The 144179-nt window shown below is 38.7% G+C and overlaps 1 protein-coding gene across 1 annotated transcript; it reads right to left on the reverse strand.

Annotated features, from left to right (window-relative positions):
• Positions 1–56980: 56980 nt before the first annotated feature.
• KCTD7 (potassium channel tetramerization domain containing 7) lies at positions 56981–105014 on the reverse strand. The gene is made up of 4 exons (XM_053704853.1): positions 104623–105014; positions 97028–97197; positions 93174–93352; positions 56981–58508 (listed from the first exon to the last, which is right to left on the reverse strand). Exons 1-4 carry the CDS (start codon positions 104770–104772, stop codon positions 58132–58134), a joined length of 876 nt encoding a protein of 291 aa, XP_053560828.1. The 5' UTR covers positions 104773–105014; the 3' UTR covers positions 56981–58131.
• Between the last annotated feature and the right edge of the window lie 39165 nt (positions 105015–144179).

A 144179-nucleotide genomic window follows, 5' to 3' on the forward strand; every position in this document is an offset into this window, starting at 1 on the left:
GACCGGACAGAGCTGTTACAGAAAAAACCAAGAAGAAAGATGAACAGACTAGATTAATTTTGACTTACAACCCTCAGAGTAATGCTGTAATTGAAATCTTGAACAGACATTGGCACATCCTAACCCTAGACCATGACCTCAAGCCAATTGTTGGTGAAAAAGTCCAAATAGGATAAAGGAGAACTCTAAACATTAAAAATATGATTTCACGCAGCCATTACCAGGTGGGCAAAACAAGAACGGCAGTCAACGCAGGGTCTTTCCCTTGCGGCACATGTTCATCCTGCAAGTATATCCGTAGAACAGATATCATTCAAGACCGCTTTGGCCACATGCATAAAATGAAAAACTATGCATTATATTGCAGCTGTTCTAAAATCTATGTGGGCATGACCAGTAGAAAACTCTGTGTCAGATTGCAAGAACATGTCAGGAACATCAAAAATGCCTCCAAAGATTTGGAGGATGGCAAAACTATTTCCTCAGTAGCATTTCACTTTCTTGAACATCACCATTCCAATCCCAAAGATCTCAAATGTCAGGGAATTGAAAAAATGTCCCTGGGAATTAGGGGAGGAAAACTTGAACAAACCCTCTTAAGAGCTGAATGTAGATGGATATATCTACTAGATTGTGTACAGCCAAAAGGATTAAACGAACAGAATAACTATTATTGTTTCTTATGAACTCCTGTAATGGAAATTTTAGCATTCTGCTCAATAACCATTTTATCTGGTGAATATTACTAACATTGCACCCGGTGACTGCACCTGTCACCACCTTCCCCCTTTTTCTCCCTTATGTTTCCGTATGGCATCTCCTTGGACTCCTTCCCTTCTACCCCACCTTTTTCTAAATAATTTATAATACCCTATAATATTTATTAAAGATTTGTTTTCTCATCTCCCAATAGAGGGCGTTACGACCTGTCTTATATACCTTATTCATTGATAAATTGGGGACCAATGGAGACAAGATGATGGTTATTAATGGGACCACACAGCACTATCCCCACCCTATTGATTTTCTTTTAGCACACATATTGGGAGATTGTCACCACCTCCTATTATAATGTTTTCTTTAAAATTATTGTACTAGATTATTTTGGGTTTCTTCGCCCAATAATTCACCTGTTGTTTGGGTTAACACACACAGTATCGTGGAAATATTTTTTATCACTGCCTCCCACATATATATAAAAAAAAATCTTTTGGAAGCTGAGAGAATATATATTTCTTGGTGTTATCATTACCGAGATCAGCACTATGATCCACTATTAGGGTCTCTTATCACTTTATTTCCCATTTGTCACACTACATTCACTTCACATCTAATGTGCAGGAGTCACTCATATATATTTTTTTTATTTTTCCAAGCACAATTGTACTTCACCACCACGCCTTTTTATACCTTGCATGGGTGCAGTATTCCCTTAGCATATAATAGATTAACACTCTATACCGGGGTTCAGTATTAACCACTTGTTAGATATTCTAGGGCTATCCATTCAGATTATTACCCCACACACAATCCGCTCTTACATACAGAAGATGCTGTGTGACAGGCTTTCTCACACACACACCCTCGACAACCAATCCGTGACTGGGAATGTTGGAACCAATCATCAAGTTCAAATCAGACAAGCCCAACAGTAGTCAGCCAATAAATGTCCAGTGGAATGGCGGGCGCCCCACCTTTGACAAAGCCAAAAGGCGAAACATGTCAGGGCACGCTGAGACTTTGTGTCTTGTTTTTTAAACTTTTGGCAGTTGTGTGGAATGTGGATGACTGATATTAGAAATATAGAAATTTAAATTAAGGTGTGTATGAAGTGGTCGATTGGTCTCTAGCGCTATACCTATTACATACGAGCAGTAGTTTACTCTCCTAAAGTGAACCACAAAAACCTGTGGCATTAAAACGACCAGTTATTGTCCTTATAAGCAAGTGAATACAAGTTAACAGTACATACCGAAGACCGGAGATAATACATAAAAAATAAATAAAAAATATATATATATACCGATATCAGGGTACCCGATAAGTAAGTGGCAACTTTTTTGCGGAGATAACACTGCGGTTTTGATGCATATATTCCAGTTACCTTTCAATACACGATACAAGCCCTAATCAGTGTTCCGCTAATATAATTACCTCTAGACTACTTACAGTATCTAATCCGGACCGGAACAATTATTAATGTACTCGCTGCTGTTGTGACAGCCTCATTACCATAATTGTGTTGCCCTTAAAGGGACAGGACAAGCAGTTGTAAGTCTGCTCAAACGTTTACCCTTTCACTCACTTATGAGCTTAACTAGAGACCGCTTTGGTCCCTATTAGTAATACCACATATAGCAGTAGTGCTGTTCTAGTGGATTTTCAGTTTTTTTGACTGACAGTATTTAACTTCGGTGTTAATCACATAATACAGTGTACATACTGCCAAATCGCTACCTTAGGTAATACCACATATAGCAGTAGTGCCCTTCTAGTGGATTTTCAGTTTTTTTTTTACTGACAGTATTTAACTTCGGTGTTAATCACATAATACAGTGTACGTACTGCCAACTCGCTACCTTAGGTTTATAGACCGTTCTGTTAAGTTGGTTCAATTGTTCTTACAGACACTGTGGTGTTCAATATACTAATTTGGCATTCTGAAGAGTATTGCAAATTAAAGTACTTAGTACTATAGAGCTAACTTATATAACATCCACTAACAGTTGAGCCCCACCTTGTTCCCCCAATAAAGTGGATTTCGATTTATTGAATATCACTTTAGTTGTATGCTATTGTATTACTATGATCTCTACGTTTATGTAGTGATAGCGAGGATTAATTATCCCCTCCACAGCAGTAAGACTATTACTTGATTCCACTGTGGGATATTTTTTATTTGCTCACTGATATGACCTAACTTAATAGGGGTACCAATCATAGTACACAAGACTTAACTATTCCAGGCAGCGGGAAGCGCTACTACTTATAAATATTAAGATCAGATATTTATATCACCGCTCCAATCTAACCAAAAGAACACTGTTAGTGTGTAGAGAGCTGTATTTACACTAACACACATTATTTGAACAGATACAACAGTGAATTACTTAGTAATATTCCTGGACCTATATACACATGTATAATGATATCCCAATAAGAGGCGTAACTAATAAGATTGACAGACCTGTCTGTTACATAAACAAACTTATACCTAACCCACCCTTAAAGGATATCATAGTACTCATCCACTCTTTACTGGAGGCGTTCTGAGGGAACTTGTGTTATCCATATACATATGCTAATATACCACAGCAGTATATCTGGTATTAGTTAATAATCCAGCACAAGGACAAAAGATACCTCAAACCTGGTTGAATTTCAGGGACCTGTTAGGCTAGATTAATCATTTGCATCCAATACGCCATTATCAGGTATCCTATTATTATTTTATTATTCGACTCCTCTAGAAAACACACCAGTGTGTTATTTTCCCGTTTGGGATATCTATTTCTGTCTCAGTGGATATTCATACCCTGGGAAAGCAGTCATTCATACCTTCACCACTGTGTTTTTAATTTACAACAACCTTGTTTTTAATCTGTATTAATAAAAGTTATATTTTAACTTCCATTTCTGATGGGCCTTCCTATGGCAGATGTAAGTGGCATATTCACAGAGTGATGCAGAGTGCTATTCTAGTACATTCTTTGCAATTGCTTCGGCAATTAATGTTCTCCAGCTCAAAGTATTGATCTAGGCCCATTTTGGTATATTTCATGCCACCATTTCACCACCAAATGCGATTAAAAAAAAAAATTGTTAACTTTTTCACAAACTTTAGGTTTCTCACTGAAATTATTTACAAACAGCTTGTGACCATATTGCCGCTTTAAAAAGGGACACATATGAAAAATACATATGTCAGGGTTCTTTTAAAAAAACATATGTTTAAACAGCCCTGAAAACAGCCCTGACATATGTATTTTTCATATGTGTCCCTTTTTAAAATGGCAATATGGTCACCTTAGTGTAGAGATCAGCCTCCCACCTGACACATCCCACCCCCTGATCCCTCCCGTTAAGGGGTTAAAGTATATATACATCCAGTCAAATTAAATAGGCAATATGCTGTTGACCCAATGTTTTACTAAAACTGAGATCATAGGTGTATTTGAATAAACACTACATAAAAATATTTAAAAATATAGTTATCTTTTTATAAAAATAAAACTCCTCATTCAAGTTCCTGCGACCCCCAGTGGCCGAACCTGAGTAATGCACCCAGAGGTATTTAATTCTGATTAAATTAAATCACTAAGTGGACAAAGCAAGTGACCTATGAGATCTGTCGATCACACCTTAAAGGGACAGTATACACTCATTTTCATATAACTGCATGTAATAGACACTACTATAAAGAATAAGATGCACGGATACTGATATAAAAATCCAGTATAAAACTGTTTAAAAACTTACTTAGAAGCTCTCAGTTTAGCTCTGTTGAAAAGGTAGCTGGAAAGCCCACTGCAAGTGGGAAATAAGACACTCCCCCTCCCCCTTCTTTTGCATATGAAAAGACCCTTTACACAAACAGGAGCAAGCTGGAGTAGGTATACATCAGTATTCTCATAAAACTTTGGGGCTTGGTTAGGAGTCTGAAAATCAGAGCAATATGTTTAAAAAAATAAGCAAAACTATACATTTAAAAAACCAAAACTTTATGGGCTATATGAATAGATAATCTACAAAACATTTATGCAAAGAAAAAAATGAGTGCATAATGTCCCTTTAAGTGCTTTTCATTGGGTGATTAAGAATGGAGGAAGAAGCTATGTCAGTGACAAGAGCGCTACACAGTCTTTTTGAGACAACCTTGCTGGAACACTCTTTTTGGAAAGAGAATCTTGTGGCTACTTTTATTCCATATTGTAGTATATCCTCCTAGTTGACAGTGAAAAAACTCTGGGTGTTGAAATCTCAAACCTTGCTATCTTGTTAACTGGTAATTTATAATAGGAATTAAATATTTAATAGTTACTATCGCTAAGGTTCCATTATAGCAATAGTGTAATAGCTGAAGCTGTGATTTAAAGGTGTATCTTTTAGTTATAATTTAATATTAAATAGATCAGTGTATTCTATATAATAATTATAGCATTAAGGGAATTTACTATTGAGGAAAAAGGGGTTTTGTATTTAATACTCATAAATTGATAACATTTTACTTTAATTTTTTTTTTAGAAATTGTATTTAAAATTGGCTAGATTGTACTTATTGTTGTACTGATTTATATATTGATTTGCTAATAGTGTATAAATATCTCTGGTTGATTAATTGAATTTATATAAGACTATTTTTGAGTTAGGTAGTTAGGTAGAAAATTCTATTAAGTTGTTGGATATAAGCTGACTTTAATTGTAATATCTGGCCTATATTTGCTAACCAAGCATTGTTAAGTGAGTAATCCATATTATGTATTTGGTTGATGTTGCTGGCTAGTTATACATTGTTCTATTTTATTTCAATTGTGATACTTGATTTTTAATTCATTTTAGGTTAAGGTTCATTTCTAAATAATATTGAGTCGCGGACTTCTGGTGGGCCGGACTTCTGGATGGAAGCAAGTTGCAAAATCTCCGCTACCATCGGCCAAATAAGTGTCTTTCTTTGAAAGATTTTGCAACCATCCAGACCCCCACAGTACACCTTTTACTGTTAGACCCTGCTCTGGTCATCGCCAGTTGATCTTGCAAGTGTGTTGGGCGCACCATCTTCTCTAGCCCCCGGTCATGCTAACCATAACCCCGCAACTCAGCGACCCATGTGGTTGCTACAAAAGTGCTAAGCAAAGAAAAGAGTGAAAATATAGCCCTTAACTCCTCTGCTTCTGTTAAATTGGTTCAATTGTTCTTACAGACACTGTGGTGTTCAATATACTAATTTGGCATTCTGAAGAGTATTGCAAATTAAAGTACTTAGTACTATAGAGCTAACTTATATAACATCCACTAACAGTTGAGCCCCACCTTGTTCCCCCAATAAAGTGGATTTCGATTTATTGAATATCACTTTAGTTGTATGCTGTTGTATTACTATGATCTCTACGTTTATGTAGTGATAGCGAGGATTAATTATCCCCTCCACAGCAGCAAGAATATTACTTGATTCCACTGTGGGGTATTTTGTATTTGCTCACTGATATGACCTAACTTAATAGGGGTACCAATCATAGTACACAAGACTTAACTATTCCAGGCAGCGGGAAGCGCTACTACTTATAAATATTAAGATCAGATATTTATATCACCGCTCCAATCTAACCAAAAGAACACTGTTAGTGTGTAGAGAGCTGTATTTACACTAACACACATTATTTGAACAGATACAACAGTGAATTACTTAGTAATATTCCTGGACCTATATACACATGTATAATGATATCCCAATAAGAGGCGTAACTAATAAGATTGACAGACCTGTCTGTTACATAAACAAACTTATACCTAACCAACCCTTAAAGGATATCATAGTACTCATCCACTCTTTACTGGAGGCGTTCTGAGGGAACTTGTGTTATCCATATACATATGCTAATATACCACAGCAGTATATCTGGTATTAGTTAATAATCCAGCACAAGGACAAAAGATACCTCAAACCTGGTTGAATTTCAGGATTCTGTTAGGCTAGATTAATAATTTGCATCCAATACGCCATTATCAGGTATCCTATTATTATTTTATTATTCGACTCCTCTAGTAAACACACCAGTATGTTATTTTCCCGTTTGGGATATCTATTTCTGTCTCAGTGGATATTCATACCCTGGGAAAGCAGTCATTCATACCTTCACCACTGTGTTTTTAATTTACAACAATCTTGTTTTTAATCTGTATTAATAAAAGTTATATTTTAACTTCCATTTCTGATGGGCCTTCCTATGGCAGATGTAAGTGGCATATTCACAGAGTGATGCAGAGTGCTATTCTAGTACATTCTTTGCAATTGCTTCGGCAATTAATGTTCTCCAGCTCAAAGTATTGATCTAGGCCCATTTTGGTATATTTCATGCCACCATTTCACCACCAAATGCGATTAAATAAAAAAAATTGTTAACTTTTTCACAAACTTTAGGTTTCTCACTGAAATTATTTACAAACAGCTTGTGCAATTATGGCACAAATGGTTGTAAATGCTTCTCTGGGATCCCCTTTGTTCAAAAATAGCAGACATATATGACTTTGGCATTGCTTTTTGGTAATTAGAAGGTCGCTAATTGCCACTGTGCAACACACTTGTATTATGCCCAGCAGTGAAGGGGTTAATTAGGTAGCTTGTAGGGTTAATTTTAGCTTTAGTGTAGTAAGCTGACCATATTGCCGCTTTAAAAAGGGACACATATGAAAAATACATATGTCAGGGTTCTTATAAAAAACATATGTTTAAACAGCCCTGACATATGTATTTTTCATATGTGTCCCTTTTTAAAATGGCAATATGGTCACCTTAGTGTAGAGATCAGCCTCCCACCTGACACATCCCACCCCCTGATCCCTCCCGTTAAGGGGTTAAAGTATATATACATCCAGTCAAATTAAATAGGCAATATGCTGTTGACCCAATGTTTTACTAAAACTGAGATCATAGGTGTATTTGAATAAACACTACATAAAAATATTTAAAAATATAGTTATCTTTTTATAAAAATAAAACTCCTCATTCAAGTTCCTGCGACCCCCAGTGGCCGAACCTGAGTAATGCACCCAGAGGTATTTAATTCTGATTAAATTAAATCACTAAGTGGACAAAGCAAGTGACCTATGAGATCTGTCGATCACACCTTAAAGGGACAGTATACACTCATTTTCATATAACTGCATGTAATAGACACTACTATAAAGAATAAGATGCACGGATACTGATATAAAAATCCAGTATAAAACTGTTTAAAAACTTACTTAGAAGCTCTCAGTTTAGCTCTGTTGAAAAGGTAGCTGGAAAGCCCACTGCAAGTGGGAAATAAGACACTCCCCCTCCCCCTTCTTTTGCATATGAAAAGACCCTTTACACAAACAGGAGCAAGCTGGAGTAGGTATACATCAGTATTCTCATAAAACTTTGGGGCTTGGTTAGGAGTCTGAAAATCAGAGCAATATGTTTAAAAAAATAAGCAAAACTATACATTTAAAAAACCAAAACTTTATGGGCTATATGAATAGATAATCTACAAAACATTTATGCAAAGAAAAAAATGAGTGCATAATGTCCCTTTAAGTGCTTTTCATTGGGTGATTAAGAATGGAGGAAGAAGCTATGTCAGTGACAAGAGCGCTACACAGTCTTTTTGAGACAACCTTACTGGAACACTCTTTTTGGAAAGAGAATCTTGTGGCTACTTTTATTCCATATTGTAGTATATCCTCCTAGTTGACAGTGAAAAAACTCTGGGTGTTGAAATCTCAAACCTTGCTATCTTGTTAACTGGTAATTTATAATAGGAATTAAATATTTAATAGTTACTATCGCTAAGGTTCCATTATAGCAATAGTGTAATAGCTGAAGCTGTGATTTAAAGGTGTATCTTTTAGTTATAATTTAATATTAAATAGATCAGTGTATTCTATATAATAATTATAGCATTAAGGGAATTTACTATTGAGGAAAAAGGGGTTTTGTATTTAATACTCATAAATTGATAACATTTTACTTTAATTTTTTTTTTAGAAATTGTATTTAAAATTGGCTAGATTGTACTTATTGTTGTACTGATTTATATATTGATTTGCTAATAGTGTATAAATATCTCTGGTTGATTAATTGAATTTATATAAGACTATTTTTGAGTTAGGTAGTTAGGTAGAAAATTCTATTAAGTTGTTGGATATAAGCTGACTTTAATTGTAATATCTGGCCTATATTTGCTAACCAAGCATTGTTAAGTGAGTAATCCATATTATGTATTTGGTTGATGTTGCTGGCTAGTTATACATTGTTCTATTTTATTTCAATTGTGATACTTGATTTTTAATTCATTTTAGGTTAAGGTTCATTTCTAAATAATATTGAGTCGCAGACTTCTGGTGGGCCGGACTTCTGGATGGAAGCAAGTTGCAAAATCTCCGCTACCATCGGCCAAATAAGTGGCTTTCTTTGAAAGATTTTGCAACCATCCAGACCCCCACAGTACACCTTTTACTGTTAGACCCTGCTCTGGTCATCGCCAGTTGATCTTGCAAGTGTGTTGGGCGCACCATCTTCTCTAGCCCCCGGTCATGCTAACCATAACCCCGCAACTCAGCGACCCATGTGGTTGCTACAAAAGTGCTAAGCAAAGAAAAGAGTGAAAATATAGCCCTTAACTCCTCTGCTTCTGTTAAATTGGTTCAATTGTTCTTACAGACACTGTGGTGTTCAATATACTAATTTGGCATTCTGAAGAGTATTGCAAATTAAAGTACTTAGTACTATAGAGCTAACTTATATAACATCCACTAACAGTTGAGCCCCACCTTGTTCCCCCAATAAAGTGGATTTCGATTTATTGAATATCACTTTAGTTGTATGCTGTTGTATTACTATGATCTCTACGTTTATGTAGTGATAGCGAGGATTAATTATCCCCTCCACAGCAGCAAGAATATTACTTGATTCCACTGTGGGGTATTTTGTATTTGCTCACTGATATGACCTAACTTAATAGGGGTACCAATCATAGTACACAAGACTTAACTATTCCAGGCAGCGGGAAGCGCTACTACTTATAAATATTAAGATCAGATATTTATATCACCGCTCCAATCTAACCAAAAGAACACTGTTAGTGTGTAGAGAGCTGTATTTACACTAACACACATTATTTGAACAGATACAACAGTGAATTACTTAGTAATATTCCTGGACCTATATACACATGTATAATGATATCCCAATAAGAGGCGTAACTAATAAGATTGACAGACCTGTCTGTTACATAAACAAACTTATACCTAACCCACCCTTAAAGGATATCATAGTACTCATCCACTCTTTACTGGAGGCGTTCTGAGGGAACTTGTGTTATCCATATACATATGCTAATATACCACAGCAGTATATCTGGTATTAGTTAATAATCCAGCACAAGGACAAAAGATACCTCAAACCTGGTTGAATTTCAGGATTCTGTTAGGCTAGATTAATCATTTGCATCCAATACGCCATTATCAGGTATCCTATTATTATTTTATTATTCGACTCCTCTAGTAAACACACCAGTATGTTATTTTCCCGTTTGGGATATCTATTTCTGTCTCAGTGGATATTCATACCCTGGGAAAGCAGTCATTCATACCTTCACCACTGTGTTTTTAATTTACAACAATCTTGTTTTTAATCTGTATTAATAAAAGTTATATTTTAACTTCCATTTCTGATGGGCCTTCCTATGGCAGATGTAAGTGGCATATTCACAGAGTGATGCAGAGTGCTATTCTAGTACATTCTTTGCAATTGCTTCGGCAATTAATGTTCTCCAGCTCAAAGTATTGATCTAGGCCCATTTTGGTATATTTCATGCCACCATTTCACCACCAAATGCGATTAAATAAAAAAAATTGTTAACTTTTTCACAAACTTTAGGTTTCTCACTGAAATTATTTACAAACAGCTTGTGCAATTATGGCACAAATGGTTGTAAATGCTTCTCTGGGATCCCCTTTGTTCAAAAATAGCAGACATATATGACTTTGGCATTGCTTTTTGGTAATTAGAAGGTCGCTAATTGCCACTGTGCAACACACTTGTATTATGCCCAGCAGTGAAGGGGTTAATTAGGTAGCTTGTAGGGTTAATTTTAGCTTTAGTGTAGTAGGCTGACCATATTGCCGCTTTAAAAAGGGACACATATGAAAAATACATATGTCAGGGTTCTTATAAAAAACATATGTTTAAACAGCCCTGACATATGTATTTTTCATATGTGTCCCTTTTTAAAATGGCAATATGGTCACCTTAGTGTAGAGATCAGCCTCCCACCTGACACATCCCACCCCCTGATCCCTCCCGTTAAGGGGTTAAAGTATATATACATCCAGTCAAATTAAATAGGCAATATGCTGTTGACCCAATGTTTTACTAAAACTGAGATCATAGGTGTATTTGAATAAACACTACATAAAAATATTTAAAAATATAGTTATCTTTTTATAAAAATAAAACTCCTCATTCAAGTTCCTGCGACCCCCAGTGGCCGAACCTGAGTAATGCACCCAGAGGTATTTAATTCTGATTAAATTAAATCACTAAGTGGACAAAGCAAGTGACCTATGAGATCTGTCGATCACACCTTAAAGGGACAGTATACACTCATTTTCATATAACTGCATGTAATAGACACTACTATAAAGAATAAGATGCACGGATACTGATATAAAAATCCAGTATAAAACTGTTTAAAAACTTACTTAGAAGCTCTCAGTTTAGCTCTGTTGAAAAGGTAGCTGGAAAGCCCACTGCAAGTGGGAAATAAGACACTCCCCCTCCCCCTTCTTTTGCATATGAAAAGACCCTTTACACAAACAGGAGCAAGCTGGAGTAGGTATACATCAGTATTCTCATAAAACTTTGGGGCTTGGTTAGGAGTCTGAAAATCAAAGCAATATGTTTAAAAAAATAAGCAAAACTATACATTTAAAAAACCAAAACTTTATGGGCTATATGAATAGATAATCTACAAAACATTTATGCAAAGAAAAAAATGAGTGCATAATGTCCCTTTAAGTGCTTTTCATTGGGTGATTAAGAATGGAGGAAGAAGCTATGTCAGTGACAAGAGCGCTACACAGTCTTTTTGAGACAACCTTGCTGGAACACTCTTTTTGGAAAGAGAATCTTGTGGCTACTTTTATTCCATATTGTAGTATATCCTCCTAGTTGACAGTGAAAAAACTCTGGGTGTTGAAATCTCAAACCTTGCTATCTTGTTAACTGGTAATTTATAATAGGAATTAAATATTTAATAGTTACTATCGCTAAGGTTCCATTATAGCAATAGTGTAATAGCTGAAGCTGTGATTTAAAGGTGTATCTTTTAGTTATAATTTAATATTAAATAGATCAGTGTATTCTATATAATAATTATAGCATTAAGGGAATTTACTATTGAGGAAAAAGGGGTTTTGTATTTAATACTCATAAATTGATAACATTTTACTTTAATTTTTTTTTTTAGAAATTGTATTTAAAATTGGCTAGATTGTACTTATTGTTGTACTGATTTATATATTGATTTGCTAATAGTGTATAAATATCTCTGGTTGATTAATTGAATTTATATAAGACTATTTTTGAGTTAGGTAGTTAGGTAGAAAATTCTATTAAGTTGTTGGATATAAGCTGACTTTAATTGTAATATCTGGCCTATATTTGCTAACCAAGCATTGTTAAGTGAGTAATCCATATTATGTATTTGGTTGATGTTGCTGGCTAGTTATACATTGTTCTATTTTATTTCAATTGTGATACTTGATTTTTAATTCATTTTAGGTTAAGGTTCATTTCTAAATAATATTGAGTCGCGGACTTCTGGTGGGCCGGACTTCTGGATGGAAGCAAGTTGCAAAATCTCCGCTACCATCGGCCAAATAAGTGGCTTTCTTTGAAAGATTTTGCAACCATCCAGACCCCCACAGTACACCTTTTACTGTTAGACCCTGCTCTGGTCATCGCCAGTTGATCTTGCAAGTGTGTTGGGCGCACCATCTTCTCTAGCCCCCGGTCATGCTAACCATAACCCCGCAACTCAGCGACCCATGTGGTTGCTACAAAAGTGCTAAGCAAAGAAAAGAGTGAAAATATAGCCCTTAACTCCTCTGCTTCTGTTAAATTGGTTCAATTGTTCTTACAGACACTGTGGTGTTCAATATACTAATTTGGCATTCTGAAGAGTATTGCAAATTAAAGTACTTAGTACTATAGAGCTAACTTATATAACATCCACTAACAGTTGAGCCCCACCTTGTTCCCCCAATAAAGTGGATTTCGATTTATTGAATATCACTTTAGTTGTATGCTGTTGTATTACTATGATCTCTACGTTTATGTAGTGATAGCGAGGATTAATTATCCCCTCCACAGCAGCAAGAATATTACTTGATTCCACTGTGGGGTATTTTGTATTTGCTCACTGATATGACCTAACTTAATAGGGGTACCAATCATAGTACACAAGACTTAACTATTCCAGGCAGCGGGAAGCGCTACTACTTATAAATATTAAGATCAGATATTTATATCACCGCTCCAATCTAACCAAAAGAACACTGTTAGTGTGTAGAGAGCTGTATTTACACTAACACACATTATTTGAACAGATACAACAGTGAATTACTTAGTAATATTCCTGGACCTATATACACATGTATAATGATATCCCAATAAGAGGCGTAACTAATAAGATTGACAGACCTGTCTGTTACATAAACAAACTTATACCTAACCCACCCTTAAAGGATATCATAGTACTCATCCACTCTTTACTGGAGGCGTTCTGAGGGAACTTGTGTTATCCATATACATATGCTAATATACCACAGCAGTATATCTGGTATTAGTTAATAATCCAGCACAAGGATAAAAGATACCTCAAACCTGGTTGAATTTCAGGATTCTGTTAGGCTAGATTAATCATTTGCATCCAATACGCCATTATCAGGTATCCTATTATTATTTTATTATTCGACTCCTCTAGTAAACACACCAGTATGTTATTTTCCCGTTTGGGATATCTATTTCTGTCTCAGTGGATATTCATACCCTGGGAAAGCAGTCATTCATACCTTCACCACTGTGTTTTTAATTTACAACAATCTTGTTTTTAATCTGTATTAATAAAAGTTATATTTTAACTTCCATTTCTGATGGGCCTTCCTATGGCAGATGTAAGTGGCATATTCACAGAGTGATGCAGAGTGCTATTCTAGTACATTCTTTGCAATTGCTTCGGCAATTAATGTTCTCCAGCTCAAAGTATTGATCTAGGCCCATTTTGGTATATTTCATGCCACCATTTCACCACCAAATGCGATTAAATAAAAAAAATTGTTAACTTTTTCACAAACTTTAGGTTTCTCACTGAAATTATTTACAAACAGCTTGTGCAATTATGGCACAAATGGTTGTAAATGCTTCTCTGGGATCCCCTTTGTTCAAAAATAGCAGACATATATGACTTTGGCATTGCTTTTTGGTAATTAGAAGGTCGCTAATTGCCACTGTGCAACACACTTGTATTATGCCCAGCAGTGAAGGGGTTAATTAGGTAGCTTGTAGGGTTAATTTTAGCTTTAGTGTAGTAAGCTGACCATATTGCCGCTTTAAAAAGGGACACATATGAAAAATACATATGTCAGGGTTCTTATAAAAAACATATGTTTAAACAGCCCTGACATATGTATTTTTCATATGTGTCCCTTTTTAAAATGGCAATATGGTCACCTTAGTGTAGAGATCAGCCTCCCACCTGACACATCCCACCCCCTGATCCCTCCCGTTAAGGGGTTAAAGTATATATACATCCAGTCAAATTAAATAGGCAATATGCTGTTGACCCAATGTTTTACTAAAACTGAGATCATAGGTGTATTTGAATAAACACTACATAAAAATATTTAAAAATATAGTTATCTTTTTATAAAAATAAAACTCCTCATTCAAGTTCCTGCGACCCCCAGTGGCCGAACCTGAGTAATGCACCCAGAGGTATTTAATTCTGATTAAATTAAATCACTAAGTGGACAAAGCAAGTGACCTATGAGATCTGTCGATCACACCTTAAAGGGACAGTATACACTCATTTTCATATAACTGCATGTAATAGACACTACTATAAAGAATAAGATGCACGGATACTGATATAAAAATCCAGTATAAAACTGTTTAAAAACTTACTTAGAAGCTCTCAGTTTAGCTCTGTTGAAAAGGTAGCTGGAAAGCCCACTGCAAGTGGGAAATAAGACACTCCCCCTCCCCCTTCTTTTGCATATGAAAAGACCCTTTACACAAACAGGAGCAAGCTGGAGTAGGTATACATCAGTATTCTCATAAAACTTTGGGGCTTGGTTAGGAGTCTGAAAATCAGAGCAATATGTTTAAAAAAATAAGCAAAACTATACATTTAAAAAACCAAAACTTTATGGGCTATATGAATAGATAATCTACAAAACATTTATGCAAAGAAAAAAATGAGTGCATAATGTCCCTTTAAGTGCTTTTCATTGGGTGATTAAGAATGGAGGAAGAAGCTATGTCAGTGACAAGAGCGCTACACAGTCTTTTTGAGACAACCTTACTGGAACACTCTTTTTGGAAAGAGAATCTTGTGGCTACTTTTATTCCATATTGTAGTATATCCTCCTAGTTGACAGTGAAAAAACTCTGGGTGTTGAAATCTCAAACCTTGCTATCTTGTTAACTGGTAATTTATAATAGGAATTAAATATTTAATAGTTACTATCGCTAAGGTTCCATTATAGCAATAGTGTAATAGCTGAAGCTGTGATTTAAAGGTGTATCTTTTAGTTATAATTTAATATTAAATAGATCAGTGTATTCTATATAATAATTATAGCATTAAGGGAATTTACTATTGAGGAAAAAGGGGTTTTGTATTTAATACTCATAAATTGATAACATTTTACTTTAATTTTTTTTTTAGAAATTGTATTTAAAATTGGCTAGATTGTACTTATTGTTGTACTGATTTATATATTGATTTGCTAATAGTGTATAAATATCTCTGGTTGATTAATTGAATTTATATAAGACTATTTTTGAGTTAGGTAGTTAGGTAGAAAATTCTATTAAGTTGTTGGATATAAGCTGACTTTAATTGTAATATCTGGCCTATATTTGCTAACCAAGCATTGTTAAGTGAGTAATCCATATTATGTATTTGGTTGATGTTGCTGGCTAGTTATACATTGTTCTATTTTATTTCAATTGTGATACTTGATTTTTAATTCATTTTAGGTTAAGGTTCATTTCTAAATAATATTGAGTCGCGGACTTCTGGTGGGCCGGACTTCTGGATGGAAGCAAGTTGCAAAATCTCCGCTACCATCGGCCAAATAAGTGGCTTTCTTTGAAAGATTTTGCAACCATCCAGACCCCCACAGTACACCTTTTACTGTTAGACCCTGCTCTGGTCATCGCCAGTTGATCTTGCAAGTGTGTTGGGCGCACCATCTTCTCTAGCCCCCGGTCATGCTAACCATAACCCCGCAACTCAGCGACCCATGTGGTTGCTACAAAAGTGCTAAGCAAAGAAAAGAGTGAAAATATAGCCCTTAACTCCTCTGCTTCTGTTAAATTGGTTCAATTGTTCTTACAGACACTGTGGTGTTCAATATACTAATTTGGCATTCTGAAGAGTATTGCAAATTAAAGTACTTAGTACTATAGAGCTAACTTATATAACATCCACTAACAGTTGAGCCCCACCTTGTTCCCCCAATAAAGTGGATTTCGATTTATTGAATATCACTTTAGTTGTATGCTGTTGTATTACTATGATCTCTACGTTTATGTAGTGATAGCGAGGATTAATTATCCCCTCCACAGCAGCAAGAATATTACTTGATTCCACTGTGGGGTATTTTGTATTTGCTCACTGATATGACCTAACTTAATAGGGGTACCAATCATAGTACACAAGACTTAACTATTCCAGGCAGCGGGAAGCGCTACTACTTATAAATATTAAGATCAGATATTTATATCACCGCTCCAATCTAACCAAAAGAACACTGTTAGTGTGTAGAGAGCTGTATTTACACTAACACACATTATTTGAACAGATACAACAGTGAATTACTTAGTAATATTCCTGGACCTATATACACATGTATAATGATATCCCAATAAGAGGCGTAACTAATAAGATTGACAGACCTGTCTGTTACATAAACAAACTTATACCTAACCCACCCTTAAAGGATATCATAGTACTCATCCACTCTTTACTGGAGGCGTTCTGAGGGAACTTGTGTTATCCATATACATATGCTAATATACCACAGCAGTATATCTGGTATTAGTTAATAATCCAGCACAAGGACAAAAGATACCTCAAACCTGGTTGAATTTCAGGATTCTGTTAGGCTAGATTAATCATTTGCATCCAATACGCCATTATCAGGTATCCTATTATTATTTTATTATTCGACTCCTCTAGTAAACACACCAGTATGTTATTTTCCCGTTTGGGATATCTATTTCTGTCTCAGTGGATATTCATACCCTGGGAAAGCAGTCATTCATACCTTCACCACTGTGTTTTTAATTTACAACAATCTTGTTTTTAATCTGTATTAATAAAAGTTATATTTTAACTTCCATTTCTGATGGGCCTTCCTATGGCAGATGTAAGTGGCATATTCACAGAGTGATGCAGAGTGCTATTCTAGTACATTCTTTGCAATTGCTTCGGCAATTAATGTTCTCCAGCTCAAAGTATTGATCTAGGCCCATTTTGGTATATTTCATGCCACCATTTCACCACCAAATGCGATTAAATAAAAAAAATTGTTAACTTTTTCACAAACTTTAGGTTTCTCACTGAAATTATTTACAAACAGCTTGTGCAATTATGGCACAAATGGTTGTAAATGCTTCTCTGGGATCCCCTTTGTTCAAAAATAGCAGACATATATGACTTTGGCATTGCTTTTTGGTAATTAGAAGGTCGCTAATTGCCACTGTGCAACACACTTGTATTATGCCCAGCAGTGAAGGGGTTAATTAGGTAGCTTGTAGGGTTAATTTTAGCTTTAGTGTAGTAGGCTGACCATATTGCCGCTTTAAAAAGGGACACATATGAAAAATACATATGTCAGGGTTCTTATAAAAAAACATATGTTTAAACAGCCCTGACATATGTATTTTTCATATGTGTCCCTTTTTAAAATGGCAATATGGTCACCTTAGTGTAGAGATCAGCCTCCCACCTGACACATCCCACCCCCTGATCCCTCCCGTTAAGGGGTTAAAGTATATATACATTCAGTCAAATTAAATAGGCAATATGCTGTTGACCCAATGTTTTACTAAAACTGAGATCATAGGTGTATTTGAATAAACACTACATAAAAATATTTAAAAATATAGTTATCTTTTTATAAAAATAAAACTCCCCATTCAAGTTCCTGCGACCCCCAGTGGCCGAACCTGAGTAATGCACCCAGAGGTATTTAATTCTGATTAAATTAAATCACTAAGTGGACAAAGCAAGTGACCTATGAGATCTGTCGATCACACCTTAAAGGGACAGTATACACTCATTTTCATATAACTGCATGTAATAGACACTACTATAAAGAATAAGATGCACGGATACTGATATAAAAATCCAGTATAAAACTGTTTAAAAACTTACTTAGAAGCTCTCAGTTTAGCTCTGTTGAAAAGGTAGCTGGAAAGCCCACTGCAAGTGGGAAATAAGACACTCCCCCTCCCCCTTCTTTTGCATATGAAAAGACCCTTTACACAAACAGGAGCAAGCTGGAGTAGGTATACATAAGTATTCTCATAAAACTTTGGGGCTTGGTTAGGAGTCTGAAAATCAGAGCAATATTTTTTTAAAAATAAGCAAAACTATACATTTAAAAAAACAAAACTTTATGGGCTATATGAATAGATAATCTACAAAACATTTATGCAAAGAAAAAAATGAGTGTATAATGTCCCTTTAAGTGCTTTTCATTGGGTGATTAAGAATGGAGGAAGAAGCTATGTCAGTGACAAGAGCGCTACACAGTCTTTTTGAGACAACCTTGCTGGAACACTCTTTTTGGAAAGAGAATCATGTGGCTACTTTTATTCCATATTGTAGTATATCCTCCTAGTTGACAGTGAAAAAACTCTGGGTGTTGAAATCTCAAACCTTGCTATCTTGTTAACTGGTAATTTATAATAGGAATTAAATATTTAATAGTTACTATCGCTAAGGTTTCATTATAACAATAGTGTAATAGCTGAAGCTGTGATTTAAAGGTGTATCTTTTAGTTATAATTTAATATTAAATAGATCAGTGTATTCTATATAATAATTATAGCATTAAGGGAATTTACTATTGAGGAAAAAGGGGTTTTGTATTTAATACTCACAAATTGATAACATTTTACTTTAATTTTTTTTTTAGAAATTGTATTTAAAATTGGCTAGATTGTACTTATTGTTGTACTGATTTATATATTGATTTGCTAATAGTGTATAAATATCTCTGGTTGATTAATTGAATTTATATAAGACTATTTTTGAGTTAGGTAGTTAGGTAGAAAATTCTATTAAGTTGTTGGATATAAGCTGACTTTAATTGTAATATCTGGCCTATATTTGCTAACCAAGCATTGTTAAGTGAGTAATCCATAGTGTGTATTTGGTTGATGTTACTGGCTAGTTATACATTGTTCTATTTGATTTCAATTGTGATACTTGATTTTTAATTCATTTTAGGTTAAGGTTCATTTCTAAATAATATTGAGTTGCGGACTTCTGGTGGGCCGGACTTCTGGATGGAAGCAAGTTGCAAAATCTCCGCTACCATCGGCCAAATAAGTGGCTTTCTTTGAAAGATTTTGCAACCATCCAGACCCCCACAGTACACCTTTTACTGTTAGTGTGTAGGGCGCACCATCTTCTCTAGCTACCGGTCATGCTAACCATAACCCCGCAACTCAGTGACCCATGTGGTTGCTACAAAAGTGCTAAGCAAAGAAAAGAGTGAAAATATAGCCCTTAACTCCTCTGCAAATATAAGCACCCCTGAGGCAAAGGAGGTGAAGTGGCACAGAATCTTCACATCCAGAGTTCACACAGAGGCCTATACCGGACCGGACGGCTGAAAAAACGAGTGAACTAACTCAGGCACAGAACGCAGCTTCCTAGTGCTACCGGGACCTTGTCCTTTAAGTATCCGCATCTGAGGCGTAAAGTACCGCAGTAATCTTACTTGGGCAGTTGAAAGCCATACACAGGCATATACACCCCTGAGGCCGCTACCACATTAGTTAGCACTTACATCTATTAGGTCTGAAAATTAACACACAGTTAGAGGTGGAACAACCCTCCTCATTTAATACGGCTGGGAGCTGGGACATTAAAACTACTGTGACACCCTGAGATCAAACTGCCCCCACTACTTAACTTAGTGTGCCCCGCAATTAAGGGTCGTTTGAATTAACCCATTGGGCATGGGGTATAGGGTATAGCTCCATGTCACTTGCTGCAAGCTGCTGCCTTACCCAGTTTATCTTGCCTACACCAGAAGGTCACAAATCTACCCCCTACCAATTGGTCCACCCCTTCACTGGTCCCAGGTGGTGAATCTTCTGCGTCCAATACACGGCGATGTGTGGTTGATGAGGGGTAATTCTTCACAGGTGCCCAGTCTCATGAGAGTGGATCAGTACTTTCAAAAAATCTAGTCTACACAAGCTGTCAAGATGAGCAAAACATTGAGAGCAACGATAAGATAACACACCAACTAGCTGACTCGCCTATTGATGCCTCTCAACAATCAGATCAGGCTGCAGTTTACCCTAGGGAACATTCTTCTCTTATGCAGGAGCTGAAATCTTTCTTTCTACCGAAAATTGATTCCCTCCAGGCAGGAATGGATAATTTAGCAAGCGAGGTGAGGCAATTCTCCTCCCGTCTGTTCACGACTGAGGGCCGTATCTTAGAAGTCGAAGATAGACAATCCAGCGCAGATATATCAATCATGCAAATTGTGAGGCAAAACCAGTATCTCCTAGACCGAGTCAAAGATTTAGAAAACAGGAGTCGCAGCAACAATTTGCACATAATAGGGGTACCTGAATCGGCAAAAGGAAAAGTGCTTATGGAGTTTGTTACTGTCACCTTCCCCAAGTTACTGGGTATTTCATCAGACCAACTTCCCATCAATGTGGAAAGTGCCCACAGGGTGGGCCCAGACATCTTACCAGACACCAGAACTAAACATAGACAAGTGATTTTTAAGTGCCTGAATTTTCAGGAAAGATTCTCCTTTTGCAAGCATACCGGTCACAGAAGGAGGTCAGACATGATGCTGCTCGCCTCCTGTTGTTCCAGGACTATTCAATCTAAGTTACAAAAAAAGAGAAAGGATTTTGATCCACTTTGCTTAAAGTTACATGAGTAGGGGCGACAGGTAGCTCTGCTCTGCTAAACTTCACTTAGCTACATCCTCAGGCCCTAAATTCTTTCATCCTCCACAAGCTTTGAAAGCATACTTAGCTACAGAGTCTAAAAACCGACCAATGCTGGGATCTGGGAACAGAGACCTGGGCTGATCCCTTTTATTCGAATGCTCCAGCTTTCACCTGATCTGGATATGTAATGTATTTTATGTTCACAGATACCTTTCTGATGTTTTGTTTGTTGATGAAGCTAGGGCTTATACTGTCCTTTGTTTTTGAGTCTAAGTTAACTAAATTCTATTTTTCACTACTTAATTTTACAGTCACTATTGATTTTAGTATTGCCTGTAGTTTTTTCTAAACTATCCTTAAACTACCTATATTGGTGGATGTATAGCAAATTGATTGTTATGGTTATGTTTTTTGAAGTTGTTTTTCAAACTGTTGGTTATCTGTTATTTTCAGACCAGGTCATTTTACAGTGTGAGCAATTTAGTACTCTTAAATCTACCTCTCCCACACAGGGATATGGATGGTACCCCTTTCTAGATAAGTGTCGAGACCTTGAGGTATCACACACTTGACTTGTATATATCACCCTAATTTTTCCCCCTCCAGCCCGAAGACTGACTCCTATACTTGTCAATAAGGAATACATCTACCTTATTACCTACTACTTAAGACTGATGTTGTCCCTTAGCACATGGAGAGGGTACCTTAGAATAGCTAATTATTGTGCACACATAACATTCAGGTGCAACACTTGGCTAACCCAGCCACATACACCCCCAATATACACCATTCTTATACGCCCAATATGTTTTTAGATGATACTTCAGGTATTCCCTTTCTAAGCACTGCACCTGGTTGTTGTTGGATCAAACCTGACAAATATACCAATATATCTTTCATGTACTGTGGGAAATTAATTAGAAGCAGATATACCTGGTAAGATCCTATCAAATGTTATTCTCACAATATTTTGTTATTTATACGGTTATGTATTATATTTTGTTTCTATGTACATTATCACCTGCATGTTCAAGCTGACTCTCCTTTCTGGAGAGAAGACCCCAGTATTTATTATGCTTTCCACCTGCTAACATAAAACTCCCCTCCCTTTGGTTAGTGCTCGGACCAATAACTATCCAGTATGGGCCCAATAATCTTTCTAAATTGAAAGTTTCTCTATATGTAAAAGGATCATCAACCGCCCCCCATTTTTTTTTCTCTCTCCTCCTCCCCCCCCCCCCCACTCAGTGATTTTGGATACTATCACTTACTACCCCTATGATATTTAATAATGGTACTTAAACGCCTTTCTTGGAATGTGGGAGGTATTAACTGCCCTATTAAAGGGACAGTCAACACCAGAATTTTTGTTGTTTTAAAAGATAGATAATCCCTTTATTACCCATTCCCCAGTTTTGCATAACCAATACAGTTATAATTATCCACGTTTTACCACTGTAATTACCTTGTATCTAAGCCTAAGCAGACTGCCCCCTTATTTCAGTTCTTTTGACAGACTTGCATTTTAGCCAATCAGAGCTGTCTCCATGGTAAATTCACTGAGGCCCAGACATACTCCCTAAATGCCCCAATATCTGCAGAAGAGATTTAATTTACTATTAAATCCCTATCCCTAGGGAAAACCCCTGGTCCAGATGGACTCCCCACAGAATTGTATAGGCTCCTATCCCCTCAGGTCTCCCCCATACTATCTAAAGTCTACAATGCCCTTTTACTTGGCGATGGGACCCCCTCAAACTCTTTTGTATTGACCCATATTACTTTGATTCCTAAACCAGGGAAAGATCATCTCCCCCTAGAGTCATATCGACTCATCTCCCTTTTAAACACTGATTACAAAATAATAATGAAAATTCTAGCTAATGGACTAAAAAAAAATCCTTCCATCCCTACTGCACCCTGACCAAAACTGGGTTTGTGTTCGGCAGATCATCAGTGGTCAACCTGTGCAAACTCCTCCACGCCATTGATTTCTAATGGATGAAAACTAAGGAATCGCAATATAAAAAAGATTAGGAGGCATTCTTGTTATCCCTTGAACAGAGTTCAATGGCCACATCTGTTCCATACCCTCCGGCAATTTCAATTTGTAGGCCCTTTTTTAGATTTCCTATGCAAGATTTACTCCTCCCTGACTGCAAAAATTATGGTCAATGACCTCCTCTCCCCTGCTTTCACCCTTCAAAGGGGTACCTGCCAGGGGTGTCCGTTATCTCCTCTCTTGTTCGATTTGGCCCTGGAACCCGTGGCTCTTAATTTAAGGCAGATTTACACAGGGATGCCCATAAATGATGTATTAACTATGGCCTAGATTACGAGTTGTGCGTTAGGGTTAAAAAAGCAGCGTTAAGAGGTCCTAACGCTGCTTTTTAACGCCCGCTGGTATTACAAGTCTTGAAGGTACAGGTGTACAGCTCACTTTTTTGGCCAGACTCAGAAATACCGCAAATCCACTTACGTCAATTGCGTATCCTATATTTTTAATGGCACTTGCAAAGCACCAGTATTACGAGTCTGACCAAAAGTGAGCGGTAAACCCTCTCCTGTAAAGACTGGTACCGCATTTCCCGCATCGCAAACACTATTTAAATATTATTAACCCCTAATCTGCTGTCCCTAACATCGCCGCCACCTACCTAAATTTATTAACCCCTAATCTGCCGCCCCAATGTCACCGCCACTATATTAAATGTATTAACCCCTAAACCTAAGTCTAACCCTAACACCCTATAACTTAAATATAATTACAAGAAATCTAAATAAAATTACTACAATTCACTAAATTATTCATATTTAAAACTAAATACTTACCTATAGCGGACTTCCGGTGGGCGGCTCATCAAAATGGCAGCATGACAATGAAGCTCTCTGAAAACAACCTTTTTTGCAGCCTTAATCTGATGCCATCCGCGTCTCTCTTGACAATTTTCTGTGTCCGAGAACCTTGTGGATAGAGGAACGAACACCTTTCTCTCCCCCGGAAAGCATTGAAAAAGATATACCTAAGGGACACAAACAACGGTGTCTTCCCTCCCCCCAGGATGGATTCCATTATATAAGAATTAGCGGCTGTCTTCCTACCACATTTAAATAACCTCATGAGATCCTGCTGGGCACTTCATGAGGCAGTCCGATCCCTGCAGGGACCTCAGTTACCGCTAATTACTGCCCCTGCCCATGATAAGGAAGACTCTCTGATGCCTAACTTACCTTGGCGCCATTTTCACAGGGACATAGCACGGCCGGACGGCGATGAATTGGGCCCGAGAGGTAACAGAGAGGGACCGTCTAACGCTAGTACACCTACTTTACTGGATGCCGACTCTGGCCGCAATCTGAGACAACCGCTGAAGAGAGAACTTGCAACAGCTCTTGCGGGGAGCGGTCAGACGGCTGTTCTGTGGGAAAAAAGACAGTCGGCAGAACCGAGCACGGTTTGGACCTACACCGATCTTCTGAAGATCCTGGATTGCTATCTAACTTCGCATGCCTTATATTGGCCGCAGGGCAAAGCTCCGTACAGAGATCCACAACTGGCGACCCAGTTGCAGCTTATACCTGATTTGGGTCCGTATACGGGCCTATTAACTTGCTGCACACCGACACCCATTACTCATCGAATCCTGCGGGTTCTTTGTACTCTGACACTCTCATACTGCTATGAACGCACAGGAGTCGGTTAGAACGTGGGGGGAATCCCACTTGCAGATTGCGGAGAGCGGGGTGGGGAAGCTGAGTGCAGCGAACCGCATTATGCTATTGATGCCCTTAAATATACAGCTGATTCCATACATAAGAGACTAGCACTAGACAAGCCGTATAATAACAACCAGAACAGTGGTGATGGACATTGCTAGTTGGGATGACAGGTTTGATTCCAATTGTTGCAACGGATGGATGTTTGTGTTGTAATTACCTATGTTATTTTATCTTTGTTTATGTATATTTTGCCTAGTTCACATTCAACTGTATTTCTCAGAAGGGAAAGGAAAAAGAAAAAAAAAGGAAAAAGCTTATTTAAACTGCTGTGCAATTCTAACGCTATTTAATCTTTCTCAGTTTAAAATGCTCCCTCTATGTTATGCATAGTATTGCAATGTGAGTCTACTTGCATTTAGATTTCTATTTCTGGTAATAACGCTGTTATGTTTGTTTTGTTCTCATGAACTATGTATATACCTGGCAACACAAGCAACGTGGCTAGCGACAGAGTATTACTCTAATACACAAAGACATGGGTATTTTAGATAGAGCTAGTTTGATTTATATAATCCCATATAATGGAACTTTTTGTGTCCTTGCAGGGTGTTGGGATATTGTCCTGTCTCTCTTCCCTATTTCTATTCAGAGGTGGCAAGCAACAGAATTTGTTCCTCCATCTGGGCCTTCCCAGCCTGCTCAACCCCTGCCACAATTACTTCCTGTGCAATATTGATGTTCTTATTTCTAAACCCATGACTGAGACGCTGACACAAAGCTCAGATAAACATCTATATAGTAGTCTGCCCATACTCTATGGTTCGGCACTGATCTCCTTTATTCATTTAATCTATCCTACCTTTCCCGCCTTCTGATCTAAGCCATGGGACCCGCTTTTATGAAACTCGCATTTACTGTATGTGCTGGTTTTTGACACATGATCTATTCATTCAAAATGAAACCCCTGTTTAATGTTCTATGCTCATGTACTATAGCTAGCTAGGATATTATCTGCTTATTTCATAATAACAGCTAACAAGATCATATATTGCCTGCCGTATGTTAGTCTGGTGAAAGCACACTAACCTTCGCAATTAAATCTAAATGCCACAAAATTTAATAACCAAGAATTGCAACCATAATAACTCAGCTACACAGTTAGTTGGTCTATATGCGCTTATGTCCCCCCCCCCATTCCTTGCCACTCCGCCCCGCCCTCTCCCCTGGCTTCCCCTCCCTCGCCTCCGTCTGTTTCCCCTGTTTTGTGTCTTAGGTTTGTTTGTTCCCCCCCCATCCCTTTCTATTTTACCTGCCCCCCCAGTTCCCCCCCCCCTTTGTTCTGCCTTCCCTGTCCTATGTTTGTCTGTTTGTTAGTTTGTATGTTTAGGTTAATAAAGTTTTAAAAAAGGGAGAGAGCTTGGGTAATCACTACTGGAGATACCTTTGTGCCCACGTGCACTGAATATATATGCTTATGTATTTTATACACCTTTTCTATAATTTAAATCGTTGTATACCCTGACAATGCACCTCTTCGCACACACAGGTGTATTGTGAGTCAACGGCTAATTTTTCCAGACTACATGTATTTTGTATCAAGTGTTTTTATAATAACGTCTAATGTAGACATATTGAATGTGACTTCAAACATTGTCAAAATATCTGTATGCATGTATTATATGCCTGAACTCTCTTTAATAAAAAAGAATTAAAAAAAAAAAATACTTACCTATAAAATAAACCCTAAGATAGCTACAATATAACTAATAGTTATATTGTAGCTAGCTTAGGTTTTATTTTTATTTTACAGGCAACTTTGTATTTATTTTAACTAGGTAGAATAGTTATTAAATAGTTATTAACTATTGAATAACTAGCTAGTTAAAATAAAGACAAATTTACCTGTAAAATAAAACCTAACCTAAGTTACAATTACACCTAACACTACACTACAGTTAAATTAATAACCTAAATTAAATACAATTAATTACAATTAAAAAAAATTATCTAAAGTACAAAAAAAAACACTAAATTTCAGAAAATAATAAACAAATTACAAGATTTTTAAACTAATTACACCTAATCTAATCCCCTAACAAAATAAAAAAGCCCCCTCAAAATAAAAATACACTAAATTACAAATAGCCTTTAAAAGGGCCTTTTGCGGGGCATTGCCCCAAAGTAATCAGCTCTTTTACCTGTAAAAAAATTACAATCCCCCCCAACATTAAAACCCACTACCCACACAATCAACCCTACTCTAAAACCCACCCAATCCCCCCTTAAAAAACCTAACACTAACCCCTTGAAGATCACCCTACCGGTAGACGTCTTCACCCAACCGGGCAGAAGTGGTCCTCCAGATGGGCAGAAGTCTTCATCCAGACGGCATCTTCTATCTTCATCCATCCGGTGCGGGTCCATCTTCAAGACATTCAAGAATTCTATCAGCCAATCGGAATTAAGATAGAAATATCCTATTGGATGATCCAATCAGCCAATGGGATTGAGCTGGCATTCTATTGGCTGTTCCAATCAGCCAATAGAATGCCAGTTCAAACCTATTGGCTGATTGCATCAGCCAATAGGATTTTTTCTACCTTAATTCCGATTGGCTGATAGAATTCTATCAGCCAATCGGAGTTGAAAGGACGCCATCTTGGATGATGTCATTTAAAGGAACCTTCATTCAGTCGTTGGCCGTCGGATGAAGAGGATGCTCCGCGTCGGATGTCTTGAAGATGGACCTGCTCCGCGCCGGATGGATGAAGATAGAAGATGCTGTCTGGATGAAGACTTCTGCCCATCTGGAGGACTTCTGCCCGGTTGGATGAAGATTTCTGCCCGTCTGGAGGTCCACTTCTGCCCGGTTGGGTGAAGACGTCTCCCAGTAGGGTGATCTTCAGGGGGTTAGTGTTAGGTTTTTTAAGGGGGGATTGGGTAGGTTTTAGAGTAGGGTTGGTTGTGTGGGTGGTGGCTTTTAATGTTGGGGGGAATTGGAATTTTTTTTACAGGTAAAAGAGCTGATTACTTTGGGGCAATGCCCCGCAAAAGGCCCTTTTAAGGGCTATTTGTACTTTAGTGTAGGGTAGGGCTTTTTTATTGGGGGGGGGGCTTTTTTTATTTTGTTAGGGGGATTAGGGGCGCGATCAGATATACAGCATAGTTTTCGGCGCAAGCGAGGGAACCCGCGCCACCCGTAGTTTCACCTCGCACATCGGGGTATTACATATACCCCGCCGGCAGTTGCTAAAGTGCCGTAAGTCGGACAAACTAGCGATGTCCAGAAATGAGCGTAAGTACAAATTTCTGGAGTCGCCAGTGACTTACGGCACTTTAGAAACTGCCTGCGCATAAAAAAACTAACTAAAGTATTAAATCTCTCGTAACTGTCTAACACGCCTCCCAAAAATCAGCCCGACACATATACCCCTATATCCGCAATCCTCCCTCTCACTCCTAATAATAAATGTATTAACCCCTAGACCAACAACCCCCCACAACGCAATAAGCCTAATTATTAACCCCTAAACCGCCATAGCCGACACCGCAATAAACCTATCCTAGTATTAACCCCTAAACCACCGCTCCCGGACCCCGCCGAACCTAAATAAAGTGTTTAACCCCTAAACCACCGGTCCCGGACCCCGCCGCCACCTACATTAAATGTATTAACCCCTAATCTGACCCCCCTACACCGCCGCCATATACATTAAATGTATTACCCCCTAATCTGACCCCCCTACACTGCCGCCACCTACATTAAATGTATTACCCCCTAATCTGACCCCCCTACACTGCCGCCACCTACATTAAATGTTTTACCAAAAACAAAGGTAAAAATAAAAAGTTCATATAAGGATATGCGTATTCTTGTTGAGACTTCTGTGACTCTTTGTATCCTTGGGGTTTCTCAAAGAAAAGGAAAAAGAAATAGCAACATAGTGTAATTCTGTGATTATTTCCAGAAATGTATCAAACTTGTGGCCAAATGCCTACTCACATGAACTAGAGCTTACGACCAAGCTCAGGGAAATGTGCACACCCACTTTATACTGATGGGTAAACAGTACTCTCACGGCAATGTGGTAAAAAAGGGACTGTAGGTAATCTATGCCCTCTTTCAAAATGGCAACAGAAGATTCCGGATATCCGTTCTAAACCTAAAGACCGGTACATAAGGCTACACGGACATACGCACTTTATTTCCTTGAAAAAGCTTGTTAAGCGAAACGATCATCGGAACTTTTTACTCTCTTGTGCGTCTGTACACTTGCTGATACACCGTTAGGAGGAGCCACTCCCATCTGTGGTCAGGTTAATCTGTGCAGCGGTTAAGTTTCTGCTGCCTGTATCCGCTTGCATCCTGTAGTGGAGTTGACTTTTGTGAGCTAATATCCACATTTATGGCTCTATTAACCTCTGTATAAGGTGTTCTGTATAGCATTTGTGACGCTTTTATTGTATTTTAAATAAATCCTTTTATATACCACATTGCCGTGAGAGTACTGTTTACCCATCAGTATAAAGTGGGTGTGCGCATTTCCCTGAGCTTGGTCGTAAGCTCTAGTTCATGTGAGTAGGCATTTGGCCACAAGTTTGATACATTTCTGGAAATCATCACAGAATTACACTATGTTGCTATTTCTTTTTCCTTTTCTTTGAGAAACCCCAAGGATACAGAGTCACAGAAGTCTCAACAAGAATACGCATATCCTTATATGAACTTTTTATTTTTACCTTTGTTTTTGATTCTCCTTGAATCATCACATTTATTTTCACATTGTTTTTGTTTTGTGATGTTTGGTATATTTTTTATATTATTAAATGTATTACCCCCTAAACCTAAGTCTAACCCTAACACCCCAAAACTTAATTATTATTTAAATAAATCTAAATAATATTAATATTATTAACTAAATTATTCCTATTTAAAACTAAATATTTACCTATAAAATAAACCCTAAGATAGCTACAATATAATTAATAATTACATTGTAGCTATTTTAGGATTTATATTTATTTTACAGGTAACTTTGTATTTATTTTAACTAGGTACAATAGCTATTAAATAGTTAATAGCTATTTAATAGCTACCTTGTTAAAATAATTACAAAATTACCTGTAAAATAAATCCTAACCTAAGTAACAAATACACCTATAACACTACACTATCACTAAATTAATTAAATAAATTAACTACAATTATCTAAAATAAAATACAATTAAATAAACTAAACTATATTACAAAAAAAAACAAACACTAAATTACAAAAAATAAAAAAATATTACAAGAAGTTTAATCTAATTACACCTAATCTAAGCCCCCTATTAAAATAAAAAAGCCCCCAAAATAATAAAATTCCCTATCCTAAACTAAATTACAAATAGCCCTTAAAAGGGCCTTTTGCTGGGCATTGCCCCAAAGTAACCAGCTCTTTTACCAGCCCTTAAAAGGCTTTTTGCGGGGCATTGCCCCAAAGTAATCAGCTCTTTTACCTGTAAAAAAAAGAAATACAATACCCCCCCAACATTGCAACCCACCACCCACACACCCCTACTCTAAAACCCACCCGATCCCCCCTTAAATAAACCTAACACTATCCCATTGAAGATCATACCTTGAGCCGTCTTCACCCAGCCGGGCCGAACTCTTCATCCGATCTGGGCACAAGTGGTCCTCCAGCCGGGCAGAAGTCTTCATCCGATCGGGCAGAAGAGGTCCTCCATCCGGCAGAATTCTTCATCCAAGCGGCATCTTCATCCTTCCGGCGATGAGCGGCTCCATCTTGAAGACCTCCGGCGCGGAACATCCATCTCGGCCGACGACTACCCAATGAATGGCTGGTCCTTTAAACGACGTCATCCAAGATGGCGTCCCTCGAATTCCGATTGGCTGATAGGATTCTATCAGCCAATCGGAATTAAGGTAGGAAAAATCTGATTGGTTGATTTAATCAGCCAATCGGATTGAACTTCAATCCGATTGGCTGATTGGATCAGCCAATAGAATTGACGTCGCATTACTGATTACTTTGGGGCAATGCCCCGCAAAAAGCCCTTTTAAGGGCTGGTAAAAGAGCTGGTTACTTTCGGGCAATGCCCCGCAAAAAGGAATCAGCCAATCAGAATCAAGTTCAATCCAATTGGCTGATCCAATCAGCCAATCAGATTGAGCTCGCATTCTATTGGCTGATCGGAACAGCCAATAGAATGCGAGCTCAATCTGATTGGCTGATTGGATCAGCCAATCGGATTGAACTTGATTCTGATTGGCTGATTCCATCAGCCAATCAGAATATTCCTACCTTAATTCCGATTGGCTGATAGAATCCTATCAGCCAATCGGAATTCGAGGGACACCATCTTGGATGACGTCCCTTAAAGGAACCGTCATTCTGCAGTTGGACGTCGCCGGAAGAAGATGGGTCCGAGGTGGAGGTCTTCAGGATGGAGCCGGTCGTCATCGGATGAAGATAGAAGATGCCGCTTGGATCAAGATGGTTGCCGGTCCAGATCGCCTCTTCTTCCCGGATAGGATGAAGACTTTGGAGCCTCTTCTGGACCTCTTCAGGCACCGGATGATGGATCGCCAACCCCCGCTTGGGTTGGATGAAGATTTTGGAGCCAGGATGGATCGGTGATACCTGGTGAGGTGAAGACAAGGTAGGATGATCTTCAGGGGCTTAGTGTTAGGTTTATTTAAGGGGGGTTTGGGTTAGATTAGGGGTATGTGGGTGGTGGGTTGTAATGTTGGGGGGGGGTATTGTATGTTTTTTTTTTACAGGCAAAAGAGCTGAACTTCTTGGGGCATGCCCCGCAAAGGGCCCTGTTCAGGGCTGGTAAGGTAAAAGAGCTTTTAACTTTAGTAATTTAGAATAGGGTAGGGCATTTTTTATTTTGGGGGGCTTTGTTGTTTTATTAGGGGGCTTAGAGTAGGTGTAATTAGTTTAAAATTGTTGTAATATTTTTCTTATGTTTGTAGATATTTTTTTATTTTTTGTAACTTAGTTCTTTTTTATTTTTTGTACTTTAGCAAGTTTATTTAATTGTATTTATTTGTAGGAATTGTATTTAATTAATTTATTGATAGTGTAGTGTTAGGTTAATTGTAGGTAATTGTAGGTAGTTTATTTAATTAATTTATTGATAGTATAGTGTTAGTTTTAATTGTAACTTAGGTTAGGATTTCTTTTACAGGTAAATTTGTAATTATTTTAACTATTTTAGCTATTAAATAGTTCTTAACTATTTAATAGCTATTGTACCTGGTTAAAATAAATACAAAGTTACCTGTAAAATAAATATTAATCCTAAAATAGCTATAATATAATTATAATTTATATTGTAGCTATATTAGGATTTATTTTACAGGTAAGTATTTAGCTTTAAATAGGAATAATTTATTTAATAAGAGTTAATTAATTTCGTTAGATTAAAATTATATTTAATTTAGGGGGGTGTTAGTGTTAGGGTTAGACTTAGCTTTAGGGGTTAATACATTTATTAGAATAGCGGTGAGCTCCGGCCGGCAGATTAGGGGTTAATAATTGAAGTTAGGTGTCGGCGATGTTAGGGAGGGCAGATTAGGGGTTAATACTATTTAATATAGGGTTAGTGAGGCGGATTAGGGGTTAATAACTTTATTATAGTAGCGCTCAGCTCCGCTCGGCAGATTAGGGGTTAATAAGTGTAGGCAGGTGGAGGCGACGTTGAGGGGGGCAGATTAGGGGTTAATAAATATAATATAGGGGTCGGCGATGTTAGGGAACCAGATTAGGGGTACATAGGGATAATGTAAGTAGCGGCGGTTTACGGAGCAGCAGATTAGGGGTTAATAATAATATGCAGGGGTCAGCGATAGCGGGGGCGGCAGATTAGGGGTTAATAAGTGTAAGGTTAGGGGTGTTTAGACTCTGGGTACATGTTAGAGTGTTAAGTGCAGACGTAGGAAGGGTTACCGCATAGCAAACAATGGGGCTGCGTTAGGAGCTGAACGCGGCTTTGTTGCAGGTGTTAGGTTTTTTTTCAGCTCAAACAGCCCCATTGTTTCCTATGGGGGAATCGTGCACGAGCACGTTTTTGAGGCTGGCCGCGTCCGTAAGCAACTCTGGTATCGAGAGTTGAAGCTGCGTTAAAAATGCTCTACGCTCCTTTTTTGGAGCCTAACGCAGCCTTTATGTGGACTCTCGATACCAGAGTTATTTTTATGGTGCGGCCAGAAAAAAGCCGGCGTTAGTTTTTCGGGTCGTTACCGACAAAACTCCAAATCTAGCCATTAGGGTTTATTTTATAGGTAAGTATTTAGTTTTAAATAGGAATAATTTAGTTAATAATATTAATATTATTAAGATTTATTTAAATAATAATTAAGTTAGGGGGTGTTAGGGTTAGACTTAGGTTTAGGGGGTAATATATTTAATGTAGGTGGCGGCGTTGTAGGGGGGTCAGATTAGGGGTTAATAAATTTAATGTAGGTGGCGGCGGGATCAGGGAGCGGTGGTTTAGGGGTTAAACACTTTATTTTGTGGCGGCGGGGTCGCCTCTGTTTTCCCTCCACCCCTACAGATTTGCCTCCGGTCATCAAGGAGAGAAGAGGGCACTTAAAAGAGGAAAGTGCAACATTATCGGCAGCAACTGGTTTCTGCTTCCATCATTGGGACATTTTATATATGAACATTGCACATATATTTGGGACTGAACATCATTTGTTATATCGTCTGTATGGTGAGAGCCCATGATCTATTCCCAGTTTCACATATATATTGCCTGTTTTTATAATCACTTACAATCTACCTCCCAGTGGGTATTTAGCGCCCTCTTGTGTGTTGATCACACTTTTATTATAGTTTTTATATTTCAATTTTGTTACTAAGAGGTGCAGCTTGTCTTTCATATTGGAGACACACAGTCAGCGTCTTAGGTAATTGATTCATTAGGTTCAGTAGTGCACTTGGCATTTGACTCTGCTAGTGCACATGCACATTGGGAAGCCCTCCACTCCCGTTACATTACACTGGTTGTTCTAGCGCCCTCTAGTGGCTAAGGTCACATCTGTTTAAATGTCATAAACATCCTGCTTTCTTTCCTAGTGGTCATTGGGGGCAGAGGAGAGTGCTTCCTCCTTTTTTTTCCTGTTTTGTCCCTCATCCAAAGGGAGACTAAATGAGATATCTTGTGGTCTTGTCTTTTTCAGGCTAATTATAAGGTGATATTTTGTTAAAATATTTGTAATTGTTCTAAATGTTTGTTTAACTGTTTTGTTTAAGGGGACAGAAAAAAAGGAAAATTGCAATGTGGAATTAGGTACTCACATGGACCTATCTCACGCATTAACCAAATAAGCTTCTAGTAAGGACTAGAGGTGAAAGTCCTCATGTTGATCTAACAAAAAAGAATTTAAAAATAGTAATAATAATATTGAGTCCATATCCAGGGTAACAGATTATTTAATTGAATATTAATCTGAATATTTCTATAGCTTGCTTTATATTTTAATATTGTAATAATCAGTGATATATATATATATATGGTCATAATTTATTCCCTGTTTACTGCATAAATATAGGCACTGTGTCTATAATCCTTACCAATCAGAATTTAGGAAATTATTTTAATTTGGGATTAAATATTAATATTTAACAATAATGTTATTGTCATTATCTCCTGAACATCCCTAATACTGCTATTTCGGAGTGCACTGCAGAGATTATACAACATTTTACTGATGTGCACTGCTAAGATTCTACAATATTATTTGGAGGTATTGCTGAGGTATTTTACTGTTATTAATTATTAATATTCTAATAACCCTAATATTTGTTGGAATACAACGCTGAGATATTCTAATAACTGTAATATATATATATATAGGAATATCTATTTAAAATTACATAGAAATTATTCTGCTATTTGTAGAACATCGGGATGTGAAATATTTACAGTAAATGCACAGTATTAAACTTTGTTAAACATGACTATTGTATAAATATGATTTTTACTGTTTCATCTACTTAACTGCAAAGGGCTCCAATACACTTCTATATATGACTATATACAGTATGTATTTATGTGTTTATATGTATATGTATATATATATATATATATATATATGTGTAAATACATATATACAAATGTACACATATATATATAAATACATGTACATATTTAGACAAGTGTATGTATGTATCTGTGTTAAAGCCCATTGCTTGTATTTTTTCTTTCTAACACCTGAAATCTCTTATCTTTCAGCCCTTTTAACTTTTTTGTACATTTTTTTTTCTAGATAATAGTGTTATTATGAGTGTAACTGTACTTTGTAATGTACTTTGATGTGTTATGTGACACTTTTATGTTACTTTCAACTTGTTAATACGAGCGAAAATTTTACTCGCACATAACTGTTAGCGCTCCACTTGTAATCTAAAATAAGATGGCAATGACAAAATGAAACATGAAAAAAAAGAGAAAAATAAGTATTATGGGAAGTGCCACTGCGCAGAGTGAAAGCAAATGTCTATTTTACTATTAGAGATGAACACTATATGACATTTTAGGATGTACGAATAGTATGGTTATATATTCTAAATATGCTTTATATTCCTTTTAACCTAGTAACTTAATGTGAGCTCAAAGAATTATGAGAGGTATTTAATTATCCTTTTCTACATTCACTAAGAATTCTTAGTGAGATTAATCTCTCCAATGCATGTATTACCCTATGGAGCGGTTTAACATAAATTATGAGAAAAATCTCCATCATTTTATAAGTGAACACGGGTAAAATAGGAACTGGAGACATTTGTCTAACAAGAGAACTTATTCAATTCTTATTGAATCCAAATGCCCTTTACTGAGAGGTAGAGGTTGGTGGCTTGGTGCCAGGAAGCCAGTGCCCTAGAGTGACCCAGACATGGTTTAATCAATATGGTGAGTGATGTACTTGAGATTGCCCAAGAACATTTTGCAAATTAATAATGTGCCTTACAATTAAACATAAACTGACAGTTGTTTTGTTTTTTAATAATTTTTATTGTAACAAAATCTGCCATTACAAACTGAATAGAATACAAACAAGTCATCAACATAGTTTTAGTTTCCAGAAATTCACGTATCACCAAGGATCATCAAGTCCATGTTGCAAGGATTAATCAATGTAGAGTGTCCATAATCAAAGTGCATATTGTAAATGTACAAAATTGCAACAAGCTATCAGAATGATAATAGTTATGCAAAGTTTTTCAATATAGAGATAGTATTTTTCCCAACAGTAAAGTAGTGTGCTTTGTGCTAGTTATGTGGAAGTATGTCAGCTGTTTGTTTCTCCCACTTTTCCAAAATTCCATCATCATCTCATGCAATTCTATTGTACCATCTGAAAATTGTGATATCTCTACAGTTGAAGGAGAGCAATTTGGGATGCCCATTCCTACACTATTGGAGATACTGACGTTTAACAGTGTCTAGGGATTAATATTTTGATGTCATTAAGCATGAGGATTATTAAATTGTGGTTGGTTTTATTTTTTATTTTAGTAAGTCCTGAGAAAAGCAAAATCTCGGTACTATTAGGGACAAGTACCTCTAGAACATTACTCATTAAAGAAGTTACCTTTTACCAAAATTTTCCCAGGCCTCTGCAACCCTACCAAATGTGACTATGGAACCTAGTTCATCACAACCCCTCCCACACTTACCCATAGTATTAGGGTATATTTTCTGTAATCGGGCGTTAGATACCATCTCGTCAAGAATTTATAGTTTGTTTCCTGGACTCTAGCTGAGATGGAGGAAGACTTGGTTACTTCAAATATTACATGCCATACTTTTGATGTAATGGCACAGCCTAATTCATAATTCCAAGTGTAGGTGTAGTGTGGAAGATAATGTTAGATATGTTTGGATGAAGAATATAAGTGGAGACTCCTTTTTCAAAAAAAAAAAAAAATGCTGGTAAGGGGATTGTTTTATTGTGTTATGTTGGGATGGCAGGGTTATGCTTAAAGGGTGTCAAAGGTTACGCTTGAATCAAGATGTTGGTGGATGTACCTACTATTTTATCCCAGACTGTGTAAAATTCTTTTAAAATGTGGTTAAATAATATGGATGCAGGATGCTTCATGGGCAACCAGGCTAGTAGACCTCAGTTGCCTACACAAATGATAAATCTGTCTAATCTGAATGTTTATCTTGGTCATTCGTACCCCAATCTACCAATCTGTGCAAATAAGTGGCCTGCCTATATTTAGCAATGTCAGGGACTCCCATACTCCCTTTTTCTTTTGGTAGATAGAAAATGGCTCTACTTACTCAAGGTTTGATTCCATTCCAGATGTTTTGATCTATGTGTCCCTGTAGCTTTTTAAATAAGTTATGCGGAAATGCAAATTGGTAACGTTTGTAAAATGTAAAATATTCTCAGCAGTATATTCATTATAATAACTCCTAGTCTCCCCGTCCAGGATATGGCTTTATTTTTGCAACTGGAAAGATCCCTGATAAGTGTCGTTTATTACTAGCCTTAAATAAAATTTGTGGATTTGGGTTAAAGTATATTCGCAAGTATTTCATTTTTTAGATTGTAAATTAAGGGGGCACTGTTCCATAACTTTGGCTAAAGTCTTTTGAGGTGTTGATGTATTCAAATTTTCTCAGGTTAAGTTTGAAGTTAGAAACTTTACCGTAATCTTGGAATGTCTGTAAAACTTTTGGAAGTAAGATTTCTATATTCGTCAGGGTTAGGAGCATGTCATCAGCATACATTGCCAATTTGTATTCAAAATCATCAATTTTTATCCCTGTAATTTTCGGTTCATTATGTATTCTATGGGTGAGTGTCTCTATAGATAATGTAAAAAGTATTGGAGAAAAAGGACATCCCTCTCTGGTGCCATTAGAGATTTGGAATTTATCTGCCTCAGGCTTCGCTCTGTGGTATAAATCCAACTAGATCCGGATTCACTAATTTAGGTAGGAATCAGTTTATCGTGTTGGCTAAAATTTTGACAATTGTTACATCTGTATTAAGCAAAGAAATTGGACAGATGTTTTCCAGCCTGTTAGAGGGGGTTGCTTGGTTTAGGAAGCACCGTGATGTGTGCCTCCTACATATTTGAGTTGAGTTATTAATTGGATAGCAAAGGTCTTATAATACTCAAAGGGACAGTGAACACCAGAATTTGTGGTGTTTTAAAAGATAGATAAATCCCTTAATTACTCATTCCCCAGTTTTGCATAACCAACACAGTTATAATAATACACGTTTTACCTCTGTAATTACCTTGTATCTAAGCCTCTGCAGACTGCCCCCTTATTTCCGATCTTTTGATAGACTTGACTTTTAGCCAATAAGTGCTCACTCCTCAGTAAATTCATGTGCATGAGCTCAATGTTATCTATATGAAAGACATGAACTAAAGCCCTCTAGTGGTGAAAAACTGCCAAAATGCATTTAGATTAGATGCAGACTTTAAGGTCTAAGAAATTAGCATATGAACCTCCTAGATCTAGCTTTCAACTAAGAATACTAAGAGAACAAAGCAAAATTGGTGATACATTACATACCCTATCTGAATCATGAAAGTTTTTTTTTTTTGGCTTAACTGTCCCTTTAATGCTTAGGCTGTCTGGCCCTGGGCTCTTTCCATTCGGCATATCTTTAATTGCTTCAGAAATCTCCTCATTAGATTTTAGGGAATCTAAGTAATCATCAGACAGAGTTGGCTACTTAAGGTCTGACAAATATTGTTCCAGATCCCACGCATCAGTTGTCTGGGCTAATGAACTGGGCTGTGTATTAGGGTTATTTTTAAGATTATATAATGAAGAGTTAAAAACTTCTGAAGGCTTGTGCTATGGCTGCACTATCTTTAGATGTTTTTCCCTGTTTATCTACAATCCCCTGAACAAAGGTTTTAAGTTGTTGACATTTTAAGGCTCTAGCCAAGAGTGAACCTGGCTTGTCACTATGCTCATAATATCGTTGATTAAGATGTAATGTCTTTTGTTGTATTACATCAAATGAAAGTTAAGGTGTTCCCTAGCCTGTGCTAGTTATTGTAACACTAGAGCCAATGTGAAGTCTTTTATGTTCTTTCTCCCAGTACGATATTTGGGATAATAAGGAATTTAGGAACTGTCTGTTTTCATTTTGCTGGCGTGCTTTTAGTTTAAGTAATTCTCCCTTCACTACACATTTTTGGGCTTCCCATATGGTAGAAGGTGGAAGGGGGTCAGGAGTATAAAAGCTTAAGTATTCTTAAAGTTTTCTTTATCTAGCTCTGATTTAACTAATATGTTGTCTAAGACCTGTTCATCTAATTTCCATATGAAAGGTAGAATGGGTATGTTTGGCCAGTCAAACTAACATGACACAGAAGAGTGCATTGTTTTGTAACTCAGGGACACACCCTTCATAGGCCTTTTAATTGATGTTTATCTTACTTCCTTGTAGTGGCTGGTTAACCCATATATAAGCAAGCTGTCACGCTGCTCACTTGAGCCGCCTTTGTTGTTGCCAGGGATGTGGCGGTAGCTGCTCTGGCTGTTGCCAGGTATGCGTCAGTTCTTGTAAGTGTGCATCAATGACGTCATCGCCACACGTCTCTCCTCCTCTGAAGCCGGATCCCTTGAGCTCCTTGGCATGAATCGGTGCCTATGTAAGTACCTTTACAATCTATAGTCACTGCCCAAGTATAGGTGTTACTGTGTGTGCTCCTAGGTGCTGTATTCCTTAAATTGCTGGACTGCTATAAGGTTATTGAACTCTGCCTGTCTGACTACTCTGCTTGCCTAACCCCCAAAGTACTGGATTGCTATAACGTTGCTGAACTCTGCCTGTCTGACTACTCTACTTGCTTAACCCCTAGAGCACTGGATTGTTTTAACGTTATTGAACTCTGCCTGTCTGACTACTCTGCTTGCTTATCCCCTAAAGTACTGGATTGCTATAACGTTGCTGAACTCTGCCTGTCTAACTACTCTACTTGCTTAAACCCTAAAGTACTGGATTGCTATAATGTTTCTGAACTCTGCCTGTATGACTACTCTGCTTGCTTAACACCTAAAGTACTGGATTGCTATAACATTGCTGAACTCTGCCTGTCTGACCATTCTATCGGTTTACCCCTGAACTGTTATACTGCTGGATTTCCTTTGTTGCTGACTCCTGCCTGTTCCTGGCCATTCTATTGGTTTACCCCTGAACTGCTATACTGCTGGATTGCCTTCCTGTTGCCAGACTCTGCCTGTCTTGACCATTCTCTGTCTTCATCTTATTGCCGTGAAGGACTACCCTGTCTGCCATGAGTACTGCTTACCTAATTTCATAAACTCTCTCTGCTCTGGGATATTTCCTATCATTCCACTTGACGCCGGGATAAGAAGACTACTGGCCAAGTTTGGTCTGATAGAGGAATATCCCACAAGCATTACATTATACTTGGGCCATGGACCCAAATGAGGTAGCAAGAGCAGTCAGTCTTCAGGGACAGATGCTGGGAACCCATACCATACACTTGCAGAGTGTGGATTCTAAACTAGAGGCTATAACCGCTATGCTCTCTTTACTGGTTGCTCCGTTTGTTACACAGCTGGTCCCTGCTGCTAGTGCTGCAGCTTCTTCCCCTCCTTCTGGAAGTATACCCCAGATACCATTACCTGAAAAGTATGATCGTACTACTGACTGTAATTGTTTTCTCAACCAGTGCAGATTGCACTTTCGCAATGATCCTCACACCTTCCAGTCTCATCAGTCAAAGTTCACTTTCATAATTTCTTTATTGAAAGACAAGGCCCTAAGCCTGGGTCTCTCCCCTCTTCGAACAGAGCGCTTAACTCCTGAACGATGCTGAAGCCTTCATTTATGCATTATCTTCTGTATTTGGGACCTCCGGCTGTGCTTCTGCGGCAGAGTACTCTCTCTTGGATCGCCGCAAGAGCAATAGAACTGTGGCACAATACGGCATTGAGTTTCGCACCTTGGCATTTGAGACAAGTTGGGATGGCAGTGCTCTCAAGGCGGCCTTTAGGAGAGGTTTGCATGAGTGCATCAATGACGAGCTTACTTAGTGATCTTCCTTCTTCCCTGGATGACTTCATAACGCTTTGATTCTCGCTTTTAGGAGAGACAAGCTGAGAGAGACAGAACTCGTAGAATCCTTCCCTCTCGCCGTCCTACTCATCCGGTCTCTAGACTTTCCTCTACCCCTTCAGCACCTCCAGTTACCTCTGTAGAGGAACCCATGGATCTCTCCTCCCTCAAGCTTACGGAATCTGAAAGACAAAGAAGAAGGAGATTGAGACTGTGTTTTTATTGTGGTTCCAATTCACACCAACTTAAGAATTGTGATATTCTGCCGTGAAAAGCCAATGCTTAGAGGATAAAACTGGGGTACCTCTAAGCATGGTCATGACTAAATCCTCTCACTTGCTCAGATCCTGGTACCAGTTGCACTTACCTTTCTTCAGAATTCTGTCCATGCTCAAGACTTTATTGATTCAGGGGAAGCTGGAAATTTTCTTGATCACTGTTTCATGATTCAGGCAGGCTTACCTCTTCTGCAGAAAAATGAATGTCTTAAGATAACTACTCTGGATGGCACTCCTCTTGGATCCGGTTTAATCCATTTCGAATCAGCACCCCTAATCTTGACAGTGGGAGTCCTTCATACGGAACATTTGCTGTTCAATGTTATTCATTCTCCAGCACAACCCGTTATCCTTGGTCTTACTTGGCATTGTATACACAATCCACAGTTCGACTGGACTGAGGGAAAGTTGACCTCCTGGGGTACATCCTGCTTTCACTCCTGCTTGCCTAAGGTTACTCCACTGCACCCTGTCCCCATTGCCAGCCTACAGACCCCTTCAATCCTTCCCTCAGTATATGCAGATTTTACCGATGTGTTTGAAAAGAAAGCAGCTGATGTGCTGCCACCCCACTGTCCTTACGACTGCAAAATAGATCCCTTTCCTGGATCCCCACTTCCTAAAGGGAGGACTTATCCTCTCTCCAAAGCTGAAACCAAGGCCATGGAGGAATATATCCAAGAAAACCTAGCTAAAGGTCTTATTCGTCCTTCCTCTTCTCCTGCCGGGGTTGGCTTCTTTTTTGTCAGTAAAAAGGATGGTGGGCTCAGACCCTGTATCGACTACAGAGCCCTAAACAATATCACTATCAAGAATCGCTATCCTATTCCTTTGATCACTGAACTTTATGATTCGGTCCAAAATGCTTGCTACTTAAATAAGTTTGACCTACCTGAGGTGTACAATCTTATCCGCATCTTCCCAGGACATGAATGGAAGACTTTAACACAAGATCAGGGCATTACGAATACCTCCTAATGCATTTTGGGCTGTGTAATGCCCCTGCTGTCTTCCAAGCATTTGTCAACTATGTCTTCCGTGACCTCCTCAATCGCACTGTCATCATCTATCTGGATGACATCCTTATATTATCCTCCACCCTTGAGGAACATCATGAACATGTAAGACAGGTACTTTTTCACCTCAGAAACAATTCTCTGGTAGCAAAACTGGAGAAAAGCGCGTTTGATCAAGTGCAGATCCAGTTCCTTGGCAATGTCATCTCGAAGGAAGGTTTTGCCATGGATCCTTCTAAGCTAACTGCAGTTCTGGAATGGCCTTAACCCACCTCATTAAAAGAACTACAGAGATTATTGGGGTTCTCCAACTATTACTGCAAGTTTATAACAAACTTCTCCCAAAACTAAATGGAACAGAGACTGCAAGAATTTGCCTCCTGTAGCCATGGATGCCTTCTCTCATCTGAAAAAGGTATTTTGTTCTGCTCCTGTGCTATGCCATCCTGATCCTGACCTGCAGTTTACTTTAGAGGTTGACGCCTCCGAAATAGGGGCTGGACCAGTCTTAACCCAAAGGGATCCCTTAACCTCCAAGTTGCACCCTGTAGCATTTTTCTCCAAACGCTTTACTCCTGCAGAGAGGAATTGTGATGTGGGTAATCGTGAACTCTTTGACTGAATGGCATCATTGGCTAGAGGGTACCACCAATCCCATTCAGATTCTCACTGACCACAAGAATCTGATGTACCTAGAGACTGCTCATTGACTCAATCCTCGACAGGCAAGGTGGGCCCTATTATTTTCTAGTTTTAACTTTATAGTCTCTTACCTTCCTGGGACCAAGAATATAAAGGTTGATGCCCTTTCCCGTCAGTTTCCTCAGTCTAGTGACTCCTCTGAAGCTCCTATCGAACACATCATACCCCCCTGTTGTGTGGTTGCACAGCTCAACACCTCTCTTCTTCAAAGACTGTAACGAGCACAGTCAAGAAAACCTTCAGAAGTCCCTGTGACTCCTTAAATCCAATTATGTTCCTCCAAACCTTTGCCCTGTCAGGTCATTCTGGTTTCACAAGATCCTTTAAACTCCATTCCCAACATGTGTGGTGGCCTACCATGAAATCGGACTCTCAGGATTGTGTCAAAGCTTGTCAGACTTGTGCTGTTAATAAAACTCCCCATTCCCTACCTCATGGCCTACTTTAACAGTTGTTCATACCTAAACAACCATGGACACACATGGCTATGGCTTTTGCTTTAGACCTTGATCCTTCTGACCATATATGGGTGGTGGTGGATCTCTTCTCCAAACTTGCACATTTTGTACCTCTAACGAAGTTACCTACAGCCCAAAAATGTTCCACTCTTTTTCTGTTACACATGGTACGATAACATGGTATACCCATAAATATTGTCTCTGACAAAGGACCTCAATTTATTCCTACCTTTTGGAGAAGTTTTTGCAAATTGCTTGGAACCACTGTTTCTTTGTCCTCTGGTTATCACCCCCAGATTAACGGGCAGATGGAGAGAACCAATCAGGATTTTGAGGTTACCTCAGAGCCTATGTCAATTCACAGCACATTAATTGGCCTGGATTGTTACCCCTAACTGAACTTGCATGAAACACTCATTGGCATTCTTCTTTACGATGCTCCCCTTTCCCAGACCGTAGCTGGTTAACAACCTCATGTTTTTCCTCTTTCTGCTCAATCCACAGGAGTCCCTGCTGCAGAACGTCACTTCACTGACGAATACGCTCTCAATTAAACACAGCCTCCTCAAGATATAAGAAGTTTGACGATTATCATCGAGCCAGTATTCGTGCTTTTGTTGCAGGTGATCGTGTCTGGGTCTCTACCCGACACATCCGCTTGCGCCAACTTTGTCACAAATTGGAACCTCAGTATATTGGTCCTTATATAGTTCTCAAAAGACTTTCTCCTGTTGCCTACAGAGTGGCCTTGCCTAAGACTTTGCACATTCACCCAGTCTTTCACATCTCCTTGCTCAAACCCTACGTCACAAATAGGTATACTCAACTCAGTCGTCCTCCACCTCCACTCCTGATTCATGGTGAACCAGAGTATGAGGTTGCCAAGATTTTGGATTCCAGAATCAGGCACAGGTAGCTCCAATACCTCATACACTGGAAGAGATACTCTGTGGCAGAGCGTTCCTGGGTTCCTGCCCGTAATGTGCATGCTCCATCTTTAGTCTCCAAGTTTCATGCTGCTTACCCTTCGAAGCCGACTCTGGTTCCCGGAGGGAACCCTTGAGTGGGGGGCTATGTCAGCCGCTCCCTTGCACCGTCTTGGCTGTTGCCAGGGATGCGGCCGTAGCTGCTCTGGCAGTTGCCAGGGATACGGTGGTTCTTGTGAGTGTGCGGCGATGACATAATCGCCGCAAATCTCTCTTCCTCTGAAGCTGGATCTCTTGAGATCCTTGGCACGAATCGGCGCCTATGTAAGTACCTTCACAACCTACAGTCACTGCCCAAGTATAGGTGTTACTGTGTGCTCCTGGGTGCTGTATTCCTTATATTGCTGAACTGCTATAACATTATTGAACTCTGCCTATCTGACTACTCTGCTTGCTTAACCCCTGAAGTACTGGATTGCTATAACGTTGCTGAACTCTGCCTGTCTGACTACTCTGCTTGTTTAACCCCTAAAGTACTAGATTGCTATAACATTATTAAACTCTGCCTGTCTGACTACTCTGCTTGCTTAATCCCTAAAGTACTGGATTGCTATAACGTTGCTGAACTCTGCCTGTCTGACCACTCTGCTTGCTTAACCCCTAAAGTACTGGATTGCTATAACATCGCTGAACTCTGCCTGTCTGACCATTCTATCGGGTTATCCCTGAACAGTTATACTGCTGGATTTCCTTTGTTGCTGACCCCTGCCTGTTCCTGGTCATTCTATTGGTTTATCCCTGAACTGCTATACTGCTGGATTGCCTTCCTGTTGCCGGACTCTGCCTGTCTGGACTATCCTGCCTACCGTGAGTACTGCTTTCCATAATTTCATAAACTCTCTTTTCTGGGATATTTCCTATCATTCCACTTGATGCTGGGATAAGAAGACTACTGGCCAAGTTTGGTCTGATAGAGGAATATCCCACGAGCATTACACAAGCCTCTGCACATATCAGCCAAGCAATGTACAGCATTTTGGACTGCCAGGTTTTTTGCATTTAACACAATGAATTCCAGCCTCTCTGGGGGAGTGGAAACACGAAAGAAAGAGAAAGAAAGGTAAACATTTTTTTATCTTTAATTATGCATATTTAATCATTTTGGGCTAGATTACATGTGAGGCACTATCTTAACGTTCACTGGTAAAGAGGAAAATTTGCCTATTTACCAGTGAATGTTAAATAACTAGCTATTACAAGTGACTGGTTAATGCTAGTGCTAACTCACTTAGCACTAGAAATTATAAATCAGATCTCTGGTTAATGAAAAAAGTTACCCTAATTGCACTAAAAATAAAGAAGACTGTAGAGTAACAAAAGACATAATTTATGCTTACCTGATAAATTTATTTCTCTTGTAGTGTGTTCAGTCCACGGGTCATCCATTACTTATGGGATATATTCTCCTTCCCAACAGGAAGTTGCAAGAGGATCACCCAAGCAGAGCTGCTATATAGCTCCTCCCCTCACATGTCATATCCAGTCATTCGACCGAAACAAGACGAGAAAGGAGAAACTATAGGGTGTAGTGGTGACTGGAGTTATAATTTAAAATTTAGAACCTGCCTCAAAAAGACAGGGCGGGCCGTGGACTGAACACACTACAAGAGAAATAAATTTATCAGGTAAGCATAAATTATGTTTTCTCTTGTTAAGTGTGTTCAGTCCACGGGTCATCCATTACTTATGGGATACCAATACCAAAGCTAAAGTACACGGATGAAGGGAGGGACAAGGCAGGAACATTAAACAGAAGGAACCACTGCCTGTAGAACCTTTCTCCCAAAAACAGCCTCCGAAGAAGCAAAAGTGTCAAATTTGTAAAATTTGGAAAAAGTATGAAGTGAAGACCAAGTTGCAGCCTTGCAAATCTGTTCAACAGAGGCCTCATTTTTAAAGGCCCAAGTGGAAGCCACAGCTCTAGTGGAATGAGCTGTAATTCTTTCAGGAGGCTGCTGTCCAGCAGTCTCATAGGCTAAACGTATTATGCTACGAAGCCAAAAAGAGAGAGAGGTAGCCGAAGCCTTTTGACCTCTCCTCTGTCCAGAGTAAACGACAAACAGGGAAGAAGTTTGCCGAAAATCTTTAGTTGCCTGTAAGTAGAACTTCAGGGCACGGACCACGTCTAGATTATGCAAAAGACGTTCCTTCTTTGAAGAAGGATTAGGACACAATGATGGAACAATGATGGAACAACAATCTCTTGATTGATATTCCTGTTAGAAACGACCTTAGGCAAAAACCCAGGTTTAGTACGCAGGACTACCTTGTCTGAATGAAAGATCAGATAAGGAGAATCACAATGTAAGGCAGATAACTCCGAGACTCTTCGAGCCGAGGAAATAGCCATCAAAAACAGAACTTTCCAAGATAAAAGCTTAATATCAATGGAATGAAGGGGTTCAAACGGAACACCCTGAAGAACTTTAAGAACCAAGTTTAAGCTCCACGGAGGAGCAACAGCTTTAAACACAGGCTTAATCCTAGCCAAAGCCTGACAAAAAGCCTGGACGTCTGGGTTCTCTGCCAGACGCTTGTGTAAAAGAATAGACAGAGCAGAAATCTGTCCCTTTAGTGAACTAGCGGATAAGCCCTTTTCTAAACCCTCTTGTAGAAAAGACAATATCCTAGGAATCCTAACCTTACTCCATGAGTAACTCTTGGATTCACACCAATATAAATATTTACGCCATATCTTATGGTAAATTTTTCTGGTAACAGGTTTTCGAGCCTGTATCAATGTATCAATAACCGAATCCGAAAACCCACGCTTTGATAGAATCAAGCGTTCAATTTCCAAGCAGTCAGCCTCAGAGAAATTAGGTTTGGATGGTTGAAAGGACCCTGAATTAGAAGGTCCTGCCTCAGAGGTAGAGACCATGGTGGACAGGATGACATGTCCACTAGGTCTGCATACCAGGTCCTGCGTGGCCACGCAGGCGCTATCAGAATCACCGATGCTCTCTCCTGTTTGATCCTGGCAATCAGTCGAGGTAGCAACGGAAAAGGTGGAAACACATAAGCTATGTTGAAAACCCAAGGGGCTGCTAGCGCATCTACCAGCACCGCTCCTGGGTCCCTGGACCTGGATCCGTAACGAGGAAGCTTGGCGTTCTGGCGAGATGCCATAAGATCCAGATCCGGTTTGCCCCAACGACGAATCAGTTGAGCAAATACCTCTGGGTGTAGTTCCCACTCCCCCGGATGAAAAGTCTGGCGACTTAGAAAATCCGCTTCCCAGTTCTCCACACCTGGGATGTAGATCGCTGACAGGTGGCAAGAGTGTGACTCTGCCCAGCGAATTATCTTCGAGACTTCCAACATCGCTAGGGAACTCCTGGTTCCCCCTTGATGATTGATGTAAGCCATAGTCGTGATGTTGTCCGACTGAAACCTGATGAACCTCAGTGTTGCTAACTGAGGCCAAGCTAGAAGAGCATTGAATATTGCTCTTAATTCTAGAATGTTGATTGGGAGGAGTTTCTCCTCCTGAGTCCACGATCCCTGAGCCTTCAGGGAGTTCCAGACTGCTTCCCAGCCTAGAAGGCTGGCATCTGTTGTTACAATCGTCCAATCTGGTCTGTGAAAGGTCATTCCTTCGGACAGATGAACCTGTGACAACCACCAGAGAAGAGAATCTCTGGTCTCCTGGTCCAGATGTAGCAAAGGGGACAGATCTGAGTAATCCCCGTTCCACTGACTTAGCATGCATAGTTGCAGCGGTCTGAGATGCAGGCGCGCAAATGGCACTATGTCCATTGCCGGGACCATCAAGCCGATTACTTCCATACACTGAGCTACTGATGGGCTTGGAATGGAGTGAAGGACACGGCAAGCATTGAGAATCTTTGATAACCTGGACTCCGTCAGGTAAATCTTCATCTCTACAGAATCTATAAGAGTCCCTAGAAAAGGAACCCTTGTGAGTGGTAACAGAGAACTCTTTTCCATGTTCACTTTCCACCCATGCGACCTCAGAAATGCTAGAACTATCTCTGTATGAGACTTTGCATTCTGAAAACTTGACGCTTGTATCAGAATGTCGTCTAGGTACGGAGCCACCGCTATGCCTCGTGGTCTTAGTACCGCCAGAAGTGAGCCCAGAACCTTTGTAAAAATTCTCTGGGCCGTAGCTAACCCGAAGGGAAGAGCTACAAACTGGTAATGCCTGTCTAGAAAGGCAAACCTTAGGTACCGATAATGATCTTTGTGAATCGGTATGTGAAGGTAGGCATCCTTTAAGTCCACTGTGGTCATATATTGACCCTCTTGGATCATGGGTAGGATGGTCCGAATGATTTCCATCTTGAACGATGGAACCCTTAGGAATTTGTTTAAGATTTTTAAGTCTAAGATTGGTCTGAAGGTTCCCTCTTTTTTGGGAACCACAAATAGATTTGAGTAAAACCCTTGTCCTCGTTCCGTTCGCGGAACTGGGTGGATCACTCCCATCACTAAGAGGTCTTGTACACCTTGTAGAAATGCCTCTTTCTTTACTAGGTTTGTTGATAACCTTGACAGATGAAACCTCCCTTGTGGAGGAGAAGTTTTGAAATCCAGAAGGTATCCCTGAGATATAATCTCCAACGTCCAGGGATCCTGAACATCTCTTGCCCAAGCCTGGGCGAAGAGAGAAAGTCTGCCCCCCACTAGATCCGTCTCCGGAGTGGGGGCCCTGTCTTCATGCTGTCTTAGGGGCGGAAGTAGGCTTTCTGGCCTGCTTGCCCTTGTTCCATGACTGGTTGCCTTTCCAACCCTGTCTGTAACGAGCAGTAGTTCCTTCCTGTTTTGGAGAGGAGGAAGTTGATGCTGCTCCTGCCTTGAAGTTACGAAAGGCACGAAAATTAGACTGTTTGGCCTTTGATTTGGCCCTGTCCTGAGGAAGGGTGTGGCCCTTACCTCCCGTAATGTCAGCAATAATTTCCTTCAAGCCGGGCCCGAATAAGGTCTGCCCTTTGAAGGGAATGTTAAGTAGTTTAGACTTAGAAGTTACATCTGCTGACCAGGATTTAAGCCATAGCGCCCTGCGCGCCTGTATGGCGAATCCGGAATTTTTAGCCGTAAGTTTGGTTAAATGCACTACGGCATCCGAAACAAACGCATTAGCCAGTTTAAGCGTTCTAACTTTGCTCAAAGTCTCATCCAATGGTGCTGTGCGAATCGCCTCTTCCAGAGACTCAAACCAGAATGCCGCTGCAGCCGTGACAGGCGCAATGCATGCAAGAGGCTGCAATATAAAACCTTGTTGAACAAACATTTTCTTAAGGTAACCCTCTAATTTTTTATCCATTGGATCTGAGAAAGCACAGCTATCCTCCACCGGGATAGTGGTACGCTTGGCTAAAGTAGAAACTGCTCCCTCCACCTTAGGGACCGTCTGCCATAAGTCTCGTGTGGTGGCGTCTATAGGGAACATTTTTCTAAATATCGGAGGAGGGGAAAAGGGCACACCGGGTCTATCCCACTCCTTACTAATAATTTCTGTAAGCCTTTTTGGTATAGGAAAAACGTCAGTACACACCGGTACCGCATAGTATCTATCCAACCTACATAATTTCTCTGGGATTGCCACCGTGTCGCAATCATTCAGAGCCGATAACACCTCCCCTAGTAACACGCGGAGGTTCTCAAGCTTAAATTTAAAATTTGAAATTTCTGAATCTGGTCTCCCCGAATCAGAACCGTCACCGACAGAATGAAGCTCACCGTCCTCATGTTCTGCAAATTGTGACGCAGTATCAGACATGGCTCTCGTGTCATCAGCGCGCTCTGTCCTTAACCCAGAGCTATCGCGCTTGCCTCTTATTTCGGGCATATTGTATAATACTTCTTTCATAACATTAGCCATATCATGTAAAGTGATTTGTAAGGGCCTTGATGTACTTGGCGCCTCAATCTTACGCACCTCCCGAGCGGGACACAAAGGTACTGACACGTGAGGAGAGTTAGACGGCATAACTTCCCCCTCGTTGTCTGGTGATAGTTTCTTTATCGGTACAGATTGACTTTTATTCAAAGTAATATCAATACAATTGGTACACATATTTCTATTGGGCTCCACATCGGCTTTTGAACATAATGAACAAGCAGATTCCTCTGTATCAGACATGTTTAAACAGACTAGCAATGAAGCTAGCAAGCTTGGAAATCACTTTCAATAAGTTTACAAGCAATATAAAAAACGCTGCAGCGCTTTTAAAAACACAGTTGAATAACAAAGAAAACTAATTCAGTTATAGTCAACAATTCTTAACGAGAAGTGTATTAATTAGCAGAGGATTGCACCCATTAGCAAAAGGATGATTAACCCCTCAATACCCAAAAACGGATATCAAATTAAGATTTAACGCTTTTATCACAGTCAAACACACTGTCACAGATCTGCTGTGACTGATTACCTCCCTCAAAAACAAATTTTGAAGACCCCTGAGCTCTCTAGAGACGTCCTGGATCAAGGAGGAAGAAGCAGGAAGACTGTGCTAGAATTTTAACTGCGCAACACGGCGCTAAAACAAGGTCCCTCCCACTCATATTACAACAGTGGGAGACCTGATATAACGGTTTCTATGCAGAAAAATACGTTAGCCATGTGGAAAAAAATCATGCCCAAAAAGATTTATCACCAAAGTACCTCACAAAACGAATAACATGCCAGTAAACGTTTTAAAAACAACATTTTCAATGTCATGCAAAGTTATCACTAAGCCTGCTACCAGTCGCTTCCACTGCAGATAAGGCTTAAACATTATTTCAGTATTAACAGTATTTTCTCAGTCAAATTCTAGTCCCTAGAAAATAACTCAACTGCGTATACATTTATCAGCCTGATACCAGTCGCTACTACTGCATTTAGGGCTGTACTTACATCATATGGGTAACAGCAGTATTTTCTTAGTCAATTCCATTCCCAGAAAATAATGTACTGCACATACCTCATTTGCGGAGGACCCCGCATGCTATTCCCCTCTTTCTGAAGTTACCCTACTCCTCAGAATGTCGAGAACAGCCAGCGGATCTTAGTTACGTCTGCTAAGATCATAGAAAAACGCAGGCAGATTCTTCTCCAAATACTGCCTGAGATACAAAAAACGGCTATATAGCAGCTCTGCTTGGGTGATCCTCTTGCAACTTCCTGTTGGGAAGGAGAATATATCCCATAAGTAATGGATGACCCGTGGACTGAACACACTTAACAAGAGAAAATAAAAATGTTAGCATCTTTTTATTATTTTGTTTAAAAACTGCACCAGACAGTTATTAGGGGTTAAAGTGAGGGGATGTGGGGTGAAAGTGCCTTTACATGGATTTCAATGGACGACTTTGTTTTCTATATAAATATAAATGTATATGCTTATATAAATATATATGTAAATAAGCATACACATATATATATAGGTGTTTTGCCGTGTCTGTGGAATAAAAACAAACTTCCATTGAAGCCTATGGAAGATCGCTCTCGTGAGCGTTTGGCTTCCGGGCAATACAAATGCTACCTGTGCCGCACTTGTAATACCAGCGCGCATTTTCATGTTTTGGTATTACTGAGTGGACCGCAAATATCGCCCTCACGTGAGCGCAAAATTGCGCTCCATTAGTAATCTAGCCCTTTATGGGTAACGAAATTTAATATCCATTTAAGCTTAGAAACTCAAATATGTTTGAATTGAATTATTCTATATATCTAAATATAAATACCCTTCTAAAAATGTGGGACAAGCTCCTCAATATTCGTGCTGGTTTCTAAGACTGATATACATTTATTCCAACCACTGACTATATTACATATCATGTTAGATGTGTTAATTACTTTGTATCTCATTCTGAAAAACAAAAGCTTGTTAAAAAAAATGTAGTTACTATAACTATACCATACATTTGGAAGCATGAGCTAAATGATCATATCAGAATCATTTTGTTTTCCCTAAGAAATACTTGAAATAATGTAACTGCTTACTTTGTAGCATACAGGGATTAAAGTAAATACCAGGAGAGATCTAGTAGCATTACCAATGTGTAATAAAGTAGTTAAGTAATAGTGCACAACGCTAGAGGTGGGCAGCAGGGCGTGCTTTGGCAGCAGAGGACAATTGCTCATGAGAACATCCCTGTTACAAAATGCGGGCCGAGCTACAAAGCTGCTCTTGCAGGGCCTGTCGTCGGCTTGGGAAACTCCATCATATCACACTTTTCTCCTAGGTCCGGAGTGGGTTAGCATCATAATTCTGAATTAAGACTTGGTTAGCTCATTATTTCCTGGAGAATTTATACAAAACTCCCCAAATCTTCATCTTTAATGTTTTGCCTACCAATACCTATACATAGCTATCCCTTTGGCTCCTCTACAAGGTGATTTCATGATCAGAGAACTGAGGACTTTATGTGACTTTCCTTTTCCTATCCAGAGCTCCTGAGAAATACACACTATTGTTGTTTGTATTTAGTTTCTGTGGTTCAATACAATTGTGTGTTTATCAGGATTAACTGCTCTAGATAACCCATGAGTTACTAATCTTACTGCTTATGCAGTCATATACATTACAAGAGTTTGTAACATATTTATTTCTATGTATGTGCATCAAATTGTCTTCATGTATTTGAATTCCTACTTAATGCTGCTCTAGTTTATGTTATGAAGGTTCTTGGCTAGATATTAGATTGCAGTCTGCTACTTGTCTTTTCATTCTAACGAAGATGTTTTTTTTATATTGCATACTTCAATCTAGAGCTATACTTTGTTATGTAATATATTTGTATTATACAGATGCTCCTCCGAAGGGTTAAAGAGGGAAGTTCCTATTGCTAAGAGTAAGCCCTTATGACAATCTCATACAAAGATCCACTGTACACCTTGCTGTATTATTCCTATACGCATATAGTATTTTAATTTAGACTCAGATAGGAGCACTTAATGTTAAGGAGTCTCAATTTTATTGTAACAGCTGACACAGTCGTGTTGGACTGGAGACCCCCACGATATATATCCTCATTATTTACTATAAGGGAAATTCCAAAGGCTTCCACCTAATTTACAGTATAGCGCCCGCATAAATAATATTCACTGGGCACTCTTACTTTAAATATAAATGGTTTACTCTCGGTTTAAGAGTTAAATATTGTCCACTACCCTGAGCATATCCAATATGGTACTAAATCTATTGCATCATACCTCTCCACACTTCATTCACCTTTGTGAGATGTAGCTCTGAGTAGTCCTGATATGAGACGCTAGATTATGTTCAACAATATAGACACCCAATCGTTTTCAGCTGTTGGCCGACTGAACACTTTTTCCATACCCTGAATATTAATGTGGTGTAGGGGCTTAAGTTTCCTGACTAGACTACTACCCTTATTATTGGTAGTTCAGGTTGTTTACCCTGTTCTATACCTGCATAGGTACCAATGCTTTATACTAAACATAGTTACTTAGGATATACAGGGCTCCTACTTTAGAGAATTGCTATGCAAATAGTTCCTATTTTTTTTTAAATAGCATACCTGTGCATGATAATACACATACTTGTAAGTATATTATTTTATGTTTATTGCAGAGTCATATACCCTACATACGCACATAATTACCTAGGGGACGACTGGTATATCTGACAGTACTCTAGTGAGTACAGGGTTTATTCCCTACCGCCTCACCTAACATCCTTATCGTTGATTTGCTGCTATAGTGTTTTAATGGTAGGATGTAGTATACTGTTTAGTTATTCACATATAGTTGTTAAAGGTTTTAGCATAATTTCTTTCAGTAAAGTGCTATTTGAGAGGTCATACAAAAATGTAGAGTGGTGTGAACGGAATATGTAACATTCATATTGTAACTTTGGGAGTCATATGTATATTTGTTCCTGGCCTATAGTCTTCCTATGTATAACCAATTGGTATGATGTTGTCCCCATGCTACTGTTCATTGTTCATTTACTTTTTAAAATTCTATTAGCATTATAGTTCTAAGGGCCCATGGGTGGCCCTATATGTTCCACCGTTACTACTATATTACCATCTGTTTTTACATATATGTATTCCAACAGTGTTCTGGAGGTCCAAAAGTGGCCTCATATTCCTATATTCCAAAAGTGGCCTCAACTGTTTGAAGGGAACCGGAAACTTATGAGGATTGATACATCATACCTTAGACTGTGTACAACAGGTATCTTTAGATAGTCTATTATTCCAAGCTTTATAATTATCACTGGTGTGGTTCTTGTATTTACTAACTAATGTTGTGCTTATGGGGTTTACAGTGGGTGCTGATGGGGCTTATGTAGGTTACAGAGGGGGTAACCTACATATGCCCCATCAGCACCCCCTATAACCCCCATAAGCACCCCCTGTGTAATTAACGTAAGCCCTATCAGCACCCCCTGCAAACCCCATAAGCACAACCCCCTGGGCATGGCAAGTCAGCGGCGTGCGATGGAACAATTTGGAAATTGAATGGAGGTGGGCAAATCAAACGGACTACGGACCGATCAGATACTACATTGTAAAAAAGCTTTACTGCATTATCTGATTGGTCTGTGTGTCCATTAAGTCAGTGGCTGTACAACCAATAGGGTCCAGTGTGCCGCTAGTGCCTTGTCTGATGAGTGAAGAGTAGGGCCGTGTGCGCATGCACGGCACGGCCCATATAATTCCTCGACCCGTTGCTCTCAAAGAAGTTGCCTTAAACAGCTGTTTGGAGGAGGTTGGGCCTCTTGCGCATGCGCATTGAGCACCACACACCTCCAGCAGCTGATTCACGTCACCGGAAGTGACGTAGGTCACACATTCCTATGCGGTATACAACTTCTTATAGAACACAGGTACTGGAATATAGGTATAAGTAAATGTTTAAGAAATAAATTCAAAAAGTAGAATTATAAGTCCCATATTTTGTCATATAAAATGTTTGGGCAGAACAAATATATTTTAAAGTCCTTATCTAACTTTGTTTCCCAATACACATGTTGTTATTTAAAATTATTGACATTTAGGGGCCGATTTATCAATGTCTGGTGGACATCGCTGAATGCCGACAGCATACGCTGTCGGCTTTTAACATTGCAAAAGCAGTTCTGGTGAACTGCTTGTGCAATGCCGCCCCCTACAGATTTGCCGCTAACAGGGGGTGTCAATCAACCTAATCGGGCGGATTGCAGACCGCAGCCTCAGATGAGGCATATGATTTAAGAGGCAGCAGTCTTAAGACCGCTGCTTCTTAACTCTGGTTTCCGGTGAGCCTGAAGGCCCACATGGAAACAGGGTGATTAGGGGCCATTCGGCCATTGTTAAATTGGCCTCTATGTGTATGTCTATGAGAACCAACACTTATAGTGTTTTTTTTTCAATAGAATTACACTGAATTCCCTATGGGCCAGATTACAAGTGGAGTGCTACAAATTGCTTTCAAGAAAGTCATATTTGCGCTCCACGGTGTAATACCAGCGCACACTAATGGGCACTGGTATTACAAGTTAACAGCAATGCGAACACAATTTCGCGTGCACATTGCTGGGAAGCATTGCGCTCACGAGAGCGTACTTCCATAGGCTTCAATAGGAGCCTCTTTAGGATGCCGTCAGAGACGGCATCAGAAACTTAGCGCAGCAAAGGGGTAAGTAGTGCAGCGATTGCAGCATTTGTAAATATATATGTATATGTTAATATACATATATATTTATGTGTTTATATGTGTATATACACATATTAACACAAAAATATATATGTATATAGACTTTTCAGTGACCCTACTCCCACCAACTTTAGACCCCAAAAACTGCCTGGTGCAGTTGTTTTTTATTTAAATATAACAACAATTTAAAAAAAAAACAAAAAAAACTATAAGGCATTTGGGGCATTTTTAGAAAATTAACCAGAGATCGGATCTCTGGTTAATTTTCTGAGCACTAATTGCTAACGCAAGCTTGCGGTAGCAATAACCAGCCACTTGTAATGGCTGGTTAATTATCGCGTGACGGGCCAATAATTTAGCGCTCTACTTGTAATCTATCCCTTTATTTATAAAACCAATTACATTCCAGTTAGTGAAAACGGATTCTCACTGTTTTACAATTTAAAGGGACATTATACACTAATTTTTTTCTTTGCATAAATGTTTTGTAGATGATCTATTTATATAGCCCATAAAGTTTTTTTTTTTTTTTTTTTAAATATATAGTTTTGCTTATTTTTAAATAACATTGCTCTGATTTTTAGACTCCTAACCAAGCCCCAAAGTTTTATGAGAATACTGTCAGCTACCTACTCCAGCTTGCTCCTGTTTGTGTAAAGGGTCTTTTCATATGCAACAGAAGGGGGAGGGGGGTGCCTTATGTCCCACTTGCAGTGGGCTTTCCAGCTACCTTTTCAACAGAGCTAAACTGAGAGCATCTAAGTAAGTTTTTAAACAGTTTTATACTGGATTTTTATATCAGTATCTGTGCATCTTATTCTTTATAGTAGTATCTATTACATGCAGTTATGTGAAAATTGGTGTATACTGTCCCTTTAAGTATATTTCCCCTAACAACATATTACATTCAAACATTGTTTTCAGCCTGCGTTTAATGTATGTGAGAGATAGCATTTGAAGTAATCAAAACTAACATTTGAAAAAGGTTGATTAGTCTAGTCAACATATAAAGCAAAGCAAGTTGGCTACTCCTGAATACTTGAATGTCCATTGTAATAAATGAATGAGGACAGAATATGAAGTTTTCAATAAAAGCTGCTAAACATTTGCTTATCCCTAATGAGATGAGATGCACATCACTAACATATTATACTATTGTATGCAAAGCACAAAATATATTAGCTAATTTACAAAACGTATTTTAAATCTAATATATTAAAACACAAACATGTTTACCAAGAATCCACAGCATTAGGTAGGTGTCCATTTCTGTTATCACTAGATATGTCAAACTTCCCACTAAATACATTTCAGTAATGCATCTTTACTGTGTATATATATGAATGGCAACATTAAAATAACTGGTTAGAAATGTCCCAACTAGTAGTGACCAAAATGCTTTGTTTCTGTGAAATTCAGATGTATGTCAGGCTCATCCAGTCACGGTAGCACTTGCTCCAAGAAGAGGTGACAATTTGCCCAGAGAAGCTTGTGACTAATGACACATTTTAAGAACTGTATCTTCAAAGTTACAAACCTGCAATATATATCAGTGTACCAGTTTATCAATTTTTTTAACAAAATGGAGCTCAATTAAAACAAACAAACTCATAACTACTTAATCTGGCATATTCTGTCAAGAAAATGCCACACAACATTTGAAAGTTATATAATTAAATGTCTTCATTTTCAATTTATTTAATTAAAACATGTATCTTATGTATTGCACGATTAAGTAAAATTGTGCTTTCAGCTTCTCCAAGTGTCCTGTAATTCATACTCACTTGTATGATGATATAAAAATATTTCCAGTGCAGAGGTCAACGTTTTTTTCTGACTGTAAGTGCCAGAAGCCTGCGTTTTACAAATTTACCTGTTGGCTATGACAAACCTGGATCAGAAGGCATAATCAGCACTTAAGTTTATGCTAAACTGTTTACTAATAGCTTGTGCCATAAAATGTCAAGAGAAATCTTATACGATTCACACATCTTCAGTGCTTTTCAGAAATAATTTGGTCCTTGAAATGTTTCAACCATAACATTTTGTTTTTGGGTTAAGCATCTCACCACCAGGTAATCTTGAATTCATAGATGGGTCGTTTGCAATAATAATGATTGATAAGATGCTTGTCACACACACCTATACACTGGTGCTCCACAGTGAAGCCTCTCTCAGAGAGATCTGTAACTATACAGTGCAAAAGGTCATATACATCAGCCACTGCTTCCCAAGGTCCAAAAGAAACATCCACATCACAGTGGTGCTCAAAAGTCTTTGATTCATTCTCACTCCTCTCAAAACGAAGTGTGTTGAAAAGTGGACACTCATAAGGGGTGATCGGCATCTCTTCTTTGAAAACACAGACCTTCAGCTTTGCAAAGCGAGCTTTCCTCTGAATGGCTCGGAGTCTACCTATTTCAATTATGCGTTCTAAGTGGTCTAAATACAACACACAAAAAAAGAGTTTGAATTAAACCAAGGTTAGAGAAAGGTTTGCACTCCTATTCCCTATATAATTTTACATTCATGCAATAAAACAATAATCCTATTACACTTGAAAATGCTATCACAATTCAGATCTGATAAAATGTCTTAATATCAATGCATATTTTCACAGAACAATATTACTCATACTACTACTGATAACCATAAAACATATTCGGCCAGATTACAAGTTTTTCGTTATGAGCTATGCGGTGCTAACAAGCAGTTTTTTCTCACCACTCACTTTCCTACAGCGCTGGTATTACGGGTTTTCAGAAACCCGGCGTTAAAAGACAAGAAGGGAGCGTAGAGCAAAATTTAGCTCCATATCTCACTCCAATACCAGCGCTGCTTAAGTCAGCGGTGAGCCGGTCGTACATGCACGTGCATGATTTCCCCATAGACATCAATGGGGAGAGCCGGCTGAGAAAAAGTCTAATACCTGCAAAAAAGCAGCGTAAAACTCAATAACGCAGCCCCATTGATTCCTATGGGGAAACTAAAGTTATGTTTACACCTAACACCCTAACATGAACCCCGAGTCTAAACACCCCTAATCTTAAACTTTTTAACCCCTAATCTGCCTGCCCGACATCACGACACCTACATTATACTTATTAACCCCAATCTGCCGCTCCGGACACCGCCGACACCTACATTATACTTAATAACCCCTAATCTGCTGCCCCCAACATCGCCGACACCTACATTATTTTTATTAACCCCTAATCTGCCGCCCCCAATGTCGCCGCAACCTACCTACATTTATTAACCCTAATCTGCCGCCCTCAACGTCGCCGCCACTATATTAAATTTATTAACCCCTAAACCAAAGTCTAACCCTAACACCCCCTAACTTAAATATAATTTAAATAAATCTAAATAAATATTCCTATCATTAACTACATTATTCCTATTTAAAACTAAATACTTACCTATAAAATAAACCCTAAGGTAGCTAGAATATAACTAATAGTTACATATAACATACATAACATTACATAATAGTTGTATCTAGCTTAGGGTTTATTTTTCTTTTACAGGCAAGTTAGTATTTATATTAACTAGGTAGAATAGTTATTAAATAGTTATTAACTATTTAATAACTACCTAGCTAAAATAAATACAAGTTTACCTGTAAAATAAAACCTAACCTATGTTACAATAACACCTAACACAACACTACAATTAAATAAATTCCCTAAATTAAATACAATTAAATAAATTAAATTAGCTAAATCACAAAAAAAACAAACACTAAATTACAGAAAATAAAAAACACATTACAGATCTTTAAGCTAATTACACCTAATCTAATAGCCCTATTAAAATAAAAAAAAAACTAGCCTAAACTAAACTACCAATAGCCCTTTAAAGGTCCTTTTGCGGGGCATTGCCCCAAAGAAATCTGCTCTTTTGCCTGTAAAAAAAATATAAACACCTACCTAACAGTAAAACCCACCACCCACACAACCAACCCCCCAAATAAAATACTAACTAAAACAAACCTAACCTAAGCTCCCCATTGCCCTGAAAAGGGCATTTGGATGGGCATTGCCCTTAAAAGGGCATTTAGCTCTATTGCGGCCCAAAGTCCCTACTCTAAAAAATAAAACCATGTAATACACCCTTAAAAAAATTCTAACACTAACCCCCGAAGATTCACTTACCGGGAGACGAAGATTCACTTACCGGGAGAAGTCTTCATCCAACGGCAAGATGTCCTCAACGAAGCCGGCAGAAGTGGTCCTCCAGACGGGCAGAAATGGTTCTCCAGACAGGCAGAAGTCTTCATCCAGACGGCATCTTCTATTTTCATCCTTCCGGCGCGGAGCGGCTCCATCTTCAAGACATCGGACGTGGAGCATCCTCTTCTTCCGACGGCTTCTTCGTAATGAATATCACTTTAAGTGACGTCATCCAAGATGGCGTCCCTTAGATTCCGATTGGCTGATAGAATTCTATCAGCCAATCAGAATTAGGGTAGAAAAATTCCTATTGGCTGATCCAATCAGCCAATAAGATTTAGCTTGCATTCTATTAGCTGATTGGAACAGCCAATAGAATGCCAGCTCAACCTATTGGCTGATTGCATCAGCCAATAGGATTTTTTCTACCTTAATTCTGATTGGCTGATAGAATTCTATCAGCCAATAGGAATCTAAGGGACAACATCTTGGATGACGTCACTTAAAGTGATATTCATTACGAAGAAGCCGTCGGAAGAAGAGGATGCTCCGTGTCAGATGTCTTGAAGATGGGCCCGCTCCGCGCCGGAAGGATGAAAATAGAAGATGCCGTCTGGATGAAGACGTCTGCCCGTCTGGAGGACCACTTCTGCCCGTCTGGAGGACCACTTCTGCTGGCTTCATTGAGGACATCTTGCCACTTGGATGAAGACTTCTCCTGGTAAGTGAATCTTCAGGGGTTAGTGTTAGGATTTTTTTAAGGGTGTATTGGGTGGGTTTATTTTTTAGATTAGGGACTTTGGGCCGCAATAGAGCTAAATGCCCTTTTAAGGGCAATGCCCATCCAAATGCCCTTTTTAGGGCAATGGGGAGCTTAGGTTTTTTTAGTTAGGCTTTTATTTGGGGGGGTTGGTTGTGTGGGTGGTGTGTTTTACTGTTGGGGGGGTTGTTTGTATTTTTTTTCAGGTAAAAGAGCAGATTTCTTGGGGGCAATGCCAAACAAAAGGCTCTTTTAAGGGCTATTGGTAGTTTAGTTTAGGCTAGGGGTTTTTTTTATTTTGGGAAGGCTTTTTTTTATTTTGATAGGGCTATTAGATGAGGTGTAATTAGTTTAAAGATCTGTAATTTGTTTTTTATTTTCTGTAATTTAGTGGGTTTTTTTGTGATTTAGCTAATTTAACTTAATTTATTTAATTCTATTTAATGTAGGGAATTTATTTAATTGTAGTGTAGTGTTAGGTGTTATTGTAACTTAGGTTAGGTTTTATTTTACAGGTAAATTTGTATTTATTTTAGCTAGGTAGTTATTAAATAGTTAATAACTATTTAGTAACTATTCTACCTAGTTAAAATAAATACAAACTTGCCTGTAAAATAAAAATAAACCCTAAGCTAGCTACAATATAACTATATATATTGTAGCTAGCTTAGGGTTTATTTTATAGGTAAGTATTTAGTTTTAAATAGGAATAATGTAGTTAATGATAGTAATTTTATTTAGATTTATTTAAATTATATTTAAAGGGACATTCCGGTCAAAATGTAAATGCACATAGATGAATTACATCTTTGAATAGACACATATTTGCAATATAAATGTATTGGCAAAAATGCTTCTAGTAAAAATTATCACTGGTTTAGTATTAACATTTTTCACTGCACGTGCATGTGAAGCATATCTAGATATTGTCACTGCACCCACATTTTAAATAATGTAGCTGCTCAGATCATCACTGGGGCTTGTATCATGTCAGCAATTAACAAATTGAGTCATTACCAGATGGTACAAGCACCATAGGCTCTCTGAGTAAGTGCTGTGTTTAAAATGCTGGTGCACGTTGCATACTTAAATACACTGTTGAAACAGCTATAGCTTTTATTAGAAGCATTTTTGCTAATACATGTATATTACAAAAATGCTTCTTTTCAATACCGAAATTCATCCATGTGGTTTCCAATTTTGGCTGGAATATCCCTTTAAGTTAGGGGGTGTTAGGGTTAGACTTAGGTTTAGGGGTTAATAAATTTAATATAGTGGCGGCAACGTTGGTAGCTGGCGGGGATGTTGGGGGCAGCAGATTAGGGGTTAATAAATATAATGTAGGTTGCGGCGATGTCCAGATGAGGAAGATTAGGGGTTAATAAGTATAATGTAGGTGGCGGCGATGTTAGGGACGGCAGATTAGGGGTTAATAATATTTAACTAGTGTTTGCGAGGCGGGAGTGCGGCGGTTTAGGTGTTAATATGTTTATTATAGTGGCGGCGATGTCCGGAGCAGCAGATTAGGGGTTAAAAATTTTATTATAGTGTTTGCGATGCGGGAGGGCTTCAGTTTAGGGGTTAATAGTTAGTTTATGGGTGTTAGTGTACTTTTTAGCACTTTAGTTATGAGTTTTATGCTACGGCGTTGTAGTGTAAAACTCATAACTACTGACTTTAGAATGCATTAGGGATCTTGGAGGTAGAGGGTGTACCGTTCACTTTTTGGCCTCCCAGGACAGACTCGTAATACCGGCGCTATGGAAGTCCCATAGAAAAAGACTTTACGTCGGTTTGCGGTAAGCCAAAAAAAATGTGCGGTGCCCCTAAACCTGCAAGACTCATAATACCAGCGGGCGTAAAAAAGCAGCGTTAGGACCTGTTAACGCTGCTTTTTTACCCTAACGCACAACTCGTAATCTAGCCGATTGGTATTTATACAAACTAAAATGTGATTATTGCAATTAAGCATTGACGCATATTATGTCATTAAAGGGAAATAAACGTCAAAATTAAACTTTCATATAAATTTAAGACACTTTTAAATTCACTTGTATTATCAAATTAGATTTTTCCCTTGGTACCCTTTGCTAAAAAGAATATGGACATATTCTAAGCAGCAGCAATGTGCTACTGGGAACTACCTGCTGATTGGTGGCACATACATTTGTCTCTGGTCATTGTCTCTATGGTAGATAACTGACAGCACTAAATCAGACCTTCTAATAAATAACACAAAGAGTTAAATCAGTGTATTTAACATAATTTTAATACTAGTGTATGGAACAGTAAACAAATATTTAAAACAATAAATGAAACACAATAAAAAACAGCGAAAAATTCTGGTCAGAGAAATGTCTAAAACAACGCTTGCCTGGCCAGACCATGATCAATGACACGTGCTAACACGACGAGTGCAAAAAGTTGAACTTAGAATATTGCGCGCACGTTCACGTATTCCCCTATAGAAATCAATGGAGAAACAAAAGTGGGGGAAAAAATAACACCCTACTCACGCAGAAACCCGATTGCATATTTTCATATGTGCTAACTTGACCTGAAAATATTAATATTTCATATTCCAATGTGCTTCACATACAGGATTATGTTCTATTTATTCATAAATATATATTTCTATTTATATATCTAATGGTATTTTGGTACAATATATATCTATACCTATCTACACAGAGTATATATATATATATAGGACTATCTATTTATAAATACATATAACATAGTCTGAATTTTGTTAAGAACAAGAGAGACAACATTAGATATAGCAATCTAAGAAACCAGGCCCAAGGACTCTCTCATTCTGTTTATCCATATCTTTAATTAAACTTCCCTATCAATCATAATTTTAATCTATAAAAGAACTTGTTTTTCAACCTTACTGCTTAACATTCATTTGGCTAAGAGGCAGATGCAAGGATCATTTTAAAAGTGTTCACACCTGTTAGGGAGGATAACCAGATGATTGCCAAAGAAGGCTGCAAACCATGCTAGTCGATGTGATGCAGCACCCTACTTGCAGATGCGGAATAGAAGGAAAGACATTTAGGGCTAGATTATTATTTATTTATAAAATATTTTACCAGGAAGGATACATTGAGATTTCTCTCGTTTTCAAGTATGTCCTGGGACCACAAAACATTGCATTGATACAATAGGCTACAATAAAATACAAAAACAATAATAATACACAATATATGCAAACATTTAACATAGAACAGGTAGGAAATATTTCATCAACCATGACAGGAGCATTCTGTTATGAGATATGTAGAGAGGGATCTCTTAAAGGATATTAGGCTTGGGGAAGTTTTTAAAGTGTGCAGGAGGTCGTTCCATAATTGTGGTGCTCTGTAGGAAAAGGAGGATTGAGCTGCTTTCTTTTTGTACTGAGGCACGCTAAATAATGTGCTGGTATTCGATCGGAGGTTATAGGAGGTGGGAATAACCTGGGAGAACATTCTGCTCAGGTAGAGTGGAGCTTCCCAGAAAGTCTCTTAAACACAAGGCAGGAAAGATGGAGGGTGCGTCTGGATTCCAGCGACAGCCAGTTTAGTTCTTTTAGCATGTCACAATGGTGGGTCCTGTAGTTACATTGTAGCACAAAGCGGCAAAACGAGTTATACAATGCATTAATTTTATTAAGGTGGGTTTGCGGTGCAGGTGCATATGCTACGTTCCCATAATCCATGATTGGCATCAGCATTTGCTGTACAATCTTTTCCTTTAATGTAGGGCTGAGGCAAGATTTGTTTTTGTACAGGGCACCTAGTTTTGGATAAAGTTTAGATGCAAGTTTTTCTATGTGGAGGCCAAAAGATAGATTGGAGTCTAACAACATACCCAAGTATTTGAAAGAGTGGATGAGTAGATCGCTATAGTTAGCGTGAGGAGCATAAACACGATCACGAGATTGCTGTGGTTTTTATGCTCAAATCCATATTACAAGTGGCGCTCTGTTTAAACTACCACAAATTTACGCTCCCCATATTTTCTATGGGCAGCATTGAGCAGCAATGTGTGCTTGTATTACAAGTTGAAAGTAAATGCGATCTTTCAAACGCAATCACATTTAATGCTCAAAGTTTTTACGCAACCTGAAAGTTTGCGTAAAGAGTTTGGCCGGAAGAAACAGTTGCACTAAACTACTCTATTAACTCCTAAACCACCACACCCATATATCGCGAAACTACCCCTCTACACTATTAACCTCTAAACCGCCACAACCCCCACCACAATATACCCCCTACTCTATTAACCCCTAAATCGCAAAATTATTTTTAAAAAGTTATAAGGGCTTAGAGATACATATATGTATGTATATATACAGCATATATATATATATATATATATATATATATATATATATATATATATATATGTGTGTGTGTGTGTTTATATGAGTGTACATATGTATTTAAAGTAAAAGTTAATTTTTCTGCTCTGCAACACATCAATGTATTCTAGAAAATTAACATATTGAGATCGCTATGTTTTTTTTAATATTAATAACGTTACTTTTTTTTATAAATATAATTTTCCTACCGTGATCATCCTTGCTCCGCCATCCCTCCACTTCCTATCTTTTGGTGCCTTTACGTATAGAGCGGTCCAACCCGCCCTATACGTAGCAGAAATGCGCGTTCACGAGCACAGAACGCATTGCGCATGCTCGAATCCTCGATCGTAATAATAGGCTGTGCTTGTATGTTGCGGAGAAGCAGTGTCAACAGATGACGTTCTCGGTAGGTATGCGCATGCGCGAATCGGGAACGCATTTCTGACATAATCCAGGGTACAATAGCTTTGCCGCATGCGCAATTGATTAGATAGTCCGATGACGTAGCTTCATGATCGACGATCGGCCGGAAAGTTAATTGGCAGAAAAAAAAAAAAAAAACGTGACCAGGAAGTGAAAGATCAATAGAAAAAAACGGGTTGATTTGAAAATCGGAAAAATTGTACTTTATTTGCGGCCAAAAAGGTATTTAGATCTAACTTGCAAAAAAACGATGAATTAAACTCCAATTCATTTTAACTAAACTATGTAACTGGCATAGCAGAGCACCTAACTTTACTTTCACTTTAAATGTGTATATATGTAATTACAGACATATATACACATATAAACAAATAAATACATCTGTATACATATATAGAAGTGCATTGGAGCCCTTTGCAGTTAAAGGGACACTGAACCCATTTTTTTTCTTTTGTGATTCAGATAGAGCATGCAATTTTAAGCAACTTTCTAATTTACTCCTATTATCAAATGTGCTTAATTCTCTTGGTATGTTTATTTGAAAAGCAAGAATGTAAGTTTAGATGCAGGCCCATTTTTGGTGAACATACTGGGTTGTCCTTGCTGATTGGACAGTACCAATAGACAAGTGCTGTGCATGGTTCTGAACCAAAAATTTGATGGCTCCTTAGCTTAGATGCCTTCTTTTTCAAATAAAGATTGCAAGAGAACGAAGAAAAATTGATAATAGAAGTAAATTAGAAAGTTGCTTAAAATTACATGCTCTATCTGAATCATGAAAGAAAAAAATTGGGTTCAGTGTCCCTTTAAGTAGATAAAAACACATAAAACGATATTTATGTAATGTTCATGTTTAAGTGTTATACTATGTATTTACTGTACCTACAGTATCCCACAAAAGTGAGTACACCCCTCACATTTTCGTAAATAGTTTATTATATCTTTTCATGTGACAACACTGAAGAAATGACACTTTGCTACAATGTAAAGTAGTGAGTGTACAGCCTGTATAACAGTGTAAATTTGTTGTCCCCTCAAAATAACACACAGCCATTAATGTCTAAACCGTTGGCAACAAAAGTGAGTAAACCCTTAAGTGGAAATGCCAAATTGAGCCCAATTAGCCACTTTCCCTCCCCGGTGTCATGTGACGTTAGTGTTACAAGGTCTCAGGTGTGAATGGGGAGCAGGTGTGTTAAATTTGGCGTTATCGCTCTCACACTCTCTCATACTGGTCACTGGAAGTTCAACATGGCACCTCATGCCAAAGAATTCTCTGAGGATCTGAAAAAAAGAATTGTTGCTCTACATAAAGATGGCCTAGGCTATAAGAAGATTGTTAAGACCCTGAAACTGAGCTGCAGCACTGTGGGCAAGACCATACAGCGGTTTCACAGGACATGTTCCACTCAGAACAGGCCTCGCCATGGTTGACCAAAGAAGTTGAGTGCACATGCTCAGTGTCATATCCAGAGGTTGTCTTTGGGAAATAGACGTATGAGTGCTGCCAGCATTGCTGCAGAGGTTGAAGGGGTGGGGGGTCAGCCTGTCAGTGCTCAGACCATACGCTGCACACTGCATCAAATTGGTCTGCATGGCTGTTATCCCAGAAGGAAGACTCTTCTAAAGATGATGCACAAGAAAGCCCGCAAACAGTTTGCTGAAGACAAGCAGACTAAGGACATGGATTACTGGATTCATGTCCTGTGGTCCGATAAGATTAAGGTAAACTTATTTGGTTCAGATGGTGTCAAACATGTGTGGCGGCAACCAGGTGAGGAGTACAAAGACAAGTGTGTTTTGCCTACAGTCAAGCATGGTGGTGGGAGTGTCATGGTCTCGGCCTGCATGAGTGCTGCCGGCACTGGGGAGCTACAGTTCATTTAGGGAACCATGAATGCCAACATGTACTGTGACATACTGAAGCAGAGCATGATCCCCTCCCTTCGGAGACTGGGCCGCAGGGCAGTATTCCAACATGATAAAGACCCCAAACACACCTCCAAGACGACCACTGCCTTGCTAAAGAAGCTGAAGGTAAAGATGATGGACAGGCCAAGCAAGTCTCCAGACCTAAACCCTATTGAGCATCTGTGGGGCATCCTCAAACGGAAGGTGGGGGAGCCCAAGGTCTCTAACTGTGGTATTCACAATCACTTTAAATGCTGAATAAAAATTTATGAGAAAAATAAAGGTTTTGTTGCTCTTTTCTTATAATAAGCAAGAAGAAATAACTTATTCAACTTGTTATATAAGGTGAGGCTTTAGTTTAGTAATTGAATTAATATATATGAAATTATATCTTGCAATAACACATAAGGAAATGTGGATAGTTTCTGATATAAGAATGATACAACAAGGAGAACCGCAGGAAAAAATGAGAGTGATAAATGGTTTAAATCACTCAAACGGCAGTTCAATAATATCCAGGGTAAAGTTGTTGCTTTAAGTGTAAGCAAGGTTTTCACGCACTCACACAAGCAGACAATAAAATATGTACAGTCCAAACACACTCTCATATATCCCAAATACGTATCAAAAGTACTTTTCCAGATGACAGGTTAATAAGCAAAAGAGGCAATCGAATATAGGTTTGATACAAACAACATAAGGTAAGTATTTGTGCGTGGAGAGCGCTACTTAGCTTATAACCTGGGCGGTTGAGGCAGCGTGGGTATGAGAGAGCTGAAAGGAGCTGACAGGCAGGTAGATTGAGCTCCGGTAACCGCTCAGTGTGAGCGCGACTTCGGCGTCTGTAGTATGAAGTTCCGGTAAGCGTAGTAATCTGGCAGGCTGGTTCCGGTAGGGAGTAAAGGTAGCAAACGAATATGCAGCGCATATAGTAAGGATTGAGCAAAAGACCTGAAAGACTAGTAAAGTCTAAGAGCAAAGTTATTTCACAGGAGCCAAAGTGAACTGTGAAGGAACAACTTCAATTTTCAGGCCCAGAATGAGGCTAGACTGTGTCCTTAAATAGGAAGGAAGTTCTTGAGAGGTGTAAATTTAAAGGTATATCACATGTCCCCCCCCTCAGGGAATCACCCCTGGGGATTCTAAATGTGGTTTGAGGGGGTATTTCCTGTGGAAAGTCTTGACCAACTGGGGTGAATGAACAGATGAATGAATGAGCCAGGAGTTATCTTCTGGGCCGTAACCTTTCCATTTAATGAGATATTCCAATTTATGTCTATTTATCCTAGAGTCAAGTATGGATTCTACCTCAAATTCCTCCTGGTTATCCACCATTACAGGAGGTGGGGGTGAGTCAGAAGTGTGAACTTTGACAGGATATGGTTTCAGCAAAGAGATATGAAAAGATGGATGAATTTTATAATCTGTCGGCAATTTAAGTTTTACCACATTGGAATTGATTACTTGTTCGATTGGGAAAGGACCCAAAAACTGATTAGCAAGTTTTTTGCTGGGAACATGAAGTTTGAGATTCCTAGTTGAAAGGAGTACTAAGTCCCCAATCTTGTAATCAGGGCCTTGTCTATGAGTTAGATCATAATATCTTTTTTGATAGTTTTTTGCTTCCTTCAGATGTAACTTCAGGACATTTAGTCTTTCTTGGAGATTGGATGTAAATTCTGTAGCTACTGGGGAATTTACTGTTTTACTATTTAGAGATATAGTGTTAGGGTGGAAACCATATGTCGCATAAAAAGGGGAGGTTTTGATAGAAGCGCTTAAAGAATTGTTATATGTAAATTCAGCCATGGGGAGATAATCTGACCAGTCATCTTGGAGATGTGATATATAACAACGTAAGAATTGCTCTATGGTCTGATTCAGTCTCTCTGTTAGTCCATTTGTCTGTGGATGGAAAGCAGTCGTATATCGATGGTCAATCTTTAACAGTTTACATAGAGATCTCCAGAAAGAGGATGTAAACTGGGTTCCCCTGTCTGTAATTATGTTGGTCGGTAGTCCATGTAATCTAACTACTTGGTCAAGAAAAACTCTAGCAGTTGTTATAGCTGTGGGTAATCCCTTGAGAGGGATGAAATGTGCTAGTCTGGTTAAATGATCCACTATTACCATGATAGTGTTATTATGTTGTGAAAGAGGTAATTCAACAATGAAATCCATTGCTATGGTACTCCATGGTTTATCCGGGATAGGCAGAGGTGTAAGTAAACCAATTGGTCTTTTGTGAACTAATTTGTTTCGGGCACAGTTCTCACACCCGGATACATATTCATAGATGTATTTATTCATGCCTGGCCACCAGAAATTACGTCTGGTGAGGTCAATGGTTTTTTGGATTCCCGGATGTCCAGAAATTATATCATCATGGGTATGTGAGAGGACTGATGATCTGATACTCTCGGGTACATATAGTTGATTGTTATGATAGTATAAGCCGGTTTGAGGGTCTTTGGAACAATACTGGTGAGGTATTGTATCTTCTTTTAAGGCATTATGTACTTCTTGTTCTATAGGTGTGAGGACACCAATGAACTTTTCAGGTGAGATAGTATAATTAGGTGGATCATGGGGTGAAGTTTCTGTTATTCTAGATAGAGCATCAGCTTTCGTATTTTGAGTTCCTGGTTTGTAGGTGATGATGAAGTTAAAGCGGTCTAAGAATAAAGACCATCTAGCTTGTCTGGCTGTTAAAGTTTTGTTCTTCTTCAAATATTCAAGGTTCTTATGGTCAGTAAATATTATGAAGGGGAGTTTTGATCCTTCTAAGAGGTGTCTCCATTGTTCTAGAGCACTCTTTATAGCCAGAAGTTCCTTATCACCCACACTATAGTTAACTTCAGCACTAGTTAATGTTCTGGAAAAGAAAGCGATTGGGTGAATTTCACCATCATCACCTTGCTTTTGAGAGAGTACTGCTCCTATGCCAGTGTTAGAGGCATCCACTTCGAGTTGGAATTGAGCTTCAAAATTGGGGAGAGAAAGTATTGGAGCAGTAGTGAATAGTTCTTTAAGGGTATCAAAGGTTTCTTGTGCTTTGTCAGACCACTTGAATTTTTGATTAACACTGGTTAATTGGGCTAGTGGTCTGACTATTGAAGAAAATTTTTTAATAAACTTTCGGTAAAAATTGGCAAAACCAATGAAGCGTTGTAGTGATTTTACAGTGGTGGGAATAGGCCAATCGATAATAGCAGAAATCTTTTCAGGATCCATTTGTATTTTATTAGGAGTGAGTATATAACCTAAGAACTTTATCTTAGAAACATGGAATACGCATTTTTCTAGCTTGGCGTATAATTTGTGTTCCTTAAGACGAGTAAGTACCCATCTTACGTGTTTTTCGTGTTCAGAGGGAGTTTTGGAATATATCAAGATGTCATCTAAGTATATGATAACACAAATGTCCATGAGATCATGGAATATTTCATTAATAAAATGCTGAAATGTCGCGGGAGCATTGCTCAGACCAAACGGCATCACATTATACTGGAAAAGCCCATAGCGGGTTCTAAAGGCGGTTTTCCATTCATGACCTTCTTTCATACGTATGAGGTTATAAGCCCCCTTAAGGTCAAGTTTGGAATAGATAGTTGCTTCATTCAATCGTTCTAATAATTCAGGTATAAGTGGTAGAGGGTATCTGTTTTTAATAGTTATTTCATTTAAAGCTCTATAATCAATGATAGGTCTTATAGTACCGTCTTTATTACGTACCAGAAACATTCCAGCTGATGCTGGTGATGTTGAATGTGATATAAAACCTTTTCGGAGGTTGTCGTCGAGATAAGAGCGTAAATAAGTTAACTCTTCTTGTGATAATGGGTATATTTTACCGTGAGGTATTTGAGACCCTGGTATTATATCAATGGGGCAGTCAAACTCCCTATGAGGAGGGAGATTTTCTGCTTCTTTTAAGTCAAACACCTCTGCCAGATCCTGATAAATTTCTGGTAGTTCTTTTTCTATGGTAGAGATTAGCTGAAAAGGATAACAGGTATTTAAACAGTATGGTGATTCTAAAGTTAGCTGTGTGTTTGACCAGTCAATGCTGGGATTATGTTTGTTAAGCCAAGAAAATCCTAGAATAAGAGTATGCATATGGATAGTGATTAAATCAAAGGACAGATATTCAGTATGGCCTTTATCAGTAGTCACTAAAAGTGGTATTGTTTGATGTGTAATGGGACCATTTTGTATGTGTGTGCCGTCAATGAGTTTAACAGATACTGGTTGTGCCTTGCAAACAATAGGGATTTTATTTAACAAAAGATATATCAATATAATTTCCGGCTGCCCCAGAATCGATCAACGCTTTAGATCGTATGTTTTTCTGATCCCACTGTAAAGAAAGATCAACAGTCAGTTGAGGGTTTTGAGCAAGGAGTAAAATATTATGTTTTATAATCATCTTACCCTTTTTTTGTCTTAGAAGATTTGGGCAGTTTGAAACGGAATGTTCTTTTTGCCCACAATATAAACAAAGGTTTTCAGATTTACGTCTGGCCTTTTCTTCGGGTGTAAGGGGTCCCCTTATAGCTCCAATTTCCATTGGAGTTTGATTGGATGTACCTTTTTCCTGTGTTGGAGTGTAATGATATGAACGTCGCTGTGTTACATCAAAAGAAGCCCTTTCAGCCTTCCTTTCTACGATCCAGAGTTGTGCTCAATTTTATGAGACCGTTTAAAGATTCAGGCATCTCCAAGCAGGACAACTCATCTTTTAAAGATTCAGAAAGTCCCAATCTGAATTGGTTCTTTAAACTTATTTCATTCCATTTAGAATCATCAATCCACATTTGGAACTCAGTGATGTATTCTTCTACGTTCCTTTTTCCTTGTTTCAAAGATCTTAGTTTAGTTTCTGCAGTGATCTGAGTATGAGAGTCCTCATACAAGGATGTCATTGCTAGGAAAAATTCTTCCAAAGAATCAAGTATTGGATGGTTATTCTCAAAAAATCTGTTTGCCCATGAGCGGGGCTCCCCCTGGAGGAAAGAGATAGTGGTGCATACTTTGATTCTTTCAGAATGATAAGTCTTAGGCCTAAGTGAGAAAAGTAAATTACAAGCATTTTTAAAATCTCTATATTCACTTTGTTTACCAGTGAAGGTTTGTGGGTAATTAATATGTGGTTCAGGTGTTTCTAAACTTTTCACAGGTAAACATTCTTTTATTAGTGTTTTAAGTGCCTTGTTTTCTGTTTGTAATTCAGTTAAAGCCCTTACTAAGTATTCCAATTTTTGATTGATATTAGTGATTTCATTCTTTATTTCACTGGGATCCATTTTATATTTAGTGGTATGTCCTATATTTTATAGGCCTGAAAATTCTGTGGTATTCACAATCACTTTAAATGCTGAATACAAATTTATGAGAAAAATAAAGGTTTTGTTGCTCTTTTCTTATAATAAGCAAGAAGAAATAACTTATTCAACTTGTTATATAAGGTGAGGCTTTAGTTTAGTAATTGAATTAATATATATGAAATTATATCTTGCAATAACACATAAGGAAATGTGGATAGTTTCTGATATAAGAATGATACAACAAGGAGAACCACAGGAAAAAATGAGAGTGATAAATGGTTTAAATCACTCAAACGGCAGTTCAATAATATCCAGGGTAAAGTTGTTGCTTTAAGTGTAAGCAAGGTTTTCACGCACTCACACAAGCAGACAATAAAATATGTACAGTCCAAACACACTCTCATATATCCCAAATACGTATCAAAAGTACTTTTCCAGATGACAGGTTAATAAGCAAAAGAGGCAATCGAATATAGGTTTGATACAAACAACATAAGGTAAGTATTTGTGCGTGGAGAGCGCTACTTAGCTTATAACCTGGGCGGTTGAGGCAGCGTGGGTATGAGAGAGCTGAAAGGAGCTGACAGGCAGGTAGATTGAGCTCCGGTAACCGCTCAGTGTGAGCGCGACTTCGGCGTCTGTAGTATGAAGTTCCGGTAAGCGTAGTAATCTGGCAGGCTGGTTCCGGTAGGGAGTAAAGGTAGCAAACGAATATGCAGCGCATATAGTAAGGATTGAGCAAAAGACCTGAAAGACTAGTAAAGTCTAAGAGCAAAGTTATTTCACAGGAGCCAATGTGAACTGTGAAGGAACAACTTCAATTTTCAGGCCCAGAATGAGGCTAGACTGTGTCCTTAAATAGGAAGGAAGTTCTTGAGAGGTGTAAATTTAAAGGTATATCACACTAACATCCACCAGCTCTGTGATGTCATCATGGAAGAGGACTCCAGTGGCAACCTGTGAAGCTCTGGTGAACTCCATGTCCAAGAGGGTTAAGAGAGTGCTGGAAAATAATCGTGGCCACACAAAATATTAACACTTTGGGCCCAATTTGGACATTTCCACTTAGAGGTGTAATCACTTTTGTTGCCAACGGTTCAGACATTAATGGCTGTGTGTTGATTTATTTTGAGGGGACAGCAAATTTACACTGTTATACAGGCTGTACACTCACTACTTTACATTGTAGCAAAGTGTCATTTCTTCAGTGTTGTCACATGAAAATATAGAATAATATATTTACAAAAATGTGGGGGTGTACTCACTTTTGTGGGATACTGTATGTCACATTCCAATGTTCTTCACAGAGCAGAATATGATACAAGAAATAAAAGGTGCCACATAGTGCAAATCAGAAGATCACACAAATAAAAATTGTACAGAAGGAATCAGTCCTACTCACATGGGAGAAAGCACAAATAAGTGCTAAACAGGCAGACCGGATCCAAAAAGTCGTACGGCAGACTCTCAGGCAGCTCAGCAACAGATGTTATCCTTGTCCCATAGTAGAAGGAGTCCAGGGAAAAAAATGCACACACAGCAAACCATCAACCAGCAGCAAGCAAAGGGGTGTAAAGTCCCAAAAGAATAGGTAATCCAAAAATGCAGATGGGAAAGATAACAGCAGCAAGATATGGATAAAAAGTTTTTAAAACGTAATATTAAAACAACAGCTGAATATCCTCATGGATATGGAATCTATTATAGTACCCAGGAATTCTACCCTAGTACTGGGAGTAAGAGAACTCTTTTCTAAGTTTATCTTCCATCCATGAGATGTTCCTCTGCCAGACGACAGGATGGTGCTTAAACCATAATGTCATCCAAGTATGGCGCTACTGCTATAACTCTGGTTGTAGCCACAGCCAGCAGAGCCCCCAGAACCTTCGTAAAAACTCTTGGAGCAGTAGCTAGACCAAACAGTAGTTCAGGAGCGCAAACCTTAGGAACTTGAAGTGTTCTTTGTGTATAGGAACGTGAAGTTAAGCATCCTTCAGATCTATTGTGGTCATGAACTGTCCTTCCTGAACTACGGGAAGGATGGATCTTATTGTCTCTATCTTGAACGAGGGGACAAATAGAAATTTGTTTAAACACTTTAGGTGTTCTGCACGAGGTACCGGGTACAATGCACGTCCCCAAACCAAGCGTCTGAAAAGATAGATAGTCTGCCCCCTACCACATCCATAGCCGGATCGGGGGCTGCCCCTTCATGCCGACTTTGTCTCTGCGGGCTTCTTGTCTTGCTTGGACTTATTCCAGGACTGAGCCGGCTTCCAAGTCCCCTTTGATTGCTCGGGCTTTGCGGAGGGCTGTTGACGTTGAGATTTATCGGAACGAAAATTAGGACCTTGTCCTTTAGGTTTGTTCTTCTTATCCTGCGGTAAAAAGGCACCTTTGCCTCCCGTAGCAGTGGAAATAATTGAGTCCAGGCCTGGACGAAATAGAATCTTTCCCTTAAATGGGAGGGAAAAAAGTCTTGACTTCGAAGTCATGTCCGCAGACCAGGACTTCAACCATAGTGCCCTACGGGCTTGAACAGAAAAATCTGAAGCTTTAGCATTCATGCAAATAATCTGCATAATTGCATCACAAATAAAAGAATAAGATACCCTTGAAGTCTTAATTCTTTCCTGGATCACATTGGGGGGACCCTCCACCTCGATCAACTCAGATAAGGAGTCGCACCAGTAGGTAGCCACTCCAGCAACCACAGGAACCACCACTGCCATTGAAATAAATATCCCGTATGCTGAAACATCTTTCTTAACAGAGTTTCTATCTTCTTATCCATGGGCTCTTTAAACAACAAACTATCCTCAAGCGAGATAGTAGTACGCTTAGCAAGCGTGGAGATAGCGCCATCCACCTTGGGGATGGAACCCCACAACTCCAATTGAGAGTCCGGAACCAGGAATAATTTTTAAAAGAAGAAGAAGGGGAAAAAGAAGAACGTTTTTCTCATTCATTCTTAAAAATGTTGCCATCTTTACAGGAACGGAGAAAGTCTGTGGTACAACCCTGTCCTCGTAGACCTTATCTAATTTAGGAATCAAAGGTTCCTCAGGTAATTTAGGTTCTGGGACCTCTAAAGTAGCCAAAACTTCCTTTAACAGAAAGAGTAAATGTTCAATCCTAAATCTAAAGTATGGTTCCTCCGTAGCTGGGTGCTTAGAGGCAGCAGATTTCGACCCAGAGGGAGCATTTTCTGAAGTATCAGAGGCGTCTTCATCAGCGGATAATCTTGTATCAGATAACTCCAACAAGCTAGTAGATGACCCCTGGGAAGGATAGCAATATTTGACCTTTTGCTTGCGCTTAGCAGGGTGAGGTAAAGCACTAAAGGCTGCAGACACTGCCGTTTGTAACTGCTCAGTAAAGTCTGGCAGTTAAAAGGGCCCCTCCAGATGGAGGATTAGGAGTGCTACGGGAAGCTGCATGTGTATTAGGAGATGACTGTAGGGTGCGTACCTCACGGGACGGAAGCTCCTCAGGGGTGGACGGCTTAGTGGTACTAAACATATTAACTTTGACATGATTACATTATCAAGGCATGTGAAACATAATTGAGCAGGTGGGTATACCGTGGCCTCCTCACAATATAAATACATAGTATTAGACTTAGTTAAAGAGGGAGTACCCTCTAACGCATCAGAATCCTCAATAGCTTGTGCTTATAAAGCAGACTTTGATATTAAGAAAAAAATGGCCCCTTTATACCCCCAATGGCTGGGGCACTCACCACCTCCTATGACCCAGGCCCAAAAGAGAAACTGTTTTGTCTCTGGAAAACCGCACGTCAAGAAAGAGGAAATCAGTCTGACCACACCCGGTCACGTGGTGCGCAATGCAGGACTGCCCCTGCTATAGGAAAAGTGTGCCAAGCCTCTCAGGCTGCGCAGCTTACCAAAACAAAAGTAAAAACCTGTACGTTCCAACATTTACCTGAGCCCATCTCACACATGTCGCAGCATAATCATAATAAAATAAATGATGCGATTAATCCCCCCTGTTCAATAATCTCCTTCCAGGGATATTAACCCTTGATTCCATACAGATAAAAGGAGTCACACTGTGACCTTGTCTTCTTGTGTTATCATATATGTATAAAAAAATGAAATGATCTTAGCGGACTCTATGCCGTGGAACAGAAACACAGCCTCTCAAGTTTGACAGTCTTGTAGCGTTGCTCCTGACATGGACTTGAGTAATGGAAGCAGGCAGTGAAACTTGTCAACACTGATTGCTTAGGAGCTGTTAATACGAGTCTGGATTGATTCGCAGAAAGACTCTCCCTGCATCTCCAGACTCTAACATTCATCAATGCTCTCACTGAGAGGCTCACAAGACTACTTCCAGTCCTATTTCGAAAGGGCAGATACCCTTCATAAGGAACTACTCCGTATCTTTTATCTGACACTTCTCTGCCAACCACCTGTGACGAAAGGCAAAGAATGACAGGGATATGAAGGAAGTGGGGGGAGTATGTCAGCCTTTGGCTGGGGTGTCTTTGTCTCCTCCTGGTGGCTAGGTTCAGTATTTCCCACAAGTAAGGAATGATGCCGTAGACTCTCCTCATATTAAGAAGAAAAAAGATTACTTCTAGCAGAGTTAGCGCCCGAGCGGGAGCGTTAAATACCGCTCCACTTGTAATCTGGCCCTTAATGGGGCGTTGTAGTTAATATTTTCTATGTGTCATCTAAAAGGGATGATTTAAAAATGAAAAAAAGATTTAGTTTTAAATTGTATTTTTTATTTTAACTAAATACCGCAGAATTCTAGTTTTTGTACTCAAAAATGTTCTAACTCTTAGATTTTATTATTATTATTATTATACTTTATAAAGCGACAACAATTGTGAAATGTAAAGACAGAAATAACAAGGATATAAATGTCAGACGTTTTTTTTTTCGATCTGTAATGTTATCTTCCAACAAACAAAATCCAGAGAAAAAAAATACAAGTAATTTATAATTAGGAACATTTTTAATTTAAAAAAAAATAAAAAACACTGATTGCATTATTCTGCACACTCATCTAATACTTTGTGGAAGCACCTTTTGGATTTATTACAGCAGCAAGGCTTTGTGAATAAGTCTCTATTAACTTTGGAATTTAATCCCACTTTTCCTTCAAATTGTGAGGGGATCTCCTGTTTACAGCTCCCTTTAGCTCATTCTACAGGTTTTCAATGAGCTTGAGGTCTGGATTCTGACTGGACTATTCCAAGACTTTGATTTTTCCTTTTCTGGTTTGTCAGAACATAGCACATTTTCTCAGATGTTTAGGGCTGACTAAATTAAACCATTTGCATAAATTTAGACAGGTTTGGATATTTATTTTTGAAAGAAAGGGTTTCCATCTTGCCACCCTATCCCATAGCCCTGACCTGCAGAATATAAGAGATGGTGATTACATGCAAGAAGTGACTGGTACCTGCCAGAAAGTCCTTTAGCTCCTTCAGTGTTGCTGGCAGCCTCTTGGTAGCATCCTTGATAAGTTTTCTCCTTGTCCTCTCATCAACTTTGTGAGGTTGTCCTGGTCTTTGCATCAAATTGTGCAGGGGGGGAGCGCCAAAGAGTCCTCTAAACGAAGAGTCTATAGGCTGAAGAGTGGGATCAGAAGGTTAAATAGGGAGTGTTAGGCGGGGTATTAATTAAAATAGGAGATCAGTGTGACCCTCATAAATCTCATAGAACCTTAAAAAAATCCAATAAAATGTCTAATACAAAAAAGGTCTAATACAAAAAAGGATATGTAGAATTGAAATGTTAAAATACTTATAGATGGTAGGATATCCACATGTGTGTAAAAGTACGGTATTTAGGCACTGGTAAAGTCGATAAAAATAACTAAGAACCTTAAAAGTAACTAAGAACCTTAAAAGTATACCTAATTTAATAAACACGAGTATATAAACACAAGTACATTAAAACAAATATATAAACTGATTTTACGGATGTCTAAAAAATGTCCCGGATAGAGTCTTTGAGTTATAAATTAAGTCCAGATAGTTCCCATGTAATCCAGTATATCCTAGTGTGTCCAATGGGGATAACTCCAAGGTACGGTAGGGTGAAAGAGTAGATGATGAAAAAATAATAAAAAATATATAAAAATACAAAAAAAATTACAAAAAATTAAAAATATAAATATAAAAATATAAAAAATAGTTTATAAGAGGTGAAAAAGGTGGTGTGTCTTCGTGTGAAAAATTGTGTAATAAAATTGTGTAATAAAAAAGTGTTAAAAAATGTATATGTGACAAGTGTATAAAAATAAAAATATGAAAAAAGTGTTAAAAAATATATATGTGAAAAGTGTATAAAAATGTGTAAAAATGTGAAAAAAGGTGTGTGAGCGATGTGAAAGAAAAAATAATAAAAAGGTGTGTGAGCGATGTGAAAGAAAAAATAAAAAATGGCCAAAAAACAGGTGTACACCTGGTTATAATGTGGTACGATTACTCGGTTATTCGGTAATTACACCCCTGTAGTGGAGTTATTCACTAAGAGTTGCTGAGAGTTATAGTTTATTTCCTATAAGAGTGTATATCCAGAGGTTTATATCTTTGGTAAACAGTTGAAAGGTTTTTTCCCATGCCATTTATGCAAGGCTTGCAAGCATGGCAAAAAAACTAATACATTTAAATCTATGGTCATGAAGGAAAACTTCGTTATGAAAGATACAATCAGATGTCAGGATACAGGTGTAATATACCTAATTGAGTGTGAATGTGGGCTCCAGTACATCGGCCAGACATCTAGGAAACTAAAAGATAGAATACGGGAACATCTCCTCCAGATTAAATGGAAGAAAGATGATTTCCCTATATACAAACACTTTAAGGAAACCCATAATGGTAGTAGTGCGAGTTTTAAATACATGGGTATATGTAAACCCATGAAAAATTGGAGAGGGGACTTTGAAAAACAACTTCTAAAAATGGAATCCAAATGGATTTTTAATTTAGATTGTATATTCCCCAAGGGCCTTAATAGTAGTGTGGAAATTTTTCACTTATTATGATACTTCTCGCACGAAGTGTATAGAATCCAAAGATACAGAACACTACACTACCAATGGTAGGCCCACTTTTTGATCTGGAAGTCATCTACCCACTCACTTATCCTACAGTTACAGTCAACATAGAGGTACCTGGAATACCTTGAATACTCTTTACCTGTACCACGTTTGGTTTCTTTAATTTTAGAATATCATGGGAGATCCTTAAAATGAGTCTGTATTTTATACCAAGTTGATTGTAGACTGGTTTATCTATACTTTATCATCTAAGGTGAACTTAAACGTCTAACGTTCTTATATGTATTATGCAATTTTAGATATTTTTAGATATTTTTATAGTTACCCCCTAGAATTTTAATTTTTAGACTCCAACAAGCCTCACTGAAACAAAAGTATTCTTTTATGCACAGTATTTGTAATAACGATTTGTATAATTATAATAGATGGTTGTAATTATACAATTTTTTACATCCTATTCCCTAACTGAGTTTTTATCAAGTTATAAATTTATATATATATATATATATTGATTTTATATATATTATATGTTTATTTATTAATTTTTTACATCTATTTTCGTTTCTTGGTGATATAGCCATATGTAGGCTGACATTATTTAAAGATCCGTTTTTTAAACAATTTGTTTTTTATAAAATTTCAAAATTCGATTTCTAAGATCTGAGCCTTGGTATCTACCATTTATACTTTTAACATTTAATATATTGAGATTTATTTTACACACTATCAAAACGACCGGTAAGATTATAACATTGTTTACCCGTTTTCCGGAAGTTACCATGGTAACATTATTAGGAATAAAGGTTTACCTAATTCCGGAAGCCAATACATATAGCATTGCAAGACTTCCGGCCATAAAACTGATAACCTTCCGAAGGGGCTCTGGTATGGTGGAAAACCGGAAGTGACAGTAAAGGATGTGACACGAAAACCAGGTCACTTCCGTTTACGTATTGCCAACCAGGCTAAATCTCTGAAGGCGGAAGTAAATAACGCCACTACAATATCTCCTATTACCATTTCCGGGCTACACATGATACTACACGGCTCCAAAGGTAAAATGTTTGGCGCGAAATTCCAGCAAATCACATTGGCTGGTTATTATTATAAAAGGTATGTGAATACAACAAGCCGATATCAGTCTTGAAAAAGGTCCGAGGAGAGGACCGAAACGCGTAGACAATTTCTGATATCACGGCTCAGATCATATTGGTAAGCCTATTACCTACCTATTCACTTGTTTTTAGCTTTATTGCACCATATAATTTTTATCTTATTTTAGGGCTTTGGATACATTTGCGGATTGCACTTGAGAATCTCCCTAAGAAGAGGTTTTTATCTGATTATCAAGTTGGAAATAAGATTTAGGACCTCTTTCTTTTCCAATCCTTTGGATTAAAACTAAAGGGATTATCTATAAACCTCTGGATATACACTCTTATAGGAAATAAACTATAACTCTCAGCAACTCTTAGTGAATAACTCCACTACAGGGGTGTAATTACCGAATAACCGAGTAATCGTACCACATTATAACCAGGTGTACACCTGTTTTTTTGGCCATTTTTTCATTTTTTCTTTCACATCGCTCACACACCTTTTTTTCACATTTTTACACATTTTTATACACTTTTCACATATATATTTTTTAACACTTTTTTCATATTTTTATTTTTATACACTTGTCACATATACATTTTTTACATTTTTTAACACTTTTTTATTACACAATTTTATTACACAATTTTTCACACGAAGACACACCACCTTTTTCACCTCTTATAAACTATTTTTTATATTTTTATATTTATATTTTTTTGTAATTTTTTTTGTATTTTTATATATTTTTTATTATTTTTTCATCATCTACTCTTTCACCCTACCGTACCTTGGAGTTATCCCCATTGGACACACTAGGATATACTGGATTACATGGGAACTATCTGGACTTAATTTATAACTCAAAGACTCTATCCGGGACATTTTTTAGACATCCGTAAAATCAGTTTATATATTTGTTTTAATGTACTTGTGTTTATATACTCGTGTTTATTAAATTAGGTATACTTTTAAGGTTCTTAGTTACTTTTAAGGTTCTTGGTTATTTTTATCGACTTTACCAGTGCCTATATACTGTACTTTTACACACATGTGGATATCCTACCATCTATAAGTATTTTAACATTTCAATTCTACATATCCTTTTTTGTATTAGACCTTTTTTGTATTAGACATTTTATTGGATTTTTTAAGGTTCTATGAGATTTATGAGGGTCACACTGATCTCCTATTTTAATTAATACCCCGCCTAACACTCCCTATTTAACCTTCTGATCCCACTCTTCAGCCTATAGACTCTTCGTTTAGAGGACTCTTTGGCGCTCCCCCCCTGCACAATTTGATCCAATTACACTTGAGATCCGGTTGGGAGATCTCGCTTTTTTCGGAGGGGCTTGAGTGGATGGCTCTCTTTGAAGCTTGAGATACACATTAGTTATACTGTCCTGGTCTTTGCAATGTCTCTGTGGTGCCACATATTCTTCACTTATTGATGATGTTTTTGACTGTGCTCCATGGTGCATCCAGTACCTTCAATATTATTTTATATCCCTTTCCAGATTGGTACTTTTCAACAATTAGCTCTCACAGTTTATTTGGCTACTCTTTGCGGACAATGGGGCATATGTATCAAGCTCCGTATGGAGCTTGATGCCCCGTGTTTCTGGCGAGTGATCAGACTCGCCAGAAACAGCAGTTATGAAGCAGCGGTCACAAAGACCGCTGTTCCATAACCTGTCCGCCTGCTCTGAGCGTGAGTACGATCGGGTTGATTGACACCCCCCTGCTGGCGGCCTATTGGCCGCGAGTCTGCAGGGGGCGGCGTTGCACCAGCAGCTCTTGTGAGCTGCTGGTGCAATGATGAATACGGCAAGCGTATTGCTTGCCATATTCAGTGATGTCTGGCGGACCTGATCCGCACTGGCGGATCAGGTCCGCCAGACTTTCATAACTAGAGGCCCATGGCTCTCAAAGTAGGATACAACCCCAAACATTCAGGCAAATCCTACAACAACAGCTGACTTTAACCTGGGTTTGATCAGAATCACTTTTACTGATGGCAGGTGTATGCTATTTACCTACAGGCATGATTTAAAATGTGATAGGTTAACTGTTAACACAGCTAAAGTCCCTATTATGGTGTGCAAACTTATGCAATCAGGGTGTTGATGATTTTTGTTTGTTTGTTTTTAAATATTTAAAACATTCCAAATAATTAACTATTTTTTGGAGGTTGTTTTGTTTTTTATGGACTTTGCTTGTTGGAAGATCAAATTACAGATGGAAAAAGTCTGACCATTAAATTGTTATGTCTGTCTTTAAATTACAAAAACCTGCAGTTTCATAAGGTTGTGTAGACTTTTCATATCCACTGTAGGTGTCTCAAAAACATATCTTTAGCACCAACTCTGTCACACAGACAAAGCTGAAAGATTAGTATTGCTTAGTATAAGCCTGTTAGCTCTATCTATAAAAATAAAAATTGTGACAGCAGATAACAGAATGTGTAAGACGATTTTGTCTGATCATAATCCTATCTAATTGCAGCTGATATCAGTACATCTAAGAATAAATACAGCAGTATCTGCTCAAACATATGGTAACTTAATCACTGAGGACATTACAGCCAACATGTAAGTTTTCCAGACAATTAAGCTTATGTTTAGAGCAAATAAAATCATTTCAGATTACAAAAAGTAAATATTTAATCATACTTTATATGTGATAGGGATGCCCCAATATCTGCTTTTCTCCAGTAGTAGAAGATGAGATAAAATGAAAACTGGTTATCAACAGATGCCAAAAAGACAAATCCAGCTATCTCCTAATGTGAAACAGGTAACCTCTTCTACCAGTAATGTTCCTACTTTCTTTATACCTACTCATTAAACATTAAAAGGACATCAACATTCATTTATATACATGCATTGTGTCATGGGAGGACTGGCAACTTTTATCCCAGGGCAAATACAACCCCAGTAGCCCAATTACAAACTGCTCTGTCTCTTTTTAAAATGTATATTCCTGCCACCGCACAGTGATCTGAACCTCAATAGTAGACTAGGGGCAGCATGTTCAGCCTCCTTTGTTTCCTTGCCTTAAAAATTCACATAACACCACCAAGTCCCATCTTTCCAAGGCTGCTGCCCCAGAAACACACCGGATCGGCTGAATCTTGGTGCATGGGCTAGAAACCTTAGAGGACCCTGCACTTTACAATCTGAGCACAATATTGCAAAGGGCTCAGGGCCTGTGCAGTATAAGGGGCCAGCCATGCAGAAAGACAGTTTTTATTTGTTTGCACTGGTTGTCCTTTGGTCTCCCTACATCAGATCCTAATGATTCATTCACCCTCCCCTTTAAACAGTGGTGCTATTGTCCCCCTGTTCCAATAATAAAATGTTATTAAGCATTCCAGTGCAATGCAACGTGATTGCTATTCCCGTGCAATTTAAGCACAAAACATATTGAATATGTTTACAATCTTTCCTTTGTCCTTTTCTGTGGCTAACCAGATGTAAATCAGCTCACACACTGATCAAAGTTATCTATGTGTTGCATGTCGCAGGGTCAAGAACCGCTGCATATTAAAGAAACATTTTAGTCCAACAACATCTTCTTACGTTTTATTATTTAACAAATGCTTTGCAAATATTAGCAATATTGTGCGTTAAAGGGACATGAAACCCAACATTTTTAAACAACTTTCCAATTTACTTCTATCGTCAATTTTGCTTAATTATCTTAATATCCTTTATTGAAGGAGCAGCAATGCACTACTGGGAGTTAGCTGAACACATCAGTAAGCTAATGATAAGAGTCATACATTTGTAGCCACCAATTAGCAGCTAGCTCCTAGATACTGCGCCTACCTAGGTATGCTTATCAATAAAGGATACCAAGCGAACTAAGAAAATTAGATAATAAAAATAAAAAGGAAAGTTGTTTAAAACTGTATGCTATGTCTGAATCATGAAAGAAAAAAATTGGGTTTAATATCCCTTTAAAGGGACAGTCAACCCAAAAATTATTTTAACTTATTTAAATTAAGTAATTAACAAGGTTAACAGCAAACCGTAGCCCAATTTTGATACAAATATACATTGGTAGTAAAAAGACTTACTTTTCCTCCTCTGGCCGTTTTGAAATGGCCGCCTGATCCTTCCTTGCCTGACGTCACCCAAACAATTTCCAGCTTCATCTGAGGGATTTGTCGATCCTGCGCGTCCGCTTGTATCGCGCATGCACAGTTTTTGTCAAAATGGGCATTATTTGCGCCGGACCTGTGTGCCTGATTGGTAGGAGAAGAGCTAACTCCCTATTGGGAATTTGCATGCACATCATAGAAACGCCTCCTGTATACTCCTAATTGTTTGTCCCCACTTATACACGCTCAAACCAACTAATACAACTCTGCAAGTATTTTCTTCCTAATTTATTAGTAAGCCACAGCTCTGGCGATCTCCTTCAGTTACCGTTACACTTTAGCTGTTTCCTTTGTTATCTCTCCGATACAGAAGATGCTTCCCAGCTGTTTCTTGACTTTTCAATTCTTCGTATTCCATCACATTATTAGTGATGCACCGTGCACAAAGTCTTTCAAACCTCGCTGCTGGGGGTGACAATAAGCTTTTAATAAAGGGCAAAGCAAATTGCAATTAATGCCAACATTCAGGGCAAGTCCTAATGTGATTAGAGCTGATACACTTTAATTATGCACAATGTGAGCGTGTATAAGTGGGGGCAAGCAATTAGGAGTATACAGAAGGGAGTTTCTATGATGTGCATGCAAATTCCCAATAGGGAGTTAGCTCTTCTCCTACCAATCAGGCACACAGGTCCGCCGCAAATAATGCCCCTTTGACAAAAAATGTGCATGCGCGACACAAGAGGACGCGCAGGATCGACAAATCCCTTCGATGAAGCTGGAAATTATTTGGGTGATGTCAGGGAAGGAAGGATCAGGCGGCCATTTCAAAATGGCAGGAGGAAAAGTAAGTCTTTTTACTACCTATGTATATTTAGATCAAAATTGAACTACGGTTTGCTGTAAATCTCGTTAATTACTTAATCTGAATAAGTTAAAATAATTTTTGGGTTGACTGTCCCTTTAACATCACTTTAGAGCAATCAATAGTGATTTTATTTTTGCGCTCATATTACAAGTTGAAAGTAATATTTTAGCACTTGAGTGAAAGTCTAGGGCTTGCTACTGTATATCGCATAGCGTTGGTGCGCTAAATCCCTAACTTAATATACATCTATGAGAGCACACTGAAAACTCATGTCAGCAATAGCTTGAGTGCTAAGATGATGGTGCACTAAACCTTCACTCAGGTAGTGGAGTTCATCACTTATTTTTATACTATGTCAATACATTGTATTGAAATAGAAGTTACAAACACTGCCCACATACACCACATTCATATACATAAACATACAGGTATATACAAACACTTTTCTACACACATACAAATACACAGACATATATATATATATATATATATATATATATATATATATAGATAGATAGATAGATAGATAGATAGATATACACCTCTGAGCCATTCCCAGTCTAGCATCTGATCATAAACCATATCTCTTTAAATCACTGTTAAAACATTTAAGGACATTAACCCCTGCACGCCATTAGGACGTTCCATCACGACCTAACAGAACTGGGCTTTAACACTGTTAGGACACGCATGATCCAGGACTTGAAATCACGTGATCACTTCAATGATTGTGTGATTTCATTTTTACTAATAGTGTTTACATCTGATCTTTGTTCCGATGTAAACAATACTGTACTGCCACAAGGGGTTAAGGACCAAGGGTTTTCCCAGTTTCAGTGCTTAAAGGGACACTGAACCCAAATTTTTTCTTTCATGATTCAGATAGAGCATGCAATTTTAAGCAACTTTCTAATTTACTCCTATTATCAAATTTTCTTCATTCTCTTGGTATCTTTATTTGAAAAGCAAGACTGTAAGTTTAGATGCCGGGCCATTTTTGGTGAACAACCTGGCTTGTCCTTGCTGATTGGACAGAACCAATAAAAAGTGTTGACCATGGTTTGAACCAAAAATTGGCTGGCTCCTTAGCTTAGATGCCTTCTTTTTCAAATAAAGATAGCAAGAGAATAAAGAAATATTGATAATAGAAGTAAATTAGAAAGTTGATTAAAATTTCACGCTCTATCTGAATCATGAAAGAAAAAAATTGGGTTTAGTGTCCCTTTAAAGGACAAGGACAATTTTGCCATTTTTGCTCATTATTTCTTTCACCTTAAAGGGACACTGAACACAAATGTTTTCTTTCGTTATTCAGATAGAGCATGCAATTTTAAGCAACTTTCTAATTTACTCCTATTATCAATTTTTCTTCGTTCTCTTGCTATCTTTATTTGAAAAAGAAGGCATCTAAGCTATTTTTTGTTCAAAACTCTGGACAGCACTTGTTTATTGGTGGGTGAATTTATCCACCAATCAGCAAGAACAACCCAGGTTGTTCACCAAAAATGGGCCGCCATCTAAACTTACATTCTTGCTTTTTAAATAAAGATACCAAGAGAATGAAGAAAATTTGATAAATTTGATAAATTGGGGTTCAGTGTCCCTTTAATTATCTACTCTCTTGTTAAGCACAACCATACATATTATATACTGTTTTTTAACAGACTGATAGGGATTTCTAGTGATACCCTTTATGGATACATAAAATAAAAATAAATAATAATTAAATACTGAAAAACGGGGGGGAAATAAATAAAACATTTTTTGCAGTTCTCTTTTTTTTACAAAACTAGTGTAGCTAAAGAAAAATACCTCCAAATAAATTAATTCATTGTTGTTCTGATTTTAGGAATTTGTCTATGTTTCCAAGTAATGTAAAGCAAATACAGGTAGCCCTCAGTTTACGCCGGGGTTAGGTTCCAGAAGGAATGGTTGTAAATTGAAACCGTTGTAAATTGAAACCCAGTTTATAATGTAAGTCAATGGGAAGTGAGGGAGTTCGGTTCCAGGCCCCTCTCAAAATTGTCATAAGTAACACCTAATACAGTATTTTTAAAGCTTTGAAATGAAGACTTTAAATGCTAAACAGCATTATAAACCTAATAAAATAATCACACAACACAGAATATATAATTAAACTAAGTTAAATGAACAAAAACATTTGCTAAACAGCATTATAAACCTAATAAAAAATTAAACAACACAGACTTCACTTGCATTTTTCTGCAAACAGTTCTTTCTATGCATTCCAATCTGGACTGATTTATAGACAGGAAGATCTCGTTCCTTTGAAATCTGCTCGATAGCTCAGGTCTAGTTAAACTGATTAATTTCGGCTTTGCTGCAACACAGCTCCACCTACTGGCTATTTTAATAAATACACTGCTTCTCAATGCTTTTCAATAGCAGTCACATGACTGGAAAAAAAGGTTGTTATTCTGAAACGGTGTAAATTGAACCGTTGTAAACCGAGGGCCACCTGTATAGGCTAAATACTACAAAGATGGAATTATTGTTTTAATGCTACAATTTGCTATGTTTGGACTGTAAGCTAAACAATGGCCACTAAATTCAAAACTGCTACATAAAAGTATATATTTGTAAAATTTAGACACCCCAGGTTATTTATCTAGAGGTATTTTGACACATTATGTTTAAACCATTTATCTCCCAACCACGCAGCATATAGATTCCAAGAAGCTATCCCTATGTTAGTACTGAAGCGTAGGTCTGAGGCTGCCGCAACTTACCACCCTCCCAAACTCTTGGGTTAAGATATCCTGCAATAGGATACTGGACTGCTACGCAGTAAAATAATACTGCCGCTACTATAAAAAGTTGTAGATTGCTTCTCCTGAGCCTGCCTATGTATGCTTTTGAATAAAGGATAACAAGGGAATGAAGTAAATGTGATAAAAAGATTTAAATTGAAAAGTCCACTTAAAATGATATGGTCTGTCTGAATCATGAAAGGTCCAGACTTTCTGGATAAAAATGCATTATTATGTGGCTTGAGACAAAGAAAAAGTCAGAAAATTGGGACAGACAGGAACACACCTGCAAAATGACAGAGGAAGGCAGTAACAAGAGAAGAGAGACAGAGAAAAGTTCACTACTAATAAACCGAGAACCCGATTATCAAAAGTGCACCACCAAAAATGTGTACAACCCCATTTAGCCTCACTGGGGAAGTCTTGGTGTAGTTAAAAAAAGAAAATGGACTGTCCCTGTGAGTGGCAAGCTGTATACAGATGTTATGTTCGTATTACAAGTTAAAAGTAAATGCTATCACTTGAACACAATTGAATTTAATGCACATCGGGATAGGGTGACCATAGAGCTCTGGTTAACTGTTTTGCAAAACAAAAAAGTTTCACAAAACACATCAAAATACATTGCAAAGTACAGTTACACTCATAATAACACTATCTAATAAATATTATTTAAAATATTATTGAACAAGAGCTTTAACATTGAGATATATACATGACTAAATATGTATATGTATGTGTATGTGTGTAGTACTGTGTACAAATGTATTTATGTATTTGCATGTGTATATATGCATTTACAGACATATATACACATAAATACATATGTATACATATTTAGACATACATATAAGTGCATTGAAGCCCTTAGCAGTCAAGCAGATGAAAACACGTAAAAGCATATTAATACAATATTCATACTTTATAGTGTTATACTGTGTATTTACCGTAAATATGTGACATTCCAAATGTTCTGCACAAAGCAGAATATGTTCTATGCATTTTTAAATAGATATTAATATATATCAGTATATATCTATACCTACTGTATATACTATACTATACTATATATATATATATATATATATATATATATATATATATATATATATATATACACATACATACATATATATATATATATATATAGGTACAGATATATATTGTACCTAAATACTATCAGATATATAGAAAAATGCATTTATAAAAAAATTTAAAATATTTTGCTATGTGAAGAACATTGGAATGTGAAATATTAATATAGTAGGGTGTTAAGGTTTTTTCCACTTTTTTTGCTCCATTGACTTCTATAGGGAATATGTCAACACGGTCGCGAAATTCTAACTTCTGCTTTTTGCGCTCCTTGGGTTAGAGTTTAAGCAAAAACGTTTTACATTGAACTTGTAATACGAGCACTACCCAACACACGTAAAAAGCTTATTTCTAGCAGTTAGAGCGCGAGTGATAAATACCACTCCTTGGTTGGTAACTAGCCATAGAACAAGCTATAATGCTATTGTTCATTCTCAGGTTAAGCGCTTCTCTCTTTTTGCATACATATAAAAATGTAGCCACCAATCAGCAAGCACTTACCCAGGTGAATAAAAAAAACGGCTGGCTCGTATGCTTACATTCCTGCTTTTTAAATAAAGATATCAAGAGAACGAAGAAAATGTATAATTGGAGTAAATTAGAAAGTTGCTTAAAATTGCATGATCTATCTGAATCATGAAAGAAAAAAATGGGTTTCATATCACATTAAAACATTAGTATTGTGTTATTTAAAAATTAAAGTGAATGTAAATTTTTGCTGAAATGAAAGTATCTGTCAATTGCTTATTACTATATTAATCAAGCCGCCACTTTCTTTTTAAAAAAAAAAGTACAATAAATTTTATATTTATATTACTAACTTTCGTCCGTTGTATTTACCAGCTCCTCCCACCCGCAACTTCCTGATCTTATTCAATCCTAAGTATACAAAGGTCCCACCCGCTGTTTACGTAGTGGCAATGTGCGCTCCCGGCGATGATAACCACTGCGCATGCGTTAAACGCTGATGCAGATTTCTGGCAACATAGTATTCAAGGAATGAATACATTCACTTCATTGTGTACAGTACAGCAGCATCACAACGTCCCTACCTTGTTTTGAAACAAGTAGAATTATTAAGATATTTAGAAAAGTCCAGATAACCTTTAATCTGTTATGATTAATTAAGCATTTTATTATTTTAGAATTCGGAGCCCATGTACCATAATACTTACCTAGCGCTCCAAAACTTCAAGCATCAATGACTAAGTCCGATAACTGTGCACAAGCTTCAGAGATCATTGTCAGAAGAGCTGTCTAACGCAAGCGCAATACGGACGCGTGACGTCGGCAAAAGGGGTTGGTCCCCCCGGGCGGAATACAATTATTGGTTGACATGATTGAGCCTACCATGTCAATCAATAATCCAAAATGGGGGCGGAGGATTCTAATTACGATCGCAACAATATAAACTAAAATTAATAGGTAATTAAAACTTTAATTAAAAAAATGATGAATTAAACTGCTGTTATTTTTACTTCATTTTGAATGCGAACTTTACAGAGCATACTGACTTTGCATTCACTTTAATATGAACTTGTTTTCTTTGCATTATTCGAGGTCTGAAAACACTGGTCTCTTAATTTTTTCCAGAGCTGTATATATATATATATATATATATACACACACACAAAAAGCTGCACCCAGGTGGTAAATCGCCATAGAACAGGCTAACAATGGTATTGAGCTGGTTGTTCATTCCTGTGAGTGCGCTTCTCTCTGTATGTATTTAGTCTCCCTATGGGAAAAAGGGTCAACCAGACGTGGACTCCTTGCTCAGTGTGCTTAGAGGAATATGGCTACACCTCACTGGCGAGGCCCAATGAAGGCCGAAATGATCATCTGGGGTTGCTGTGTTCCTTGTTCAGAGAGGAATTGCCTGGTATTTCGGCTTTGGACTGACCGTTAGAGGCGAGATCAGACTGATATACTACAGGAAAGTTCTACTCTGTGAAAAGCATTACTGGGCTAAAAAGCTGCACCCAGGTTGTATATCGGTATTGAGCCAGTTGTTCGTTCCTGTGAGTGCACTTCTCTCTGTATGTATATATATATATATATATGTCTAAATCTAAATATGTGTATTATGTGTGTGTATGTATATTTATATATGTGTATATATGTATGTATATACATGTGTATTTATGTAGTTAAATTTGAAAATATGTATATACATTTGTATACACATATATACACGTGTAGATACATATATACACTCATACATACACTTTTCAGCCCTTAACAGTCAAATACCTTAAACATAAAAAATATAGTGTATTCAATTTGAATGTGTTATAGTGTTTTACTGTGTTTTCAATAGAAATATTTTACATTCTATTGTTCTTCACCAAAAATAAAATGTTCTTTGTATTTTTAATAGATATTTCTATATATCTTACCTGTATATATTAACACACATATATATATATATATATATATATATATATATATATATATATATATAGAACATTTTCTTCTATGTGAAGAACATTGGAATGTAAAATATTCATAACTACCTCCGGCTTTAGAGATCTTAGTCTAACGCAGTGTCAGTTTAGCTCGAGAGAGATAAGTGGGTTTTTTTTAGAACCGCTCTTTCTATTGAAACCTACAGGGGGGAATAAGTCAACAAGGTCGCAATATCCGAAGTCCTGAAGTTAGCTCGCATCACATTTTTGCTCTCGCACTAACTTTTGACTTTCATCTTGTAATACGTGCGCTAACCCGGCAGCGTTAACATTTTACTTTGAGCGCAGTTAGCTAGAGAGAGAAAAATGTTGTTAGTGTGCTACTTGTAATCTGGCCCATATTTATTGAATAAATGGGATTTCTTCCTGAGTATAGCTGTTTCCCTTGAATAATGTAGTGACAAAAAACAGTTATTGCTGAATTAAAGAGTGTTCCTTAACTGGTAATGAGTATTTATTTGGCAGGTTGAGTGAAGCTAAAAGAATATGATAGTCAGATTTATCTTTTGCAATAAAAGAGGAGCATATAGGTTATACAAATATATTCATAAGCCTCTCAGGTGTTTACCAGTAACACAATTATGCTAAAAATAACCCTTTTCATGTTAGAAGAAAGGTGTTGTTAGCTAAAGAAAATAAGTCTTCATAATAAGAAAAATTCATTTGTGATGCTCAGAAGTAGTGTTGAGCCCCTAGGTGCTTGCTCACCTTTGTAATAAGGCATAAGGTCTAGGAATGCTTGTCTCACTTTCTCTCCAGTCATTGGCTGCATTTTATCAAGGCTGTCTACAAGAGGTCCAATAGAATAGTACTGAGCTTCTTTATACACCATTTTTACTCGCTCCTTTGGAGGCAGTTCACCACAGCGAAGGAAATTAAGGATGTCTCTAAAAGATAGACACAACAATATGTCAACATGTGTGTGATAATATGTAGACATTTATTGCAATGTTAAAGGGACAGTCTACACCAGAATTTTTATTGTTTTAAAAGATAGATAATCCCTTTATTACCCATTTCCCAGTTTTGCATAACCAACACAGTTATAATAATATACTTTTAACCTCTGTGATTATCTTGTATCTAAGCCTCTGCAAACTGCCCCTTTTTTCAGTTCTTTTGACAGACTTGCAGTCTAGCCAATCAGTGCCTGCTCCCTGATTACTTCATGTGCACGAGCACAGTGTTATCTATATGAAATATGTGAACTAACACCCTCTAGTGGTGAAAAACTGTTAAAATGCAATCTGAAAGAGGTGGGCTGCAAGGTCTAAGAAATTAGCATATAAACCTCCTAGGTTAAGCTTTCAACTAAGAATACCAAAAGAACAAAGCAAAATTGGTGATAAAAGTAAATTGGAAAATTGTTTAAAATTACATGCTCTATCTGAATCATGAAAGTTTATTTTGGCCTAGACTGTCCCTTTAATGTAAAAAAAAAACGTTCAAAAGCTGTTAAAGGAACACATATGCTTTTTAACAAAGGATACTAAGAGAAAAAAGTACATTTAAAAGTAGAAGTGAATTCTAAAGTGTTGTATAACAGCAAGAACTATCTGAATCATAAATGTTTAATTCTGAATTTCATGTCCCGTTACATACTTTTAACATCTAAGATAAACTGATCACCAAAATAGAAAAAAAAAACGTTATGACTACCTGACAAACTTCCATTTGTTTACCAATAAATACCTTTCTTCAATAAGTAGAACACTATCACATTTCTTTGTCAGTTTCTGAATTTCAGGACACCAGGATGAAACTCAAACTTTCACTAGGAAATAACAGATAGTGGAAAAAAAACTGAACTTTCAGGAGACTAGATAACCAATTTGGATAACAGCCAAAATTTGCAGTCTAGATACAGAATTACAAAGAAGCCTCCTCGCCAAATGTGGCACAACTTTCTAAAATGACTTAGCTGCAACACATTTACTGAGCTGTAGAAAAGCAGGGTGAATAAAATCTATCTGAAACATGAAAGTTTAATTTTGACTCTACTGTCCCTTTATTATTATCGGTTATTTGTAGAGCGCCAACAGATTCCACTTGTTCCCCTGTAATTATATGTACACAGGATCAGCCCCTTACTCTAAGTTTTAAGATGCTCAATGAACACAAGGACCTAATTGTTATTGAGGTAATGATTATTTTTCTTTTTTTTTTTTGTTAAATAAAACTATATAAATTGTTATTATTAATGTAATGATTATTATTCTCTGTCCAATAACGTATAGCTGTAAAGTTGATACAAAAAACTAATGATTAACCTTTTAAACTGGTGGTAGTAAACCTCCCATTTCAAAATTATCTATGTATTTCTAATGGTTCATAACTAAATCAGTAATTTTCTGATAAAACTGGAAAAATTATAAAAAAATAAAACAATGTAGATTTAAATTGAGTCTTATAGACTTGTGATTTAAATGGTGATTTATATTATGATTAAATTAATTTGATTTAAATCATATCCACTCTGTAGAAAAGTAGACGCTACTTTATCAGAAAACATTGACTCTTGAGAACCAAGGATACAGTAACCAAGTCATAAATGAAAGCATTTCAAAGGGATAGAAAGGTGAAAACTCAAATGTGTGTGAATGCATTTCAATTTTAAATGTAAGCAGTTTTACATTATACTTCCATTAGCAAAAATGCTTCTAGTAAAAGTTATTACTGATTTTCATCGGCATACGCACATGCGCTGAGAGTTTGTGCACCAGTATGCTGTTAATTGAGCTCTAAAACACTTATGAGGAAGACGGTCTCTAGAAAAATCTACCTTTTCTGAGCCTAAGGCTGATCATAAACTCAGCACCGACAAAAAAACAAACCATGCCATAAGTGAAAATGAGAGTTGAGGGTGATGCTTTCACTGAGACAGTCTCACACAAAACCATAAAATAAAACGGAAGTGACAGTCAACAAACCCAGAACTATCACTAAGGCAGAATGAATCTACATTTCCTAGAGATTCCTGGCACAGAGGTTTTTTGGCAGAAATATTCTGTCAAAATCTGTGTTTAGAATAATTCAGGAAAAAATGTGTCATCCAGGTTCTGGGCCGTAAAGTGAAGGTCTATTTTCATCAATGAGTGCCCGGTTTTTAAAAATACTTTTAAAAACAGGGGCACTTTCATTGATGAAAATTAGCATTGCACTGGATTTGAAGAAATACTTACCTTTTGCTCCTGCAAAGCCGGATCGGCAATCCCCCTCCTTCTTCTTCCTGCTTTAGACCACAGCAATGACGAAACTGGCTTCCTCCAATCACAGCCGGGCATCACGAGCTGGATGCTCTGGGGTGCAAGCCATGATTGCAGGAAGCCGGTTTTGTCATTTCTGACATCAGTACAGAGGAACTGAGGCTGAGATCGGCGATCCGGCTTTGCAGAAGTAAAAGGAAAGAATTTCTTCAAATCCAATGCAATGTAAATTTTCATCAATGAAAGTGCCCCTGTTTTTAAAAATATTTTTAAAACCGTGCACTCATTGATGAAAATTGACCTTCACTTTAACAGAGCTATACAGACTTGCTTTAAATATAACACTGGCTGGCCATATCACTTGGAGCTTAAAAAAATAATAATGTCCCTGTATGTGACTGGGGACAGCATAAAGAGCATTGTTTCTCAGCTGCATTCCTCAAATACCCCCCAACCGGCCAGGGTTTCATTATAGCTGAAAGAGTGCACAGGTAAAATAATCAGCTGATGGGTGAGAGCAAGTTAGTAACCATGGTGTTACTAATCAGCGGATTACTTCACCTGTGCACTGGTTCAGCTACAATGAAACCCTGGCCTGTTGGGTGTTTAGGGACTGTATGTTCCCAGTAAATATATATGCTTATATACATATATATTTAGGTGTTAATATGTTTATATACACATATTAAGGCACACACGCACATATATATATGTATATAATCATATATATATATTTAAATTTGCTGCCATCGCTGCACTACTTACCCCCCCTTCGCTGCGCTTAGGTTCTGATGCTGTCTCTGATGGAATCAGAACGAGGCTCCCATTGGAGCCTACAGAAACGCGCTTTCATGCGCGCAATGATTCCTAGCAATGCAAACGCAAGCTCACGATCTCATTGCGCTTAACTTGTAATACCAAGTTGTATAAAAAGAAAATTCTAAAAATCTAATATACTCCAAAGAGTATATAGACATAGACTCAAAGCCTGGATATGGATGTTAACCCATTTGTGGATGTTAAACACATACATCTGTAACATTGCAGCATTATAGTATTGCTCTTTAAGTTTACTTTAAAAGCAAACAAGGTAGTCTTGATTTAGGAACAAAACACAATAAATGTCTTCTGGGTGTATTGTCTCTTGGCCAACATCTGTAACTAATACTTCATTTTGCATTTCTAACGTAGGCTGGATTTTGTCCCATGTGTGTTTTTGTTGATTTTGATGTTAGCTTCCCAAATATATGTTTTACAGGGGGAAACAACCCAAGCACCTGGATTAGGAATACCCATTACTGAACTTTACCAAGCTTTCACTAAAGTCTACATGTTCCTACAAATAAGGAAATGTACCCAAAGTAAGTGCCATCTCTGTCAATAAAATATCTTCCTTCAGCATCGGTTGGAATATAATGACGTCCACTAAACATAGCAGCCAACATGGTATCCTCAAATCTCTGAAGAGTGGACAGTCTGGTAGTAAAGCACGTCCCTCCCACGTTTAGTGGAATAACCTCAGGAAGCTGTGGAAACATAAATAATACAGCACTTCCTCACAAAATCAAATAGCAAACAAAATGCAAAAGAAAGGAGACACGCATAGTGTAATACAAATCATGGTATCCTCATAAGTTATATACCGGTATATATATTCTCATATATATATATATATATATATATATATATATATATATATACACACACTATTCAGCATTTTTTACTGAAACCTTTATATTTGTTCAAAGTTTTGTGTCTAAATAATAATCATAACCTCTTTCATTTCACTATAGAAAGACATAATCACGTAATCACTGTATATGTTTTATAAGGTGCGCTAAACCATACCTTGTGTGTATGTATGTATATATATATATATATATAGGATGTCCAGAAAAAAGCAGTCACTCACTGGGCTTTATAAGTTAAAAGCATCCTTTAATACATATGATTAAAAAGACATAACGTTTCGGCACATATCTTGTGCCTTTGTCAAATGTCACCTTAACAAGTACAACTGAGCACCTCAACTTCCTAACAAACACGCCGACGTATCTGACGTCATGACGTGGCTACCGCCGTAACCATGGCAACAGATCGGGCATATACAGGGGGCGGCGGCGTCAACAGGATAGTATGTCATGTCCATTCACACTCGCGCGCCGCCTCCTGTATATGCCCGATCTGTCACCATGGTTACGGCGGTAGCCACGTCATGACGTCAGATACATCGGCGTGTGTCTATGACGCTCACGGAGCAGGTTTGGATTACGGTTGTTTGGCGGTGTGTATTTTGTGTATTTAAGGAATGCCGGTTTTAATGTTTGTTAGGAGGTTGAGGTGCTCAGTTGTACTTGTTAAGGTGACATTTGACAAAGGCACAAGGTATGTGCCGAAACGTTATGTCTTTTTAATCATATGTATTAAAGGATGCTTTTAACTTATAAAGCCCAGTGAGTGCCTGCTTTTTTCTGGATATCCTATCTATCTACTGCTAGCAGTGCACCTTGGCATACTATATTGATGAGGTAAGATTGTGCTGTCCTGCTTGGATTCTATAAATATATATATATATATAGTGAAGATTGGAGTGGCCTTGTGGCCTTGTTAGTGCAGTAGATAAGATGCTCAAAAAACAAAGAAAGGAGTACGCAAAATTATTAAAGAGCTACAACCACTAATTTCAGAGGACCCCACACTCAAAAAAATATTTCCTGAACCCCCTCAAACAACCGCCTAACCTGAGACAGAGATTGGTCCGCAGCAAATTAACCACAGAACAGAAGCTTACACAGAATGACACTGCACGATGCAACAAATCACTCTGCAATCTGTGTCAACATACTGCATATGTGACAACAACACAGCCAGACACAACAACGCGTCATATAATATTAAAGGATCCTATTCGTGCTCATCTGCTAATGTGGTGTACATTATACAGTGTACAGCGTGTGACAGAGGTTGCTACATTGGAGAAACTGGCCTAAAGCTGCATCTCAGAATGAATCTACACAGACACTCAATCAAAAACCACAAGGAAAATTAATATTGTACCCCTGTTGGTCATCACTTCACCCAGGCTGGTCACTCCATCCTTAACCTCAGGATTAAAATTCTTAAAGGGAATTTCAAAGACTCTCATGAACGAAAGACGTTTGAGATGAAAATGATCACACATTTCAATACCAGAAATGAAGGACTTAATGTAGACTCTGGCTTTCTCACACACTACCATAACTTTCTATAATCTCTCATCTTATTGTCCTATATTGGTTTCTTTTTCCTTTTGCTTTTCCTCTCATCTTGCCTATTTACTCTCCTCTGTTTATTTATTCTTTCTTGCTATTCTCAGCTATTTTCTCCTTCAGACACATTCTCTGCTTTTTATGACACCCCTCTCACCCCCCCTCCCTCCCTTCCATTTGTTGGATGTGATGTGATTCTATATCAGATTGATCAGTATTGCTTCCTGAGGAAGAGAGGAAAGCTCTTGAAAGCTTGTCTTTTAAATATTATGTTAGTCCAATAAAAAAGGTATCACTGCATACTGCAATACTTTGTTTTTTTGAGCATCTTGTATATATATATATATATATATATATATATACATACATATATACATGTGAAACTCGAAAAATTAGAATATCGTGCAAAAGTTCATTTATTTCACCAATGCAACTTAAAAGGTGAAACTAATATATGAGATAGACTCATTACATGCAAAGCAAGATAGTTCAAGCCGTGATTTGTCATAATTGTGATGATTATGGCTTACAGCTCATGAAATCCCCAAATCCACAATCTCAGAAAATTAAATGCAATCAATAAAACAAGGATTGTACATAGAACAATATCGGACCTCTGAAAAGTATAAGCATGCATACGGTATGTACTCAGTACTTGGTTTGGGCCCCTTTTGCAGCAATTACTGCCTCAATGCGGCGTGGCATGGAAGCTATCAGCCTGTGGCACTACTGAGGTGTTATGGAAGACCAGGATGCTTCAATAGCGGCCTTCAGCTCTTCTGCATTGTTTGGTCTTATGTCTCTCATCTTTCTCTTGGCAATGCCCCATAGATTCTCTATGGGGTTAAGGTCAGGCGAGTTTGCTGGCCAATCAAACACAGTAATCCCACGGTCATTGAACCAGGTTTTGGTGCTTTTGGCAGTGTGGGCAGGTGCCAAGTCCTGCTGGAAAATGAAGTCAGCATCCCCATAGAGCTCGTCTGTGAAAGGAAGCATGAAGTCTTCCAAAATCTCCTGGTAGACGGCTGCATTGAACCTGGACTTAATTAAGCACAGTGGACCAACACCAGCAGATGACATAGCTCCCCAAATCAACACAGACTGTGGAAACTTCACACTGGACTTCAAGCATCTTGCAGTGTGTGCCTCTCCATTCTTCCTCCATATTCTGGGTCCTTGGTGTCCAAATGAGATGCAAAATTTGCTCTCATCAAAAAAGAGGACTTTGGACCACTGAGCAACAGACCAGGTCTGTTTTTCTTTAGCCCAGGTAAGACGCTTCTGACATTGTTTGTTGTTCAGGAGTGGCTTGACAAGAGGAATACGACATTTGAAGCCCATGTCCAGGATCCGTCTGTGTGTGGTGGCTGTTGATGCACTGACTCCAGCCTCAGTCCATTCCTTGTGAAAGTCCCCAACACTGTTGAATGGCCTTTTCCTGACAATCCTCTCCAGGATGCGGTCATCCCTGCTGCTTGTGCACCTTTTTCTTCCATACTTTTCCCTTCCACATAACTTTCTATTAAGTAAATGTCAATTTTTTAAGTTCAGAAAGTATGATTATATAGCTAATAAGTATATTAATTGAACCACAACTTTCATTTTGTCATAAGATGTATAATAAAAGTTTTATATACCTTTGCAAATATCGATATTTGGGTATACCTGCTCCTCCCACTCTCAACTTCCTTATTATGTTCAATATTACGTATACAGCGGTCCCACCCGCTGTTTACGTAGTGGCAATACGCGCTACCGTCTCTGCTCAACACTGCGCATGCATCAAACCCCGATTCCGCTGTCAATCAACATAGTATTCAGTGAATGAATACATTCACTGAATACTATCGTTGGCTATAGAAGCAAAGCATCTCCTCCGAATTGCTGTAATTTTCAGAAGCTTTTTGTGTAAAAAATACGATTTTAAGTATAGTTTGAAACGTCTTTTTTGCAATCATTATGTTTATAAATCTTTCTAAATTTGGAACAATAATTCAACATGATATTTTACAATATAATCTAATAGATATACGGAGCCCATTTCAAAATATACTTACTGGGCGCTATAATATTTGTAGAATGGATGAAGTCCGTGAAGTATTCAAATGCGCATGCGCGAAATGTGAACGAGCTTCATATAAGATGATCGAAAGAGCTGTCAAACGCAAGCGCAATACAGACGCGTGACGACATATAAAGGGGGTGGTTCCCCCCGTGGTTAATAACGTTATTGGTTGTAAGGAGCGTGACTAAAAATGACAATGATTAATCGAAAATACCGGGCGGAGGATACGGATGACGGGGGAAAGGATATAAAGATTAAAAATGACGGTACATACGATGTTTAAAAAAAAAATCACGAATTAAACTAATGTTATTTAAACCTAAATGTTAGAACTATAACGAACTACCTGAGTTTACATTCACTTTAATGTGCTTTGATACAGCACTTTGGGAACATCCAACTTCTTTTGCAATTACCTTTTTGAGGCTTTCCCTCCTTATGGAGGGTGTCAATGATGGTTTTATGCACAACTGTTAGGTCAGCATTCTTTCCCATGATTGTGATTCCTACTGAACCAGACTGAGAGACCATTTAAAGGCTCAGGAACCCTTTGCAGGTGTTATGGCTTAATTATGTGATTAGAGTGGGACACTTAGAGCCTAGGATATTGCACCTTTTCACAATATTCTAATTTTCTGAGATTGTGGATTTGGGGTTTTCATGAGCTGTAAGCCATAATCATCACAATTATGACAAATCACGGCTTGAACTATCTCGCTTTGCATGTAATGAGTCTATCTCATATATTAGTTTCAGCTTTTAAGTTGCATTAGTGAAATAAATGAACTTTTGAAAGATATTCTAATTTTTCGAGTTTCACCTATATACAGTATGTATATATATATATATATATATATATATATATATACACACACACACACATACATAGACATTCATATGTATATGTATATATATTTATATATGTGTGCGTGTGTGCGCGTATGTGCGTCAAAAGGACAGTAAACTCCCTATTTTTTACTCTCACTTGTGTGTCATGCAATTTAAAGAATGCACACAGCAAACATCCAAAGTCTAGTAAACTTACATATTGTCTTATAGCACATATGGTTTTACAGTCATTAAAAGGGAATGAAACTCCAATTTTTTCTTTCATGATTCAGAAAGAGCATAACATTTTAGACAACATTCCAAAATAATTCTTTTATCTAATGTCTATTTTTCTGTTGGGATTGTTTGTTGAAGGAGCAGAAATGCACTACTGGGAACTAGCTGAACACATGAGGTGAACCAATGTCAGGAGGCATATATGTACAGCTGCCAATCAGCAGCTAGCACCCAGTAGCATATTGCTGCTCCTGATCTTAGTTTTGTGTCTGAATGAACAATAATCATAATCTCTCTCATTTTACTATAGAAAGACATAATCATGTAATCACTGTAAATATTTTGTAAGGTGTTCTAAACCATACTTTCTGTGGATAGATATACACACACACACACACACATATATATATATATATGTGTGTGTGTGTGTGTGTGTGTTATCAAATTTTGTTTCTATTACAATGCACTACTTAGAACTAGTTGAACATATCAGATGAGCCAATGACAAGAGGCATGTATGTTAACCACCAATCAGCAGCTAGCTCCCAGTAGCACATTGCTGCTTCTGATCTTACCTTTGTATACTTTTCAACAAAGAATACCAAGAGAAAGAAGAAAAGTAGATAATAGATGTAAATTGGAAAATTATTTAAAACTGCATGATCTATCTGAATCATAAAAGAAAAAGAAATTGATTTTTATGTCTCTTTAAAAGTTTGGCGGCACACTCTTTGCTCTTCTTGCCAAAGCTATCCATTTTGCTTGATGGAATGATAGTGATGCATTAACCTGGTTTCTCCACAGCCAGCCGTGGCCCAGTACTGAGCCATGACAGCCCTCCTGGTGGGCCTTGACCCAATATGCCCCACTGCGCACTCTGACTGGTCCCCCACTCCACACATAAGGAATACTGGGCAGGAATGTCAGAGTGCCATTGCACATGTGCGCTTGTAATGGCAGTTCAGTGGGAGGACATTGCAGGGCAAAGAGCAGACAAAAATGGACCTGGACAACGCAGGTAATACCAGCCCACTGGCACCAATAAACCCAATGACACCAATGAAAGTATATATTTTCTTCCCCTGACACCAATGCATTTAAATATTGACATATATATATATATATATATATATATATATATATATATATATATAAAACAATTCAGTCCTGAAGAGAGCACTCGCCGTTGTATAAAATAGTGTTTTTAATTTACCCTGAATTAAAAACACGATTTTTGTTTATATTTGGAGGGTTTAACCCCTTAAGGACCAGCGACGTACCCTGTATGTCGCTGGCCTTTTTTTGGGACTTGATTGTTTTATAGCGCGGTCTTGCCACCAGCGTTAAGACTGCTCTATTCCACAAAGCCTTCTGGAGGGAGGGCATTAATAGTGTGTTCTTGCTAGACTTGTGCTATTATGTCCTGAAAAAAAACGTTAACGACCAGTGACATACAGGGTACATTGTGGTCATTAAGGGGTTAAAGTCAATATTGTATCTCCATATCATACACTTACAAACATGCCCACACGATGCTAATAGGTATTGATGAACAAAGTAAATAAATTAGGAATTAGGAAAGTCAAGGAATACAACAATGTGTTACTTTTCAGAGCTTAAATCCTCAATAATAGCAGATATCATATTCACTGGAAACAGAAAAATAATAAATAATATGTCAGAATTAGAGGTAATAAATATCCCTGTATATAGAACAAGACAAGAACCTGGAAGCATATTCTGATGCTCACATACTAAACATGCATAAAATATACCTTTTAAAAAACTTTTCTGTGTACATTTTATGCTATCAACCAACAAAAACATCCTCCCTTCCAGATCAGAAGTACAGATGCAACCATATCTGCAAAAACCTGGGTTTCCTAGTGAAGAGGCCAAACGCTTCTCTACATTTACATGTGTCACAGTAAAGCCAGCTTATTGTTACTGGTTGTTTTGCTTGGAATATATTCTGCTGACTGCTCTTCCTGAAAATCATGACCATGTTCCTCTCACAGCACCACAGGGAAAATTGTTTTTTTTTTTTTTTTAAAGACTAACATTAATAAAGGCATAAATGTACTACTAGAAATTAGTGTTGCTATGAAAAACCCATGAAATGTTTAATAACATGCATATTACAACAACCCTAGCTGCCTCGCCTAAAAATATGTATAACTGCTAGTGCTACATAATGAAAACGCATCGCGATGTCATTTACTACATTACTTGCATGCTGAGTAGGTTATGGACAGTTCTACTGAAATTATAAGCAGTATCAGTCACTGCCTTTTAGCAACAAGTGGCATTTGACATGATGTACATACACTAATATTCAGTGGTCCAAGCCAGGCGACAACATAAAAAACAAATAGCTCTGCAAGAGCCAGAGCTCCCCTGCTAATAGGCAGATGAGCTGGCCAATGGTTACCTGCACACAGCAAGGACAGTGTGCGGACCAGCCAATGCTTGTAAGCAAGAGGAGGGATGTGCATAACCCCGCTCCCCATCCTTCTACCGCCACTGTCTGAAATAACGGGACAGTTCCCCGAGACCGTATCGCAGTCCCTTACCTGCACAGGGTGAAGCTTGCCCTGCAGTGAGAAGGCAGCGCTGCTGGGGGTGGGAGTGGCAGGTTCGATCAGCTCGTCTTCGGCATCAGAGCTCGACATGGCATCGTCTGTGGTTCCTTTGTAGTCAGACTGCCCCGAAACTACCACCATCCCTCTGAGCTTGTCTGCCAGGGACTGCTTCACTTGTGTATGCTGCTGGCGGGCGCTTGGTGACCCAGGCTAGATCACAGCTGGCACAGGCTCAGGGCCATGGCTGTGTGCAGCAGAAGGAGGGGGCTGGGTGTTTATATTGTTATATATAGAACAGAGCATATAAATTATATATGTGAGCTAAAGCTGACAGGGAAGTGACCTCTGTAAGCTGTTATTATTGTAATACACCATCCCAGAGGTGGCTCTGCACGGCTACACTCTGACATCACAGGGGTGGGACGTTTTTTCCTATATAAATCACGTGGCAGTCATGTTATTTTAAGTTAGCTTTTAATATACAGTATAGATTTGTTTTTCACGGTCTTAAAATGACTTTTTGGATATTTACCAATTTTTTCCAGAACCGGACTACACAACGGTTTTATAAAACCATTTGTCCCCAGACTTCTATATTGGGTGATTCAGTTCAGCATTTTTAATTTATCATATAAAGGAAGTTATTTAAACCTTGAACTCACGTTTAATCCTTTTATCATCAAACTACAAGGTGGTGGTTAGATGTTTAAAATATGGAGAAATATTAATAGACAGTGGGCAGAGCTAACTCATAAATTGCACTTGACATACATTCATTTCCCTCTCAAAAGTGCCTTGTCACATGACTCCACTTACCTATCCATCTTAATGTGCCACACCTCCTTTGTTTTGTTTTTTCAGTAGATATGTCAACTGACCTTTAGAGCTGATAGGATGAGGGGGGAGGGAAACAATGAAGATGTACACAGTGCACTTTGTAGACCTTATAACATTTACCAGCAAGATACTCACAATACCTCATTAATCACATCTAGTTTGACAATCAACCATTGGAACACTTAAAGTGAAAGTAAATCCTAGCGTTGTACAAATGCTAGGATTTACTATTGAAACAAATAAAGGGCTCTTTCATTCATAAAGTATAAGATACTTCATGTAGAAAGCTCTTTTATTTGATTCAATCGATCGCTGCCCTTAGCTCCTACAGCAGCCCACGGCTAAAAAAAAATTTTGGCTAAGAGGTGACGGTAAATCTGGCTTGGCGCCCATGCGAGCCGGATTTACCACACGGCTATTGGCTAAGAAGTCAAAACGTCACCTCTTAGCCAAATATTTTTTTAAACCATGCCCTGCTGTAGGAGCTAAGAGCGGCGATCGATTGAATCAAATAAAGGAGCTTTCTACATGAAGTATCTTATACTTCATAAATGAAAGTGCCCTTTATTTATTTCAATAGTAAATCCAAACGTTAGGATTTACTTTCACTTTAAAGAGATGGTAAATCTGAGCATTTAACAAATGCTAGGATTCACCATCACTAAATATAAACTTGAGTTTAAGTGATCAGTTATTTAAAAAAGTGTGCTAAACTCACCTTGACTGCAGCTCACTAAACTCAGCGGCTCCGTCTGCCCATGACACAGCGCTCTCCTTCAATGAGGTGACGTTTGATTTAGGTTTAGAGGTGTAAACGTCACTTCATTGGTAGAAGAGAGCTGTGCCATGTGCAACTGGAGCCAATGAGTTTAGCGTGGTGCAGTGGCACAGTCGGGTGAGTGTAGCACCCTTTTTTTAATGATTGATCACTTAAACTCAACTTTATTTTTAGTGATAGTAAATCCTAGCGTTTGTTATGCACAGATCGTGACCTAAAAATCCAGTATAAAACGTTTTAAAAATTTACATAGAAGCTCCAAGTTTAGCACTGTTAATGAGGTTGGCCTGGGACACCCACTGAAAAGAGCTGAGAAAGCAGGAAAAACAGTTCCCTCTCCCCCGTATAAGAAAAGATCCATTACACAAACAGAAGTCTGTAGACTTGAGTCTACATCTGATACTTTGGGGCTTGGTCAGGAATCTGAAAATCAGTACAATGTACTTAAAGTGAAAGTTAAAAAAATCAATCAAGATTGTGTCCAGATCTAAGTCTTGTTATAAATCAAACCTCTATTTTTTAAAAAAAAAAATAAATTTAATAAATTATACTTATAAATGATCTATTTGTCCTCGTCTTCCTCCACCCCTGTTGCGCTTCCTGGTTTGCATTTCTGTCGTAATCATGTTAACACCCGCTCCCTACGTCAGAATATTTGCGCGCTCCCATGAGAAAGTTTGTTACGCATGCGCAAGTTAAAAACAGCTTTTACAAATACAGACTTTTTAATCCTGTAAGAATTTGCACTTACTTTGATTTAGATATTCATATGTCTAGCTATTTATTTTGAGGGTGTAACTTCACGGATGTCACTGGATTATCGTTGCATCCAATTGTGTATTCCTTTGTCGTGAACACGCACAAAGGAATGAGTAGCTGAGATGACGTGTTGGATAACGCATGTGCATATACCAATTGTCACAAATATCTCAGGATTCAGCTGCTAAGGAGTTAACTGTGTAGCTTGCACTCAAAACAGTTATTTGTTTTCAAGAAGAATTGTGTTTGTATTTTCTTTGAAGTGCCAGAACCCTCTAACTAGCCACCAAATGTTAGTGTGTATGCATTGAGTCATAAAATCACTGAAGCTCTTAGTCACAGAGATACACAGGATAAAGTTTATGGCTTAAGCTGTCAATAGAATGCATGATGCAAAACAGGCCCTTCATTACAAAAACTGACCAGGTCACTGACAGGACATTGGTATATTATGTACATATGTGGGTTAAAAGTGTTATAACCTTAACGGCAGGTAAATATGACAACCTATGGCATATTTGATATCAAACTGGTTCTCCCAATAAAACTAAGAGGTTCTAAATATGTAAATATAGAAATTTCTTACCTAGCAGGAATGATAATGGATTGTATAAATTCAGGCAAGAAATTTAGTCTATTGAAGGTTGTAAAGACAGTGGGGTTTCTTAGCCCGCCCAGGAGGGTGTGGTTAAGCAACATGATCTCTGAGAAGTAGGTTTAAGAATCTTATTTTTTAACAATAAGATTGTCATTCTTACAAGGGGAGCTGCTGTACAGAAGTAAGGAGCCATCATTTTCTTGCCATTCCCCTGGCGCAGATCTTGAAGCTAGTAAAGTATTCAATTCTGTTTTTCTCCTTTTTATTTTAAAACACTGTTTGCGTGTGTAATTTTATTTGTAACAACTTTGTATTATTAATGCATTGTGCATAATATTTTTGGCATAATAAATAATTCCTTTATTAAGTTTGGCCTTTGTCTAATAATTGAACCACTTAACTGAAAGAGACTGGAATATTAGAACTGTATAATTTTAGGTTATTTTCTGCTAAATTGTATTTCTAGAGTTAATGTGTAAAGTCTGGGGTTTTCCTTAAGATTTTCCCTTTAATAAATTTTAAGTGGTGGCAGCATTTGAGCTATAGGTGACAGAAAAAGGGGGCTGAAAACCCTTTCTGTGCCAAATAAGTGACTGGTGCAGGGTTGGATAACCTTGGTTCGTCACAAATTGGTGGGCAGCGGTGTAGATAATTTTTTTTATTATTAGATTTTAGTGCTTGTGGATTTGCTAGTGTGGAAATCCCGGTACTAAAAGAGATTGTTTCTTACAATTTCCAAAGGCTAAAACTCAGTGCATTATATAGTGACACATTGCAAACAGTCCCCTTCCCTATTCTCTGTTGTTCTTTTCTATTTTATTTTTGCTATGGAGGCATACGAGCAGCGATCTAAAGAGGCACTTATACTCCTATGCCAGGAGCGGGATATTCCAACACGTTCAAAGAACAAAGATTTACTAATACAAGCTCTTGTTGAATATGATAACAGCCAAATCACACCAGTTGAGGTCTCAGGAGAGATGTCTGCAGCTGGGGGCAGCGATTCATCAGAATCTGGGGATCCCTTGGACTGTTATTTGCAAACTGTTCTTAAACATATGGGCTCAGTGGATGCAAGTTTGCGCATGGAGCTGATTACAAAGTTTTATGAAAGACAGGCTGCTGAACGACAAGCTGCTGTGGCTGAGAGACAGGCGTCTCTGGCAGCTGAGAGAGAGGCTCTGGCAGCTGAGAGAGAGGCTCTGGCAGCTGAAAGACAGGCTGCTGAACGACAGGCAGAGAGAGAGTATCAGCTACAGCTTGCACGGTTGGAGAGAGGGATGGTCTCACCTGTTGTTGGTGAACCTAGAGACCTACCTGCTCCCAGAGTGCGTGCAGAGAACTTTCCCACCCTGGAGAAAGATGGAGATGTGGATGTATTCCTGCGTAGCTTTGAGAAAGTTTGCAGACAGTTCCAGTTGCCAAGGGAGCAGTGGGCCAAGTACCTTACCCCTGGCCTGAAAGGTCCTGCACTGGAGGCGTTTGCTGAACTACCCCCAGAGTTTGATCAGGACTATGATTCCATTAAAGCTGCACTGCAGAGGAGATACAATCTTACTCCTGAAGTTTACCGAAAGAAATTCCGTTCCCTGCAGAAAGGTTTGTCAGAGAGCTATATTACAGCTGTTGGGAACTTGATGACTTTAAACAGTGGGTCAGAGGATTAAAAGTTGCCACAATGGAGGAGCTGGAAGATTTGATGGTGAAGGAGCAATTTATGCAGCTGTGCCCAGCCCGAGTTCAAGAATGGGTTTTAGATCGGAAGCCCATAACAGCATTGGAAGCTGGCGAGCTGGCTGATTTTTACACAGCAGGTCTCCAGAGAATGGGAGGAAATCCTTTTCTAAAGGGGGATCCACCTGTAAAGGAGCTGCTGCACGACCCCCCTTCACAAAACCTGCTGTGCCTTTATCCAGTGTGTCTGCTCCCTCTGGGAAAGGAGGGGCGGGTGCTGCATCTGGGCAGGGAGATACTCGCAAGTGTTTTGCTTGTCAAAAAATGGGTCACATCAGCACTATCTGCCCAGAGAGGAAGAAACCTTCAGCATCAGCAGGAGGAGGCCGCTCCTCAGGATTATCATCTTCTGTTTTGTTTGTAACCCGGCCAGAGGAAAGTACCAATGAGAACCTACAACCTGTGACTGTTGGAGATAAGGTAACATTAGGGCTAAGAGACACGGGTGCAGAAGTGACTATTGTACGTCCAGAGCTAGTTAGCTCGGAGGACATTATCCCTGGAAAGACTCTAGCAGTAAAAGGGATTGGGGGAGTACAACCTGCAGTGCCTATGGCACGAGTATATCTAGATTGGGGAGCAGGAAGAGGGTTAAGAGATGTGGGAGTGTCAGATAATATTCCTACAAATGTATTGCTTGGTACTGATTTGGGTAGATTATTGTCACAGTATATACCTGATCATGATACCTGTGACCTAGGTAAACAAGATAAGGGTCCTAATGTACAAGAGACCATGTGTAACTATGCTCAGATATGTGCTGAAGGGGAGGGGGGGCAGGGTGTGTGTGTGACGCAGCCTTTACCTGAACCAGACATGTCTGTAGTGCCCTGTGAAAATATGGGAGGATGCACTGACAGAGAGAGAGAGCTGAATGAGAATGACAGTCTGTTGGTGTGTGAACCAATCATCCCTAAGTACCAAAAGTGTGTAGAAGTAGTGCCAGAGGGGGAGGGCCCCTCTGTATCAGTGGTGACCCGACAGCAGTCTGCCCAGATTAGGGAGCAGGGGGTGCTTCAGCCTGAGGACCCAGGGGAGAACACTGATAAGGAAGGTGGGGGGCCTCAAACAGCACAGTCACTAATAATTGGTCAGAGTCAGGATTTTCAGCAGGCCCAGGGGACCGATCCCACACTAGAGAAGATCAGGGACCTAGCTAGGCAGCTGCTTGCTGACTCTGATAAAGAGAGAGTGTACTGGGATAAAGGGAGGTTGTACCGGGAGTCCATTCCAGTGAAGGGACAGGATCCCTGGCTAGCTGAGAGACAGTTAGTGGTACCTAAACGGTTTAGAGCGCAACTGTTGGGAGTGGCCCATGAAATTCCTATGGCAGGACATCTAGGGGTACAGAGAACCAAAGCCCGGTTGTCCCATCACTTTTATTGGCCGGGGATGGGTACTGATGTTGCTAATTATTGTCGCTCCTGTCCTGCATGTCAGAAAGTGGGGAAACCTGGAGAGGTGGGACGTGCCCCTTTAATTCCCCTCCCCATAGTGACTGAGCCCTTTGAGAGGGTGGCTGTGGATATAGTAGGGCCCCTAGCTATCCCCAGCAGTTCAGGGAAAAGATTCATTCTGACTGTAGTGGATTATGCGACCCGCTACCCAGAGGCAGATGCCCTGTCATCTATCAGAGCTGATAAAGTGGCTGATGCTTTATTGGGTATCTTTGCAAGGGTAGGTTTCCCTAAGGAAATGCTAACTGATCAGGGCACGCAATTTATGTCTGGCCTGATGCAGAGTCTATGTAAAAAGGTGCAGGTAGAACACCTAGTGACTAGCCCATACCACCCCCAGACCAATGGCTTGTGTGAAAGGTTTAATGGAACCCTGAAGCAGATGCTTAAAACCTTTGTGGAGTCACAGGGAAAGGACTGGGAGCATTACCTGCCACACCTCCTATTTGCTTATAGAGAGGTGCCCCAGGAATCCACTGGTTTCTCCCCCTTTGAACTCCTATATGGACGCAGAGTGCGTGGCCCCCTTGATCTGATCAGGGAGGGATGGGAAGGGAAATTGAGTGCTCAAGAGACCTCAGTAGTAGACTATGTGATAAGGTTCAGGGACAGAATGCATAGTCGAGTGGGGGAGGTACAGGAAAACCTAAAGGCTGCCCAGTCTAAGCAGAAGCAGTGGTATGACCGGAATGCCAGAGAGAGAGTGTATGATGTGGGACAGAAAGTGCTTGTTTTAATACCCATGAGACAGAACAAACTACAGGCTGCCTGGGAGGGTCCATTTACTATCCTAAAGAGGATGAATGATGTGAACTATGTGGTGTCTCTGGATGAGGAGGGTAAAAGGCAAAAAATCTATCATATAAATATGATAAAAGCTTATTATGACAGAGAACCCACCGTGTTAACTGTGTGTAGTTTGCCTGGGGAAGAGCATGAGACAGACCCTCTTGTTGATTTACTGGCCCCCACCAGGAAAAACAACACCCTAGAAGCTGCCCAGATTAGTGCCCACTTAACTGGGGATCAGCGGCATCAGCTGTCTGAGGTGCTTAGGCCTTACTACAGCATGTTCACAGGGAAGCCTGGCAGGACACACCTAGTCACACATCATGTAGATACTGGGAATCACCATCCCCTCAGACAAACAGCTTACAGGGTATCCTTGCAGGTCAGTGCTGACATAAAAAGGGAGATAGAGGAGATGCTAGAGCTTGGAGTGATTTGTAAGTCCCACAGCCCCTGGGCCTCCCCAGTGGTACTAGTACCCAAAAAGGACAAAACCACTAGGTTCTGTGTAGATTACAGAAAGCTAAACTTGGTGACTGAATTTGATGCTTATCCTATGCCTCGCATAGATGAGCTACTGGACAGGCTAGCAGTGGCCAAGTATCTGAGTATCATGGATCTCAGCAGGGGATACTGGCAGATCCCTATGACCCCAGAAGCACAAGATAGATCTGCCTTTATCACTCCTTTTGGGTTATATGAGTTCCAAGTGATGCCCTTTGGGATGAAAAATGCCCCTGCCACATTCCAGCGGCTAGTTAACCACTTATTGGAGGGGCTAGAGGGGCAAGCTGTTGCATACCTGGATGATATTGCAGTGTTCAGTGATACCTGGGAGGAACACCTCACACATTTAGCCAGTGTATTGGACCGAATAGCCACTGCTGGGCTAACTATAAAACCAGATAAGTGTCAGCTGGGCATGGGGGAGGTCCAGTACTTGGGTCACCTGGTGGGAGGAGGGGTACTGTGCCCCGAGCCCAGTAAAACTGAAGCCATAATGGCCTGGCCCACCCCTAAGACAAAGAAACAGGTTATGTCCTTCCTGGGTACCGCAGGGTACTATAGAAAGTTTGTGCCACACTATAGTACCATAGCCAAACCCCTAACAGACCTTACAAAGAAAAGCCTACCTCTCACAGTCAAATGGACCCCTGAGTGTGACAGGGCTTTTAATTTACTGAAAATTGCCCTTACAGCCTCCCCTGTACTACAGGCCCCTGATTTCCACAGGAGATTCATAGTGCAAACGGATGCTTCTAACTATGGGCTAGGGGCTGTGCTGAGTCAGGTGGATAAGAAAGGTGAGGAGCACCCCATTGTGTACCTCAGCAGGAAATTACTCCCGCGAGAAGTGGCATATGCCACTGTGGAAAAAGAGTGCCTTGCTATAGTTTGGGCCTTGCAAAAGCTACAGCCTTATCTGTATGGACGCCAGTTTACAGTGATAACTGACCACAATCTCTTACACTGGTTACATAGGGTAGCTGGCTCAAATGGTAAACTCCTCAGGTGGAGCCTAGCTCTACAACAAAATGAGTTTACCATACAACATAAAAAGGGCAGTACGCATGGTAATGCTGATGGTCTGTCACGCCAGGAAGAGTGTCCCCTTTGACACGCATCGGGAGTGGCTTGTAGCCACCCCCTTTTGCGTCTCTTATTGGGGGAGGTGTCACAAATATCTCAGGATTCAGCTGCTAAGGAGTTAACTTTGTGTAGCTTGCACTCAAAACAGTTATTTGTTTTCAAGAAGAATTGTGTTTGTATTTTCTTTGAAGTGCCAGAACCCTCTAACTAGCCACCAAATGTTAGTGTGTATGCATTGAGTCATAAAATCACTGAAGCTCTTAGTCACAGAGATACACAGGATAAAGTTTATGGCTTAAAGGGACATGCCACCCACATTTTTTCTTTTATGATTTAGAAAGAGAATGCAATTTTAAACATCTTTCTAATTTACTTATATTATCTAATTTGTTTTATTCTCTTGATATTCTTTGATGAAAAGCATATCTAGATATGCTCACTAGCTGCTGATTGGTTGCTGCACATAGAAGCCTCATGTGATTGGCTCACCATGTGCATTGCTTTTCCTTCAACTAAGGATATTTAAAAAATGAAGCAAAATAAATAATGGAAGTAAATTGTAATGTTGTTTAAATTTCTATTCTCTATCTGAATCATGAAAGAAAGATTTTGGGTTTAGTGGCCCTTTAAGCTGTCAATAGAATGCATGATGCAAAACAGGCCCTTCATTACAAAAACTGACCAGGTCACTGACAGGACATTGGTATATTATGTACATATGTGGGTTAAAAGTGTTATAACCTTAACGGCAGGTAAATATGACAACCTATGGCATATTTGATATCAAACTGGTTCTCCCAATAAAACTAAGAGGTTCTAAATATGTAAATATAGAAATTTCTTACCTAGCAGGAATGATAATGGATTGTATAAATTCAGGCAAGAAATTTAGTCTATTGAAGGTTGTAAAGACAGTGGGGTTTCTTAGCCCGCCCAGGAGGGTGTGGTTAAGCAACATGATCTCTGAGAAGTAGGTTTAAGAATCTTATTTTTAACAATAAGATTGTCATTCTTACAAGGGGAGCTGCTGTACAGAAGTAAGGAGCCATCATTTTCTTGCCATTCCCCTGGCACAGATCTTGAAGCTAGTAAAGTATTCAATTCTGTTTTTCTCCTTTTTTATTTTAAAACACTGTTTGCGTGTGTAATTTTATTTGTAACAACTTTGTATTATTAATGCATTGTGCATAATATTTTTGGCATAATAAATAATTCCTTTATTAAGTTTGGCCTTTGTCTAATAATTGAACCACTTTACTGAAAGAGACTGGAATATTAGAACTGTATAATTTTAGGTTATTTTCTGCTAAATTGTATTTCTAGAGTTAATGTGTAAAGTCTGGGGTTTTCCTTAAGATTTTCCCTTTAATAAATTTTAAGTGGTGGCAGCATTTGAGCTATAGGTGACAGAAAAAGGGGGCTGAAAACCCTTTCTGTGCCAAATAAGTGACTGGTGCAGGGTTGGATAACCTTGGTTCGTCACACCAATGTTTTTTGTTTTTTAAAAGACTTTGACACCTGTCTCCCGATCTGATTGGATAGCGTCACTGCTAGCTAAAAGAAAATGTTGTGTAGGCTGCCGTAGAGGCAAAACATTACACGGTACTAAAAGAACAATATCATTCTTATAAGGTAATATTTTAAGAGGTTTATGAATGAACATCTATATATTTTTAAACAAACTTTTAGATTGCGTTAATAAAGAGCGGTTACTTTACTATCACTTTAAAAATAAGCAAAACTATACATTGTTACAAAATCACTCCCAGATGGGCTAAATAAATGGATCATCTACAAAACATTAATGCAAAGGAAAACTTAGTGTACAGTGTCCCTTTAAGATTTACTAAACAGTATGAGAAAGTAATATAAAAAGTTTAATTGTGTGTAGTTAATAAAAAACATTGCAATATACTTTCATTATTTATTTTGTCCCCCTTCCCTGTACTCTGAAAATTCTTGTTTTTCTAAATTTCACTTCGTTTCTATAAAGTAACGGGCACCATCATGTTTTGGCTTGTTTCCATTTACCTGTCCTTCCTGCTGATGAAAATTAAGCAAAGATATAAAGCAGGTTATAATAAAGCATGTCCAAACAAGGTTGTGTGGAATATAGGATTATCGAAAAACATTTCCACACAAACTTGTACCACAGAGATAAAGATAAATAGAAAACTAGTTCAAACATGGCGGCACTCATTACTTTATAAAAACTAAAGTACTTTATAGAAACTAAACTTTTTCACTTATATTTTCAATATTTAAACAACCAATATAATTGTAAAAAATACATTTACATATTATTCTAAGGCTAATCTTTGCGTTGAATACATCATTATGTATTTCAGGCCATATTACAAGTGGATAGCTAAATATCACAATATTTGTGCTCCACTGTGTAATACCAGCACACACTAATGTGCTACAGCAGAAAAGATAGACAACAAGCTGAAAATCAAGGAGATGTGTATGGCAATGTTATCCTAATGAAGCCTGCCATGTGCTCTTTCAGTTTTTAAAACTGGAAAATCCACAATTTTCAAAAGTTACAGAATAGGGGGTGAAATAAATAATGAAAATATATGACAAAGTGTTTTATTACACACAATTGCACATTTTATATTATTATCTCAGAGTTTACTGTCCCTGTTGATAACTCTTGGGAAGTCCCACCATTACTGACCAGCCATTCATATAAAATATATTTAGTTTAGGTGCCCATGGCATGTAACATATAACCACCTAATACATACATGTGTGCCACTGGCTAACTACATGTTACCCAGAAGATTGAATTATATTCTTTATTATTCTTTTAAAGTTTGGATTTGACATCCAGTAGACATTGCAATTAGAGGAGCATATTATGTAGAGCTCATTAAATCCACCTTACAGACATGATAATAATAGAACATACAACTCATTGCTCAAACATATTTGATTATAGAGTAGATATTAGAGAGTAAAATGTCACTTCCTTATACATTATGCACAGGTCAGGTGACAATGGGTTGGTCATCAGCAGTTTGGAGCAGGAAATTATGTTTGTTATTAGTCTTTACTGACCATCAATTATTAATACTTACAGAATGTAACACAACACATAATTTGCTTTACAAAGACTACTACAACATTTAAAAGGATATGTATGTGATTAATAGGTTAATGTATTACTTACTACACATTCACTATAATCTATTTCTGCCACTTATCAACATTAAAATATAAATGTAAATCATTTGCTCAGCTATGCCTGCCCCTCAACTCCACTTTTTCAGGGGTTTGGAACAGTACAACTGAACAGAAGCTGTATCACCTAAATTGTTAAAGTTAATGGCAACTTAGATTGGGTAGTCTGCACTGCTCATGCATATTATTTCTGCCACAAATTACTGCCCAGCTGAAAGCGCTACTGACTTTAATGGCACCCATTATGTATCTGCTTAGTGGCTGTATGTCTGTAGCCTCCAGCTATTAAAAATGCCACAGCAGGGACCAATTTTTTTTTTTAATATTCTTTAAATTTCATAGCACATACACACATAGCTACAAGCAGGATTATTAGTGAAAATACAGAAAAATAACAATCACAATGACTTCCCTTGTATATCAAGATGCTGCCAGCCCTGGTTACTCCTCTACCGTCTGCACAGAACTGTGATTTAGATGGTGGCGCAGTCTTTCACAAGGAGCTTCCCAAACCTCTTTCTCTCACCTCAGGTCTCAGCAGAAAAACTCAGAAGAAAAGGCCAACAATACTGCAATATAGCTCATCAAACAGCCTGCACTAAAAGGAACATACAGGGTTACTTGAAGAAATTGAAGATTTTATTCAGAAAACAACGGACTCATTGATGGCTGTAATTTCCAGCTTTAATAAAAATCTATAAAAGTAATTTCACTCCTAAAATATGAGCATTTGTAAAACCGATTTTGTTTTTAATATAACACGTTCTCAACTTAATCTATGGGAACACGACTATTTCCCCATAATATTTATACACTCACCAGTCACTTTATTTGGTACACCTTGCTAGTACTGGGTTGGACCCCCTTTTGCCTTCAGAACTACCTTAATTCTTTGTGGCATAGGTTCAACAAGGTGTTGGAAACATTCCTCAGATATTTTGGTCCATATTGGCATGATAGCAGATTTATCGGCTGCACATCCATGATGTGAATCTCCCATTCCACCACATTATTATTATTTATTTATAAAGCGCCAACAAATTCTGCAGCGCTGTCCATGGGTAACAAAGATAAAATGACAGTACAATATAAGACACCAGACAAAATTTAACAAACAAATACAGGGGGAATTGGGAGCCCTGTTCCCATGGGAACTTAAAATCTAAATGGGTAGGGGGTGAGAAACAGGAGGTGCACCCAAAGGTGCTCTATTGGATTGAGATCTGGTGACTGTGGAGGCCATTGGAGTACAGTGAACTCATTGTCATGTTCAAGAAACCAGTTTAAGATGATTTGAACTTTGTGACATGGTGCATTATCCTGCTGGAAGTAGCCATCAGAAGAGGGGTACACTGTAGTCATAAAAGGATGTACCTGGTCAGCAACAATACTTAGGTAGGCCGTGGCATTTAAACGATGCTCAATTGGTACTAAGGGGCTCAAAGTGTGCCAAGAAAATATCATTACATCACCAGCCTGAAACATTAATACAATGCAGGGTGGATCCATGCTTTCATGTTGTTTACGCCAAATTCTGACCCTACCATCTGAATGTTGCAGCTGAAATCGAGACTCATCAGACCAGGCAACATTTTTCCAATCTTCTATTGACCGAGTTTGGTGAGCCTATGTGAATTATAGCCTCAGTTTCCTGTTCTTAGCTTACAGGAGTGGCACCCGGTGTGGTCTTTTGCTGCTGTAGCCCATCTGCTTCAATGTTAAGACGTGTTGTGCATTCAGAGATGGTATTCTGCATACCTTAGTTGTAACAAGTGGTTCATTGAGTTAATGTTGCATTTATATCATCTCGAACCAGCCTGCCCATTCTCCTCTGACCTCTGACATCAACAAGGCATTTTCGCCTACACAACTGCCACTCACTAGATATTTTATCTATTTCGGAAAATTCTTTGTAAACCATAGAGATGGTTGTGCGTGAAAATCCCAGTAGATCAGCAGTTTTTTAAATACTCAGACCAGCCCGTCTGGCACGAACAACCATGTCACGTTCAAAGTCACTTAAATCCTTTTCTTCTCAATTCTGATACTCGGTTTGAACTTCAGCAAGCCGTCTTCACCACGTCTAGATGCATAAATGGATTGAGTTGCTGCCATATGATTGGATGATTAGCAATTTGTGTTACCAAGCAATTGAACAGGTGTAACTAATATAGTGGCCGGTGAGTGTAGGTTGCTCTAGAGCACTGGTTTTCAAACCTGTTCTCAGGCCTCCCCAACAGGCCAGGTTTAAGGATTACTTTGTTGAGAGCAGGTAAAATAACAGTTTACTAATCAGATGATTATTTCACCTGTGCTCCAGTTCAGATATCCTCAAAATGTCGCCTGTTAGGGAGGTCTGAGGGCAGGTTTGAAAACCAGTGCTCTAGAGCCTTGTCGGTCGCACTGATCCGTCTCTGGTAAATGGTATATAAACCATAGACTTGAAATATCAAGTTGTGAGCTAATGTATGCGCAGTCCAGCGATACTGCTTATCGAAACCTGCACTATAATTAGCGCGCCACTTGTAATCTGGGCCTCTCTGTGTTATGCTTTCTCTCTCATGTTATACATGTTATTTTACAGGGACAATCTAGTCATAATTAAATTTTCATGATTTAGATAGGGCATGCAATTTTAAACAACTTTCTAATTTGCTTTGTACTCTTGGTATTCTTAGTTGAAAGTTAAACCTAGGTAGGCTCATATGCTAATTTCTAAGCGCTTGGAGGCCACCTCTTATCTGAATGCATTTGACACATTTTCTCAGCTAGCGGGCATCAGTTCATGTGTGTCATATAGATAACATTGTGCTCACGCCCGTGGATTTACTTGAGAGGGCACTGATTGGCTACAATGGAAGTCTGTCAAAAGAACTGAAATAAGGGGGCAGGCTGCAGAGGCTTAGATACAAGCTAATAACAGAGGTAAAGAGTATATTAACATAACCATTTTGGTTATGCAAAACTGGGTAATGGGTAATAAAGGGGTTATCTTTTTTTTAATTGTAATTTACTTAGCTTTCTTAGTATCCTTTGTTGAAAAGCATATATACATATATAGACACACACACACACACATAGATATTTAGGTATAGCTATATATTTAAAAAATCTTTAGATATATAAAGAAATATATATTTTAAAATGAAAAGAACATTTTCTTCTATGTGAAGAACATTGGAAGAGCACATTAGGTTTTGCTCTCGCTAACGTTTTGCTTTCATCTTGTAATACGCACGCTAACCCTTCTGTGTTTACTTCCAGGGGGGTTAGCAAGCAAGCAAAAAAAATATTTAGCACGTTACTATTAATCAGGCCCAGGGTAATATAAAAGTAATAGTGCAACAATAAAATGCTGTAACATATTACAGCATTTTATTTTCTTCTTCTTTTTTTGCACTTAAAGGGACATGAAACCCAAAACCTTTCTTTCATGACTCAGATAGAGAATACAATTTTAAACAACTTTGTAATTTACTTCTATTATTTAATTTGTTTTATTCTTTTGGTATCATTTGTTGAAGGAGCAGCAATGCACTACAGGTTTCAAAATGAACACATGAGTGAGCCAATGACAATCAGTATATATATGCAGCCACCAATCAGCAGCTAGAACCTAGATTCTCAGCTGCTCCTGAGCTTTCATAGATAACTCTTTTAGCAAAGAATAACAAGAGAATGAAGCAAATTACATAATAGAGAGGAGGCTGAGCGTGTCGGCTCAGGGTGAGCGTTTCCTAGGCCCAAGCGTGTCTGTGGCTGACGGGGTTGAGAGGAGGCTGAGCGTGTCGGCTCAGGGTGACGTCACTCCTGGCAGCGATCTCTGTTAATTACAGCGCAGCACAGCTGAGAAGGTAGATCTTGTTTAGATTTAAAGTTGTAAATTCTGTAGGCTTCGGTATGATTCCTTATAGCAGTGATGTGAAATAGAATCCTTGGTTAATGCTGAAAAGGAATAAATCCAGCTGTAGATTTTGAGAAACAAGGGCTTAGATGAAAAATAGAATGAGACACAACCTGAATTCACAGTGTTCCCTAACAAACGATAATAATCAAGCAAGGTAACAAGAAAAAGGTGTTCCATTTATTGGTGGAGATCTCAAGTTAAAGAGACAGTAGACCATGACAATAGGTATACATCCATAATGAAAAGCAATCCTCATGTGTTCCCCTATACATGGTGACAAAGGAGGGAATTCTTAGTCCTCTGTTTTAAGATGACACTTATAAACTTTAGGGGTTAATTAAAGTAATGGTCACTCTTGGAACTCTTGCTAATATGGACCTCTTGCTGATGATAATGTTAAAATGATATATAGAAGCTAAGTGTATGCTCTAATATAACATAAAATTAAAGAGGAAAAAAATGGCCACATCTGGACCATTTATTTATAAATATCAATAGTAAAGGTAGGAAAACACCTTCAATGCAATAAAGACATTTCTAAACAATCTCTCTTATTGTGAAGAGTAAGGGACCGACATTTCAAAATGAGGCACGAAAAGAAAGCAATGAAAGTTATCCAAAGTTTTTAGGGTATATATAATAAACATTAGTACTATAATTAAATATATCTCCATATTAAGGATATTGTTAGAGATATACCTATATATTGATGAAATAAACAGTTGTTACTTAAAGGGAAATGAAACCCAATTTTTTTCTTTCAGGATTTAGATAGAGAATACAATTTTAAACAACTTTCTAATTTACTTCTATTATCTAATTTGTTTCATTCTCTTGGTATCATTTGTTGAAGGAGCAGCCGTGAACTAATGGTTTCTAACTGAACACATGGGTGAGCCAATGACAATCGGTATAAATATGCATCCACCTATCTAGGTTCTCTGCTGTTCTAAGCTTGCCTAGGTAAACCTTTCAGCAAAGGATAACAAGGAAGCAAATTAAATAATATAAGTAAATTGGAAAGCTGTTAAAAATTGTATTCTCTATCAGAATCATGAAAGAAAATGTTTGGGTTTCATGTCCCTTTAAATGTAAAAACTAATATGCATGGATTAAGCAGATTTAGTGAAAAAAAAATAATAATTCTCCAATGCAGACAACTCAGCCTTGGTCTGAGGTCTCAGCTGCTGGACACCAGACCAAAGCCAAACTAAGGTAAAGCGATACAGGGCCAAAAAAACATAAATTATGCTTACCTGATAATTTAATTTCCATCTGTGGGAGGAGAGTCCACTGCTCCATTTATTACTTGTGGGAATAAGAACCTGGCCACCAGGTGGAGGCAAAGACACCCCAGCCAAAGATTTAAATACCTCCCCCACACCCCTCATCCCCCAGTCATTCTGCCAAGGGAACAAGGAACAGTAGGAGAAATATCAGGGTATAAATGGTGCCAGAAGAATAATATTAAAATTTAGGTCCGCCCACCGGAGCAAATGCTCAGGAGCAGTGGACTCTCCTCCCACAAATGGAAATTAAATGATCAGATAAGCATCATTTTTGTTTTCCATCTTAATGGGAGGAGAGTCCACTGCTTCATTCATTACTTGTGGGAACAAATACCCAAGCTCTAGAGGACACTGAATGATAAAAACAGGAGGGTAAAAGGAGGCGGACCCTATGATGAGGGCACCACAGCCTGCAGAACCTTTCTCCCAAAAACAGCTTCTGCCGAAGCAAAAACATAAAATTTGTAAAACTTTGTAAAAGTATGTAAGGAGGACCAAGTAGCTGCCTTACAAATCTGCTCCACAGAGGCCTCGGAGGCCACAGCTCTAGTTGAGTGAGCCGTAATCCTCTGAGGAGGCTTATGTCCCCCTGTCTCATAGGCCAAACGGATAATGCTCCTCAACCAAAAGGACAGAGAAGTGGAAGAGGCCCTCTGCCCCCCTACGCTTCCCTGAATACACCACAAATAAAGACGAAGTCTGTCTGAAATCTTTCGTGGCCTGAAGATAAAACGTCAAGGCTCGAACCACATCCAAATTAAGCAGTAACCTTTCCTTAGACGAAGAATGGTTAGGACACAAGGAAGGAACTACTATCTCTTGATTGATGTTACGATCTGACACCACCTTGGGAAGTAATCCCAACCCAGTGCAAAGCACAGCCTTATCAGCGTGAAAAAACAGGTAAGGGGGCTCAGATTGCAAGGCCGCTGTGACGTGAGTCACCAAGATCTGAGGGCCTGTTATGGAACATTCTTTGGGCTGGAGGTACATGGGGTTAAGGATACCCAGAGACTGCATCGAAATGTGGAATGTTATATGCTGGACACCCAATGTACTTTCATAACTCTGTCATATGTCCATGTCACCCTGTAACCATAAATACAGGATGGGTACAGGGTGTGAGTGCCCCTTGTGGGAGCAATTGTGACTCTATAAACCAAGTGGGCATTAAGGACTTAATAGTTAATAAGAGCTGTTCTTATATTCTGTAATAAGATGTATTTTATTTACGTTTCAGATCTGATTGTGTCTCAGGAGTCTGTCTGGGTAAACTGATTGTGTTCCTGTGTGATTATGTTAACTAGACTGCCCAACATCAGATTGTCTGAGTAAACTTTCTTACCCAGTTAATTAACTTGATATGTTAATCTGTTTTACCTGTGAATAGACCATTGTTAGAGGTTTGATGTATTGTTCATATGTTTGCTTTACTGTTTAACCGATTCCATATGTAACCTGAAGCTCTGTAAATCTGGAATGCCAGGGTGTATAAATCGGTGTGCTGCTTTCAAATAAAGTGTTCATTTTTGGTTGCCTCAGATCTATTTTCCTCCATAACTTTAGACTGCGGTCAAAGGGGGGTACCAGGAGCTATTGCGCTGGATAAAAGGATGTCCAGGACAAGGGAAGTGTTCTGACGGAGGTACTCATTCGGGGTACCAGGCGGTCTGTCACATCTGGTGGCAAGCGCTGGGATTGATTTCTTGTCCTGCTGACAGAGGAGGAGTGGCACTGTTACCCGCATCTATGGAAACAGAGCTCCTATGGCGAATGCAGCAAGTGCTAACCCACCTTGATGAACCTGTTTCTGCACAGGACAAGCTGAGTTGGAGGGATGTGCTGCCTAGCTATCAGTCCCTAAGCAGCACTACAAAGATGCGCCAATGGCAGCCAGTGAAGGATCGCAGCCAGATGATTATAGATGATGCAGAGGAAAAATTCCACAGCAGAGTGCGGAGAAGGTTGTCAATCTAGGGAGCCAACCCATCCAAAGCAGTAGTCCGGGTAACGAACGCCGAGGTGGTGAAGCAGATCACCAGGTATTGGAATATTTGTACAGCTGAGATGCTGGGATCAGATACCTCTAAATCGGAAGTACCGATATGGGACTTTGAGCAACAAGTCAAAGTCGCCCTTGCTGTTTTAGGAGGGCCAGTTCCAGAGGAGATGTACCTGTAATGGAGAGCCCTGATTCGGCTAGAGATGTGGGAATATGCACTGGAGGATTGGTATGGCTGCAGAGGCAAAGTCCTGCTCTCCCCAGAACAGCGCTTCGGGGACAAGGTGAACTTGCGGCTCTGCTTACTGAGAGGACAACCCACAGGTGAGGGGATAGCTGAACTGAAGTATCTGGTGCAAAGAGAGGTCGAGCTCGAGGATCAGTACAGAGCATTATATTGGTTTGCAGACAGGTGGCAGTCGAGGGCAGAAATGCACTATTCCCCGGAAGGTGATGACTTTGGTGGCCCCGGCTTATTATGGGAAGCATTTGAGGAGAAAGTTGACTTTAGTAGTCCCGAAGGATATCGATTCTGGGACATTCAAAGCAAGAGGCAGGAGCTGTTACAGCCATTGGAAGCACTTGCCTTAGAGCCTGACCTGACATGGCTTATCTATAAGGAATGGTACCTTGAGGTGGATTACCTAGAACTGCTGGAAAGTGGTCCTTTACTTCCTTCAGAGGCAGCGGATCTAGTGAACTTCATATCCATGGATGTTGGTCCGGGAGGTGTGGATGAGACGGTGGTCTCCACACGTGGAGTGCAGGGATACAGGGAAGTCGGCACAGACCCCCAACCACCTGGCATGGGGACCCTAGTCACCCTGTTATCTCCCCAGCTGGACCCAGAGATTGTGGTTCTAATTGACTTTTCCTCTGAGGTGTCAGATGCAAATTACCCAACAGAAGAGCAGGCAAAAGGGCTGTTGTTGGCCTCTGCCCACCCCTAACCGGCACCCAAGAAAACAGGAATGACAGCCTCACGCTGGCAGAGGGACCAGAGAAGCATGCAGTAATCCCAGTGGAGGAGCTGGCATTGGGACCGAGAGATGTTAGTCTCTCTCTGCAAGCAATGGCAGATTCCTATCCAGTACAAGTGGATGGGACTACAGTCTCCACCTGTATTCTCCAGGGATGCTAGGTATATGGCCCAGATCCGCAACAGCATATGTTGGAGTGAGCCAAGCCACCCTGTCTTCTCTCCAGCGACTGAAAGGACTCCAGGGAGAAGGGACAGTCGGCACTTCTCCCCAGCAGCAGGTATGTTCTATGAGAGAGGCAGAGGTCTGCCGGGTGAGTGATGCTCTGTTTGGGACAATTTGTTTGGGGTACTGTGTGGATACAGGCTTTGGGGGATTGAATCTACTGACTAACTTTGAAGTCAACTCATCTGGGGTCTCCTCCTGTGTTAGTCTCCTTCCGAAGGGGGAGATATGTGACGTGAGTCACCAAGATCCGAGGGCCTGTTATGGAACATTCTTTGGGCTGGAGGTACATGGGATTAAGGATACCCAGAGACTGCATGGAAATGTGGAATTTTATATGCTGGACACCCCATGTACTTTCATAACTCTGTCTTATGTCTATGTCACCCTGTATCCATAAATACAGGATGGGTACAGGGTGTGAGTGCCCCTTGTGGGAGCAATTGTGACTCTATAAACCAAGTGGGCTTAAAGGACTTAATAGTTAATAAGAGCTGTTCTTATATTCTGTAATAAGATGTATTTTATTTACGTTTCAGATATGATTGTGTCTCAGGAGTCTGTCTGGGTTAACTGATTGTGTTCCTGTGTGATTATGTTAACTAGACTGCCCAACATCAGATTGTCTGAGTAAACTTTCTTACCCAGTTAATTAACTTGATATGTTAATCTGTTTTACCTGTGAATAGACAATTGTTAGAGGTTTGATGTATTGTTCATATGTTTGCTTTACTGTTTAACCAATTCCCTATGTAACCTGAAGCTCTGTAAATCTGGAATGCCAGGGTGTATAAATCGGTGTGCTGCCTTCAAATAAAGTGTTCATTTTTGTGTTCAGAGAACTGAGTGTTGCCTCAGATCTGTTCTCCTCCATAACTTTAGACTGCAGTCAAAGGGGGGTACCAGGAGCTATTGCTCTGGATAAAAGGATGTCCAGGACAAGGGAAGTGTTCTGACGGAGGTACTTATTCGGGGTACCAGGCGGTCTGTCACAAAAGGATGTCCAGGACAAGGGAATTGTACTGACGGAGGTGCTCATTCGGGGTACCAGGCGGTTCCGTCACAGCCACCAACTCAGAAACTCTGTGAGACGAAGCTATAGCCAGAAGAAATAGAACCTTTCAGGAAAGAATCTTAATATCAAGCGCATGCATAGACTTAAACGGAGCCCTCTGCAACACCTTAAGAACCAAATTTAAACTCCAAGGAGGACCCAAATTTCTAAAGACAGGTCTGATCCTAGACAGAGCCTGAACAAAGGATTGAATATCAGGAAGCTCTGTTAGCTTCTTGTGTAACAGCACTGAAAAAGCCAAAATCTGTCCCCTTAAGGAACAGGTGGCAAGACCCTTATCCAGACCATCCTAGAGAAAGGCCAGAATCCTGGATACCCTAACCTTGTGCCAGGGATATCCATGTTCTTCACACCAGGATAAGTAGGTCATCCACAGCTTATGATAGATGCGACGAGTGACCGGCTTCCTGGCCTGGATAAAAGTATCAATTACTCTCTCAGAAAAACCTTGACACAGTCAGCCTCAGAGAATCAATATTTTGTTGTAGAAAGGGATCCTAAACCAGCAGATCTCTGCAACAGCGTAACCTCCATGGAGGAGACTATGACATCCCCGCCAGATCCGCAAACCACATCCTCCACGGCCACAACAGAGAAATCAGAATGGTCAAAGTTTGCTCCTGTTTGATGCGAGACACCACTCAAGGAAGAAGTGGCAATGGTGGAAAAATGTAAATTAGATTGAACTCCCAAGACACTGCTAAGGCATCTAACAGCTCTGCCTGTGGGTACCTGGACCGCGACCTGTATCTGAGTAGCCTGAAGTTGAGTCTGGACGCCATGAGATCTATCTCCGGCGTCCCCCATCTGTTGCAGATCTCCGCAAACACCTCGGGATGGAGAGACCATCCCCCCAGATGAAACGATTGTCTGCTGAGAAAGTCCGCTTTCCAGTTGTCCACACCCGGAATGTGGATCGCTGAGAGCGAACAATTGTGAGTCTCTGCCCTTTCGAGAATCCGATATACTTCCCTCATGGCTAGGGAACTTCTCATTCCCCCCTGATGGTTTATGAAGGCCACCGAGGTAATGTTGTCTGACTGGAATCTGATAAATCGGGATGACCCCAAGTGGGGACAAGCACTCAGAGCATTGAATATCGCCCAAAGTTCCAGAATATTTATGGGTAGAGTCGACTCCTCTCAAGTCCACTTGCCCTGTGCCCATCTGGAACCCAAACAGCTCCTTATCCTGACAGACTTGCGTCTGTCATCACAATCTCCCAGGATGGCCTCAAAAAGGATGTCCCCTGGGCCAGCTATCTCGGGCGGGTCCACCAAGAGAGGGATTCCCTCTTTCCTTCATTTATCTTCAATCCATGGGATCGAAGGAGAAGAAGAAGAGCCCTCAAGTGGTCCTCCGTGAGATTGCAGGACGGAGCCTGAACCAGAATATTATCCAGAAAAGGAGCCACCGCAATACCTCTGGCTCTCAATACCGCGAGCAGCGCACCCAGAACCTTCATAAAGACACTTGGTGTGGTCGCCAGACCGAATGGTAGGGTCACAAACTGGAAGTGTTGGTCAAGAAACATGAATCTTAGGAACCTGACATGGTCCTTGTGGAATGACACGTGAAGTTAGGCATCCTTCAAGTCTATTGTCATCATAAATTGCCTCTCTTAAACTAGGGGCAGGATCAATCTGGTCATCTCCATTTTGAACGATGGGACTGACAGAAACTTGTTTAGGCACTTTAGATCCAGCATTGGGCGGAACATGCCCTCCTTCTATGGGACCACAAAAAGGTTTGAATAGTACCCTAGACCTCTTTCCGCTAGAAATACTGGGATGATTACTCAGAGAGAAGAGAGATCCCTCACGCACTCTAGAAAGGCATCTGTCTTCTCTGGTCTTGAGGATAGGTTTGACAGGAGGAATCTGCCCCTGGGCAGATGGGACTTGAACCCTATCCTGTAACCCTGGGTGATAACCTCCAGAACCCAAGGATCCTGTACGTCTCTCATCTAGGCCTCTGCGAACAGAGATAGTCTGCCCCCTACGCGATCCGGCGATGTATTGGGGGCCACCCCTTCATGTCGACTTTGTCTCGGCGGGCTTCTTGCTCTGCTTGTTCTTGTTCCAAGAGTTAGCTGGCTTCCAAGATCCCTTGGACTGCTCGGTCGTTGCAGCAGGCTGCTGGCATAGAGACTTGTCCGAACGAAAGCGACGAAAAGTAGAGCCCTTAGGCTTGTTCTTCTTACCCTGTGGAAGGAAAGCAGCCTTGTCTCCCATGACCATGGATATGATAGAGTCCAGGCCTGGACCAAAAAGGACTTTCCCCTGAAATAGAAGGGATAGTAATCTAGACTTGGAAATCATGTCAGCAGACCATGACTTTAACCACAAAGCCCTACAGGCTAACACAGAGAGACCTGATGTCTTAGCATTCAGGAGAATAATCTGCATATTTGGAATACAGATAAAGGAATGTGCGACCCTTAAGGCCTTAATTTTTTCCTGTATCTCCTCGAGGGGAGTCTCCACCTCGACCATAGCTGACAGTGCATCACACCAATAGTTAGCCGCTCCAACCACCGCAACGATCACTGCTGCCGGTTGGAAAACAAACCCCGTGAGTTGGAACATCTTTCTCAACATGGATTCCAACTTTTTATCCACGGGCTCTTTGAACGACGAACTATCCTCGAGGGGAGTAGTTGTGCGCTTAGCAAGCATGGAGATCGCTCTATCCACCTTAGGAATAGCCCCCATAGCACAAGCTGAGAGTCCGGAACAGGGAAAAGCTTTTTAAAAGAGGTAGAAGGAAAAGGACAAACCCAGTTTCTCCCACTCATTCTTAATAATCGTAGCCATCTTCACAGGGACTGGGAAGGTCTGAGGTACCACCCTGTCCTTGTAAACCCTATCTAGTTTAAGGATCGAAGGTTCTTCCGGAAGTTTCGGTTCCGGAACCTCCAATGTAGCAAGCCCTTCTTTCATTAAAAAGCGTAAATGCTCCATCTTAAACTTAAAATTTGGCTCCTTCATAGCCAGAGGTTTAAAAGACGCCAATTCCATCCTAGAGAGAGCGCCCTCCAACAAATCGGAGGCGTACTCCACATCGGATAATATCTCAGAGAGATGCAACAGAGTAGATGACCCCTGGGACGGAAAGCTAAGTCTTTCCTTTCACTTGCGCTTCGCAGGGTGTGGTAGGGCATGGAAGGCCGCAGAATCCGCCTCTTTCAACTGGGCAGCAAAATCTGGCAGCCACGAGGCCCCTACCGTGAGAGGATTAGTAGGGCCTTGGGGAGCTACATGTTTAATCGGAGATGAATGTGGGGAACGCACCTCACGGGACGGAGAACCCTCAGAGGTGGATGGCTCAGTAGTACTAAATATCTTCTTCTTCTTAGATATTGTAATTTTATCAAAGCATGTGGAACACAGTTGAGCAGGCAATTTAAACTGTACCTCCTCACAATAAAAACAGGCATTAGATTTAATTAAAGAGGGAGTATCCTCTAAAATATCAGAGTTCCCCATAGCTTGCGCCTTTATTACGGACTGAGATAGATTAAATGGCACCTTTTTACACCAATGGCCGTGGCACTCACCACCTCCTATGACCCGAACCACAGAGAAACTGTTACGTCTCCTGCAAATGCTGATCAGAAAAGAGGAAGTTGAAGAGGTCACACCCAGTCACATGGAGTGCCATGCAGGACTGCCCCTGTACTATAGAGAAAGTGTGCCAAAAAAGGCTGTGCCGATCTTCACCTGAGTGTTCACACGATGCTAGAGCCTCTTCTCACACATGACATAGCATTAACACAATAAAGATATTATGCATAAATCCCCCCTGTTCAATAATCCCCCTTCCAAGGATATTTACCCTTGATTCTATCAGATAAAAGGAGACACACTGTGACCCTGTCTTCTTGCGCTATCATATGTGTATAAATGAAATGATCTTACCAGAATTTATGCCGTGGAACAGGAACACGGCCCTTCAAGTGTGACAGGTTAGTAGCATTGCTTCTAACATGGACTTGAGAGAATAAAGGCAGGCAGCGAAGCTCATCAACGCTGATTGCCCAGGAGCTGTTAATATGAGTCGGGATGGTTTTGCAGAGACGATACTCCCTGCATCTCCGGACTCTCGTCCATGCTCTCACTGAGAGGCTGACAGGATTACTTAAAACTTCAGTCCCACTTCGAAGAATACTACCCTCCATAAGAGACTTCTCAGAATCTTCTGACACTTCTCTGCCAACCTCCTGTGACGAAAGCCAAAGAATGACTGGGGGATGAGGGGAGTGGGGGAGGTATTTAAGCCTTTGGCTGGGGTGTCTTTGCCTCCTCCTGATGACCAGGTTCTTATTCCCACAAGTAATGAATGAAGCAGTGGACTCTCCTCCCATTTAGATGGAAAAAAAAGGTTTGGCCCGCTATTATAAGGATTGCATTTAAGGCTAAATCTGACTGTTTAGTGACAGTTATTATTTCCCTGTCCATTTCTTTGTTGCTATGATATTGCTCATGAAAGTATGTTATAAAAATTGTCAATCTATTTGTGATATCGTCTAAGAAGCCTATGGTGTGCTTAATAACAACAAACTTTAAAAATAATACAGTTAAGAGCTTATATATAACACAGTGGAATTTGTCTTTAAGGAAGAAAACTGTTTGGCAACTTAAAAAAGAGCCATCTCTAAGCCAAAAATAAATTTAAACATGTTTAAAGGGATACTAAACCCACATTTTTTCTTTCATGACTCAGATAGAGCATGCAACTTTAAGCTACTTTCTAATTTACTCATATTATCATTTTTCTTCATTCTCTTGCTATCTTTATTTAAAAAGCAGAACTATGTTTAAGAACTAGCCTATTTTAGGTTCAGCACCTTGGATAGCGCTTGCTAATTGGTGGCTACATTTTGCAAGCCAATTAGCAAGCATAACCCAGGTACTGAACCAAAAATGGGCCGGCAACTAAGCTTTACTTTCCTGCTTTTTAAATAAAGATAGCAAGAGAACAAAGAAAAAATAATAATACAAGTAAATTAGAAAGTTGCTTAAAATTGCATGCTCTATTTAGTATCCCTTTAAGTGTTAACAATGACAGGCAAAGAGTGCTTCTATCTTAGCCCTTTCCGCTTGTGATCCAGCCTAGTGCAAAAACCTGGGTAACTATATAAGCCATATATGCATAAGGTAACATAGATAAAACAAAAGTCTGCATCTATTTCCTGTTGAAAATAGAGAAGATGGCTTAACTACCACCTGTGTAGGAAGCTTATAAGAATTATCAGATATTACAGTTAGCTATGTGCAAAGTTGGTTTAATAATGCTACTTTCATTTTTAAATGTTCTTAATTAGATTGACTATCCACATTCTAAATTTTGATTGTAACATTTGATTTAACAAATACTATTTAGAAGTTCATTAGTTCATGTGGTGGGAATTTAGTAAATTGATACATAATAGATACAAATATATCAATTTGAATGTTTCTATTTCTAATATTGTATAATTTAAATATTACATTTAAAGAGAGCATTAGAAATACTATTATAAATATATCAAATTTATCGAATTCGAATATTGCATAATTAGAATCAAATTATTAGAACAATTCAAAGCGAATATTACTTTTAAAGATAGCATTAGAAATACTATTACAATAAACAAATGTTATAATGTTGTACATACTTTCGAAATTCAAAATGAACAAACAAATGTGTTAAAGTTTGCTTCATTTTTCGAATATTGCAAAACATTCGCCCATCCCTATCCATCACATTAGCCCATATATCCAGATCAACACAGGCTGTTTATAGCGATTGAGTTTAGTTGTCATCATAAAATCTTTGCTTACCACCTGCAATGCTGAAAGTAAATCAATAAATCCCAGTTTTATTGGATATTGGGCATCAGAAAAAGATGTTTTTATGTTTGTAGGTGGCTTGTCGATGGATAGCGCGACAAATGAGGGATTAGTCATATAAAACTCTAGGTACTGTTACAAAGTTTGCCCTGTAACAATAATAACTTTTTCCTGTGGGGGCATATCACATATGGCACACAACAGAGCCGAAGCCACGGATCTATTATCAGTATGAAACGTCTTTGCCTCCACGAATATGTATGAATGGGCGTCCACTAGATCATGTTGTAGTAAGTCATTATCTGATATTAATTTTTCTATCAGAGAGAGAGTAGCAGGCTTTCCAATTGTGCGTAAAGCATATCAATTCTGTTTGATGATGTCTCATCCTGCCTGTTCACCTACCAAGGTGTTATTGCCAATAAAGAGCTAGCTTACCAGTTGTGCCCTGTTTTGCGCAAACAGTATCGTGTTTTGTACGCAACGGAAATAGCACATATTACAAGTTGAAAGTAAATGCATTCGCTTGAGCAAAATCGTAATTTATGCTCATCTGGTTAGCGTGACTTGAAAGCAAGGGATTGGGAAGGAAAAAAGTTGCCTTAAATACAGCATAAATACACTTAAAAGTACATTTACACTCATATAAACACTATCTGATAAAAAATATTTAAAAACAAAATATTTAAAAAGTTATAAGGGTTCAAAGATAAATGGTATAAGGTGTTTGATATAAAAAGGTCTGCAAAAGGCTATAAAATATATATATGCATACATTTGTATGCATATGTATACAGTATACGAGTATAGATGTGTGTGCATATGTATACAGTATATATAAGTATAGATGTAGGTGCATATGTATACAGTATATATAAGTATAGATGTGTGTGCATATGTATACAGTATATATAAGTATAGATGTGTGTGCATATGTATACAGTATATATAAGTATAGATGTGTGTGCATATGTATACAGTATATATAAGTATAGATGTGTGTGCATATGTATACAGTATATATAAGTATAGATGTGTGTGCATATGTATTTATGTTTGTATCAAAAGTGACAGCACTACTCACAAACAAGGTTTTTTTTGTGAATATCATAAATAATCAAATTATATTTAAGGTTCACGAAAAAGAGCCATATGTCATCTCCATCACAAAAAAACTGAAAGTACACTCTGTGTATAATAGCACATAAACACAAACTCACACATAGGGCTCCATTTATTAAGCAGCGTATGCTGCTTTGGAGGCCCTCCTGAAACAGAAGTTAAGAAGCAGCGGTCATAACCTTAACCTGTCCTCCACCTTTTAAGTGGCGGATTGAAATCCTCGAGATACTATACAATTGGGATGATTGACAGCCCCTGCTAGCGGCGGCCAGTGAGCAGGGTGTGGCATTGCACAAGCATTTCACTAGAAATGCTTGTGCAATGATAAATTCCAACAGCAAATGCTGTTGGCATTTAGTGATGTCGAGAGGACATGATTCGCCATAGCGAATCATGTCTGCTCGACATAGTGTGAAAATCTACGTGGTAGATTTACCATATCACATACACTCTGTCACACGCTCTGTCACACGATCTGTCACACACACATGTACAAAGACACTAACACACCACACTCACACACATTCTCTCTCAAACACTCTGCCTCTCCAACACACAAATACACTGACTCTTTCACACACAGACTCACACACACAGAAAGAGACTTACAAACACAAAGGCACACACTCTCACACACAAAGACACTTACATACACCTCAACGCAAAGACACACACACGAAAGAGAGAAATAACTGTAGACATGTGCAGTATGATACAAATGCACAAATGGAATCCCTAACTGTCCAGGTCATTCCGTGACATGTGGCAACCCTAATTTGACAATGTACCCTCTTCTATTCTTTCTGTTATTTGCTATTTCCCTAACTATTCAGGCCCTGTTTTTTCCCCAGATTTGTTGCATTTTAGTTCCAGTGTTTCCTGTTGAATTATATGCAACAGATTTCCCACCTTGTGAAAACAGTGCACCAATTACCCTTAAATATTATTGCATTTGCCTGGATTATATAACCAAACATAATTAAGGTTACTAATTAAACCAAGTTTTTAGTTTAAGCATTTTAGTAAGTAAGTATTCTGATAAGCAGGGCCTCTCAGTCATTGGTTTCAGCTAACTTACATTTGTAAAATAACAGCATTTTCGGCTGACTCTGATGAAGAAGTGGGCCCGTCCAGGAAAGATGTTTGCTGTTTGTTACATTTTTCTAGCACAGTGAACAAAGGGGTTACTTGAATAGACCTTTACTGTAACCTTAAGAGGTGCGAATGGTATATTGTATCAGTCAGTTTTGGGTGACCTCCCAGTTTCTATTTTCAGAATAGGTACTTCACATACATAAAGGCCTTTTCATGAGATTTTCTAAAGAAAAGGTGTTCCCAGCTGTAGACTTTTAACAAATTATTAATTTTTGCATTGTAAACACCAAAGAAATTTGACAATCAGATCAGTCTGAAAGACAAAATCCATTTTAGGAGCAAATCACCAATAGATTAGCATTAACCACTCAATTAGGTAAATATGAGCTATGTCAGGTTTTACATTGCCATTTCTAACCCCCTTCGGAAAAATTCTTGTGGACACCCATGTTTGGAACGACATACAGTCCTTATACAATATCTCCAAAATGGCAAGAACAAGCTGAAGTTATAGAGTACACAATTCATAAGTAATATGTTTTTTTGTTTTTCATTTAAAGGTTAAACATTAAAGGAGCATACAAGTGCAAAATTGAAAATGTTGTAATGTGTGCATAAACTGTAAGTATGAGTTTAACCCTTTTAAAAGGGACTAAACACAAAGTCAGCTCAAGAGCAGCAATGCATTATTGAGAGCTAGCTGAACACATCTGGTGAGCCAATGTCAAGAGGCATATAACTGTAAGGTAATATAATAATTATCTGGTTTGAAGACTGGAACCAGGAGATACGTTGCAGGCTCAGAGCAGATCTGGGGTCCGATTTATCAATGTCTGTCTGACATGCTACGCTATAGCGTATCATGTCCCACAGACATCGCTGAATGCCAACAGCATACGCTGTCAGCATTTAACATTGCACAAGCATTTCACCAGAACTACTTGTGCAATGCCGCCCCCTGCAGATTTGCAGCTAATCGGCCACTAGCAGGGAGTGTCAATCAGCTGTTTTATAACTTGATAATTTGGCCCCCTGGTCTTGAAGCAGAAACAGACTTTGAATAGACAAAATTATAGTCAGGTAACAGGTCAAGAGTCAACACCAAATTAGCAGTTAGGAACCGTCACTGGAAGCTGCAGATATAACTACCGTGAAAAAAAAAACTAAATAGCACTATCCTTAGCAGGCTAAGTTCAAAGCACTTCGACACTGGGAGTAAACGACACACCCATCGCCGCCTTGGACTTCTGCAGTAAGAGCCACCCTGGATTTTTCTCTCTCTAGGATTTCCACTTAGGTCCCACAAGTAAGAGTAGTGCGGCTCATAACGCGCCTCTGGACCTGACAGTAACCACCAATCAGCAGCTAGCTCCCAGTAGAGCATTGTTACTCCTGAGCCTACCGATGTATGCTTTTCAGTAAAAAATACTAAGGCCTAGATTTAGAGTTCGGCGGTATCCGTCAAAACCAGCGTTAGAGGCTCCTAACGCTGGTTTTGGCCGCCCGCTGGTATTTGGAGTCAGTGATTAAAGGGTCTAACGCTCACTTTTCAGCCGCGACTTTTCCATACCGCAGATCCCCCTACGCCATTTGCGTAGCCTATCTTTTCAATGGGATCTTTCTAACGTCGGTATTTAGAGTCGTTTCTGCAGTGAGCGTTAGAGCTCTAACGACAAGATTCCAGCCGCCTGAAAATAGCAGGAGTTAAGAGCTTTCTGGCTAACGCCGGTTAATAAAGCTCTTAACTACTGTACCCTAAAGTACACTAACACCCATAAACTACCTATGTACCCCTAAACCGAGGTCCCCCCACACCGCCGCCACTCGATTAAATTTTTAACCCTAATCTGCCGACCGCCACCTACGTTATATTTATGTACCCCTAATCTGCTGCCCCTAACCCCGCCGACCCCTGTATTATATTTATTCACCCCTAACCTGCCCCCCACAACGTCGCCGCCAGCTACTTACAATAATTAACCCCTAATCTTCCGACCGCAAATTGCCGCCACCTACGTTATCCCTATGTACCCCTAATCTGCTGCCCCTAACACCGCCGACCCCTATATTATATTTATTAACCCCTAATCTGCCCCCCTCAACGTCGCCGACACCTGCCTACACTTATTAACCCCTAATCTGCCGAGCGGACCTGAGCGCTACTATAATAAAGTTATTAACCCCTAATCCGCCTCACTAACCCTATCATAAATAGTATTAACCCCTAATCTGCCCTCCCTAACATCGCCGACACCTACCTTCAATTATTAACCCCTAAACTTCCGATCGGAGCTCACCGCTATTCTAATAAATGGATTAACCCCTAAAGCTAAGTCTAACCCTAACACTAACACCCCCCTAAGTTAAATATAATTTTTATCTAACGAAATAAATTAACTCTTATTAAATAAATGATTCCTATTTAAAGCTAAATACTTACCTGTAAAATAAACCCTAATATAGCTACAATATAAATTATAATTATATTATAGCTATTTTAGGATTAATATTTATTTTACAGGCAACTTTGTAATTATTTTAACCAGGTACAATAGCTATTAAATAGTTAAGAACTATTTAATAGTTACCTAGTTAAAATAATAACAAATTTACCTGTAAAATAAATCCTAACCTAAGTTATAATTAAACCTAACACTACCCTATCAATAAAATAATTAAATAAACTACCTACAATTACCTACAATTAACCTAACACTACACTATCAATAAATAAATTAAACACAATTGCTACAAATAAATACAATTAAATAAACTAGCTAAAGTACAAAAAATAAAAAAGAACTAAGTTACAGAAAATAAAAAAATATTTACCAACATAAGAAAAATATTACAACAATTTTAAACTAATTACACCTACTCTAAGCCCCCTAATAAAATAACAAAGCCCCCCAAAATAAAAAATTCCCTACCCTATTCTAAATTAAAAAAGTTACAAGCTCTTTTACCTTACCAGCCCTGAACAGGGCCCTTTGCGGGGCATGCCCCAAGAATTTCAGCTCTTTTGCCTGTAAAAGAATAAATACAATACCCCCCCCCCCAACATTACAACCCACCACCCACATACCCCTAATCTAACCCAAACCCCCCTTAAATAAACCTAACACTAAGCCCCTGAAGATCTTCCTACCTTGTCTTCACCATCCAGGTATCACCGATCCGTCCTGGCTCCAAGATCTTCATCCAACCCAAGCGGGGGTTGGCGATCCATAATCCGGTGCTCCAAAGTCTTCCTCCTATCCGGCAAGAAGAGGACATCCGGACCGGCAAACATCTTCTCCAAGCGGCATCTTCGATCTTCTTCCATCCGGTGCGGAGCGGGTCCATCTTGAAGCAGGCGACGCGGATCCATCCTCTTCTTCCGATGTCTCCCGACTAATGACGGTTCCTTTAAGGGACGTCATCCAAGATGGCGTCCCTCGAATTCCGATTGGCTGATAGGATTCTATCAGCCAATCGGAATTAAGGTAGGAATTTTCTGATTGGCTGATGGAATCAGCCAATCAGAATCAAGTTCAATCCGATTGGCTGATCCAATCAGCCAATCAGATTGAGCTCGCATTCTATTGGCTGTTCCGATCAGCCAATAGAATGCGAGCTCAATCTGATTGGCTGATGGGATCGGCCAATCGGATTGAACTTGATTCTGATTGGCTGATTCCATCAGCCAATCAGAAAATTCCTACCTTAATTCTGATTGGCTGATAGAATCCTATCAGCCAATCGGAATTCGAGGGACGCCATCTTGGATGACGTCCCTTAAAGGAACCGTCATTAGTCGGGAGACATCGGAAGAAGAGGATGGATCCGCGTCGCCTGCTTCAAGATGGACCCGCTCCGCACCGGATGGAAGAAGATCGAAGATGCCGCTTGGAGAAGATGTTTGCCGGTCCGGATGTCCTCTTCTTGCCGGATAGGAGGAAGACTTTGGAGCACCGGATTATGGATCGCCAACCCCCGCTTGGGTTGGATGAAGATCTTGGAGCCAGGACGGATCGGTGATACCTGGATGGTGAAGACAAGGTAGGAAGATCTTCAGGGGATTAGTGTTAGGTTTATTTAAGGGGGGTTTGGGTTAGATTAGGGGTATGTGGGTGGTGGGTTGTAATGTTGGGGGGGGGGTATTGTATTTATTCTTTTACAGGCAAAAGAGCTGAAATTCTTGGGGCATGCCCGCAAAGGGCCCTGTTCAGGGCTGGTAAGGTAAAAGAGCTTGTAACTTTTTAATTTAGAATAGGGTAGGGAATTTTTTATTTTGGGGGGCTTTGTTATTTTATTAGGGGGCTTAGAGTAGGTGTAATTAGTTTAAAATTGTTGTAATATTTTTCTTATGTTGGTAAATATTTTTTTATTTTCTGTAACTTAGTTCTTTTTTATTTTTTGTACTTTAGCTAGTTTATTTAATTGTATTTATTTGTAGCAATTGTGTTTAATTTATTTATTGATAGTGTAGTGTTAGGTTAATTGTAGGTAATTGTAGGTAGTTTATTTAATTATTTTATTGATAGGGTAGTGTTAGGTTTAATTATAACTTAGGTTAGGATTTATTTTACAGGTAATTTTGTTATTATTTTAACTAGGTAGCTATTAAATAGTTATTAACTATTTAATAGCTATTTTACCTGGTTAAAATAATTACAAAGTTACCTGTAAAATAAATATTAATCCTAAAATAGCTATAATATAATTATAATTTATATTGTAGCTATATTAGGATTTATTTTACAGGTAAGTATTTAGCTTTAAATAGGAATAAGTTATTTAATAAGAGTTAATTTATTTCGTTAGATAAAAATTATATTTAACTTAGGGGGGTGTTAGTGTTAGGGTTAGACTTAGCTTTAGGGGTTAATCCATTTATTAGAATAGCGGTGAGCTCCGATCGGAAGTTTAGGGGTTAATAATTGAAGGTAGGTGTCGGCGATGTTAGGGAGGGCAGATTAGGGGTTAATACTATTTATGATAGGGTTAGTGAGGCGGATTAGGGGTTAATAACTTTATTATAGTAGCGCTCAGGTCCGCTCGGCAGATTAGGGGTTAATAAGTGTAGGTAGGTGTCGGCGACGTTGTGGGGGGCAGATTAGGGGTTAATAAATATAACATAGGGGTTATGTTAGGGCAGCAGATTAGGGGTACATAGGGATAACGTAGGTGGCGGCGTTTTACGGAGCGGCAGATTAGGGGTTAAAAGTGTAATGCAGGGGTCAGCGATAGCGTGGCCGGCAGATTAGGGGTTAATAAGTGTAAGGGTAGGGGTGTTTAGACTCGGGGTACATGTTAGAGTGTTAGGTGTAGACGTAGGAAGTGTTTCCCCATAGGAAACAATGGGGCTGCGTTAGGAGCTGAACGCTGCTTTTTTGCAGGTGTTAGGTTTTTTTTCAGCTCAAACAGCCCCATTGTTTCCTATGGGAGAATCGTGCACGAGCACGTTTTTGAGGCCGGCCGCGTCCGTAAGCAGCTCTGGTATCGAGAGTTGCATTTGCGGTAAAAATGCTCTACGCTCCTTTTTTGGAGCCTAACGCAGCATTTGTTTGAACTCTCGATACCAGAGTTAAATTTATGGTGCGGCCAGAAAAAAACCCGCGGAGCGTTAACAGCCCTTTTACCGCCGAACTCCAAATCTAGGCCTTAGAGAATAAAAAATTATAACAGTAAATTGAAAAGTCTCTTTCAATTGTATGCTCTGTCTGCATAATGAGAGTTTAATTTTGACTTTAATGCTCCAAATACAGTAAGGAAGTTCAACAATACTGTGCATAGACAGCATCCACTTTATTTGCATTATTTGCTAAGGATAGCACTAATAATACTGTGCATAAGGGCAGCATCCAATATGTGCATAATAATAGCATCAATATTAGATTGACTTAGTTGCTTTCTCAAATAGACTTATTTTGTTATACATTTCCTATAAAAAAAAAATACACACTATGCTTCAATAGTTCTACTGTGAAGAACACTTGTGTTTGAGGGCACAATACCTCAATTTATGTTTATTATAGATGCCTCTCAAGTTTCCCCCTCTAGTGATTCAGAACCTTAAGGGCAAACCCATCTGCTGCCACTCTGAGCCCTAAAAGTCCCTCATTTTGAAGAAGTACCATTTTCACAGAGAGCCCAAATATTAATATTTTTTGCTCCTGTTTTCCATAATATTTGAGAGAGAGATTTGGATGTTTGTTCTGCAGTTGTTGTGTATGAATATTACAAAAATTCAAAATGTTTGCTGCAGGGGGAGACATTATACTCTATATGGAAAATCAGCAAATATTGCATTATGTGCTATGGCCGTTACAAATGTTGAGGTATGTAAAAGTTTTTATAAATGGGTTCATACATTTTACTTGTATTATCACTAAATATTATTATTAATATTATTATTTTTTTAATTCTTCCTTATTATTCTTTCATCTTTAGAACATTTTCATCACTAAGTTTAATGAAATGTTATCCTAGGGCAGTGCTTTCCAAACTGTGTGTCGTGACACATTAGTGTGTCGGCAGCAGTGTGTAGGTGTGTCCCTGCTTCAGCATAAATTTTTTTGAATTTAAAATTATTTTAACTTTTTTTTTTTGGTTTCTGCCTGCTTGCTACGCATATCACATGGATGACTTGTGATTGATACCTAGTGGGTCACAGATCACCTTAACCTATTGGCGCAGCTCAGTGGGAATTGAGACTATTCCCATTGGCGGCTTTGGCTGCACATTGGCTCCTGACTGCACTGTAGTTTCCTCAATCGGCTCGTGACTGCATGTGTAGTCAGTGAGTGGGATAGCAGTGTGTTTGCAGTGTGGGCAGCAGTCAGTCGGACTCACAGAGCTCTGAGGGTGGCAGCTTAAACGCTGAGCTGAAATCAGAAGTCAAAGTTTTTTTTTTTTTTGCAGCTAGCTCCCAGTAGTGCATTGCTACTCCTGCTCTTGATATATGGATAGGAAGTGGAAGCTTAAAAATGCTTGATGATGAAATGCGAGTTTATCTAATATTCCACCAAATATTCAGAAACTGTGTTCATCCCATCAACCTCATACATCCCAATAAAATAGTAAGTAGCTATTGGTGATATTAAACTTGCACATACTAACACACTGTTACTTGAAATCACATTTAGTTATTATATAATTTATGTATGTGTCCGTATCTCTTAAAACAAGTTAGTTTAACCTCCTGTTTGCAAGTACAACTGAATTACTGTGTCGCAAAATGATGTAGGTTTAAAAAGTGTGTCACCAACATGAAAGGTTTTGAAAGCTCTGTCCTGGACAAATTAAAGATCTATATATATTCAGTGTTAGAGTGACCTATACCATTTTTACTTTACAACATATTAGCCTTAGCAGCCAGTCTATAAGATGAAATAAATGTTATCTGTCATATATTCCCGCTAAACCTTTCTCACCTGACATTACTTTAAACTGATATTCATAAAATCAGTGTAATACTTTTTGGCTTAAACAATGATAAAAGGCTAAAAAGATTTACCACCATTAAACTAAGAGGATTACAAAAAATAAAAATAAAAAATAAAATACATTTTCTTTACCTGGATTTTGTCTCTTTTATTTTGATGATAGAAAAGCTTGGGATGTTCTAAAGACAGTTTTTCCTATAAGGAAAACAAAAAATAATTTATTTCACATAACAAAAAGTTATAAAGCGAGAGCATGTAAATTTTGACCAGTAGCAAATCAAAATCTCTCAAGATAACCAGCATAGTTTATCATCATAATCACTGTTAAAGGGACAGTGAAGTAAAAGTAAACTTTCATGATTCAGATAGAACATGCAATTGTAAACAACTTTTCAATTTACTTCTGTTATCAAATTTGCTTCATTGTCTGGAGTGTGCACGTGTCTTTGGCAGCAGTGCTTTGCAACATTGTATAACAAAGCTACAAAAAAGTGTTGCAAAACACTGCTGCCATAGAGTACTAATGACACATGCACACTCCTGAGCTCTTATGAGCTTACCTAGTTTATTCTTCAATAAAAGATACCAAAAGGACATTTTTTAACAGAAGTAAATTGGAAAGGTGTTTAAAATTACATGCTCCATCTGAATCACAAAAGTTTAATTTTGACTTTACTGTCTCTTTAACTTTTGACAGACAGTTACTGAATTTGGTGTGAGTTAACAATTTTGGCTGTGTCTGTTTCGTAAATATTGTGATCGCTTTGCTAATGATTAAAAAAAATCCTGTTTCTGTTTTTCCAGCATTTGGGGAAACAATGGAAATATTGGAATAGACTCCTAAATTGGTTAAATCCTACATAGCCATGTTAGCTAGATGAATACAATTATGGAAGGACCACCCTTCTCCAGTTAAAAATCAGAGTGGGAAAAGTCCAATTTTTTCACAATTATGTGAGGTATTGTGAGACCAGAGATATTCTCTGCTAGGAGAAAAAATGTTTCTTCATGAAGAGCTACCCTATTAATTATTGATCAATACAATAATTTATACAATAATAATTATGCAGGCTTTTGATATCTACACAAAATGTAATCAGAGTAATATACTTTCCTTGCTATTGGAAGGTTAAAATATGATTTGTCCACAGTTGTAATACAAATACGCACTGATAATGTGCTTGTTAAAAACAAGATGCATCCTGTAAAATTGTAATAAGCAGGTCCATAGGGTCATTTACTCACCGTTCTGCATTAATGGCATTGAATGGTTGTTCTACCAGGGACTCATACATACTAGACATACAATCATATTTTAAAAGAATGATACAGATCAGAAAGGGTAGTGTGATGTATAGGGGTTACCCAAGCCTGCAACAGTCACCAGTGTGTTATAGAAAGAGTTAACCAACCCTTTCCACCTTAACCAGTTTGTCACAGCCTAGCCACTCCAGGCAAACCTGTGACTTAGTTCAGTGGGTGCAAGGGTTAACTTTCTTGTCTGTACTAGACCTAGAAGGATGCCCAAACTCCCCTTTAATGCCACCCACACTAAACTATCTCTGCTGCCACCACTTTAAGATTATTATATTGGAAATCATAAGAAAAAACCCAGACAAACAAATTAAGGGCCAGTTTACAAGAGGAGTGCTAATGATAGGGTGAGTTTGCGATATGAGCAGCTTGATAATAGCATAACCTATGCTTTCATTGGATATTGCAAATGCGCTGACTTTGGCTCATATTACAAGTTAAAAGTTATAGCCTAACTTGAAACCTGAAGTAAATTGTAATGGTTAAAAATTATGTTCACAAAACACATCAAAAACACAATAAAATAAAGTATTACACACATTTATATACAAACAGCAAAGAGAAAACATGAATCCAGGAGTTAAAATCCAATTTCTTAATTTAGACACAAGTAAAATCCATCCACAACACAGGACCAATGAGGAACAGACTGGTCTTACTAGTTTCTAGTGCCGTAATCATAGACCTGCTGACTACTGATAGGTTGGCAGTTTAAAAATACACCTCTGCCCAGCAATAGGTTAATTAATAATGAGAAAATAGACTCCCATTTAACCCCTTAGCTTGAATGTTGAATATATATATATATATATATATATATATATATATATATATATAGTAATTTACATTTGATTTGATGGAAGAGGACAATATTATAATTATTGAATATACCTACACACACATGTTCAGTGAGACAAAAGACGCCTCCACTTTACAACATAATATATTAATAATGTGTAAATTTATCCAATAGCAACCTATAAATAATTTACAAATGTATACTAGATATACTTCCCATACTTACAAGGTATTATTGACAACTTATTTATATAACATTATTAACACAATATCTTATATATCTCATTATTTCTATCAACTTATTTACACACATTAATAGTTAGTACTTTATTACAATATTCGCAAACAAGAATAGTGAGACACAGCTAATCATTATAAGGGAAAGATATGTAAAATATATGTGAAAAACAAAATTTATGCTTACCTGATAAATTTATTTCTCTTGTGGTGTATCCAGTCCATGGATTCATCCATTACTTGTGGGATATTCTCCTTCCCAACAGGAAGCTGCAAGAGTATCACCCACAGCAGAGCTGTCTATATAGCTCCTCCCCTAACTGCCACCTCCAGTCATTCGACCGAAGACAAGCAAGAGAAATGAGAAACTATAGGGTGCAGTGGTGACTGTAATTTAAAAATAAAAAACACCTGCCTTAAAATGACAGGGCGGGCCATGGACTGGATACACCACAAGAGAAATAAATTTATCAGGTAAGCATACATTTTGTTTTCTCTTGTAAGGTGTA

This window comes from Bombina bombina, chromosome 3, assembly GCF_027579735.1.
Source record: "Bombina bombina isolate aBomBom1 chromosome 3, aBomBom1.pri, whole genome shotgun sequence".
Classification (NCBI taxonomy): Eukaryota; Metazoa; Chordata; class Amphibia; order Anura; family Bombinatoridae; genus Bombina; species Bombina bombina.

Bases quoted from the DNA above. Each gene is read 5' to 3' on its own strand.
- KCTD7 (XM_053704853.1), bottom strand. From the start codon at position 104,772: ATGGTGGTAGTTTCGGGGCAGTCTGACTACAAAGGAACCACAGACGAT. The intron at 93,353-97,027 runs GTACATTTCCTT...TCTATCTTTTAG, and splicing joins AGAGATGGCACTTACTTTGG to AGACATCCTTAATTTCCTTC. The intron at 58,509-93,173 runs GTGAGCAAGCAC...TGTTGTATTTAG, and splicing joins CCTTATGCCTTATTACAAAG to ACCACTTAGAACGCATAATT.